This window comes from Rhinoraja longicauda, chromosome 31, assembly GCF_053455715.1.
Source record: "Rhinoraja longicauda isolate Sanriku21f chromosome 31, sRhiLon1.1, whole genome shotgun sequence".
NCBI classification, from domain to species: domain Eukaryota; kingdom Metazoa; phylum Chordata; class Chondrichthyes; order Rajiformes; family Arhynchobatidae; genus Rhinoraja; species Rhinoraja longicauda.
The window spans coordinates 29957734-30087308 of record NC_135983.1 but is presented as its reverse complement, the minus strand read 5'-3'; the positions used below and the strand labels follow the sequence as shown (position 1 = coordinate 30087308).

Genomic DNA, 129575 nt, shown 5'->3' with positions numbered 1-129575 from the left:
CCACTTGCGGTTTGGCAGATTGTGTCGTAAAGTCAATCTCGAACAAGGCCGCCATCTCCATGATGTTAGGCCGCAGAGCGACTGGAGATAGGATCTGGAAAACAAGGCAAGATATTGAAAAACGTTTCCCCACATAAAACAAACCACAGAATATTAACACATACTTTCAAGCAACACGAGGGGCGCAACACGAGGGGCGCAACACGAGGGGCGCAACACTTTGTTCATTGGGTATGACTCCAGCAGTGAAACCTACAGGTTAGCAGAATACATTGACTTGTTCAACTGGCACAGCAACACCCCAGCTAAACCAAACCCTTCACACAAAGTGTTCTGTGACTGTGCCACCTGCTGGTGTATACAATGGGCATCAAAGTCTGTACACCAACAGGAGCATCCAGGGTGTTCAGGTGGTGAAAACCATCTGGTGAAAACACACCCTTGACACAGACACTATAAATGAAAATATCCTTTGAGTTAAATCAACTACAAACCATCATAACGTGATGGGGAAGAAGTTTGCCCCAGCACATGCCGACATTGGCAAATTGGGAAGAGACTGTCTAACCTTGTCAGATATTTCTAGCAGCACAAGACCAAGTCTTTGGAGACACTGGGTGCAAACTAACCGGAATTGGTCAATCCTTCAGAGGAAGATGGGCTAGGAAATTGTGGCAATCCAGATGTATCTAAATCTGAGATTTCAATCAACTGCAAAAAGTACAGTACTTGGAAGGACAGGATTACTAACGTAGTGTGACTTAGCCACCATATTAAACTCTGCCTTCCTTGTAGCAGGGGCCAACTAGAATTACTTTAACCAGGGAACATGGCTATGTCTAAAGACAAAGTGCTAGAGGCATTCAGTTCAGGCACAATCTGCCTGACCGCAAGTGGAATTGGCAGATGACACCTCAGATCAGGAATTTCCTCAGACTGATGAAAGAGAGTGAAAAGAGGCAGAGGCACGCAGGACAAAGCCAGCAAGTAAAGAGGTGGACAGGTGTGAGGGGTGATGAGCATATGGATAGAGTTAGTGCCAACGGCTCAAGGTGAAAGGGACAAAATGCTAAATAAGGGGAGCACTGAGCGTACATCGGAAAGGAAAGGACCAGGGTTAGTGAGGTGGTGGGGAATGTGCACACCAGGGTGGGGAGTGAAGAGGAAGAGGGGCTTTCCCTCGTCAGTACGCCCATCTCCCATCCCCTTGTCCCATATTTCCCTTTAACCTTCCCACCCCACCTCCCTCTGGCTTTACATTTCACAGCCCTTTTCCGACTGGTTTTATCACTTTCACCTTCAGCCTTTGTCACTTATTCCACCCATCTGCCCATCACCCACTCACCTGTATCCACCCATCACCTGTTAGGCAGTGCCCCACCCCCACCTCATTTCCAACTTTCTCCCATATTCCAGTCTGAAAGCTCCTGACCCGATAAGTCATCTGTCCATTTCTTCAGAGGTTGCCGAACCCGCCAAGTTCCCCCAGCACTTATTTACTTATCTACTTATTTACTTGAATCGCGAGTTATTTACTCACGATTCAAGCATGGGAGACAATGTTTCCCCTGACCCCTCCATCCCCCACATAAAACAAACCAGAGAACATTAACACATACCTTCAAAAAACATGAGGTGCAACACAAGGCGCAACACGTTGTTCATTGGGAGTGACTCCAGCAGTGAATCCTACAGGTTAGCAGAATACATTGACTTGATCAACTGGCTCAGCAACACCCCAGCTAAACCAAACATTTCACACAAACAGTGTTCTGTGACTGTGCCACCTGCTGGTGTATACTATGGGCATCAAAGCCTGTACACCAACAGGAGCATCCAGGGTGTTCAGAATATCTGGTGAAAACACACCCATGACACAGACACTACTTTAAATGAAAATATCCTTTGAGTTAAACCATCTACAAACCACCATAACGATCATTGAGAAGTAGTTTGCCCCAGCACATGCCGACATTGGCAAATTGGGAAGAGACTGTCTAACCCTAGCAGATATTTCTAACAGCACATGACAAAGTCTTTGGAGACATTGGGTGGAAACTAACCGGAATTGGTCAATCCTTCAGAGGAAGAGGCGCTAGGAAATAGTGGCAATCCAGATATATCCAAATCTGATATTTAAACCAAATGCAAAAACCACTATATTTGGAAGGGCAGGATTAATAACGTAGTGAGACTGAGCCACAATATTAAACTCTACTTTCCCTGTAACAGGGGCCAACTGCAATTACTTTAACCAGGGAACATGGCTATGTCTAAAGACAAAGTGCTGGAGGCATTCAGCCGGTCAGACACAATCTGCCCAACCGCAAATGGAATGGACAGGTGACACCTCAGATCAGGAACTCTCCGCAGACTGATGAGAGTGAAAAAAGGCAGAGGCACGCAGGACAACGACAGCAAGTAAATAAGTGGATAGGTGTGAGGGGTAATGAGCATATGGATGGAGTCAGTGCCAAAGGCTCAAGGTGAAAGGGACAAAATGCCAAATAAGGAGAGCACTGAGCGTACATCAGAAAGGAAAGGACCAGGGTTAGTGAGGTTAGCCGGGTTAGTGAGGTGGTGGGGAATGTGCTCACCAGGGTGGGGAGTGAAGGGGAAGAGGGGCTTTCCCTCGTCAGTACGCTCATCTCCCATCTCCTGGTCCCATATTTCCCTTTTACCTTCCCACCCCACCTCCCTCTGGCTTTGCGTTTCACAGCTCTTGTCCGACATGTTTTATCACTTTCACCTTCAGCCTTTGTCACCCACTCACCTGTATCCACCCATCACCTGTCAGGCAGTGCCCCACCCCCACCTCATTTCCAGCTTTCTCCCGTATTCCAGTCTGAAGGCTCCTGACCCGATAGGTCATCTGTCCATTTCTTCAGAGATTGCCGATCCACCCCAAGTTCCCCCAGCACTTATTTACTTATCTACTTATTTACTTGAATCGCGAGTTATTTACTCACGATTCAAGCATGGGGTGGCATGGTGGCGCAGCTGTAGAGTTGCTGCCTTCCATCATAATCATACTTTATTAGCCAAGTATGTTTTGCAACATACGAGGAATCTCATTTATCTTAGTCATACCAATAAAAAGCAACAGAACACATAAAATACATTTTAACAGGAACATCCACCCCAGTGACTCCTCCACATTCCTCCGTGAAGGAAGTTTAAAAAAACTTCACTCTTCCCTTCTTTGTCCTCCCACGGTCAGGGGCTTCGAGCCTCTCATTGACGGGGTGTTCATGCCTCCCATAGCCGGCGGTCGGGCCCTCCGCATCGGGGCGACCAATCTCTCCGTGCCGGGCGATCGGACACTGGGTCATGGCTAGTCGAACCTTCCTCGTTCTTTGGATCTTCCCGACATCGATCTCTACCCGAGACTTGGAGCTCCTCTATGTCAACAGGCCGAAGTTGGAGCGTTGATCACCGGCAAGGGATCGGAGGCTGCGATGGTCCGTTCATGGCCCCGCTGTGGGTCGTAAAGTCAATCTCGAACAAGGCCGCCATCTCCATGATGTTAGGCCGCAGAGCGACTGGAGATAGGATCTGGAAAACAAGGCAAGATATTGAAAAACGTTTCCCCACATAAAACAAACCACAGAATATTAACACATACTTTCAAGCAACACGAGGGGCGCAACACGAGGGGCGCAACACTTTGTTCATTGGGTAGGACTCCAGCAGTGAAACCTATAGGTTAGCAGAATACATTGACTTGTTCAACTGGCACAGCAACACCCCAGCTAAACCGAACCCTTCACACAAAGTGTTCTGTGACTGTGCCACCTGCTGGTGTATACAATGGGCATCAAAGTCTGTACACCAACAGAAGTATCCAGGGTGTTCAGATGGTGAAAACCATCTGGTGAAAACACACCCTTGACACAGACACTATAAATGAAAATATCCTTCGATTTAAATCATCTACAAACCATCATAACGTGATGGGGAAGAAGTTTGCCCCAGCACATGCCGACATTGGCAAATTGGGAAGAGACTGTCTAACCTTATCAGATAATTCTAGCAGCACAAGACCAAGTCTTTGGAGACACTGGGTGCAAACTAACCGGAATTGGTCAATCCTTCAGAGGAAGATGGGCTAGGAAATTGTGGCAATCCAGATGTGTCTAAATCTGAGATTTCAACCAACTGCAAAAAGTACAGTACTTGGAAGGACATGATTACTAACGTAGTTTGACTTAGCCACCATATTAAACTCTGCCTTCCTTGTAACAGGGGCCAACTAGAATTACTTTAACCAGGGAACATGGCTATGTCTAAAGACAAAGTGCTGGAGGCATTCAGTTCAGGCACAATCTGCCTGACCGCAAGTGGAATTGGCAGATGACACCTCAGAACAGGAACTCTCCTCAGACTGATGAAAGAGAGTGAAAAGAGGCAGAGGCACGCAGGACAAAGCCAGCAAGTAAAGAGGTGGATAGGTGTGAGGGGTGATGAGCATATGGCTAGAGTTAGTGCCAAAGGCTCAAGGTGAAAGGGACAAAATGCTAAATAAGGGGTGCACTGAGCGTCCATCGGAAAGGAAAGGACCAGGGTTAGTGAGGTGGTGGGGAATGTGCACACCAGGGTGGGGAGTGAAGGGGAAGAGGGGCTTTCCCTCGTCAGTACGCCCATCTCCTATCCCCTTGTCCCATATTTCCCTTTAACCTTCCCACCCCACCTCCCTCTGGCTTTACATTTCACAGCCCTTATCCGACTGGTTTTATTACTTTCACCTTCAGCCTTTGTCACTTACTCCGCCCATCTACCCATCACCCACTCACCTGTATCCACCCATCACCTGTTAGGCAGTGCCCCACCCCCACCTCATTTCCAACTTTCTCCCATATTCCAGTCTGAAGGCTCCTGACCCGATAAGTCATCTGTCCATTTCTTCAGAGGTTGCCGAACCCCCCAAGTTCCCCCAGCACTTATTTACTTACCTACTTGAATCGCGAGTTATTGACTCACGATTCAAGCATGGGAGACAATGTCTCCCCTGACCCCTCCATCCCCCACATAAAACAAACCAGAGAACATTAACACATACTTTCAAAAAACATGAGGTGCAACACAAGGCGCAACACGTTGTTCATTGGGAGTGACTCCAGCAGTGAATCCTACAGGTTAGCAGAATACATTGACTTGATCAACTGGCTCAGCAACACCCCAGCTAAACCAAACACTTCACACAAACAGTGTTCTGTTACTGTTCCACCTCCTGGTGTATACCATGGGCATCAAAGCCTGTACACCAACAGGAGCATCCAGGGTGTTCAGAATATCTGGTGAAAACACACCCATGACAGACACTACTTTAAATGAAAATATCCTTTGAGTTAAACCATCTACAAACCACCATAACGATCATTGAGCAGTAGTTTGCCCCAGCACATGCCGACATTGGCAAATTGGGAAGAGACTGTCTAACCCGAGCAGATATTTCTAACAGCACATGACAAAGTCTTTGGAGACACTGGGTGGAAACTAATCGGAATTGGTCAATCCTTCAGAGGAAGAGGGGCTAGGAAATAGTGGCAATCCAGATATATCCAAATCTGATATTTAAACCAAATGCAAAAACCACAATACTTGGAAGGGCAGGATTAATAACGTACTGAGACTTAGCCACAATATTAAACTCTACTTTCCCTGTAACAGGGGCCAACTGCAATTACTTTAACCAGGGAACATGGCTATGTCTAAAGACAAAGTGCTGGAGGCATTCAGCCGGTCAGACACAATCTGCCTGACCGCAAATGGAATGGACAGGTGACACCTCAGATCAGGAACTCTCCGCAGACTGATGAAAGAGTGAAAAGAGGCAGAGGCACGCAGGACAAAGCCAGCAAGTAAATAAGTGGATAGGTGTGAGGGGTAATGAGCATATGGATGGAGTCAGTGCCAAAGGCTCAAGGTGAAAGGGACAAAATGCCAAATAAGGAGAGCACTGAGCGTACATCAGAAAGGAAAGGACCAGGGTTAGTGAGGTTAGTGAGGTGGTGGGGAATGTGCACACCAGGGTGGGGAGTGAAGGGAAAGAGGGGCTTTCCCTCGTCAGTACGCTCATCTCCCATCTCCTTGTCCCATATTTCCCCTTTACCTTCCCACCCCACCTCCGTCTGGTTTTACGTTTAACAGCTCTTGTCCAACAAGTTTTATCACTTTCATCTTCAGCCTTTGTCACTTACTCCACCCATCTGCCCATCACCCACTCACCAGTATCCACCCATCACCTGTCAGGCAGTGCCCCACCCCCAATTCATTTCCAGCTTTCTCCCGTATTCCAGTCTGAAGGTTCCTGACCCGATAAGTCATCTGTCCATTTCTTCAGAGGTTGCCGAACTCCCCTGGTTCCGGCAGCACTTATTTACTTATCTGCTTATTTACTTGAATCGCGAGTTATTTACTCACGATTCAAGCATGGGGTGGCATGGTGGCGCAGCTGTAGAGTTGCTGCCTTCCATCATAATCATACTTTATTAGCCAAGTATGTTTTGCAACATACGAGGAATTTCATTCGACATACAGTCATACCAATAAAAAGCAACAGAACACAAAATACATTTTAACATGAACATCCACCCAGTGACTCCTCCACATTCCTCACTGTGATGGAAGTTTAAAAAAAATCACTCTTCCCTTCTTTGACCTCCCACGGTCGGGGGCCTCGAGCCTCCCGTTCACGGGGCGATCCTGGCTCCCGTAGCCGGCGGTCGGGCCCTCCGCATCGGGGCGATCAAGCTCCTCGCGCCGGGCGATCGGACCCCAGGTCGGGACTAGTTGAACCTTCGACGTCCTTTTGAGCTTCCCGACATCGGTCTCTACCTGAGACTGCGAGCTCCTCGATGTTGAAGTCCACAGGCCGCGGTTGGAGCGTCGATCCCCGGCAAGGGATCCCAGGTTGTGATGGTCAGTCCATGGCCCCATTGTGGGTCTAAAAGTCAGTCTCGAGCAAGGCCGCCAGCTCCATGTTAGGCCGCAGAGCGACTGGAGATACAATCTGGAAAACAAGGTAAAAGATTGAAAAAAGTTTCCCCTGACCCCTCCCCCCTACACATAAAACAAACCCGAGAAAATTAACACATACTTTTAAAACACACAAAAAATAACAAAAATGCTAGAGGCTGCCACCACGGCACCACCAAGTGGTAATATTAGCGCCAGAGGCCCGGGTTCAATCCTGACTACGGGCGTTGACCCATATTATGCTACATGTTTTTCTTAATGCAACAAAAGCTTTAAACGTCTGCAAAAAAGTCACTAAGTTCCTTACGTCCATGATAAATAACTAGGTCTAAACAGTGCTGGAGGTACTCAGTGAGTCAGGCACCATCTGTCTGAACACAAAGGGGATGGACAGATATTTTCAGTTTGGAACCATCTTCAGACTGATAGAGTAGGGCAGAGAAAGTGTGGAGAGAGATGGGAGCAGGACAAAGCCTGGCGAGTGATAGGTGGATACAGGCGAGGGGTGGTTGGCAGGTGGATGGAATAAAAGACAAAGGCGAGAGGTGAAAAGGAGACAAAGGTTGTCAGATAAGGAGATGAGAGCATTGAAATGTAAAGCCAGAGGGATGGATATGGGTGCAAGGGGAAGGAGGAAAATTTCTCCTATCCCCAAGTCCCGTACTTCCCCTTTCCCCTTCCACCCCCACACATCCTCATCCCAAACCCTGTACTTCCCTTTTTCCACCCCCACCCCACCCCTGCACCCACACATCTCCCATCCCCAAGCCCCGTACTTCCCTCTTTCCCCTCCCACCCAAACCCTCCAGCTTCACATTTCAATCCTCTTCTCTCCCTACCGACCCCTTTTTTCTACTTTTCACATCCAGCCTTTGTCACCTACTGCACCCCTCTCCCAATAACCTCCCTCCACTATTTCCACCATTCAGTTACAAGACATTCACTCTCTCCCACCTCTTTTATAGTTCATCCAACTCCATCAGTCTGAAGGGTCCCATCTCAATGTCATCTGTCCATTCACCTTGCAGTCAGGCAGTTGGTGCCTGAACTGTTGAATGCCTCCAGCACTTTGTTTTTAGACATAGCCGCGTTCCCTGGTTAAAGTAATTGTAGTTGGCTCCTCTTACAGGGAAAGTAGAATTTAATATTTGTGGTGTATTAATTTGACTGTTTTGTATAACTTTGTCAACTCTATCAGGATCTGGTCTTTATGGAGATGGCATTAAGGCAAGGCCCCTATTTCAAAACATCTCTTGGATTTCAGTGTTTGAGGAAAGATTGGGCCTTACCTTAATTGGACCTTATCTTGAACATGAACAGTGTTGGAGAAAAATATAGCACTATATTAATTTGATTAGTTTTTTTGTAAACTGCCGGTATAGGCAGCCTTTGATCGTGTTACCACTGTACGTTTGTTTTTTTCCCTGAATAAAAGTATTTGTATATTAAAAAAATTGTGGTAATCCGCTGCACTGCAGGCCCGTCCCATTTGTGGTGAACACCCCCACCCTGTGGTAATCCGTTGCACTGCAGGCCTGTCCCATTTGTGGTGAACACTCCCACCCTGTGGTGATCCGCTGCTCTGACAGGCACGTCCAGTTTGTAGTGAACACTCCCACCGTGTGGTGATCCGCTGCACTGCAGGCCCGTTCAATTTGTGGTCAACACTCCCACCGTGCAGTGATCCGCGACACTGCAGGCCGGTCTGAGATAATAATAATAATAATAATACATTTTATTTATATAGCGCTTTTCATATACTCAAAGACGCTTTACAGAGATTTTGAGAACATAGGGGAAATGAATAAATAGATAAATAAGTAAATAAATAAATGAACAGAGAAAGGAGACAGAAGGTGAGGTGACCTTCAGTGGTTGAAGGCAGTACTGAACAGGTGAGACTTCAGCGATGTTTTGAATGTGGTGAGTGTGAGGGAGTCTCTAACGGTTTGGGGTAGTGAGTTCCATAGGGTGGGACCAGCGATGGAGAAAGCCCTGTCCCCCCAGGATCTGAGTTTAGTCCGGATGTGGGGGGATAGGAGATTGGCAGCGGCAGAGCGGAGGGTGCAGGTGGGAGTGTGCCTGTGGAGGAGGTCGGTCAGGTAGGATGGGGCCAGGTTATGGAGGGCTTTGTAGGTTATGAGGAGGATTTTGTACTGGATTCTCTGGGGGATGGGGAGCCAGTGGAGTTTATAAAGGACGGGGGTGATATGGTCACGGATCGAGGTGTGTGTGAGTAGACGGGCAACGGAGTTTTGAATGTATTGAAGTTTATTGATGATTTTTGAGGGTGCGCCATAGAGGAGGCTGTTGCAGTAGTCCAGACGGGAGGTGATGAAGGCGTGGATGAGGGTTTCTGCAGCTGTGGAGGAGGGATGGACGGAGACGGGCAATGTTTTTGAGGTGGAAGAAGGCTGTCTTTGTAGGAAAATAACTGCAGACCCTGGTTCAAATCGAAGGCATCACAAAATGCTGGAGTAACTCGGCTGCCTGATGCTCCAGCATTTTGCAATACCTGTCTGATATGTGGTCAACACTCCCACCGTGTGATAATCCGCTGCACTGCAGGCCCATCTGCTATGTGGACAAAGGACTGGTTTGACTTGGCAGCAACAATAATTGCTGGCAATTTCCTCATAAATCTTGTCTGCAGCCTTTCCAAGAGTCTCCAAACATTGGAGAAGGATAGGATCAGCTCTTTGGGGAATTTTATACATCCTTACTCCAATCCACAGCAGACCCCAATTTGGTGTCCACAAATTGGCCGGGCCTGCAATGCAGCGGATTAACACACGTTGGGAGTGTTGTCCACATATCAAACGGGCCTGCAGTGCAGCAGATCATGGTAACAATGCCCCTCAGGTCCTTTCAGTCCAATAGTCCACATTATCCCTGCATCTGTTCCACCTCCTTGTTTCATATTGTGCTTCAATCATTTAGAATTATCACTGATCAGCATTGCACCACAGATAGACACGAAGTGCTGGAGTAACTCAGCAGGTCAGGCAGCATCTCTGGAGAACATGGATGGGTGACACTTTGGGTAAGAACCCTTCTTTGTTCCATCCAAAAATCATTTTTTTTCTCCAGAGATGCTGCCTGACCCAATGAGTTACTCCAGCACCTTGTGTCTATCTTCGGTATAAACCAGCATCTACAGGTCTTTGTTTCTACATTTAACTGCACCCAGATTCAATTCCAGTTGTGTTAAGGTTAGGGTAATCTCCTTTCTAAAGGTACATCCTTTTATTCTGACACTGTGCCCGCTAGGCCAAGACTCCCCCACTAATGGAAACATCCTTTTAGCTTTGAGATACATCACAGTTCCAGTTGCACCAGAAAGTATAATTATTAAAAACCCTGGACACTTCAAATGACCACAATTGAAAGGGCATTTATTCACAAAATGCTGGAGTAACTCAGGTCAGGCAGCATCTCAGGAGAGAAGGAATGGGTGACGTTTCGGGTCAAGACCCTTCTTCAGACTGATGTCAGGGGGGCGGGACAAAGGAAGGATATAGGTGGAGACAGGAAGATAGAGGGAAACAGAGGTTCACCTGCACCTCCTCCAACTTCATCTATTGCATCCACTGCTCTAGATGTCAACTTCTTTACATCGGCAAATCCAAACGCAGGCTCGGCGATTGTTTCGCTCAACACCTTCGCTCAGTCCGCCTTAACCAACCTGATCTCCCGGTGGCTGAGCACTTCAACTCCCCCTCCCAGTCTGACCTTTCTGTCATGGGCCTCCTCCAGTGCCATAGTGGGGCCCACCGGAAATTGGAGGAACAGCACCTCATATTTCGCTTGGGCAGCTTGCAGCCCAGTGGCATGAACATTGACTTCTCCAACTTTAGATAGTTCCTCTGTTCCTTTCTTCCCCTCCCCCTTCCTAGTTCTCCCTCTATCTTCCTGTCTCCACCTATATCCTTCCTTTGTAATAATAATAATAATAATAATATTCATTTATTGTCATTGCAACGAGTACAACGAAATTAAAAAATAGCCAATCCTGACGGTGCGTACAAACATATATGCAATAAATGCAAAAACAAATAAATACATAAATACAATTAAATACAATTATATTAAGTACAAGATTTTTTAACGGTGTTGCCTAGTGCAAAGGTAGTGTTCAGTTCTCGTATGGCCCTGGGGTAAAAACTGTTCTTAAGTCTGTTTGTTCGGGATTTGATCGACCTGAAACGTCGACCAGAGGGCAGATGAACACCCCCCTGACAGTCTGAAGAATGGTCTCGACCCGAAACATCACCCATTCCTTCTCTCCTGAGATGCTGCTCGACCTGCTGAGTTACTCCAGCATTTTGTGAATAAATACCTTTGATTTGTAGCAGCATCTGTAGTTATTTTCTTACACAATTGAAAGGCAAGTCTGCAGAATTGATCAAAGAAGCAAACATATTTCAGGGGAAAACAATAGTGTTCTCACTTACCTCCTGTCCTGGAGACATAGATCCACATCAGATACAAGGGTAGACTCCCTGTCTCCACCCTGAGCACTGGTTACAAGCGGAGACTACTTGTCACTACCCTGAGCACTAGTTACAAGGAAAGACTCCCTGTCCCTCATCCCAACAACAGCCCAGGACAACCGCACTCAGATACTCCCACAATTCCCCTTTTATACACAGGAGTTGGCAATTACCGGTCACACCTCAATCCTAACCAGCTTCAATCAAGCCGTTTACCACATTAACCCTTCGCCCACCAGTGGCCGGTCAATGTTTGTTGCACACATCGCAATGTCCACCTGGGGGCAGTAGTTGTCTGGGGACAATAATTGCCCTCTGTTGACTCATTGCTGTTTGCACAAAGTGGCTGCTTGCATCTCCTTATGTCAGAGAAGACCAGAAGACATAGGAGCAGAATTAGGCCTTTTAGCCCATTGAGTCTACTCCACCATTCAATCATGGCTGATCTATCTCTCCCTCCTAACCCCATTTTCCTGCCTTCTCCCCATAACCCCTAACACCCACACTACTGAAGAATTTGGACTGAGAAAGTGGGGAGACAGATGGGAGCAGGACAAAGCCTGGCGAGTAATAGGTGGATACAGGCGAGAGGGTGGTTGGCTGATGGGTGGAGTAAGTGACTAGAGGTGAAAAGGAGACAAAGGTTGTCAGGAGATGAGAGCATTGAAATGTAAAGCCAGAGGGATGGATATGGGTGCAAGAGGAAGGAGGAAAATACAGGACTCAGAGATAAGAGATGAGCGTACAGAGGGGGGGGAGCAGTGACTGAGGTGTTGGGGAAGTGTGTACACCAGGGTGGGGGTGCAGGGTAAGAAGGGAGTTACCATCAGTATGGTCATCTCCCTCTCAGAGTCCCATATTTCCCCTTTTACCCCCTTCATCCCTACCCTGTCCCATTACACCCGTATACCTCCCCAAGCTTCACATTTCACGCCTCCTCTCCTTCTGACACATTCTCACCTTTTCATCTCTAGCCTTTGTCATTTACTCCACAATCACCCCCGCCCCCCCACACACCTTATCCACCCATCACTTGCTAAGCTTTGCCTCATCCCACCTCACTTTCCCACCTTTCCCCCACTCCAATCCGAAGGATTCCAACCGGATACATCTCCCCATTTGCTCCACAGATGCTGCCTGACCCACCAGTTCCTCCAACACTGTTGCTTTTGTTCAAGATTCCAGCGCCCTGAATTGAAAGAACCTTGAATAAAAATTCATTAATTGAATTTAGAGACAGTGTGGAAACAGGTCCATGGCCCACTGAGTCCGCACAATTCAGCGATCACCCCGTACACTAGCACTATCCTACACACCAGGGACAGTTTACTAAAATCAATTAACTTACAAATCTGAATGTCTTTTGGTGTGTTGGAAGAAGCCAGAATACCTGGAGAAAACCCACGTGGTCACGGGGAGAACGTACAAACTGTGTTGTCAGGATTGAACCCAGGTCTCTGGCACTGTGAGGCAGCAACTCTACCACTGTGCTGCCCAATCTTTCCCCAAACACTGAAACCCAAGAGAGGTTTTAAACAGGAGCCTTGCCTTAATGTCATCGCCATAAAGACCAGGTCCTGATAGACTTGACAAAGATTTACAAAACAGTCAAATTAACACATCACAAATATTGAACTCTACTTTCCCTGTAACAGGGACCAACTACAATTACTTTAACCAGGGAACATGGCTGTGTCCAAGAACAAAGTGCTGGAGGCGTTCAGCAGTTCAGGCACCAACTACCTGACTGCAAGGTGAATGGACAGACGACAGTGAGATGGGACCCTTCAGACTGATGGAGTTGGATGAAGTAGAAGAGGTGGGAGCGAGTCAAAGTCTTGTACCTGATCGGCGGAAATAGTGGAGGGTGGTTATTGGGAGAGAGGTGCAGTAGGTGACAAAGGCTCGATGGGGGGTGGAGGGGTGGGGGTGGAGTGGTATTGGAGGTTATTGGGAGAGGGGTGCAGTCGGTGACAAAAGCTCGATGTGAAAAGTAGACAAAAGGGGTCGGATAAGGGGAGAAGAGGATTGAAATGTAAAGCCGGAGGGGTACGGGTGGAAGGGGAAAGGAGGGAGTGTGGGACTTGGGGATGGGAGATGTGGGGGTGGAGGGGTGGGGGTGGAAGGGGAAAGGGGAAAGTATGGGGCTTGGGGATGAGACATGTGTAGGTGGAAGGGTGGGGTGGGAGGGGAAAGAGGGAAGTACAGGACTTGGGGATGGGAGATGAGCATACAGAGGAAGGGAGAGGAGCAGAGTGACTGGGGTGGTGGGAGAGGAGCAGAGTGACTGGGGTGGTGGGAGAGGAGCAGAGTGACTGGGGTGGTGGGAGAGGAGCAGAGTGACTGGGGTGGTGGGAGAGGAGCAGAGTGACTGGGGTGGTGGGAGAGGAGCAGAGTGACTGGGGTGGTGGGAGAGGAGCAGAGTGACTGGGGTGGTGGGAGAGGAGCAGAGTGACTGGGGTGGTGGGAGAGGAGGGCACCCCAGGGTGTGGGTTCCTCAGTACGCTCATCTCACATCCGTGTCACATTTATTTCATCCCTCTTTCCCCTCCCCTGGACCATTACACCCGCACACCTCCCTCTGGACTACATTTCCCTACTCTGCTTATCCAACACATTGTCACCTTTTCATCTTTAGTCTTCACACACTCCACCCATCCACCACTCACCCCCTCACCTGTATCTGCCCATCACTTGCCAGGCTTTGCCCGCCCCACCTTACTTTTCCAGCTTTCTCCCCCCACTCCAGTCTGAAGGATCCTGACCCAACAGATCTGTCCATTTCCTGCAGATGCTGCCTGACCCATCGAGTTCCTCCAGCACTGCTTTTATTGCTAAAGATTCACCATCCTGAATTATAAATCCCTTGATCAAAATTAAATAGGAAACCCCATTGTTAATCTTTCAAAGACTGAAACCAACGGAGGGGTTGAAATAGGGGCCTTCCCTTCACACCATCTCCATGAAGAGCAAATCCAGATAGACTGGATAATGTTGCAGGAATGCTACAGGGCACGCAGCAGTTCACAATATCAGAAGAAACCCGACCACAACAGAACAGACACTACTTTAACCGACAAAAACATTTAATTAAATAAGATTTGTGTATCAGGAGAACAGCAATGAGGAAGAAGTTCATTCCATCTTACGCCAGCATTTGGCAGAGTGGGAAGAGATGGTCTAACCTCAGCAGACACTTCCAGCAGCACAGGTCAACCCCAGCAGACACTTCCAGCAGCACAGGTCAACCCCAGCAGCACAGGTCAACCCCAGCAGACACTTCCAGCAGCACAGGTCAACCCCAGCAGCACAGGTCAACCCCAGCAGACACCTCCAGCAGCACAGGTCCAGTCCTTGGAGATCCTGGATGAAAATAAACACAAATTATTCAGAGGATGAAATCAGAAAGCAAACAGATTGCAGCAACGCAGACTTACCAAACCAAATATAGATTTAGACCAACTCTAAAGAACTACAGTGGGGTGAATGGAAGGGGCAGGATTAGTAAATTGTAAACTTGAAACAGTGTCCACAAATATTTAACTATTTTCCCTTCGACATAGGAATATAACTATATAACTATATTATAGGTCTAAAATCAGAGAGCGAGGGGTACTCAGCAGATCAGACAGCATCTTCCTGACCACAAAGTGAATGGATAAGCATCATTTTGATCAGGACCCTTCTTCAGATCGAAGATGGAGATGGGGACAATGCTGAAGAGGTGGGCCGAACCCTTGCAACTGGTAGGTGGATATAGGCACTTTGTGTAGATCTGTCACTATACTACCGATCCATGTCTGACTTTCGTAATAACATGTTATGGAATGTAGCCCAGCACATGCACATGCGTGGTACTCTAGGTGCGACTCGCCAGTTCGATAATGAATGTAAGGCAAATCATGTCTGACGAATCTTATAGAATCTTTTGAGGATGTAACTAGTAGAGTGAATAAGGGAGGACCAGTTGATGTGTTATATCTGGACTTTCAGAAGGCCTTCGACAAGGTCCCACATAGGATATTGGTGTACAAACTTAAAGCACACGGTATTGGGGATTCAGTGTTGAGGTGGATAGAGAATTGGTTGGCGGACAGGAAGCAAAGAGTAGGAATAAACTGGTCCTTTTCGGAATGGCAGGCAGTGACTAGTGGGGTACCGCAAGGCTCAGCGCTGGGACCCCAGTTATTTACAATATATATTAATGATTTGGACAAGGGAATTGAATGCAACATCTCTAAGTTTGCGGATGACACGAAGCTGAGTGGCAGTGTTAGCTGCGAGGAGGATGCTAGGAGGCTGCAGAGTGACTTGGGTAGATTAGGCGAGTGGGCAAATGCATGGCAGATGCAATATAATGTGGATAAATGTGAGGTTATCCACTTTGGCGGCAAGAACAGGAAAGCAGAGTATTACCTGAATGGTGGCCAATTAGGAAAAGGGGAGATGCAACATGACCTGGGTGTCATGGTGCACCAGTCATTGAAAGCAAGCGTGCAGGTGCAGCAGGCGAATGGTATGTTAGCATTCATAGCAAGAGGATTTGAGTAGAGGAGCAGGGAGGTTCTTCTGCAGTTGTACAGGGCCTTGGTGAGACCGCACCTGGAGTATTGTGTACAGGTTTGGTCTCCTAATCTGAGGAAATACATTCTAGCCTTAGAGGGAGTACAGAGAAGGTTCACCAGATTGATCCCTGGGATGGCAGGACTTTCATATGAAGAAAGACTGGATAGACTTGCTGGAATTTAGAAGACTGAGGGGGGATCTTATAGAAACATATTAAATTCTTATGGGGTTGGAGAGGCTAGATGCAGGAAGATTGTTCCCGATGTTGGGGAAGTCCAGAACCAGGGGTCACAGCTTAAGGATAAGGGGGAAGTCTTTTAGGACCGAGATGAGAAAACATTTCTTCACACAGAGAGTGGTGAGTCGGTGGAATTCTCTGCCACAGAAGGTAGTTGAGGCTAGTTCATTGGCTATATTTAAGAGGGAGTTAGATGTGGCCCTTGTGGCTAAAGGGATCAGGGGGTATGGAGAGAAGGCAGGTACAGGTTACTGAGCTGGATGATCAGCCATGATCATATTGAATGGCGGTGCAGGCTCGAAGGGCCGAATGGCCTACTCCTGCACCTATTTTTTATGTTTTTATGTTTCTATGTAAGAGTGTAAGGACTCAAGGTCATCTGGTCTCCGACCACATCTGGATAATAAAGAACCTTACATAAAGTTAAACGACTCGTCGTCATTAGAACTTCATACATGGTGTCAGAAGTGGTCTTCCGCAACACCATCAGCTTGAACTTTGTGAGGTTTTTCCCTCTCTATTTCGTCACGAGAGAGATCGGAGAGGCTGTTTGCTGATATGGCTGATGCATTCTGGAGACTGGACCTTCTCGTCTTCGACAGCAACATCAGTGAATTCGAGGAACAGCATGATATCTTCATCGCAGCCGCCAATTACGACAAACCACTTCGGGCTCAAGCAAACATGCTCATCAATCTTTCAGGATTAGAGGCTTTTAAACGAGCTAAGCAATTCGTGCACGCGCTGCCGTTGGGGGACAACCAACAATCATCACCCCTGCTGAATCGAGGGAGGATCCTGAATGTCTGAAGATAAAATTTCAACAACTATCCAGCCCTCGGACCAATCCTACCATGGAACGTCTTAAATTCAACTCACGGAATCAAATGGTGAGACTGTCGAATCAGTTATTTGTGCTTTAAAGACAGCAGCGAGGAGGTGCTTACTGACTAGCTTATTAGGGACTGGTTAGTGGTAAACTAAGAAAATAAATTGTGCGCGACTTTGACTTAACTCTGGATAAGGCTGTCTCCATCTGTGAGAATCATGAGACAACTATTCTTAACACCTGAACGCTAACTAATGCACAACAATCTGCCACAAGTATCGATGTCGTTCAGGCTGGGTTCCGGAAAGAACGTAAACCCGAGATAGCCAGATCAGTCTGGAATGCGTTTTATTGTGGGCTGTACGAACTGTGGAGGAAAGCATGCAGCAAAAAGGGAGAAATGTCCTGCTTTCGGCCAAATTTGTCATGCCTGTAAGAAACGTAATCATTTCAGGAGGTGCTGCAAATCCACACCACAGGCTTCCATAGAAACATAGAAAATAGGTGCAGGAGTAGGCCATTCGGCCCTTCGAGCCTGCACCGCCATTCAATATGATCATGGCTGATCATCCAACTCAGTATCCTGTACCTGCCTTCTCTCCATACCCCCTGATCTCTTTAGCCACAAGGGCCACATCTAACTCCCTCTTAAATATAGCCAATGAACTGGCCTCAACTAGCTTCTGTGGCAGAGAATTCCACAGATTCACCACTCTGTGTGAAAAAAAAGTTCTCATCTCGGTCCTAAAAGACTTCCTCCCTTATCCTTAAACTGTGACCCCTTGTTCTGGACTTCCCCAACATCGGGAACAATCTTCCTGCATCTAGCCTGTCCAACCCCTTAAGAATTTTGTAAGTTTTTATAAGATCCCCCCTCAATCTTCTAAATTCCAGCGAGTACAAGCCGAGTCTATCCAGTCTTTCTTCATATGAAAGTCCTGCCATCCCAGGAATCAATCTGGTGAACCTTCTCTGTACTCCCTCTATGGCAAGAATGTCTTTCCTCAGATTAGGAGACCAAAACTGTACGCAATACTCCAGGTGTGGTCTCACCAATGCCCTGTACAACTGCAGCAGAACCTCCCTGCTCCTATACTCAAATCCCCTCGCTATGAATGCCAACATACCATTCGCTTTCTTCACTGCCTGCTGCACCTGCCTGCCTACTTTCAATGACTGGTGTACCACGACACCCAGGTCTCGTTGCATCTCCCCTTCACCTAATCGGCCACCATTCAGGTAATAGTCTGCCTTCCTGTTCTTGCCACCAAAGTGGATAACCTCACATTTATCTACATTATACTGCATCTGCCATGCCTTTGCCCACTCACCTAACCTATCCAAGTCACGTTGCAGCCTCCTCCTCACAGCTAACACTGCCCCCCAGCTTCGTGTCACCCACAAACTTGGAGATGTTGCATTCAATTCCCTCGTCCAAATCATTAATATATATTGTAAATAGCTGAGGTCCCAGCACTGAGCCTTGCAGTACCTCACTAGTCACTGCCTGCCATTCTGAAAAGGACCCGTTTATTCCTACTCTTTGCTTCCTGTCTGCCAGCCAGTTGTCTATCCACATCAATACTGAACCCACAATAACGTGTGCTTTAAGTTTGCATACTAATCTCTTATGTGGGACCTTGTCGAAAGCCTTCTGGAAGTCCAGATATAACACATCCACTGGTTCTCCCTTATCCACTCTATTAGTTACATCCTCGAAAAATTCTATAAGATTCATCAGACATGATTTACCTTTCATAAATCCATGCTGACTTTGTCCAATGATTTCACCACTTTCCAAATGTGCTGCTATCCCATCTTTAATAACTGACTCTAGCATTTTCCCCACTACCAAGGTTGGGAGAGAGGAGAGGCAGGACAATGGTAGGTAACAGGCTGATACTGGATTTGTGAGAAGGATCTGCAGATGCTGGGTAAAACCGAAGAGAAACTGCTGTTTGTAGGCCTATATAGGAGCTTATCAAACTTTGCGCTGCCCCACCTCTCTTCCAGCTTTCTCCCCACCACCACAATCTGTCTGAAGAAGTGTCCCGACTCGACACGTTGGAGAACTTAGAAGTTCCGTGCATTCCGAGAATATTGTGAGTAATTTTGATGAAATAGGCCAAAGTCAGCATGGCTTTGTGAAGGGGAGGCCTTGCTTGACAAATTTGCTGGAATTCTTTGAACAAGTAAATAGCAGGGCAGACAAAGGAGAGTCAGCTGCTGTTGTTTACTTATCCCAGGAATGAGTCGTTTAACCTATGATGAGCATTTATCGGCACTGGGCCTGTACTCACTGGAGTTTAGAAGAATGAGGGGGGACTTCATTGAAACATATAGAATAGTGAAAAGCTTGGATAGAGTGGATGTGCAGAGGATGTTTCCACTAATGGGAGAGCTTAGGACTAGAGGTCATAGCTTCAGAATTAAATGTTCTGTTCGGAAGGAGATGAAGAGAAATATCTTTAGTCAGAGGGTGGTAAATCTGTGGAATACATTGCCACGGAAGGCTGTAGAGGCCAAGTCAGTGGATATTTTTAAGAAAGGGATAGATAGATTCTTGATTAGTGCGGGTGTCAGGGGTTATGGGGAGAAGGCAGGAGAATGGGGTTAGGAGGGAGAGATAGATCAGCCATGATTGAATGGTGGAGTAGACTTAATGGGCCAAATGGCCTAATTCTGCACCTATCACTTATGACCAAATGACTGAACGTCACCTATCCATGTTCTCCACAGATGCTGCCTGACCCGCTGAGTTACTCCAACACTTTGTGTCTTTTTTTGCATTGGCAATCCTGAATGCTGGTTACCGATAGCAACAGGTAAGAGCAACATGAACGCGTGTAACCCATAGCAACATGACGCGTGTTACCCATAGCAACATGACGCGTGTTACCCATAGCAACATGACGTGTGTAACCCATAGCAACATGACGCGTGTAACCCAGAGCAACATGACGCGTGTAAACCATAGCAACATGACGCGTGTAACCCATAGCAACATGACGCGTGTAACCCATAGCAACATGACGGTACAAGTCGACACGGAAGTGCCCGGCGGCGGCGACAACAACAAAAACAACAACAACAACAACAGTCAGCGGTCGCCGTGGCCCGTTCCACACCCGCTCAAAAGTGTAGGTGGGTAAAGGGTGTGATTTATTGGAGACGGTTCCGTGCATTACGTTATCGCCGAGAAATGTCAGCGTTCAGACCCCACCCTTGAAAATGCCGCACAGAAAACAGCGCGGGCATCGTGGTGGGAGCACGGTGCTGGAGTAACTCAGCGGGTCAGGCAGCATCTCTGGAGAACGTGGATCGGGGACGTTCGGGTCGGGACCCTTCTTCGGGCTAATTGTGGTGGTGGAAAGAAAGCCGGGAGAGAGGTGGGGCAGGACGAGGTCTGGTAAGCTCCTGTATCAGCCTGTTGGCCGCCACGCTCCGTTCTGCCTCTCCTCTCTCCCAGCCTTGCCACCCCCCCCCCTACCCCCTCCCCCCCTACCCCCTCAGGCTGAGGAAGGATCCCGAACAGAAATGTCACCGATCCATGTTCTCCAGAGATGCTGCCTGACCCGCCGTGTTACTGCAGCACTTTGTGTCTTTTTTTGTAAACCAGCACATGCAGGCCCTTGTTTCTACCATTCTGCTATGTGATAGGTAAATACAGGTGAGGGCTTTATTTTTGATAGAAGGGTAGTTGAATACAGGCCAGAAATGAAAAGACAAAAAGTGTGGGATAAGGATCGAAGAAGTGAATTGTGAAACGGAGGAAGGAAGGGGGATCGAGAGAAGAGGAAGTTAGACAGCTGCATAGATAGAACAGATTTAGAGGAACAGGGGACAAATGCAGGCAGGTGGGACAAGGTGTAGATGGGACAAGTTGGCCGGTTGCAAGTTTTGGGAAAATTGGGCCGAAAGGCCTGATTCCACGCTGTAAGTCTCTATGATTCTATAATTCTAATGGGGAGAATGGATACAAATTCAGATGGGGCACAGGGAAGGGGGTAAAACTGGGGAAGGAGAGTGGAGTGATTTTAGTATATGAGTTATCTGAAATTGGAACATTCAGTGGTCATATTCCCCTTTTGCGGGAAGCTATGCAATGAAATTATGACGCGCTGTTCCTCAAGTTTGTGTGTGACCTCACTTTGGCGTGGAGGAGGCTGAGAACAAGTAGGTAAGTATGGGAATGGGAAGAGGTTAAATTTATAACAACCAGGAGATTCAGCAGGCCTTGGCAGACCTTCTTCACTATCTACAGTACCACCCACATTTGTGTCATCTGTAAACTTGCCCATGCCATAAATGTTCTCATCCAAATCATTGATATAGATGACAAACTGCAATGGGCCCAGCACCGAATCCTGAGGCATACCACTAGTCACAGGCCTCCAGTCTGAAAAACAACCTTCCACCATCACCCTCTGCTTCCTTCCATGAAGCCAATTTTTTATCCATTCAGCTATCAGTACTTGAATCCCATGGGATCTAACCTTCCAGAGCAGCCTACCATGCAGAACCTTGCCAAATGCCATTCTAAAATCCATGTCTACAACTCTGCCTTCATCAACCTTTTTCAGCACACCTTCAAAAAACAATCAGATTCACGAGAAACAACCTCTACATGCAAAACATATTTCAGTTAACTGCCACATGCCTGAAGAAAAGAAACACAGGTTTTAATTTTGAAAATGCCTATGTTTGTGTTGAATGCACAACCTCAGAAGCAATTAATGAATAATTCTAATGAGTGAGTGTTGCTGAAAAATATATAAACTTGGGAAATGGACTGAATTTCTACGTGGGATAATTCAGAACAGAAAGGCACAATCTGTGGCTGAAGGCCCAAGACTTTAGGAGTGGCATCATAGACACATTGACACATCAACAATGGAAATTTAGAATTCCTTTTTTTCAGTGGTCAAGGTTTTATTACAAGATATGCACACCTTCCTTGCAATGAACAGCAAGTCACAAAGAATATAAAAGACCCATAAAATCATGGAGGAAGCCAAGGAAGAGGAACAGAGGGAAGAAGCTCAGTGCCAAAACTTGGTTGAGGTAAGAGGTGGTAAACAAAAACCTCTAAATGAGTTTTTAGATTAAATTTATTTTTCAGTATATCACTTACCTCATTTAGTTTCACCCTGTCAGGGATATTCCCTTCTACCCCTCCCTCCCCTTCATTCTCTAACTCTGTGAAATGTTGACTATTTATTTTCTCGGAGATGCTGACCTGACCTGCTGAGTCTTTCCAGCATTTTCCATTAATTTTATTTCAGGCCCTGTAGAGTGTGGAGAGGATGTGGCTTATTATCAGGAACTAGTTCAGGATCCAGTTTATTGCTGCAGGTAAACCCAGGCAGCAGCAGGTGATGGCAAGTGATAGCCTGACCCGCGAGGCGAGAGCCAGGCACCACAGTCGGTTTATCTCCATAGGCAGCTGCACATAATGTTGCACTTCACCTTTGCGAATCTATTTATATTTTGATGACACAACTGCTGAAAGTGGAAGTCTTTACTTTTCCAATGTCATAATTGCCAGGTCATTTATTGAAAAGTGATAATCAATAAAAATCCTTCCTCTTTCTTAGCAGAATCCAACCCTGCAATTTCCCTGGTCTGCAGCATTATACGCAAAAATACCTTTGTCAATTATTTCAATGACTCAAGACTGCCCTCTCGATGGTCTGTTACACTCAGCTGGCAAAGGCCCTTGATGATTCGATGTTCTCTTTCTACAGGATACAATCATGTTGGAAGCAGGAGTGTTTCCCACAGCTTTGTCTGAAGAACAATTGGCTGCGGCCACAGAGAAATCACGACAAAATCTATTTGGATCCAGTCAGATTTTTTCTCTGGACACCATAGAGAAGAGAAATTATGTTATGTCGGACATTATAAATGATCGGGCTAAAGAGCAGTGAGTATAACAGCAGACACGAGTGCTGTAAGACAAGGCTTTAGATTTGTAAAATAAATGTGTTTGTTCTTCATTTTGATCAGTGATATGATAGCCGAGCAGATATAAAATATTATTGCTGTGGCGTTGATTTATACCGGTCACAATTTAAAGTTTCAGTGGAGAAGAGCGATCTCTAGTTGAGAGAGCATGGTGCGCCAACAGTATGTTATTGTGACTAACAAAAAGAATGGAGATGAAAAAACTAACAGAGTCACATGGTACCTGATGCTCATAAAAGACAAAATCACGGTGGCACAGCGTTAGAGTTGCTGCCTCACAGCGCCAGACACCTGGTTTCGTTCCCAACTACGGGTGCTGTCTGTACGGAGTTTGCACATTCTCCCCGTGACCGTGGGTTTTCTCTGGGATCTCCGGTTTCCTCCCACTCTCCAAAGACGTGTAGGTTTGTAGGTTGATTGGCTTGGTATAAATGTAAATTGTCCCTCGTGTGTGTAGGATAGTGTTAGTGTGCGGGGATCACTGGTCGGTGCGGACGCGGTGGGCCGAAGGGCCTGTTTCCGCACTGTATCTCTAAACTGGACTAAACAGAAGAGGAAAAGCCCTCGGGGGAGTATTCTACAATGCTCGTCTCGGACCACCAGGGGGAATCATTTACCTGTTCCAAAATTAATTGATTAATTAAAAAATTTAAATTGGTGAAAACATTAGCGATGCAGTGGTGCTGGTTTCTGACGGGCACGGTGATGGACGCCCAACATATCTCTGTCCTCCATACAGCTGGCCAGCTCCTCATTTGTCTCTACATATGCGCCTCCCATCAACGTCTTCAGCATGGTCGTGTTTGGTCGTCCCGGGTCCCGTCTTCCATGGGTGGGTTCCCACAGCACAACCTTGGTTGCTGGTGTTTCTGGATGGCGGTGGCAATCACCAGCGAGCCTCATCCTTCTCCACCTGATCTTCTCGGTCAGAGGTGGAATCTCCCCGTAGAGCTGGGCGTTGGTGGTGTGGTCCCTCCAACTGACATTTTGAGCTTTTCTGAGCATTCGGGTGTAGATACCATCGAGAGACTTGGACAGTGCTCGAGTGAGAGTCCATGCCTCACACCCATACAATAATATTGTCTCTACAGTTGCATGGAAGAATCTCAGTTTGAGACTCTTAGACATCCGAGACGTCCAGAATTTCCCCATGCTCTGCATCCTCGGCCCCAGGAAGTCCTCCACTTTCTTGAGAGATGCACTGCCACTGGTCTTAAGAGGCTCATGGTCACCACCGTTGAACGCCGTGTACTCCGTCTTCTTGGCATTGAGGTGGAGGCCCACTTTCTCGCACTCCGTCTCGACCCTGACGAGCAGCTCGTGCCTCCCCAATTGGTCTGACAGCAGGACGACTTCGGAATCCATTAGAAATATCATGGCTTCCCTTTCTGCACCAGTTCTTTATGTACAAGTCATCTCTCAACACTGTTTTTAAAAATACCACCGTACTGTGATATTGCAGTTTAAAGGCAGCATAATCTATACAAGGCAATTGCACCCTCTAGTTAAGGTCCTGTATCTCAGACATTGACTTGCTATTCACATCTTTTCTACAGCTATGAACGAGGCAAGATTCACCTGAACAGGGGTCTTTTTGAGGAAGCTGTAATTTCATTTAATAAAGCCCTCACTCTGGATCCTCAGCAGGTAAGATTAATTTCTCCTTTGGTGCAGTGGCAGTCAAGGTCAGAGACTCCATCACGATACAAAGAAGATGTTCATGGAGTCAGAGTCGTGCAGCACAAAACAGGCCCTTCGGCCCAGCTTTACCCTGCCGGCAAAGGTGCCCAATCTGCACTTGACCCACATGCTTGCATTTGGCGCATTTCCCTCTGAACTGAACATCTCATCCTCCTATGCTCCTGGAAATGCAGTCCTAGCCTGCCCATTCTTTACCTAGCAACATCCTCGTAAATCTTCTCTGCACACTTTCCAGCGTAACAACATCTTTCCTATAACAGGGTGACCAAAACTGGACACAATACTCTAACTGTGCCTCCTTGTGCCTATCTGAAAGCCTCCTAAATGCCACTATTGTATCTGCCTCATCCACCACCCCTTCCAGGCTCTCATCACTCTCTGTGTAAAACATTTGCCTCATACACATTCTTTAAACTTTGCCCCTCTCACCTTAAAGCTATGGCCTCTAGTATTTGTTATTTCCTTCCTTGGACAAAGGTTCCGACTGTCTACCCTATCAATGCCTCTCATAAATTTATATGCTTCCATCAGATCTCCCTTCAAACCCCGGAATTACAGAGAAGACAGTCCAACTCTTTCCAACCTCTCCCTTCGCCCCTAACCCCATCATTCTATAATAGCCCCTAACCCAATCATTCTGTAATAGCCCCTAACCCAATCATTCTGTAATAGTCCCTAACCCAATCATTCTGTAATAGCCCCTAACCCAATCATTCTGTAATAGTCCCTAACCCAATCATTCTGTAATAGCCCCTAACCCAATCATCATTCTGGTAAACCTCCTTTCCAAAGTCTTGACATCCTTTCTGTAATGGGGTGAGCAGAACTGCACACAATACTCCAAATGCATCCTAACCAAAGTCTTGTAAAGCTGCATCATGACTTCCTAATTCTTATACTCAATGCCCGACCAATGAAAGCAAGCATATTATATGCCTTCTTTACCATTCTATTTGCGTTGCTACTTTCAAGGAGTTGTGGACTTGCAGGAATAACTGCGGTACAGATATATTTGTCTGTATTTTCCTTATTTTGATTCGACATACATGGGGTGGCACGGTGGTGCAGCAGTAGAGTTGCTGCCTTACAGCGCCAGAGATCCGGGTTCGATCCTGATTACGAGTGCTGCTGTTCGCAATAAATACGTTTTTAAAGTGACTGCGTGGGTTTTCACCGGTTGCTCCGGTTTCCTCCCACATGCCAAAGACGTGCAAGTTTGTAGGTTAATTGGCTTCATTAAGTTTGTAAATTGTCCCTAGTGTGTGCAGGATAGTGCTAGTGTGCAGACAGTGGGCCGAAGGGCCTGTTTCCATGCTGTATCTGTAAACTAAACAAAACTAAATACAATGTGTCCCATATAATGTGTAGGAAAAAAAACTGCAGATGCTGGTTTAAATCGAAGGTAGACACAAAATGCTGGAGTAACTCAGCGGGTCAGGCAGCATCTCTGGAGAGAAGGAATGGGTGACGTTTCGGGTCGAGACCCTTCTTCAGACTGATGTCAGGGGAGGGGGTGGGACAAAGATAGGATGTAGTAGGAGACAGGAAGACCACAGTTGTTTGTTGGTCTGTACACAACTCCACCAAGCGCAGGCATGGCGATCGTTTCGCTCAACACCTCCACTCAGTCTGCCTTAACCAACCTGATCTCCCGGTGGCTCAGCACTTCAACTCCCCCTCCCATTCCCAATCTGACCTTTCTGTCCTGGGCCCAGCACAAATTGGAGGAACAGCACCTCATATTTCACTTGGGTAGTTTACACCCCAGCGGTATGAACATTGACTTCTCTAACTTCAGATAGTCCCTGATTTCCCCTGCTATCCCCTCGCCCTTCCCAGGTCTCGCACTAGTCTTCCTGTCTCCTCCTACAAACTATCTTTGTCCTGCCCCCTCCACTGGCATCAGTCTGAAAAAGGATCTTGACCCATAACGTCACCCATTCCTTCTCTCCAGAGATGCTGCCTGACCCGCTGAGTTACTCCAGCATTTTGTGTCTTAAATACATATAATGTTCATTGTAAGTCTGGCAAAATACCAATTGGTTGATGAAAATCGTGTTTTAATTGCCTTACGTTGCAGAAAGAGTTCTATCTGAGAAGGGCCGAGGCATATCTCATGATTGGCGATTTCCAGTCTTCTGTCCTCAACCACAGGCTGGCGAGCAACCTGGACCCTTCAGATGATGCACTTGTGACCCAGATAGCCCACACCCTGTACATCCAGGTATGTTCACCTTTCTTTTGTTTATGCTCTGTTTAATGGCTGTTTAAATTAGAGTAAAGATTAGATGGAATAGGATGGAAGAAAATTCTATCGCACTAGCATAGATCTGTTCATTTGAATGGATTTTTGGCAAACACTGTATAATCTCATCGGTGCTACATGTTAGGATTCAATCCTGCCCCAGCTTCAACTCAATCACTGTGTTCAATTCCTGCCCTGATGATCAAAAGCATATAGAGGCTCTAAAGAAAGTACAGACAAGATTTGCAAGAATGGTTCCAGGCCTCAGCAACCTCGATTATATGAACAGGTCGGAGAGGTTGGTGCTGTTTTCTTTGGAGAAGTCAAGCCGAGAGGAAGACCTAATGGAAGTTTATAAAATGAGGTTGTTAATAGACAATAGGTGCAGGAGTAGGCCATTTGGCCCTTCGAGCCAGCACCGCCATTCAATGTGATCATGGCTGATCATTCTCAATCAGTACCCCATTCCTGCCATCTCCCCATACCTCCTGGCTATGATATAGTTGGGATTACGGAGACATGGCTCCAGGGTGACCAAGGCTGGGAGTTCAACATGCAGGGGTATTCAATATTCAGGAAGGATAAACAGAAAGGAAGAGGTGGTGGGGTGGCATTGCTGGTTAAAGAGGAGATTAATGCAATGGTAAGGAGAGACATTTGCTTGGATGCTGTAGAATGGGTATGGGGAGAACTGCAAAATAGCCAAGGGCAGAAAACGTTTGTTGGAGTTGTATACAGATCACCAGACAGCAGTAGGGAGGTGATGGATAGCATCAAATAGGAAATTAGGGATGCATGTAGAAAAGGTACAGTAGTTTATTCTACATATAGATTGTGCCAACCAAATTGGTAACAACACTGAGGAGGAGGATTTCCTGGAGTTTTTACGGGATGGTTTTCTAAGCCAATATGTAGGGAAACCAATTAGAGGGCAGGCCATCCGAGACTGGGTATTGTGTAATGTGGAAAGAATAGTTAGCAATCTTGTTGTGCAAGGCCCCTTGGGCAACAGTGACCATAATACGATAGAATTCTGCATTAAGATGGAGAGTGACACTGTTAATTCAGAGACAAGGGTCCAGAACTTAAATCAAGGTAACTTTGATGGCATGAGACAGGAATTGGCTAGGATAGACTGGCAAATTATGCTTAAAGGGTTGATGGTGGATATGCAATGGCAAAGATTTAACGATCGCATGGATGAATTACAACAATTGTTCATCCCTGTAAATTGCCATCCCATATAAATTGGCCAGAGGACTGGGAGAAATTTAGAATTCAACAGAGGAGGACAAAAGGGTTAATTAAGAGGGGGAAAATAGTGCATGAAAGAAAGTTTGCGCGGAATAGAAAAACTGACTGTAAAAGCTTCTGTAAAGATTAGTGATGATAAATGTAGGACCCTTACAGTCAGAAACAGGTGAATTTATAATGGGAAACAAGGAAATGGCAGACCAGTTAAACATCAGAGATGTCCTCATTCTTCAGGAAACGGGGCTTCCCCTCTTCCATTATACATGAGGCTCTCACTAGGGTCTCTTCTACATCCCTCAGCTCTGCTCTTGCTCCCCCTCCCCCCACTCGTAACAAGGACAGAATCCCCCTCGTTCTCACCTTCCACCCCACCAGCCAGCGTACCCAACAAATCATCCGCCAACATTTCCGTCACCTACAACGGGACCCCACCACTGGCCATATCTTCCCATCCCCTCCCCTTTCTGCGTTCCGCAGAGAACATTCCCTCCATAACTCCCTGGTCCACTTGTCCCTTCCTACCCAAACCACCCCAACCCTGGGCACTTTCCCCTGCAACTGCACGAGATGCAACACCTGTCCCTTCACCTCCCCACTCAACTCCATCCAAGGACCCAAACAGTCTTTCCAGGTGAGACAGAGGTTCACCTGCACCTCCTCCAACCTCATCTATTGCATCCGCTGCTCCAGATATCATCTTATTTACATCAGCGAGACCAAACGCAGGCTCGGCGATCGCTTCGCTCAACACCTGCGCTCGGTCCGCATTGGCCAATCTGATCTCCCGGTGGCCGAGCACTTCAACTCCCCCTCCCATTCCCAGTCTGACCTTTCTGTCATGGGCTTCCTCCAGTGCCATAATGAGGCCCACCGGAAATTGGAGGAACAGCACCTCATATTTCGCCTGGACAGCTTGCAGCTCAGTGGTGTGAACATTGACTTCTCCAACTTTAGATGGTTCCTCTGTCCCTCTCTTCCCCTCCCCCTTCCCAGATCTCCCTCTATCTTCCTGTCTTCACCTATATCCTTCCTTTGTCCCGCACCCCTGACATCAGTCTGAAGAAGGGTCTCGACCCGAAACATCGCCCATTCCTTCTCTCCCGAGATGCTGCCTGACCTGCTGAGTTACTCCAGCATTTTGTGAATAAATACCTTCGATTTGTACCAGCATCTGCAGTTATTTTCTTATAGTTAAACAAGGCTGATCACCAAAGGCCCTGTCCCACTTAGGCGTTTTTTAAGGCGACTGCCGGTGACTATCATAGTTGTAGCAGGTCGCCAGAAAACCAGTGACTGGACCCCCCCTACGACAATGTCTACGACAAGCTACATCAACCTACCACCTAGTCGATGTCATGCTATGGCAAGCTACCGAAAACCGGCGACCCAATCGTCGCAAGTAGAACGTCCACCTACGACCGCACCTGCGACAACCTACGACAATCGAAGTCAACCTACGTCCACCCACGACAAGCTATGACAAGCTATGACCCTAAAGACTGAAGACAACTGAAGACAATTCACGTTTCACCCACTTTCCCTACAAAAGGGATGTACGGTACATTCTGCATCATGACTATTTCAGAGTGATGCCATGAGAAACTACTCTGAAATACAATAACTTCATACATCAATTTTCTGTCAAAATGTCAAGAATTTACTTTATTGGTATACAAACAAAAAAAATTTAAAGGTTGATAAGAACATACAAGAGTGCATACAAAAATATTGTAATAAACTTCATTAAATTTCAATAAACTTCAAACTTCAAACTTTAAAATTCAAACTTTAAACAGGATACAAGTGCAAACACATATAAAACCTAACATCATTTATGGACACATTACACTGATGGGTGATCAGATCAAGTCCACACTTGGAATTCGCCGAAGTCAGCATCGGCGACAACCTTAATCACCTGGCGACAACCTACGTCACCAGGCGACAACCTACGTCACCAGGCGACAACCTTAATCACCAGGCGACAACCTTAATCACCAGGCGACAACCTACGTCACCAGGCGACAACCTACAACAGCGCCTACGTCAGGAGACATCAAGCTACGCTCATTGGCGTCAAACCAACAGTCCGCAAAAAATTTCAAGCCTTCACAAAATCCAGCGATGACCAAAAAAACGCTACGACTCTTTGGAGATGATTCACGACCATGCCCGCATGCAGCGACAGTCTAGTCGCCTAAAAAACCGCCGAACTGGGACAGGGCCTGAAGGAAGACAGAAACAATCTCCCAGAAATACTAGGGAACCGAGGATCTAGTGGGAGGGAGGAACTGAAAGGAATCCACATTAGTCTGGAAATGGTGTTAGGTGAACTGTTGGGACTGAAGGCAAATAAATCCCCAGGGCCTGGTGGTCTGCAGCCCAGAGTACTCAAGGAGGTGGCCCTAGAAATCGTGGATGATTGGTGATGATTTTCCAATATTCTATAGACTCTGAATCAGTTCCTGTGGACTGGAGGGTAGCCAATGTAACCCCACTTTTTAAGAAAGGAGGGAGAGAGAAACCAGGGAATTATAAACCAGTTAGCCTTATATCGGGACTGGGGAAGATGCTTGAGTCAATAGACAATAGGCAATAGACAATAGGTGCAGGAGTAGGCCATTCAGCCCTTCGAGCCAGCACCGCCATTCAATGCGATCATGGCTGATCACTCTCAATCAGTACCCCGTTCCTGCCTTCTCCCCATACCCCCTCACTCCGCTATCCTTAAGAGCTCTATCCAGCTCTCTCTTGAAAGCATCCAACGAACTGGCCTCCACTGCCTTCTGAGGCAGAGAATTCCACACCTTCACCACTCTCTGAAAAAGTTCTTCCTCATCTCCGTTCTAAATGGCCTACCCCTTATTCTTAAACTGTGGCCCCTTGTTCTGGACTCCCCCAACATTGGGAACATGTTTCCTGCCTCTAATGTGTCCAATCCCCTAATTATCTTATATGTTTCAATAAGATCCCCCCTCATCCTTCTAAATTCCAGTGTATACAAGCCCAATCGCTCCAGCCTTTCAACATACGACAGTCCCGCCATTCCGGGAATTAACCTAGTGAACCTACGCTGATTATTAAAGATGTTATAGCAGCACATTTGGAAAGCAATGACAGGATCGGTCAAAGTCAGCATGGATTTATGAAGGGGAAATCATGCTTGACTAATCTTCTGGAATTTTGAGGACGTAACAAGTGGAATGGATGAGGGAGAGCCAGTGGATGTGGTTTATCTGATCTGCTTGGAGAACATGTAAAACAAAGCTTTTCACTGTACTTCAGCACACGCAACAATAATAAGCCTCGACCTATGTAGTTTCCTGACAAGATGGTCAGACAGATACTGACTTGGAGCATAATCAAAGGACAGAGATCCATTTATGACTGAGATTAAGAGAAATATGTTCAGACTTGAAAATCTTTAGTGTTCTCAATACCAAGAGGGTTGGTTGTGCAATGGCTGAATTAATTAAAAACTGAGAATGATAGAAAGTCAAAGGTTATAGGGATTGGTTGGGAAGGTGGTCAAGGATCAATCTTACTGAATGTTGCAGCAGGATTGAGGGGTGACACCACATACTCCTGTGTCTATGTTAATGCAGATCTGCACTGCCCGGTAGAACAGCTGGCACAGCTGGCACAGCTGCTGTCTCACAGAGCTGAGTTCAATTCCAATCTAAGCTGCTGATTTGGAGTTTTCCTGGATACTTCTCCCTGGATACTTTCCACACCCCTAAAACATGTCATGTTAATTGGTCGCTGTAAACTGCGTGCAGGTAAGTGGTAGAATCTGAGGACAGTTGATTTGGGAAGAATATAAAAGGATCAATGTAAATAGGTGGATTTGTTCATTCATCTGTGCTCTACACCATTCTTTAGTTTTAGTTTAGTTTAGACATACATAGAAACATAGAAACATAGAAAATAGGTGCAGGAGTAGGCCATTCGGCCCTTCGAGCCTGCACCGCCATTCAATATGATCATGGCTGATCATCCAGCTCAGTAACCTGTACCTGCCTTCTCTCCATACCCCCTGATCCCTTTAGCAAAAAGGGCCACATCTAACTCCCTCTTAAATATAGCCAATGAACTGGCCTCAACTACCTTCTGTGGCAGAGAATTCCACAGACTCACCACTCTCTGTGTGAAGAAATGTTTTCTCATCTCGGTCCTAAAAGACTTCCCCCTTATCCTTAAGCTGTGACCCCTGGTTCTGGACTCCCCCAACATCGGGAACAATCTTCCCGCATCTAGCCTCTCCAACCCCTTAAGAATTTTATATGTTTCTATAAGATCCCCCCTCAGTCTTCTTAATTCCAGCGAGTACAAGCCTAGTCTATCCAGTCTTTCTTCATATGAAAGTCCCGCCATCTCAGGGATCAATCTAGTGAACCTTCTCTGTACTCCCTCTAAGGCAAGAACGTCTTTCCTCAGATTAGGAGACCAAAACTGCACACAATACCCCAGGTGCGGTCTCACCAAGGCCCTGTACAACTGCAGTAGAACCTCCCTGCTCCTAAACTCAAATCCTCTTGCTATGAATGCCAACATACCATTCGCTTTCTTCACTGCCTGCTGCACCTGCACGCTTGCTTTCAATGACTGGTGCACCATGACACCCAGGTCACGTTGCATCTCCCCTTCTCCTAATCGTTCACCATTCAGGTAATACTCTGCTTTCCTGTTCTTGCCGCCAAAGTGGATAACCTCACATTTATCCACATTATATTGCATCTGCCATGCATTTGCCCACTCGCCTAATCTATCCAAGTCACTCTGCAGCCTCTTAGCATCCTCCTCGCAGCTAACACTGCCACCCAGCTTCGTGTCATCCGCAAACTTAGAGATGTTGCATTCAATTCCCTCGTCCAAATCATTAATATACACTGTAAATAACTGGGGTCCCAGCACTGAGCCTTGCGGTACCCCACTAGTCACTGCCTGCCATTCCGAAAAGGACCCGTTTATTCCTACTCTTTGCTTCCTGTCCGCCAACCAATTTTCTGTCCACCTCAACACTGAACCCTCAATACCATGTGCTTTAAGTTTGTACACCAATCTCCTATGTGGGACCTTGTCGAAGGCCTTCTGAAAGTCCAGATATAACACATCGACTGGTTCTCCCTTATCCACTCTACTAGTTACATCCTCGAAAAATTCTATAAGATTCGTCAGACATGATTTGCCTTTTGTAAATCCATGCTGACTTTGTCCGATGATTTCACCACTTTCCAAATGTGATGCTATTACATCTTTAATAACTGGCTCTAGCATTTTCCCCACTACCGATGTTAGGCTAACTGGTCTATAATTCCCCGTTTTCTCTCTCCCTCCCTTTTTAAAAAGTGGGGTTACATTAGCTACCCTCCAATCCTTAGGAACTACTCCAGAATCTAAAGAGTTTTGAAAAATTATCACTAATGCATCCACTATTTCTGAGGCTACTTCCTTAAGCACTCTGGGATGCAGCCTATCTGGCCCTGGGGATTTATCTGCCTTTAATCCATTTAATTTACCTAACACCACTTCCCGACTAACCTGGATTTCCCTCAGTTCCTCCATCTCATTAGACCCCCGGTCCCTCGCTATTTCCAGCAGACGGTTTATGTCTTCCTTAGTGAAGACAGAACCAAAGTATTTGTTCAATTGGTCTGCCATCTCCTTGTTCCCTATGATCAATTCACCTGTTTCCAACTGCAAGGGACCTACATTTGTCTTAACTAATCTTTTTCTCTTCACATATCTATAAAAGCTTTTGCAGTCAGTTTTTATGTTCCTTGCCAGTTTTCCCTCATAATCTATTTTCCCTTTCCTAATTAAGCCCTTTGTCCTCCTCTGCTGGACTCTGAATTTCTCCCAGTCCTCTGGTATGCTACTTTTTCTGGCTAATCTGTATGCTTCATCTTTTGTTTTAATACTATCCTTGATTTCCCTTGTTAGCCACGGATGCACTACCTTTCCTGGTTTGTTCTTTTGCCAAACTGGGATGAACACTTGTTGTAGTTCATCCATGCGACCTTTAAATGCCTTCCATTGCATGTCCACCGTCAACCCTTTCAGCATCAATTGTCAGTCTATCTTGGACAATTCACGCCTCATACCCTCAAAGTTACCTTTCTTTAAGTTCAGAACACTTGTTTCTGTATTGACTTTGTCACTCCATCCTAATGAAGAACTCCACCATATTATGATCACTCTTGCCCAAGGGGCCTCGCACAACAAGACTGCTAACTAACCCTTCCTCATTACTCAATACCCAGTCTAGAATGGCCTGCTCTCTCGTTGGTTCCTCGACATGTTGGTTTAGAAAACCATCTCGCAAACATTCCAAGAAATCCTCTTCCTCAGCGTGGATACAGGCCCTTTGGGCCACCGGGTCCATGTCGACCAGCGATCCCTGCACATTAACACTATCGTACACCCCACATTTACCAAGCCCTACAAACCTGCACGTCTTTGAAGTGTGGGAGGAAGGAACCCGGAGAAAACCCACGCAGGTCACAGGGAGAACGTACAAACTCCGTACAGACAGCACCCGTAGTCGAGATCAAACCCAGGACCGGCGCTGCATTCGCTGTAAGGCAGCAACTCTACCACTACACCACCATGGCACCCCAACTCTACCGTTACACCACCATGGCACCCCAACTCTACCGTTACACCACCATGGCACCCCAACTCTACCACTACACCACCATGGCACCCCAACTCTACCGTTATACCACCATGCCGCCCAGATAGGTCTTCATATCTTTCTCGGCGGTAAAACCAGGAGAAATATTCATCAAGGGCCTTGCCCATCTCCTGTGGCTCCACGCACAGATGACCACTTAGGTTTCTGAGGGGTAATATTTTCTCTCTAGTTACCTTTGTCCTTTAATATACATAAAATCCATTTGGATTTTTGATAATCTTATCTGCCAGATCTATCACCTACCCCCTCAACCCTCCAAAGCCCTCCAGAGACATACAATTGCAACGGCCTATACTTGACACATGTCCTTCTATTTTCTGACCAGACCCTCATTTTCTCTCATCATCCATGGTCCCTTACCTGCCTTGTCCTGCATGTATGTCTTAAATTCTCACTACCACACTTAATCTGCTGCAATCAACCTTGCAAGTCTGTGTTATGTCATTGTTTGTAGAAATGGAACGCTGAAGTAAATGCATGATTTCTGTCCACTTTGTTGTACAAGGTTCACATTGGGCACTAACCAGCTGTGACTGGATTTTGTTCTTTAGGGTCAGTACCTGTTTGAAGTCAACATGTATGGTGAGGCCTTGGAAATCTTTGCACAGGCTTCAGAACTGAGACCAGCAAATCAACATTACCACATGCGCAGGTGATTCAATATACAGTCATTCAGAGTGGAAACAGGCCATGTGGCCCAACATTTCCCTGCTACACTAGTCCCACCTGCCTGTGTTTGGCTCATATCCCTCCAAACTTGTCCGATCCATGTATCTGTCTGTTTCTTAAACATTTATATAGTCCCTGTCTCAACTACCTCCTCTGACAGCTTGTTCCATACACCCACCAACCTTTATGTGAAAAAGGTACCGCTCAAATTCCTATTAAATCTTTTCCACTTCACCTTGAACCTATGTCCTCTGGACCTTGATTCCCCTACTCTGGGCAAAAGACTCTACCCGATCGATTCCTCTCATGATTTTATACATCTCTATAAAATCACCCCTCATCCTCCAGCGCTCCAAGGAATAGAGACCCAGCCTACTCACCTCTCCCTATAGCTCATACACTTGAGTCCTGGCAACATCCTCGTAAATCTTCTCTGTAACCTTTCCAGCTTGACAACATTTTTCCAATAACATGGTGTCCAGAACTGAACACAATACTCTTAATGTGGCCTCACTAACGTCTTATACAATTGCAACATGACCTCCCAACCTCTATACTCAATTCTCTGACTGATGAAGGCAAACGTGCCAAACGTCTTTTTGACCACCCTATCTACCTAAGATTCCACCTTCAAGGAACGATGTACCTGCACTCCAAGGTCCCTCTGCTCAACAACACTCCCCAGAGCCCTACATTTCACATCTTCACCCTCTTCCCATAAACATGCTCAGAATGCCCGGCTTCAGCCAAGCAAGAATTGGTCAAAATATGAGCCATAATGATGTTGCTGTCATTTCTAATGGCATGTTGGACTTTATGACAAGAGGAGTTGAGTATAGGAGCAAAGAGGTCCTTCAGCAGTTGTATAGGGCCCTGGTGAGTCTGCACCTGGAGTACTGTGTGCAGGTTTGGTCTCCAAATTTGAGGACGGACATTCTTGCTATTGAGGGCTTGCAGCGTAGGTTCACTAGATTAATTCCCGGAATGGCGGGACTGTCGTATGTTGAAAAGCTGGAGCGACTAGGCTTGTATACTCTGGAATTTAGTTGGATGAGAGGGGATCTTATTGAAACATATAAGATTATTAAGGGATTGGACACGTTAGAGGCAGGAAACATGTGCCCAATGTTGGGGGGGTCCAGAACCAGGGGGCACAGTTTAAGAATAAGGGGTAGGCCATTTAGAACGGAGATGAGGAAGAACTTTTTCAGTCAGAGAGTGGTGAAGGTGTGGAATTCTCTGCCTCAGAAGGCAGTGGAGGCCAGTTCGTTGGATGCTTTTCAAGAGAGAGCTGGATAGAGCTCTTAAGGATAGCGGAGTGAGGGGGTATGGGGAGAAGGCAGGAAGGGGGTACTGATTGAGAGTGATCAGCCATGATCGCATTGAATGGCGGTGCTGGCTCGAAGGGCTGAATGGCCTACTCCTGCACCTATTGTCTATTGTCTATTGTCTATTGTATGGGGAGAGGGCAGGAACAGGGTGCTGATTGTGAGTGATCAGCCATGATCACATTGAATGGCTCGAAGGGCCGAATGGCCTACTCCTGCACCTATTGTCTATTGTCTAATGTCCATATGGACATGACATAGACACCAACCACTTTGTCACCATAAATCTAATAACATGAATCGCTGTCACAGCATTAAAATGCCTAAGCTAGAATATTCGCACACTATTGTAATTAGAATATTCGCACACTATTGTAATTAGAATATTCGCACACTATTGTAATTAGACAAATATTCATTCATATTGCGATCAGCAGATTATGGAAAAATGTGAAGGTGAGCAGGTATCTGAAGATGAAAGACTAATATTTGAGAATCACATTATACCCATTTCTCAACACGTTCCTGTATATCTTCCTTGTAAGCAGCAACTATAGTCATAACTATAGTTGGAAGGATGAGGGGGACCCCATTAAAGCATACCGAATAGTGAAAGGCCTGGATAGAGTGGATGTGAAGAGAATGTTTCAACTGGTGGGAGAGTCAGGGCCAGAAGACATAGAGTTACCAGAGAACTCAGAATAAAAGAATGTACCTTTAGAAAGGAGATGAGGAGGGATTTCTTTAGTCAGAGGGTGGTGAACCTGTGGAATTCATTGGCACAGCCGGCTGTGGAGGCCAAACCAATGGATATTTTTAAGGCAACGATTGACAGGTTCTTGATTAGTACGGGTGTCAAGGGTTATGGGGAGATGGCAAGAAAATAGGCCTGAGAGGGAAAGATTGATCAACCATGATTAAATGGTGGCGTAGACTCGATGGGCTGAATGGCCTCATGCTGCACCTGTGATTTATGAAGTTATGAACATGATTTGCTACTTGCCTTTGGCAGGAGCAGAAAGTTGGTAGTTAGTGCTGGCAGGTCAGAATTTGATGCCCAGACCCTCTTACTCATACACTGTAGTTCATGCACTAAGTTATGCACTAGGTTACTAGGTTCGTGCACTAGGTTACCTCAGAGGGCAGGTAAGAGTCAAAGACATTATGTTAATCTGTTGCAGTCATGGTTGGGCTAGTTTAGTTTAGTTTATCGTTGTCATGTGTACCGAGGTACAGTGAAAAGCTGTTTTTGCTTTTGATCTTTCAGTATAACAAGATTCAGACTACATCACACACTTCCCGAATGCTTCCTGCCAAGAATTACTTGCCTGGAAGAGATTGCAGGTTCCTCCTATTGAACATGTGGCCTCAAACACACGATATTCTCTCCGTAATGTTCTCCTCATCTTATATGTCCCAATCTTCTGACAGAAAATCTTCTGACAGAAAATCTTCGCAATAAGGTTCCTTGGCTCTGATGGTATTCCACAACTCTCAATAACCTTGGCTGGCCACAGTACATCGACCTTTCACTTTTCAATATCTACAGATTTGCAGGAGGGAAGTCCATAAATCAACAGATGTGATTAACAAAAAGTATGATATTCACATCCGCAAAACCATTCCACTATCTGCAAGATACACTGTGTGATTAAATGTATAAGAAAATAACTGCAGATGCTGGTACAAATCGATTTATTCACAAAATGCTGGAGTAACTCAGCAGGTCAGGCAGCATCTCGGGAGAGAAGGAATGGGTGACGTTTCGGGTCCAGGCCCTTCTTCAGACTGATTAAATGTGTGATTTAATGTGATTAAATGTCCTCCACGAACCTCAATGAGTACAGTTTCCAAGCTCAATGTGTTGAACTGTAGCAATAAACAAGCACAGCAAATGTTATTAATTGTGAGCTGGAAATTGTTTCCCAGCATTGCTACCCTGCTCGCGTTGGGAAGGCTTGAAGATTGCCTCCAATATGTCAACAAGCAACTTGAGGTTGTGACTTCTAATCCAGAGCTCTACATCCTCCGAGCTAGACTGCATGACCACTTTTCCAAAGTAAGTACAGCACATTACTTCTTAATGGTTCAGATCTTTGTGTTTTATGGTTATAACATTTAATTATTGTTTTAAAAAAGTAAGTTGTGCGATTGGATGGTTACTGTTAGTTCAATCGAAAAACTCACATCAATCATCTGTAGGATTCCCCAATTAATCTAGGTTTTGTATGTTATGCTTTGATTTTTTCCTCAAAAATCTCCCAATAATAAAAGTTCAACAACTTTAAAAGGACTGTAATATTCAAAGGAAATAGAGAGCAATGTAGGAAGATGAAAGGGCATGGAATAGGGATTTTGTTCTTCTATCGTAACATCTGGGTGTTGCTAGAAACCTCTATTTATTGTCATCTTGAATTGGCATCGAAGTTGCCAGTCGTTGCTGTGATGAACTGTGCAGTCCCATCTAGTGAAAAAGCGTGCAACACATGTTGGGTAGCTAATTCCCAGATGTAGACCCAATGATTATGAAAGTGGGAGAGTATTTTCCAAGTCAGGATAAAGTACAAGTTGAGGGGAAACTGGAAGATGGTGATATTTCCATGTTCATTAAACAGGTCAATTACAGGTTTGTTGAAGTAACGTGGGTGAGTATTGGTATACCATCACATTCCTTGTCAGCCATGCGGACAGGAGACGATTCTGGGGATGTGAATCACAAATACTCAGCCTCTGGCCTGTTGCTGGTGAAAAAGTGGCTTTCTCTCACATAAAGCAATTAATATTAGCTCAATTAATTATTTAAAATCTGAGATTGATTTATTTTGCTAGTCAAGGATATGAAGCCATGTGGAGGCAGGATAGATGAATGGAGTTAGAAAAAGAACCGAGAGGTTGACCAAAGCAAACCAATTCCTGAGGTTATACTCCTTGTTGATTCTCAGCACGGGGCATGTGCTATATTTGTTCATTTTATTTTTCACCGTCTCATCAACAGGTAGTTAGTTGTTACCAGGATGTCAGTCGTGCTCTGACCATGGATCCCTCCCATCAAGAGGCTGTGTTGTTAATACAGACACTGGTGCAGAGAGCTGAAGAGGCTAAGGCCGGTGCCGTGAATAAGGCTCTACAAGGCAATATGAATGGTGCACTCCACTGCATTAATCAGGCAATAGACAACAATCCCATTGAACTTGGCTATTACATCTTCAGGTAAAGTCAACAAACTGCAGATAAGATAAATGCTGCAGATGCTGAATGTCTAAAAGATTCAGCAGGTCAGACAGCAGCAGTGGAGAGGCGAACAGAGTTCATGTTCAGAAGGTATCACAAAATGCTGGAGTAACTCAGCAGGTCAGGCAGCATCTCAGGAGAGAAGGAATGGGTGATGTTTCGGGTCGAGACCCTTCTTCAGACTGAAGGCTGTTCAAAAATCAGAGTTACAGAAACCAAACAATTCACAGTAATTAGCAGAATCCAGTGGCTACATATTTTAAATACATATTCCCAGCAATAAATTATAAACATGAACCTGTCTTTCCTGCCTCTATTTGATGTCCGAGACACACCATTTACCCCAGTCCACCCAGAACTCGAACCTCTTCAGCTAAAAGCCAACATTCAATTAACTCTGTCCCTAAATGTTGGAATAGTTTTGCCAATGAGGTTGTTGCAAAGCAGGGAATGAAACAATTTGGAAAAATCTGCTGTTGAAAGTTGATTAACAACATCCTCAAAAGGGAGACAGATTTAAATGATAGTTTTCTCCCTTAAAATGTTTAATATTTTAGTCTCCTTAGGGGGGGGGGGGTCATGTTAAGTATAAGAAAATGTGAGCAGGAGCAAGCTGTTCAGTTCTTGTCACCCATTTTGTGTCTGTTCTGCATTGCTTGACCCTGGAATGACAAAAAAATATTGGTGTCCTCCAAGCAAATCACAGTCGACACTTGTGCATTCATATGACACATGAGTTCATATGACACTTGTGCATTCATATGACACATGAGTAAAACAGAAGAGTGCAGAATATAGTTGCAGCTGCAGACAGTGGTGGCAAAACAGGTTTAAAGGAACAACAAGGTAGATCGGAATATTGGGGATTCATCCCGAACACATAAGAGGTCCTTTTAAAAATCAGGTAACAGTGGGGAATCTGTCAGACAGATGCATTTGGCTTTGAATAAGTATATATTTCTTTAAATAATTAGATTCTTGTGTGAATGGAAGATTCAGTAATTTGCTTCTGATATTTTTCAGTTCAAGCTTCAAGATTATTTTCATAGAATAACAGCACTAATCTGCTGGCTGTTGCAAATAATCATTCTGTTAGAAGGAGTTTGTGCAGATCTGTTGGGCAATTACATTATTCCATGCTGTATTATTTTACAGCTCTTTATTAGTCCTGCAGTTAAAGGCAGACCATTAAGTTAGCGTTCAGTTCAAGTGAAGCAGTACACACACCCATTGAATACATCGATGGTGTTGAAGCAGAGATGGGTGAAAGCTTCAGGTTCCTAGCAATATCACCAGCAATTTGTCCTGGACCAGCTACTTTGAAGCAATGGCCAAGAAGGCACTAACGCCTCTTCTTCCTTAAAAGGCTTACGGAATTTGGCATGTCCCCTCCAACCTTCACCAACTGCCACTGATGCATCATAGAAAGCATTTTGTATGGGATGCATCATAACCTGGTTTGGGAACAGCTCCATCCAAAAACTGCAAGAAATCACAGAGAGTTGTAGACGTCGCCCAGTCCATCACACAAATCAACCTCCCTTCCATCAACTGCATCTACACATCCTCAGTCACATCCCAATCACTCTCTCCTCCCCTCTCCGTCAGGCAAGAGGTACAGAAGTTTGAAAACGCAGTCAGGGACAGTTTCTTCCCAGATGCTATCAAGCAACTGAACCACCCTCTCAGCACTAGAGTGTAGTCCTGACCTCCCATCTACCTCATTGGAGATCTCTGAACTATCTCTAATCAGATGTTATTGGACTACAATGTTACATCTTGCACTGAATGTTGTACCTTTCTCCTTCAACTGTGCACAGCTTGATTGTAATCATGTATAGTCTTTCTTTGACTAGATGGCATGCAAAAAAAGCTTTTCACTGTACCTTGGTACACATGACAATAATAAACTAAAGGAAACCAAAGGAGGGAAATCGGGGAACAAAAGGAAATCTGTAATTCTCATTAAGGGCAGTTGTAACAGAGCAATCTGCACATAGATTGAGACTGGGCTTTTTGTTCATTCGGCACACCAGGGCAACCCTGAGCTAGAGTAGATGAGCAGTGTGCTGGTGTATGGATCAGCCACAATCCTGATGAGAGGCAGTCCGTTTGAGAAGCTGAATATCCTCCTCCTGACCACGTATATCCTCTCCATTCCTGCTTCACACAGTCTTGCTCCATTTCAACCCTGTTTAGCATTCTAACTGACTCAATCAACCATCTGCTGTAATCCATACACAAGAGCTAGTTAATGCACTTGTGTTCAGAATTTATCACTCCACGTCAGGAACAATGCACAGCATCAAATATCAGATTTTGAGCAAAGTCTGCACAATTGAAGTCAATAGACAATAGACAATAGACAATAGGTGCAGGAGTAGGCCATTCAGCCCTTCGAGCCAGCACCGCCATTCAATGCGATCATGGCTGATCACTCTCAATCAGTACCCCGTTCCTGCCTTCTCCCCATACCCCCTCACTCCGCTATCCTTAAGAGCTCTATCCAGCTCTCTCTTGAAAGCATCCAACGAACTGGCCTCCACTACCTTCTGAGGCAGAGAATTCCACACCTTCACCACCCTCTGACTGAAAAAGTTCTTCCTCATCTCCGTTCTAAATGGCCTACCCCTTATTCTTAAACTGTGGCCCCTTGTTCTGGACTCCCCCAACATTGGGAACATGTTATCTGCCTCTAATGTGTCCAATCCCCTAATTATCTTATATGTTTCAATAAGATCCCCCCTCATCCTTCTAAATTCCAGTGTATACAAGCCCAATCGCTCCAGCCTTTCAACATACGACAGTCCCGCCATTCCGGGAATTAACCTAGTGAACCTACGCTGCACGCCCTCCATAGCAAGAATATCCTTCCTCAAATTTGGAGATCAAAACTGCACACAGTACTCCAGGTGCGGTCTCACCAGGGCCCGTTACAACTGTAGAAGAACCTCTTTGCTCCTATACTCAACTCCTCTTGTTACGAAGGCCAACATTCCATTGGCTTTCTTCACTGCCTGCTGTACCTGCATGCTTCCTTTCATTGACTGATGCACTAGGACACCCAGACCTCGTTGAACTCCCCCTCCTCCTAACTTGACACCATTCAGATAATAATCTGCCTTTCTATTCTTACTTCCAAAGTGAATAACCTCACACTTATCTACATTAAACTGCATCTGCCATGTATCCGCCCACTCACACAACCTGTCCAAGTCACCCTGCAGCCTTATTGCATCTTCCTCACAATTCACACAACCCCCCAGCTTAGTATCATCTGCAAATTTGCTAATGGTACTTTTAATCCCTTCGTCTAAGTCATTAATGTATATCGTAAATAGCTGGGGTCCCAGCACCGAACCTTGCGGTACCCCACTGGTCACTGCCTGCCATTCCGAAAGGGACCCATTTATCCCCACTCTTTGCTTTCTGTCTGTCAACCAATTTTCTATCCATGTCAGTACCTTACCCCCAATACCATGTGCCCTAATTTTGCCCACTAATCTCCTATGTGGGACCTTGTCGAAGGCTTTCTGAAAGTCGAGGTACACCACATCCACTGACTCTCCATTGTCAATTTTCCTAGTTACATCCTCAAAAAATTCCAGTAGATTTGTCAAGCATGATTTCCCCTTCGTAAATCCATGCTGACTCGGAATGATCCCGTTACTGCTATCCAAATGCTCAGCAATTTCGTCTTTTATAATTGACTCCAGCATCTTCCCCACCACTGATGTCAGACTAACTGGTCTATAATTACCCGTTTTCTCTCTTCCTCCTTTCTTAAAAAGTGGGATAACATTTGCTATCCTCCAATCCACAGGAACTGATCCTGAATCTATAGAACATTGAAAAATGATCTCCAATGCTTCCACTATTTCTAGAGCCAGCTTCCTTCTATGTTTAATTTGCCCCCAGTGCCTGCACCTCTGTAGAGATGAAGACGGACACTTCATTAGACATATTGATCCCTCTACGCCTGGTATTGAATGGGTATGGGGAGAAGGCAAGAACAGGGTACTGATTGTGAATGATCAGCCATGATCACATTGAATGGTGGTGCGTACAGGCTCGAAGGGCCGAATGACCTCCTCCTGCACCTATTGTCTATTGTCTATTGAATGATTTGTCCGGTCAGATTCCCAAATCTTTCTTCCCCTCTACAATTCTCTGTTTCTTTGCATGTAATGAACAACCCATAGTGACAATAGACAATAGCAGCAGGAACAGGCCATTCGGCCCTTCGTGCCAGTGCTTGCAGCTTAATAATTATTAATGAATATTGATACCTTTCATTGTTCATCACAACTTGAAGAAGATTCAAGATTCAAGAGATTCAAGATAGCTTTATTGTCATCCAAATTGGACGAAATTCAGTCACCCAAAACATCAAAAACATCAAAATAGGTATTAAAATTACACAACCCCCAAAACACACAAAAGAAACATCCATCAAGAAAACATCCATCACAGTGAGTCTCCTCCAGTCCTCTCCTCACTGTGATGGAAGGCCACAATGTATTTTCCCTTCTCCTGCTGTCCTCTCCCGCAGTCAGGTTGTTGTGGTTGCAGGCCGCGCCGGACGGTCCGCAGCGGCCCGAGCCTAAGGCGAGTCGCAGCCGCTCCCGCAGCCTCCGAAGACGGCCGGCTCCGCCGATGATAAGTCCGATCCGGGGCGGGCGAACACGCTGCTGCTGCCGCTGTTGCTGCACGTCGGGGCGGTCGTGGCTCCCGACATTGAAGCCCCCGCCCAGCAGAGAAATATCCTGCGGCCTATCTTAGGCCGCGCCGGACGGTGAAATGTCCGCGACCCAAGCCCCGTGATCCGGGGCGGGCGAACACGCTGCTGCTGCCGGAGCTCCTGATGTCGGCATCCACGCGGCCCGAGCCTAAGGCGAGTCGCAGCTGCTCCCGCAGCCTTCGAAGACGGCCGGCTCCGGTGATGGTAAGTCCGGTCCGCGGGCTCTGCGAATCGGAGCCCTGGAAGCCGCCAGCTCCAGGAGTTGGGCCGATGGTAGGCCGCAGCAGGAACGGAGACAACACCCAAAAAACAAAGGTCGGGTCTCCGTTCGGAAGGGACACCTATTTACAATTTTACAATTCCCCTCCCCCCCCCCCCCCCCCCCCCCCCAACATACACACATAGTACACAAACACAAAAACACGACATCACAACTACAATTAAGACAAAAAAACAACAAAAACACAAAGACAAATGGACCGCAGGTAAGCCGCAGCTGCTATGGCAGCGCCGCCATTTTGTCAAGAGTGAGGGAATGGGAATCGGGGGTGTGAAAGTTCTCCAGATTAGGAGGAAACCAGTAATACTACCCATGGCCCATTGAGGGGGAAGTTCAAGAGTCGAGTCGAGAGTGTTTTATTATCCTGTGTCCCAGATAGAACAATGACATCCTTACTTGCTGCAGCACAACAGAATATTTCAACACAGTACACTGAAAACAATATGATAAACGAGAGAAAAAAAGTTCAGTGTGTATATATACACACACTCACAGGTACACATATATATACACACATACTCAAAAAACAAACAACTGTCCATGACCTTCCTGTTCCATTCAACACTGAATCGTTAAATAATTGACATCAAATCACCAAAGCCATCTATGTGGCACAAGCAACATTTTCCAGCATCGCACATTCAAGACTTCAGTTAGAGTCACAGTCATGGAGCATGGCAACAGCCCTTTGGCCTAGCTTGCCCATGCTGACCCAGTTAATTGAGAACTGAAAATGGGCAATAGTACAAAAGTGCTGGAGAAAAAACCAAAGACCAAAATTGTTCCTTCATTGCAGTCCTCCATCATCCCATTTTATTGATTTGGAAAGAACTGGCAGGTTGGGTTGTTCATTGATGTTGTGTGTCAGCCCTGTCTCTGTCTGGAGTCCAAGTTTTAGTGCAACACTTCAAATGATATCAAATTTGATTACAATACATTGTTATGACATCAAATGAAAGGTTTCAATGGAAAGTCATCGAAAGGTTATCAGAGCCTGAAGAAGGGTCTTGATGTGAAACATCACCTATCCATGTTCTCCAGAGATGCTGCCTGACCCACTGAGTTACTCCAGCACTCTGTGAAACGTCACCTGTCCGTGTTCTCCAGAGATGCTGCTTGACCCGTTGAGTTACTCCAGCACTCTGTCAAACGTCACCTTTCCATGTTCTCCAAAGATGCTGCCTGATCTTCTGGGTTTTTCAGGAACTTTATCTTTTTATTGTCACAATGTGTTTTTGTTATTTTATGATCTCTGCAACCTGGTGGAGATTATGGGAGTTCAGCACTCTGTAGAAATATTCCGATAGGAAGTAGATTTATGAATCCAAGGGTCTTCTAACATAGAATAGTGAGCAAGATCCTGCAAATCCCAATCCTAATCTAAGCACTCTATTTATTCTTTTACATTCTAGTACCTTCATTTCAACAGTGTTAATTCTCCTTCACATTTCCAGGGGGACTGTGTGCAGAAGACTCAAGAATTTTAATGCAGCCATTGATGACTACCTCCACGTCCTAAATAAAGTCAGCAACATGAAACAAAGTGAGAACTACCTGGAGACTCAGAGGCAGCTCCTTCTCACCTACAATGACTTTGCTGTGCACTGCTACCACAAAGGCTTTTATGAGGAGGCAATCCTTCTCTTAAACCAGAGTATTAAGGAAGAGAAGCAGGAAAAAGGGTTGTACATTAACCGAGGGGGTAAGATTACTTTTATTACTGGCATTTGTGTTAAGGGTATGTGTTTGTGCCAGGGATGTGGCTGCCTATCGAGTCAAGGAAAGAATGTGGCTTTCATCATATAGTTATACAGAAGGAAAACATCATACACAAGAAGAACGTGCAAACTCCACACAGACAGAACCAGAGGTCAGGTTTGAACCTGGGTTGCTAGAGTAGTGAGGCAGTAGCTCTACCAACTGCACCACTGTTGTGCCACCCTGACATCGATACACTAAAACTCTCATTTGTTTGCTTGTTTGTTCCTGAACTGCAGCCAAAACGGTGCATGAAAGTGCGACAAGTTTAGGCCCAGCTTACTCACCGTCATCACTTTGGTGCTAATGGAAGAAGTTTCTTTGCAATCGGTGTTACATTTTTAAAGTTATTCACGTTTTAAAGTTTAAATCTATCTCCTAGGGAGGGAAAGGGTAGGGAGGTAGGGAGGGAGGGAGGGGATGGAGGGACGTTAAGGATGGTTGAGGGGGATGGAGTGGGGGAAGGGGGATGGGGAATGGGGGAGGGGAAGGGGGAAGGGAGAGGAAAGGAGGGGGCAAGGGGAGGAAGGAGGGGAGGAGAGGGGAGGAGAGAGGGAGAGGATGGGGGGAGAGGGGGAGGGGAGGGGGAGGGGGGAGAGAGGGGGAGAGGGGGGAGGGGGAGGGGGGAGGGGAGAGGAAGGAGGAGGAGAGGGTACCATTATAGGAGAGGTTTGAGCCCAATGGGTCCACTTGGTCTAGTTTATGTTTAAAACTTTTCTTATCCACTTGCAAGTAATTTGATTTTATTTTAAAAAGCCACATTGCTGGGAATACTCTCAGGTCGAGCAGCCATGGGGCAACAGAAATCATGAAAGTGGGATACTTGTAAAAGAATGATGCATGTTCCTGTTAGAGTGAAGAGTCCATTATTAAGGATGAGGTTTTGGGGTACTTGGAAACAGGATCAAATTTGCCAAAGTCAGCATGGTTTCGTGAAAGGGTGACCTTGCTGACAAATTTGTTGGGGTTTTTGAGGATGTAAGTAGCAAGATAGACTAAGGAGAGTCAGTGGATGCTATTGGATTTTCAGAAGGCCTTTAATGTTTCTGCATTTGAGGCTATTAATCAGGATAGGAGACCATGGCATCGATGCAAGATTGACTGAACAGCAGAATTCAATGTTCATTCCATTGGGTGTTACAGAAAATAGGTGCAGGAGTTGGCCATTCGGCCCTTCGAGCCAGCACCGCCATTCATTGTGATCATGGCTGATCATCAGAGAAGGTGGGGCTCTTTACAATAGATTGCACTAGATTTGATAATTCTTTCATGAGAGTAAGATGATTAAAGAGTTGCCCATCACTTGTCCACGGTAAAGGCTGTCCATTAATCTCAGATGATCGAGGATGCCCAGACAGGGTATCACAATGCAACTGATAAACACACATGTAACCATTGATCATAAATCTCTGGCAGAAACAAATGGTGCCACGCTGATACCATGACATCAGCCATGGCTAATGGTGACGTGATCTAATGACAGATTCAGGGCTTCTCCCCACAAAATGTGTCGCACAGTTGAACAGAGCGAGTCCACCTCTTTGTCAATACAAGGAATGTGTGAATGTTGGAGGCTGAGGGGAGATTGAAAGAAGTTCAGTAAATAAAATCATGAGAGGCATAGTTGGGGAAGACGGCCAGAGCCTTTTTCCCAGGGTGGAAATGTCCAACACTCGAGGGCATGGCTATAAGGTGAGAGGGGAAAGCTTAATGGAGATGTGCAGCATAAGTTTTTAACACAGAGAGTGGTGGGTGCCGGGAACACATTGCCAGGGTGGTGGAGGAGGCAGATATTATAGTGATATTTAAGCTTTTAGATAGGGACATGAATTTGCAGGAAATAGAGTGATATGGGTCATGTACTTGCAGGTGAGATCAATTTAACTTGGCATTATGTTCAGCACAAACACTGTGGGCTGAAGGCCCATTCTTGCACTGTTCTGTTCTATATTCTATGTTCTTTGTTCAGTGCATTCATTAATGGATGCCTTTAAATGTAAATGCTATTCGATTATATCAAATTATTTTTTAAATGAGGTGTCCGGTTCCATTTGATTCAGATTGTTTCCTCAGGCAATGTCATCTGGATTTTGCACTGTTGGACTATGAACAAGCTCAGGAGTTAGATCCTGATGACTGGCGCATACAGATTCGCATCGCAGCTATCAACAATGAGAAGGGACTTTTGGACCATCACCACAGGTGGGACGTTGGTACAGCAGGTGGGACGTTGGTATAGCAGGTGGGGCATTGGTACAGCAGGTGGGGCATTGGTACAGCAGGTAGGGTATTGGTACAGCAGGTAGGGTATTGGTACAGCAGGTAGGGTATTGGTACAGCAGGTAGGGTATTGGTACAGCAGGTGGGGTATTGATACTGCAGGTGGGGTATTGGTACAGCAGGTGGGGTATTGGTACAGCAGGTGGGGCATTGGTACAGCAGGTGGGGCATTGGTACAGCAGGTAGGGCATTGGTACAGCAGGTGGGGTATTGGTACAGCAGGTGGGGCATTGGTACAGCAGGTGGGGCATTGGTACAGCAAGTGGGACGTTGGTACAGCAGGTGGGACATTACAGCTGCTGACCCTTGCTGTGCCTGTACTGATTGATTTACTGGTGACATGTAGTTTATGAGACAAATGTTCAACCTTAATCTCCTTGTAATGTAAATAATTCAGTATTTACACAGAGATGCAAGTGTTTCTTTGTCCTATTCACTGGGACCAGAACAATGAAATCGATTCAGTTCAATTTAGTTTATTGTCACGTGTACCGAGGTACAGTGAAATGCATTTTGTGGCGTGATAACCAGTCACAGAAAGACAATACATGATTACAATCGATCCATTAACAGTGTATAGATACATGATAAGAAAATACCTTTTAATGCAAGGTAAATCCAGCAAAGTCCAATCAAGGATAGTCCGAGGGTACATAGTAGTTCAGCACTGCTCGCTGGTTGTGGTAGGATGGTTCAGTTGCCTGATAACAGCTGGGAAAGAAACTGTCCCTGAATCTGGAAGTGTGCATTTTCACACTTCTATACCTTTTGCCTGATGGGAAGGGGAGAAGAGGGAGTGGCCAGGGTGAGACTCATCCTTGATTATGCTGCTGGCCTTGGCGAGGCTTAGCATGAGGTATCAATGGAGTCAATAGAGGGGAGGTTGGTTTGTGCAATGGTCTGGGCTGCGTCCACGATACACTGCAATTTCTTGCGGTCTCGGATGGAGCTGTTCCCAAATCGTGCTGTGATGCATCCTGATAAAATGCTTTCCATGGTGCATGTTAGAAGTTGGTGAGAGTTGTCGGAGACATGCCAAACTTCCTAAGTCTTCTAAGGAAGTAGAAGCATTGGTGCTTTCTTGGTTGTTGTTGATGTGGGCGGTCCAGGAGATGTTGTTGGTGATATTGGCGATTGCATGAAAGATAAAACATTGAAACAGGCCCATCGAGTGCAGGTCATCAATCAATCATCCGATCACACCAGTTGTATGTTTTTCCACTTTTGCATCCACTACCTACACACCAGGGACAATTTACAGAGGTCACTGAACCTACAAACCTGAAAGTCTTTGGAATTCTTACTTGTAGGTTAACAGCAACACATCAACTAAATATACGATAAATAGTAAGACTTGAGCCCATACTTTGGGGCTGAGGTTGGAGCAGATATCGTTGCCATAACTACCGTTCAGATGACTTACGATCAAGGAGACAAAGAGTCCACGAATTGAATAAAATTCCATTGCACAGATCAGGGCTTGCTGGGTTTAATGGGCACCTCAAGACCATCAGATAAAAGGCCGAACCTGGGCTGCTCACTTGTGTAAGGCAGGTTCCTACAAGCAGCAATAATCATTTCTGCGACTCTGGGAATAACTGCTCTGCTTTTCTTTCATAGTAAAAGCACAGGATCTCTTACATCCACAGTAGTCCTCAATTTGAATTCTCGTCCAAAAGATGGCATCTCTGACAGTGTAGCATTCGTCAGCAGTACATGGACACGGGTCAGCAGCACATGGACACGGGTCAGCAGCACATGGACACGGGTCAGCAGCACATGGACACGGGTCAGCAGCACATGGACACGGGTCAGCAGCACATGGACATGGGTCAGTAGCACATGGACACGGGTCAGCAGCACATGGACACGGGTCAGCAGCACATGGTCACATGGACATGGGTCAGCAGCACATGGACACGGGTCAGCAGCACATGGACACGAGTCAGCACATGGACACGGGTCAGCACATGGACACGGGTCAGCAGCACATGGACATGGGTCAGCAGCACATGGAGCACATGGACACGGGTCAGCAGCACATGGACACGGGTCAGACTTGAACCTGCACCCTGCTCAGTCAGCAGAACTGCAGCTAACTGAAGCAAACTGTAATAAGGATCCTGAGAGTTGAGGCTCCACAAATGACCTGATGTTTATAACACTCCTGGCAGAAAAGCTGAAATCCCATCCTCTGCCACAATTAGATCTACAAACCACAAACCAGGAAATCACATGTTGTACACTAAACAAATGTTGAAATTCCTCCCGCTCACAAGATTTCCATTGTGCTTGAAAAGACGAATAATGATGAGCAGGTCCGGCATCTTGTTTTAAACTGATCGGATCTCCTTTTGTTTACTTTTCCCAGGAAATATCAGCAGGCAGAGAAGCGATTTACCACAGCCATTGAAGGAAACCCATACATGTCACAGTACTATCTTCATCGTGCAAAAGCACGGGAGGTACTGATGCAGGTCGCTGGGTCTCAGGAAGATGCAGTCACCTCATTGTTGTTGGACATCAGAAACAAACAGGTAAAAATGCAGGTCAGATCTAATACTTCCATTGTTCTGAATTAGATCATTAAATAGCTTGTTATTAATGCCTTGGATGTCCCTTTGTGTTTAGGCTGTAATGTTCATCAATGGTGTAGGTTTTGTTGTAAGGAGTGGACATTGTTGTAATGCAGGGAGGACGGCACAGAAAGGAAGACTGACAAATCACAATCTGCTAGCCAACTGATCATTGACTTCTTTCATTTTGTTTAGTTTAGAGGTGCAAACTTTAGCCCACCGAGTCCACGCTGACCAGCGATCAGTAGTGCACTAGTTCTAACCTACACACAAGGGACAATTTACAGAAACCAATTAACCTACAAACCCACAAGTCTTTGGAGTGTGGGAGGAAACTGGAGCACCCAGATAAAACCTACATGGTCACAGTGAGAATGTGCATAGTCTGTAGTCAGGATGGAAGCCAGGTCTCTTGCGCTACGAGGCAACAACTCTACCGCTGTGCCACTATGCCCTAATGAGGTTGATTGAGGGATAAGTATTGTCACCATACATCAGGGGAGCTTGCTTGTCCTTGAGTGTCATCAACTCTGAGTCAGTGGGTTTGGGGCCCCAGCCTTACAACTGAACCAGGGAACAAACACAGGGGATACTCTGGTACGGTATGAAAGGCAATGGTCCTGGCTGTGGTCTTGTGTGATCCCCAAGAATGAACAGCAGACCCATAGTATTGGGACTTATTCAAAGGACATAGAAGCATTGAAACGATTCAGGGGAGATCAAGCGATTCAGATTCAGGGGAGATCAAGCGATTCAGGGGAGATCACTGGACTGATTCCTGGAATGGATGAGTCGTTTTATGACAAGCTGGGTGTGAATCAGCTGGTGTTTAGAAGAGCGAGAAGCAACTAGATTTAAACATATAGAATCCTGAGGGTCATGACAGGGTTGATGTGGTGAAAGTGTGACCTGGAAGGAAACTTATAGGGTACTCTCTATTCCCTATTTAGATTATTCCTCTTCTAACACACCTATTCCCTGGAAAATCAATGGATGAAATCATGGCCAGCAAGGTTGTTGAATCTGCAAGATCGAAGCTGAACGCCAGGCTGCAGCAGGCTGCACCACTAATCCCGAGGGTGTTTCAGCAGAGGTGACATGCTGGCTGATATTATTTCAAAGTTCCAGAAATGCGGTTTTGGGAGGCCAGTCACTCCTAGGGTTTCCATTCAAATTCATTCAACCCAGTCTCAAACTAGGAACCTTCTCACCTCTTTCATTTCTCCATTCATCCTGCAATCTACCTTAGCTTTTGTTTCCAATGCTTTTCTATCTTTTATCATCTGCACAACGACGCATGCAGCAACATTCTTATTTAAAAAACTGAAAACAAAAAACCTGCACCTTTTTTTGTAAACCTGCATCTGCAGTTCCTTGTTTCTCTATCTAGTTGGCTAGCTCTCCCTGGATCCCATGGGATCTAGACTTCCAGAGCAGCCGAACATGCAGAACCAGATCCAAGGCCTTGCTGAAGTCTCTATAGACATCTATGGCCTTGCCATGTCCTTAAAGATATTAAATGGTATATTATCATGGTTAGATTTTTTAATGTTAACCTCCTTAAAAGTGGTCTACATTTGCTGCAATCCCATGGAAAGTGAACTGTGCCTCGACATGATAGCCTGTCCATGGTCTCCATGGTGTCCATGCTAGTCTCTCAGTGTAATGTTGAACGCTTTGAGTCGTTAACTTTGGAGATTAGGTAACCATTTCAATTATGTTTTAGTAAATTCTAAAATAGTGATTTTATAATTGAGCAGCATCCAGCATTATAGGGAAAATCACGTGGGATTTTGAAAATATTTAATTGGAAAATAATGTCATTCAGTTTGGGTTAAAGTGCTGACTGGAATCCTTTAATTTTCATGCAATATTTTGCTAAGCCAACAAAATACTGCCATAAAAATGCATTTTACACTATTTGGATTTAGATCAGCTCATTAGACTCAATTTCAAACCTAATTTTTAACATTTGTCATTACCTGAACATCAAATGTGAATTCCTACAGCAAGAAAATAAAATGACTGAACTATATCATAATTAGAGTGAAGATTGAGTAAATTAATTGGTCTTTTTTGTCAGCTTTACGGACAACTCATTCAAAAGCACCCAAAGGCCAGGAGTGTTGGCACAGACGAAGAGACCGTGAGGGCCAGGAGTGTTGGCACAGACGAAGAGCCTGTCTCAGGGGAATCACATAAATATTTCCAACAGATTGCATGTTTTGCATTATATTAAAGTATTTTACAACTAGTTATTTCAAAGTTCTTTTTACTTAATGGCAGTTGATGAAACATAGTTATTCTGCGTTCAAATCCACGGATTTGCAGTAAATACAATTTCTACTCATACGGTTCAGACTAACTTTTCACACAAAATTCTGGAGTAATTCAGCAGGTCAGGCAGCATCTCTGGAGAAGAGGAATGGGTGATGTATTGGATCGAGAACCTTCATCTGACTGGGATTTGCCAAGGTTCTGTCAGTGCTGGGTCAGTTGTAGGGGATGTGTGCATTTAGTAGACCAACAAGTCTCGCCCCGCAACCTCACCCATTCCTTCTCTCCACAGATGCCGCCTGTCCCACTGAGTTACTCCAGCATTTGGTGTCTATTCCATTCGGGAGGATCTGAGCATTTAGCAGACCAAATTCCTATTGGAAGGGATGAATGCATTTAGGGAACCAAACCAACTGAGCCACCTGGCCTTGGTGACTCGAGACCGATGGCCCGCCCTCCCAATGCCGATGATCCATTTGAATGTTTGCCCTGGCAACAGCGATCGTGGGCAACAGGAATCAGGCGCAACGCCAGAGAGGGGGCCTGAGAAACGGCTCCACATTCAAGGAAGGCACAAATTTCCCACTCCTGCCTTGGGGAGGTAGTGATGTGAAACAACAATACAGGGCTCTTTTGGGGCCCTGGAATTGAAATGAGTACACATTAAATCCATTAACGAGGACCCATTGGAGGGTATCTGGTGCCAGCAGCCGCGGTAACTCCAGCTCCAAGACCGTGTACAAAGTTGCTGTCAGAACACCAGTGGTTGAATCTATTCGTCCCAGCCCCTGCTTGTTGCTGATCCTTGATGCTCTAAGCTGCTACACCAACCAACATGCCACATCTGCACAAGACCCATTTGGCCAATATCATTCCGAACCTTTCCTACCATGTATCTGACCAAGTGTCTTTTAAATGTTGTTATAGTATCTGCTTCAACTACCTCCTCTGGCAGCTCATTCCATGTACCTACATGGGTTAACAAATTGTGAAAATGAAGATGAGGTAAAAGGTAATACAGGAGATATTGCAAAAGACTCTCGGAAGAATGGGAACAGAAGTTCTAGAGCGGAAAAGAAATTAAGGGCAGGGCCAATTGTGAACGATGTGAGAGGGGAGGTAAATACAGAAGTTAAAGTGTTGTACTTAAATGCGCGTAGTATAAAAAATAAAGTGGATGAGCTTGAGGCTCAGTTAGTCATGGGCAAGTATGATGTTGTAGGGATCACTGAGACATGGCTACAAGAGGACCAGGGCTGGGAACTGAATATTCAGGGGTACACAACGTATAGAAAAGACAGACAGGTGGGCAGAGGGGGTGGGGTTGCTCTGATGGTAAGGAATGATATTCATTCCCTTGCAAGGGGTGACATAGAATCAGGAGATGTTGAATCAGTATGGATAGAAATGAGAAATTGTAAGGGTAAAAAGACCCTAATGGGAGTTATCTATAGGCCCCCAAACAGTAGCCTCGACTTAGGGTGCAAGTTAAATCAGGAGATAAAATTGGCGTGTCAAAAATGTAATGCTACGGTGGTTATGGGAGATTCCAACATGCAGGTAGACTGGGAAAATCAGGTTGGAAATGGACCCCAGGAAAGAGAGTTTGTAGAGTGCCTTCGAGATGGATTCTTAGAACAGCTTGTACTGGAGCCTACCAGGGAGAAGGCAATTCTGGATTTAGTGTTGTGTAATGATCCTGATCTGATAAGGGGACTAGAGGTAAAAGAGCCATTAGGAGGCAGTGATCACAACATGATAAGTTTTACTCTGCAAATGGAAAGGCAGAAGGGAAAATCGGAAGTGTCGGTATTACAGTATAGCAAAGGGGATTACAGAGGCGGGAGCTGGCCAAAATTGATTGGAAGGAGGCCCTAGCAGGGAAGACGGTAGAACAGCAATGGCAGGTATTCCTGGGAATAATGCAGAGGTTGCAGGATCAATTTATTCCAAAGAGGTGGAAAGACTCTAAGGGGAGTAAGAGACACCTGTGGCTGACAAGGGAAGTCAGGGACAGCATAAAAATTAAGGAGAGGAAGTATAACATAGCAAAGAAGAGTGGGAAGACAGAGGATTGGGACTCTTTTAAAGAGCAACAAAAGTTAACTAAAAAGGCAATACGAGGAGAAAAGATGAGGTACGAGGGTAAACTAGCCAATAATATAAAGGAGGATAGCAAAAGTTTTTTTAGGTACGTGAAGAGGAAAAAAATAGTCAAGGCAAATGTGGGTCCCTTGAAGACAGAAGCAGGGGAATTTATTATGGGGAACAAAGAAATGGCAGACGAGTTAAACCGTTACTTTGGATCTGTCTTCACTGAGGAAGATACACACAATCTCCCAAATGTTCTAGGGGCTGGAGAACCTAGGGTGATGGAGGAACTGAAGGAAATCCACATTAGGCAGGAAATGGTTTTGGGTAGACTGATGGGACTGAAGGCTGATAAATCCCCAGGGCCTGATGGTCTGCATCCCAGATACTTAAGGAGGTGGCTCTAGAAATAGTGGAAGCATTGGAGATCATTTTTCAATGTTCTATAGATTCAGGATCAGTTCCTGTGGATTGGAGAATAGCAAATGTTATCCCACTTTTTAAGAAAGGAGGGAGAGAGAAAACGGGTAATTATAGACCAGTTAGTCTGACATCAGTGGTGGGGAAAATGCTGGAGTCAATTATAAAAGACGAAATTGCTGAGCATTTGGATAGCAGTAACGGGATCGTTCCGAGTCAGCATGGATTTACAAAGGGGAAATCATGCTTGACAAATCTACTGGAATTTTTTGAGGATGTAACTAGGAAAATTGACAAGGGAGAGTCAGTGGATGTGGTGTACCTCGACTTTCAGAAAGCCTTCGACAAGGTCCCACATAGGAGATTAGTGGGCAAAATTAGGGCACATGGTATTGGGGGTAGGGTACTGACATGGATAGAAAATTGGTTAACAGACAGAAAGCAAAGAGTGGGGATAAATGGGTCCCTTTCGGAATGGCAGGCAGTGACCAGTGGGGTACCGCAAGGTTCGGTGCTGGGACCCCAGCTATTTACGATATACATTAATGACTTAGACGAAGGGATTAAAAGTACCATTAGCAAATTTGCAGATGATACTAAGTTGGGGGGTAGTGTGAATTGTGAGGAAGATGCAATAAGGCTGCAGGGTGACCTGGACAGGTTGTGTGAGTGGGCGGATACATGGCAGATGCAGTTTAATGTAGATAAGTGTGAGGTTATTCACTTTGGAAGTAAGAATAGAAAGGCAGATTATTATCTGAATGGTGTCAAGTTAGGAGGAGGGGGAGTTCAACGAGATCTGGGTGTCCTAGTGCATCAGTCAATGAAAGGAAGCATGCAGGTTCAGCAGGCAGTGAAGAAAGCCAATGGAATGTTGGCCTTCGTAACAAGAGGAGTTGAGTATAGGAGCAAAGAGGTCCTTCTACAGTTGTACCGGGCCCTGGTGAGACCGCACCTGGAGTACTGTGTGCAGTTTTGGTCTCCAAATTTGAGGAAGGATATTCTTGCTATGGAGGGCGTGCAGCGTAGGTTCACTAGATTAATTCCCGGAATGGCGGGACTGTCGTATGTTGAAAGGCTGGAGCGATTGGGCTTGTATACACTGGAATTTAGAAGGATGAGGGGGGATCTTATTGAAACATATAAGATAATTAGGGGATTGGACACATTAGAGGCAGATAACATGTTCCCAATGTTGGGGGAGTCCAGAACAAGGGGCCACAGTTTGAGAATAAGGGGTAGGCCATTTAGAACGGAGATGAGGAAGAACTTTTTCAGTCAGAGGGTGGTGAAGGTGTGGAATTCTCTGCCTCAGAAGGCAGTGGAGGCCAGTTCGTTGGATGCTTTCAAGAGAGAGCTGGATAGAGCTCTTAAGGATAGCGGAGTGAGGGGGTATGGGGAGAAGGCAGGAACGGGGTACTGATTGATAGTGATCAGCCATGATCGCATTGAATGGCGGTGCTGGCTCGAAGGGCTGAATGGCCTACTCCTGCACCTATTGTCTATTGTCTATTGACGTTGAGGCATGTACTATATTTCCGTTAATTCAATCTCTGTGTGAAAACGTTGCTCCTCAGGTTCCTATTAAATCTTTCCCCTCTCTGGTTCTGAATTCCCCCACTCTGGGTAAAAGACTGTGCATTCACCGTATCTAATCCCCTCATGATTTTATACACCTCTATAAAATCACCCATCATACTCCCTATGCTCCAGGCAATAAAACCCTAACTTGCCAAACTCTCCATGTGGCTCAGGCCACTCAAGTCCTGGCAACATCCTCGTAAATCATCTCTGCGCTCTTCCCAGCTGAAGGGCAACCTTCCTCTGTCAGGGTGATCTTATCTGAACACAATTCTCCAAATGCAGCCTCATCAACTGTTAAGCATTGCCCGGAACATAACCACAACTGAGTAAGTAATTTTACAGTACATTTCTAATTACCTTCTTACTTGAAACATTGACATAACTCACGTACTCAGGAAGTACAACGCGCCCTGCAAAGGGTCAACCCACGCAAGGCTGCAGGCCCGGATAGAGTTCAAGGAAGGGTACTTAAGGACTGTGCTGAACAGTTGTCTGAGGTATTCACCAGGATCTTTAACCTGTCACTATCACTGGCTACGGTTCCCAAGTGCCTGAAGTCGGCCACCATAGTGCCGGTGCCGAAAAAAGCAAAGATCACCAACCTGAACGACTACCGTCCGGTTGCCCTAACTCCGATAGTCATGAAGTGCTTTGAAAGGTTGGTCCTCTCACACATCAAATCCAGCATCCCTGACTCACTGGACCCACATCAATTTGCATACAGGGCAAATAGATCCGCTGAGGACGCCATCTCTCTGGCTCTTCACACTGTCCTGACTCACCTGGAGAGACAGGGCACGTACGTGAGGATGCTATTCATAGACTATAGCTCTGCCTTCAACACGGTCATCCCCACCAAGCTCATCATCAAACTCCACCAGCTAGGCCTCAGCTCGTCATTATGCGACTGGGTCCTGGACTTCCTGCTGGAGCGACCGCAGGCAGTGAGAATGGGCCCGCACCTGTCCTCCACTATCACCCTGAGTACCGGCACACCACAGGGCTGTGTTCTGAGCCCCGTGCTCTACTCCCTCATCACACACGACTGTGTTCCTGCATTCGACACCAACACCATTGTCAAGTTTACAGATGACACAACGGTGATCGGGCTGATCACCAACGGTGATGAAACAAAATACAGAGCAGAGGTGCAGAACCTGGCGGACTGGTGCTCTGATAACAACCTGTCCCTAAATACCACCAAGACCAAGGAGCTGATCATCAACTTCCGTAGGTCACACAACGGGGAATATGCCCCGATCTTTATCAATGGGGACAGTGTGGAGAGAGTGTCCAGCTTCACGTTTCTGGGCACTCACATTTCGGAGGACCTAACATGGTCCAATAACACTGCTGCGCTGGTCAAGAAGGGACAGCAACGACTGTTCTACCTAAGAACACTGAAGAAGTCTGGTCTACCCCAACAGCTGCTGACGACATTCTACCGCTGCACCATAGAGAGCATCCTAACACATGGCATCCCTGTGTGGTACCTCAGCTGCACGGAGGCAGAGAGGAAAGCTCTTCAGCAGGTAGTCCATAGAGCTCAGAGGACCATCGGAACACAGCTACCAGCCTTAGAGGGCATCTACAACACACGATGCCTCAGAAAAGCCACCAGCATCCACAAAGACTCTTCACACCCCTGCAACAGTCTGTTCGAACTTCTACCATCGGGCAGACGATACAAGGCCTTCTACGCCCGCACCTCCAGACTCAGGAACAGCTTCATCCCCAGGGCCATAGCTGCTATGAACCGGTCCTGCTGAGCCAGATGGTCACATCGCACAGTGATCTGGCACAGATCTACTTGCACTTTATTCTGTTTTAAAACTGTTACAATTTGTTTCATTGGGTTGTTTAAATTAATACTGACTAGCTAATTAAATTATTGCATCGTATGGGAGGCGCATTCCCAATCTCGTTGTACCCCTGTACAATGACAATAAAGATATATTGTATTGTATTGTATTGTATTGTATAAAACAACTGCAGTCTTTCAAACTGCTTCCCAGACAAGTCCCGCATCACCATTCTGATTGGACCGTGTTCCCAATCTACCGCACACGCGTGTACACGTGACATTCCTGGCCGGTCGGGATGCCGGCGCTAGTACACGTAAGATGCATGTGTGTAAGATGCCAGCGCTCATACACGTAAGATCCCAGCACACATATGCATGTGTGTAAGTTAACCGTCGGGATGGTACACCAGCGCCTTGCACAATGGTAACATAATGTCCCAACTTCTTTACTCAATACCCTGACTAACGAAGGCCAAAGAAGATGATACATGTATTCCCCAATTGAAAACCACGGATGTATCGCGAGGTCCACTGAGAGGCAGTCCAAGTCTGCAGCATTTAACTCAAACCATCCCAAGTTGTATAAGAAATGTATCTACCACCTTTCAATCCATGATCTATCTACAACCCACCTATGACCTACCTACAATCATCTATCTTTTATCTGTGACCTATCTTCTATCTACTAATACTATCTACTAACTACAATCTACCATCTGCCACATATCTTCTATCTATGACATCTATAAGTATTCCCCCATTGGAAACCATGGATATTCCATGAGTTCCACCCTGAGGGGCAGTCCAAGTCTGCAGCATTCAACTCAAACTATCCCAAGGAGTACAAGAAATCTATCTATGACCTTTGAAGAGCCATTAAGAATGCCAAGTGGCAATTCTGGACTAAACAGGAGTTGTAGATTGTGGAAATGTTTGCATGTTATATAACAGGCTACAAAGTAAAGGCGGGTCGCATCGCTCCCTGTTCAATGCCGACTTTGGCAGCGTGAAATGTAGATGAGTTATTGGTGGGAAGTCTGGTCTGTGTGATGGACTGGGCTACAGCCACAACTCTCTGGAATTTCTTGCTGCCTTGAACAGAGCTGTTCCCAAACCAAGTTGTGATGCAACCCAACAGTGTGCTTTTTATGATGCATCTGTAAACGTTTGTAGGGGTCACTGGAGACCTCAGTCTCCACAGGAAGTAGAGGTGTTGTTCTGCCTTCTTGGAAGCTGATGGAGTCTGGGTTGATGTGGGGAGGTTTAAAGTAACTGTGGATGCTGGTTCAAATTGAAGAAGGGTCTCGACCCAAAACGTCACCCATTCCTTCTCTCCTGAGATGCTGCCTGACCCGCTGAGTTACTCCAGCATTTTGTGTCTACCTGGGTAGGTTTCAATGTATGTTTGCATGAACAATATCTTGCAATATTCTGAAATATTAAAGCCTTAAGGGTTTGAATGATTTCCTTGAAGTATGTGTGATTGTGTTTTACTCTTTGGATTTTTGAGTGAAAGTTATCTTGCATTTGAGGTCAGTGAATGGTCTGTGAGATTCAGCATACAGTAGGACTTGTGGCAACTCGTGATTTGTACAAGAAGTGAAAGAAACATGAAGTGAGCAAAAACATTGTTACTTGTTTGTTAAATCATTTCTGGGAGAATGGAATAGATGGATAAACCCATGGAACAGATGTGACTGAATGATTCCGACCATGCATGTGAAATAAATTGGCAGTAACTCCAGTGATTAAAGAGGCAGTGTTGCTTTAAAAGTTATGGGAGGTGGAGGGAGCTCTAACATATTCATCTTTATTGTTTGAAGCTTTCAGTGTAGAAATTAACTGCTTAATTTCTGACATTAACTGCCAACATTTTTATTTGCAAAGGTTTTAATGATGGACATGTGCAAGCATTCAGTTTTATTTTGTCCTATCCGTGTTTTAACTTTGTTTTGTTTTCTTTTTCTAGAGATGACCCTAATTCCACATGGAATCCAGGTTAACGTGTTGGGATGTCAGTGTCTCTTTTCCAGACATGAGATGCCAACACTTCAGAAATAAATTGGCATTTGTGGAAATGTGATTAGTATACATTTATACTGGGAATTTTAAACTGGTATTTTGGGAGATAGTTTGGAGCAATTTGGAGTAATCTTAAACATTGCTTTTTTTTTAACAACAAGAAGGCAGAAACGGGGTATTGATTGAGAATGATCAGCCATGATCACATTGAATGGTGGTACTGGCTCGAAGGGCCGAATGGCCTCCTCCTGCACCTATTGTCTATTGTCTAATGCATTTCTAACAGATTTAAAGATAATGCTCAAGAGTTATGGAGGTTTTGAGTTCTTTTGGGAAAGCTTGATTTGATGTCATCATTGTTTGTTTTGTAAAATGCAAATGCGCAGGCAGGATTCCAGTCTGGTTCTGGTCTGGTTGATTACTGTGTGTAGGATGGTGTTAATGTGGGGGGATCGCTGGTCGGCGCGGACCCGGTGGGCCGAAAGGGCCTGTTTCCGCGCTGTATCTCTAAACTTTAAAAAAACACCTCATAAGTAGTTATCTGGGCAGTGTCCTCAAATACAAATGTGTCGGTGCTTGAAGTTCAGCTTGTGTCTGTTGTGATATTGCAGGTACTACTTTGTTGTATCACAAGGACTATTTTGTTTGCCTGTGTAGTAATGTTTATATAAGGGAATGAGGTGATTAGGTGGCCACTCTGGTTCCAGGTGGCCACGGAATGAACAGCCTTGAGTTAAGCTCCAGCATTATAACCTTTTAAACATGTGTACTCGTGGTCCGTCCAGAGTCTCACCAAAGGGATAACAGATACCGAACCACGAAGTTCAGCTTGTGTCTGGTCAAATTAAACGAGGGCCGATGCAATACTGATTAGATCAGATCCTTTCTTACGAAAATAGGTTTTGAGAAAAATTCACCAAAAGAGGCACACATTCAAGAAAGTACTTAGAGGGTTAAACAAACCTGGGAACTTGCGAAAATCCAGCAAGCCCTGACCTCCTCCCCACCTCTGGGACTCCCTGAGTTGACTGAATCCTCCCGTTTGTCCTGTGCCAATGAGAGGACATTATACAGCAGTTGTATCACAAAACCATGGAGACAGAATGAGCCCGGTTGCATATTATTCAACCAGGCAAAGTCCAGCAGTAGCTGGGCTGCACTGATGTGCTCAAGCACTCCTCTGTAACGTCAGAACCCAACACACTGAGGGGGACTATAGATTTCTACTGTCCCCCTAGCACAGTGCGAGCCTCAGTCTCAGAGCAGGGGAGTTAAGGGCAGTATCAGTTGATGAGCAAAATGAGAGAGTGTGTACTGCCTGTTGAAAAACATATATAGGTAGATTTCACAGGATCCTTCCACTAGTCTCAGAATAAAAGTTACCATTCGGTACTGATTGACGTCTCCGCTGGGCAGAGATATTCCCTTGCCGAGATTGTTCGGTTGGAACCATAGCACTCGGGAGGGGGGGACGACTCTTCAGATAAACTCTGATCCGGGTTCACTCCCCTGCTCTAAGAAACGCACTGTACTATGGGGAGTGTGTAAGACTATAGTCCCCCTCAGTGTATTCACAAAATGCTGGAGTAACTCAGCAGGTCAGGCAGCATCTCGGGAGAGAAGGAATGGGTGACGTTTCGGGTCGAGACCCTTCTTCAGACTGATGTCAGGGGAGCGGGACAAAGGAAGGATATAGGTGGAGACAGGAAGATAGAGGAAGATCTGGGAAGGAGGAGGGGAAGGGAGGGACAGAGGAGCTATCTAAAGTTGGAGAAGTCGACGTTCATACCACTAGGCAGCAAACTGCCCAGGCGAAATATGAGGTGCTGTTCCTCCAATTTCCAGTGGGCCTCACTATGGCACTGGAGGAGGCCCATGACAGAAAGGTCAGACTGGGAATGGGAGGGGGAGTTGAAGTGCTCGGCCACCGGGAGATCAGTTTTGTTAATGCGGACCGAGCGCAGGTGTTCAGCGAAGCGATCGCCGAGCCTGCGCTTGGTTTCGCCGATGTAAATGAGTTGTCTTCTGGAGTTGAAAAGTGTAGACACAAGTGCAATGTGTTATGTCTCGTATTGGTCTGTGGCCCATTACAGTGACAGGTGGAGGTCAACATGCTATGATTTGATGAAATTGATTTACAACATACTCACCTCTGAGGTATTCTACAGGAGGGTTGGGAAATTTAATTAATGGGAAGTTTGACAGGTAAATCCAAGAACAGGATTTTACTACAGGTGAAAGCAAGTGTGTATTTTTTTACAGTGAAACCATGTGTTTTTTTTGTACAGTTCAACCAGATGTGGGTTAATTTACAGGTGGATCCAGTTATGGTTTTTTTTTTGCAGTGATTGTAGATGTGGGATATGTTTGAAGACGAGGAGCAGCTTTTTACAGGGAGGGTGGTGGGTGTTTGAAACGAGGAGGTAGTTGAGGCCAACACATTAAAATTTAAAAGACATTTGGACAGGGTACATGGATAGGAAGGGTCGAGAGGGATATGGGCCAAATGCGGGCAGGTGGGACTAGTGTAGATTCAGCGTCTTGGTCAGCTTAGGCAAGTTGGGCCGAAGAGCCTGTTTCCACACTATATGACTATATATTTTGGAGTTTAGAAGGAGGGGAGGGGTGCATTGGAGATTAGAGGTCTATGAGAAGTGGCCACATTGAACACACTAGGTCTGAGGGGCTTATTTTCCAGTGTTCTTATGAATGTTTAGAAGTGAATAGAATTGTGGGAATTGTTTATGGAATCCATGTGAGAATGTTTCACAGGTTAATGCAGGCGAGAGATTTCTTTCCATTCCGGCCATGATGGTTTTTACAGATGGATCCAGCTGTGCAATTATAACTGGTGAATCCAGTTATGGGATGTTTTGCAGGTGAAGACTGGCTTGGGATTTTTTAATCATGAATCCAGGTGTGGGATTTTTTTTTCACGGTGATATCAGGCATGGGATGTTACTTAGGTGAATCATTTGTCCGTTTTTAGAAGTCTGAAAAGTGGGACATCCAGGTTTAGGAACAGCTTCTTCCCAACACCCATCATGCTATTGAACACTATGAACTCCAACTTAACTCCAAACCAAGGGGTGGGGGAAGGGGAGGGTGGGGGTGAGGGGTGGGGGAAGGGGAGGGTGGGGGTTAGGCTGGGGGGGCAGGTGAGGGGTGGGGGAGAGGGTGAGGGTGGGGGAAGGGGAGGGTGGGGGTTGGGCTGGGTGGGGAAGGGGAGGGTGGGGGTTGGGCTGGGGGAGGAGGGTGGGGGTTCGGGTGGGGAGAGAGGGTGAGAGGTGGGGGGAGGGTGAGGGTGGGGGAAGGGGAGGGTGGGGGTTGGGCTGGGGGGCAGGTGAGGGGTGGGGGAAGGGGAGGGTGGGGGTGAGGGGCTGGGGGGGGAGAGGGTGATGCCACTTGGCCATCAATGTGTGAGGGTTTAGAAACAAGGAAGTGTAACCATGGTAAGGGACACAGTGGGGGCCCAGTGGACACGACAGTGGGGGGCCCAGTGACACAGTGGGGACACAGTGGGGACACAGTGGGGGGCCCAGTGACACAGTGGGGACACAGTGGGGATAGTGGGGACAGTGGGGGCACAGTGGGGACAGTGGGGGCCCAGTGACACAGTGGGGACACAGTGGGGACAGTGGGGGCCCAGTGACACAGTGGGGACACAGTGGGGACAGTGGGGGGCCCAGTGGGGGACAGTGGGGGCCCAGTGGGGACAGGGGAGGCCCAGTGACACAGTGGGGACACAGTAGGGACAGTGGGGGCCCAGTGACACAGTGGGGACACAGTGGGGACAGTGGGGGCCCAGTGGGGGACACAGTGGGGGGCCAGTGGGGACAGTGGGGGCACAGTGACACAGTGGGGACACAGTGGGGACACATTGGGGACAGTGGGGACACAGTGGGGACACAGTGGGGGCCCAGTGACACAGTGGGGACACAGTGGGGACACATTGGGGACAGTGGGGACACAGTGGGGACACAGAGGGGACACAGTGGGGGCCCAGTGGGGACACAGTGGGGACACAGTGGGGAAACAGTGGGGACACAGTGGGGACACAGTGGGGGCCCAGTGACACAGTGGGGACACAGTGGGGACACAGTGGGGGCCCAGTGACACAGTGGGGACACATTGGGGACACAGTGGGGCCACAGTGGGGACACAGTGGGGACACAGTGCAGTGGGGCCCACCCGACTCTGGTCTCCGAGTGAAAGGGACGATCCGCTATCAGTGAAGGACGTCGGGACCAGGTTCACGAGACTCAATCCTGGGATGGTCAGGATAATCTATCATGAGCGGCTAAAGAATGGGGTAAGAGGGGAAGAATTGGAGAATCACACGGGGAGCAGCTTTTCACGGGGAGGATGGTGGGTGCTTGGAACGAGGAGGTAGTTGAGGCCAACACATTAAAATTTAAAAGACATTTGGACAGGTACATGGATAGGAAGGGTTTAGAGGGATATGGGCCAAATGCGGGCAGTTGGAACTACTGTAGATTGAGCGTCTTGGTCAGCAGAGGCAAGTTGGGCCGAAGAGCCTGTTTCCACACTATATGACTATATATTTTGGAGTTTAGAAGGAGGGGAGGGGTGCATTGGAGATTAGAGGTCTATGAGAAGTGGCCACATTGAACACACTAGGTCTGAGGGGCTTATTTCCCAATGCTCCTATGAACCCGGCATGGGATTTTTGAATCTGGTCATTAGAATTTTTTTCTAAATATCTCAAGGTATGTGGCTTTTTACGGGTTAATCCACCAATGGGTTATTTTTTCCTGGCGGTCTGGGCGTGGAGTCGTTGACATTGAATTCGGGAATGGTTTTTTTACAGTGGAATCTTTAACATTTAATCCAGAGATCAGATTGTTACCGTTTAATGTGGGAGCGGGGTTTCACTGATGTATCTGAGCATCACATGGTTTTATGTTAATACATTTACAGTGAGACACCGGGAATGTTTTTTTCCAGTTTAACCCCGGCGTGGGTTTATTGGAGCCGAGCCTGAGCACGGGTTACAGGGATTTTAACAGATTAATCCTGAATGTAATATTCTGAACAGTTTCATTCGGCGATCGGAATTTCTCCCGGTTTAAGCGGAGGGCGAACTGACAGCGGGCGGCGATCTTTCATTTTATCCGCGATTGCAAAATTCTATGTTAATCCAAGCTGGCGATTTACTGCAAACTCGACCGGGACTGGACTCATCTGCAGGTAAACGCGGCCTGAGGGTTGACGCGACGCGCAAAATTCTCCAATTAATTCCCTTCCCTCCCTCCCTTCTCTCTTACCCTCTCTCTCTCCCCCTTCCCCTCCCTCTCTTCCCCTCCTCTCTCTCTCTCTCTCTCTCTCTCTCCCTCCTCCCCTCTCTCTCTCTCTCTCTCCCTCCCCCCTCTCTCTCTCTCTCTCTTACTCTCCCTCTCTCTCTCTCTCTCTCTCCCCCTCTCCCCCCCTCCTCTCTTCCCCTCCCATCCCTCCCCCTCCTCCCCCTCTCTTCTCCCCTTCTCTCTCTCCCTTCCCCTCCCCCGCCCCTCTCTCTCTCATCCTCTCTTCCCCTCCCCTCACCGCTCTCCCCTCTCCCCCTCCCCCCTTTCCCCCTCCCTCTCCATTACCCTCCCCATCCATTGTACTCAATTTGCCTCTCCTCATTCCCTTTTTCTTCATCCATCGCCTTCCCCCTCTCTCCCCTCTGCGCCTCCCTCACCCTGACATCTCCCCCCCCCCCCCCCCCGCCCCTCCTCCTCCCCGCTTCCACCCCCGCCTCCACTCCGTGAAGCCGCGGGGGCGGTGAGATTCGGGCTGGGCTGCCGCTTATTCGGGGCGGCCGAGCGGAGGGAGCGGCTGTGGGTGTCGGGGCCGGCGGCGGCAACGAGGGATCGGGCGGAGAGCGAGCGGGGAATGACGAGGCGGCGGCAGGTGAGAGGCGAGACCGCGGGATGTAGCAACAGCGAGGATCGGTCGCCCCCCACTTACCCCCTTGCCCTCCCCCTCCCTCTCCCTCTCCCCCCCTTCCCTCTCCCCCCTTCCTCTCCCCCCTCCCTCTCACCCCTCCCCTCCCTCTCCCCCTCCCTCCCCTCCCTCTCCCCCCCTTCCATCTCCCCCTTCCTCTCCCCCCTCCCTCTCCCCCCTCTTTTTTCCCCTCCCCTCCCTCTCCCCCTCCCTCCCCCTCCCTTTCCCCCTCCCTCTCCCCTCCCTTTCCCCCTCCCCTCCCTCACCCCTCCCCCCCTCCCTCTCCCCCTCCCTCACCCCCCTCCCCCTCCCGCAAACCTCCTCACCCCCTTGCCCTCCCCCTTCCCCCTCCTCTACCCTCCTCCTCCCACACTCACCCCTATCAGGAAGGCAGGAACGTGGTACTGATTGAGAATGATCAGCCATGATCACATTGAATGGTGGTGTTGGCTCGATGGGCCGAATGGCCCCTCCTGCACCTATTGTCTATTGTCTATCACCCCTCCCCACCCCCCCCTCTCATTCCCAAGTTCTCCGTTTATTCCTACATCCACCCTCCCCATCAAACATCCCCCTCTCCATCTCTATCCCCCCCCTTCCTCACTACCACCCCTCCATTCCCACCATTTCCCAGCCCCTGCCCACACTCTCCACCTACCTCTCCATTCACTCCCCCACTCCCCTCACGTACTTGTCCAAAAGTCTCTTGTTCACACCCTCTATCCCTCCCCCCCATCGTCTCCCCCACTCCTCTCCCCCCTCACCCCTTTCTTCACCCCTTCCTTCCCCCCTCTGTCCTCTCCACCCCTTCCCCTCCTCTTTCACCACATCCTTGCAGCATCACCTGCACCATAGGGGCACAGACGTGTCATAGAAACATAGACAATAGGTGCAGGAGGAGGCCATTCAGCCCTTTGAGCCAGCACCGCCATTCAATATGATCATGGCTGATCATCCTAAATCAGTAACCCGTTCCTGCTTTTTCCCCATTTCCCATGATTCCGTTTGCCCGAGGAGCTAAATCTAACTCTCTCTTGAAAACATCCAGTGAATTGCAGTGAATTCCACAGATTCACAACTCTCTGGCTGAAAAAGTTTTTCCTCATCTCGGTCCTAAATGGCCGACCCCTTATTCTTAAACGGTGATCATGGGGAACATTTCCTGCATCGAGCCTGTTCAATCCCTTAAGAATTTTATGTTTCTACTAGACCAAGTGGACCCGTTGGGCCCAAACCACTCCTGCATTGGTGCAGCACCCTCTCCTCCCCCCTTCCCTCTTCCCCCTCCCCTCCCCCCTCCCCCTCAGAGTGGATAACCTCACATTTGTCCACATTATACTGCATCTGCCATGCATCTGCCCACTCACCCAACCTATCCAAGTCACCCTGCAGCCTCATAGCATCTTCCTCACAGCTCACACTGCCACCCAGCTTTGTGTCATCCGCAAACTTGGAGATGTCACATTTAATTCCTTCTTCTAAATCGTTAATATATATTGTAAATAACTGTGATTCCAGCACCGAGCCTTGCGGCACCCCACTAGTCACTGCCTGCCATTCTGAAATGGACCCATTAATTCCTATTCTTTGCTTCCTGTCTGCCAACCAGTTCTCTATCCATGTCAATAACCTATCCCCAATAACATGTACTCCAATTTTGTACACTAATCTCTTGTGTGGGACCTTGTCAAAGGCTTTTTGAAAGTCCAGATACACCACATCCACTGGCTCTCCATAATAATAATAATAATAATAATAATAATAATAATAATAATAATAATAATAATAATAATAATAATAAACATTTATTTTATATAGCGCTTTTCCAAGTGCTCAAAGACGATTTACAAAAACAGTCATGACATAAAAACAGACGAACTATCCTGACGGAAAAGCGGCGAACAAATAGCGCCAGTGTCCTCTCACGTCACTTATCCATTCTACTTGTTACATCTTCAATTACAAAAGATTAGCCAAGCATGATTTCCTTTTCATAAATCCATGCTGACTTTGACCGATCGTGTCACTGCTTTCCAAATGCGATGCTATAACATCTTTAATAATCGACTCCAGCATCTTCCCCACTACCGATGTCAGGTTAACTGATCTATAATTCCCTGTTTTCTCTCTGCCTCCTTTCTTAAAAAAGTGAACTAACATTAGCAACCCTCCAGTCCACAGGAACTGATCCAGAGTCTATAGAACACTGGAAAATTATCACCAATGCATCCATGATTTCTAGGGCCACCTCCTTGAGTACTCTGGGATGCAGACCATCAGGCCCTGGGGATTTATCTGCCTTCAGTCCAACAGTTTACCTAACACCATTTCCTGACTAATGTGGATTTCCTTCAGTTCCTCCCACCCACTAGATCCTCGGATCCCTAGTATTTTATGGAGGTCCTAGGGTGACGGAGGAACTGAAGGAAATTCACATTAGGCAGGAAATGGTGTTGGGTAGACTGATGGCTGATAAATCCCCAGGGCCTGATGGTCTGCATCCCAGGGTACTTAAGGAAGTGGCTCTAGAAATCGTGGACGCATTGGTGATCATTTTCCAATGTTCTGTAGATTCAGGATCAGTTCGTGTGGATTGGAGAGTAGCTAATATTATCCCACTTTTTAAGAAAGGAGGGAGAGAGGAAACTGGAAATTATAAACCAGTTAGTCTGACATCAGTGGTGGGGAAGATGCTGGAGTCAATTATAAAAGAAGAAATTGCAGAACATTTGGATAGTTGTAACAGGATCGTTCTGAGTCAGCATGGATTTACGAAGGGGGAATCATGCTTGACTAATCTTCTGGAATTTTTTGAGGATGTAACTGGGAAAATGGACTAGGGAGAGCCAGTGGATGTCGTGTACCTGGACTTTCAGAAAGCCTTTGATAAGGTCCCACATAGGAGATTAGTGGGCAAGATTAGAGCACATGATATTGGGGGTAGGGTACTGACATGGATAGAAAATTGGTTGACAGACAGAAAGCAAAGAATAGGGATTAATGGGTCCCTTTCAGAATGGCAGGCAGTGACTAGTGGGGTACCGCAAGGCTCAGTGCTGGGACCGCACCTATTTACAATATACATTAATGACATAGATAAAGGGATTAAAAAGTACCATTAGCAAATTTGCAGATGATACAAAGCTGGGTGGTAGTGTGAACTGTGAGGAAGATGCTATGAAGTTGCAGGGTGACTTGGACATGTGTGAGTGGGCAGGTGCAGTTTAATGTGGATAAGTGTGAGGTTATCCACTTTGGTGGTAAGAACAGGAAGGCAGATTATTATCTGAATGGTGTCAAGTTAGGAAATGGGGAAGTACAAAGAGATCTGGGTGTCCTTGTTCATCAGTCACTTAAAGTTAGCATGCAGGTACAGCAGGCAGTGAAGAAAGCTAATGGCATGTTGGCCTTCATAACAAGAGGAGTTGAGTATAGGAGCAAAGTGGTCCTTCTGCAGTTGTACGGGGCCCTGGTGAGACTGCACCTGGAGTACTGTGTGCAGTTTTGGTCTCCAAATTTGAAGAAGGACATTCTTGCTATTGAGGGCGTGCAGCGTAGGTTTACTAGGTTAATTCCCGGAATGGCGGGACTGTCGTATGTTGAAAGACTGGAGCAACGATGCTTGTATACGCTGGAATTTAGAAGGATGAGAGGGGATCTTATTGAAACATATAAGATTATTAAGGGATTGGACACGTTATAGGTAGGAAACATTATCCCAATGTTGGGGAGTCCAGAACCAGGGGCCACAGTTTAAGAATAAGGGGTAGGCCATTTGGAACAGATATGAGGAAAACCTTTTTCAGTCAGAGAGTTGTAAATCTGTGGAATTCTCTGCCTCAGAAGGCAGTGGAATTCTCTGGATGCTTTCAAGAGACAGCTTGAGAGAGCTCTTAAAGATAGCGGAGTCAGGGTGTATGGGGAGAAGGCAGGAACAGGGTACTGATTGTGAATGATCGGCCGTGATCACATTGAATGGCGGTGCTGGCTCGAAGGGCCGAATGGCCTACTCCTGCACCTATTGTCTATTGTTTGTGTCATCCTTAGTGAAGACAGAACCAAAATACTTGTTCAATTGTTCTGCCATTTCGTTATACCTCATGATAAATTCACCTGTTTCTGATTGTAAGGGACCCACATTTGTCTTCACGAATCATTTCCTCTTCACATATCTATAGAAGCTTTTACCATAAGAAAATAACTGCAGATGCTGGTACAAATCGAAGGTATTTATTCACAAAATGCTGGAGTAACTCAGCAGGTCAGGCAGCATCTCAGGAGAGAAGGAATGGGTGACGTTTCAGGTCGAGACCCTTCTTCAAGAAGCTTTTACAGTCAGTATTTATTTTCCCCAGAATTTAGATTCCCCAGAATTCCCCAGCTTTCTTTCATGCTCTATTTTCCCCCTCTTAATTAACCCCTTTGTCCTCCTCTGTTGAGTTCTAAATTTCTCCCAGTCCTCTAGCCAATTTATATGCCTCTTCCTTGGATTTAACACTATCCCTAATTTCCCTAGTTAACCACGGTTGAGCCACCTTCCCTGTTTATTTTTGAACAATTGAACATTTTGAACAGGAATGAACGATTGTTGTAGTTCATCCATGCGATCTTTAAATCTTTGCCATTTCATATCCACCGACAACCCTTTAAGTATCATTTGCCAGTCTATCCTAGCCAATTCCCGTCTCATGCCATCAAAGTTACCTTTCTTTAAGTTCAGGACCCTTGTCTCTGAATTAACCATGCCATGCAGAATTCTACCACATTATGATCACTGGAGTCGGTCGAGAGGAACATGTCTCCTTTTGATAAGCCTCATTCATTCATTCAAGGGCTCTGCCCATGTCTAGTTGTCTGTGAGGGGTGTTGGGCTGTGGGCGCCCCCTGCTGCCAGGAGGGGCTTCATGGGTTGTGACCGATCGACAGATATGTTTCCACGTCTGTACAGTGTGTGTGGTGGTGGCAGCACCAGCGTGACATTCCTTCACTCCCCTCGTCCACAAGATTCTTGTTCATACCCTCTATCCCTCTCTCCCCTCCCTCCCGAGGAGGAAAGGAGCTGCCTGAGGCATCGTGGGAAGTTCCCCCTCATTCCCAAGGGCAACTAGAGGGGGAATTAGAGAGGGGCAATTAGAGAGGACCAATTACAGGGGCAATTAGAGAGGACCAATTACAGGGGCAATTAGAGAGGGGCAATTAGAGAGGGGCAATTACAGGGGAAATTAGAGAGGGGCAATTAGAGAGGACCAATTACAGGGGCAACTAGAGAGGGGCAACTAGAGTGGGGCAATTAGAGAGGACCAATTAGAGGGGCAATTACAGGGGCAACTAGAGTGGGGTAACTAGAGAGGGGCAATTAGAGAGGGGTAACTAGAGAGGGGCAATTAGAGAGGGGTAATTAGATAGGGTAATTAGAGAAGGGCAGTTAAACACCAGGTCACTGTGCCTGGTGCAGTCTATGCTTGGCCTCAGTGGGTGGATGGTTGCAGATACACATCACAGGCTCCCATGACCCAGAGGGGAGGGAGTGAGAGGAGGGGGTGAGTGTGAGGGGGAGTTTAGGGAAGTGAGTGAGGGCAGGGTCGGCTGTGGAGGAGTGAGCGGAGGGGAGGTGAATGTGAGGGGAGGGTCATAACGTCATAAGTGATAGGAGTAGAATTAGGTCATTCGGCCCAGTCTACTCTGCCATTCAATCATGGCTGTTCTATTTCTCGCTCCTAAACCAATTCTCCTGCCTTCTAACCATAACAATAGACAATAGGTGCAGGAGTAGGCCATTCGACCCTTCGAGCCAGCATCGCCATTCAATGTGATCATGGCTGATCATCCACAATCAGTACCCCGTTCCTGCCTTCTTCCCATATTCCCTGGCTCCACTATCATTAAGAGCTTTATCTAACTCTTTCTTGAAAGTATCCAGAGAATTAGACAATAGACAATAGACAATAGGTGCAGGAGTAGGCCATTCGGCCCTTCGAGCCAGCACCGCCATTCAATGTGATCATGGCTGATCATTCTCAATCAGTACCCCATTCCTGCTTTCTCCCCATACCCCCTGACTCCGCTATCCTTAAGATCTCTATCTAGCTCTCTCTTGAATGTATTCAGAGAATTGGCCTCCACTGCCCTCTGAGGCAGAGAATTCCACAGATTCACAACTCTCTGATTAAAAAAGGTTTTCCTCATCTCCGTTCTAAATGGCCTACCCCTTATTCTTAAACTGTGGCCCCTGGTTCTGGACTCCCCCAACATTGGGAACATGTTTCCTGCCTCTAACATTTCCAACCCCTTAATAATCTTATACGTTTCGATAAGATCCCCTCTCATCCTTCTAAATTCCAGTGTACACAAGCCCAGTCACTCCAGTCTTTCAACATAACCTCTGACACCTGTACTAATCAAGAATCTATCTATCTCTGCCTTAAAAATATCCAGTGACTTGGCCTCCACAGACTTCTGTGGCAAAGAATTTCACAGATTCTTAGGCGAGAAATAGTATTGGGTAGACTGATGGGACTGAAGGTTGATAAATCCCAGGGCATGATGGTCTGCATCCCAGGGTACTCAAGGAGGTGGCTCAAGAAATCGTGGATGTATTAGTGATCATTTTCCAATGTTCAATGGATTCATTGAATCCATTCAGTTCCTGTGGATTGGAGGGTAGCTAATGTAATCCCACTTTTCAAGAAAAGAGTGAGAGAGAAAACAAGGAATTATAAACCAGTTAGCCTGACATCGATGGTGGGGAAGATGCTGAAATCAATTATTAAAGAGGTAAAAACGGCGCATTTGGATAGCGAATAAAAAGATTGGTCCAAGTCAGCATGGATTTATGAAAGGGAAATCATGCTTGACTATTCTGGAATTTTTTGAGGATGTGACAAGTAAAATGGATGAAGTAGAGCCAGTGGATGTAGTGTATCTAGACTTTCAGAAAGCCTTTGATGAGGTGCCACACGGGAGTTTGGTGAGCAAAATTAGAGCACATGGTATTGGGGGTAGGGTGTTGACATGGATAGAAAATTGGTTGGCAGACGGGAAGCAAAGAGTCGGAGTAAACGGGTCCTTTTCAGAATGGCAGGCAGTGGCGAGTGGAGTGCCGCAAGACTCAGTATTGGGGCAGCAACTATTCACCATATATATTAATGATTTGGATGATGGGATTAGAAGTAACACTAGCAAGTTTGCAGATGACACAAAGCTGGGTGGCAGTGTGAACTGTGAAGAGGATGTTAGGAGGTTGCAGGGTGACTTGGGCAGGTTGAGTGAGTGGGCAGATACATGGCAGATGCAGTATAATGTATATAAATGTGAGGTTATCCACTTTGGCGGCAAAAATAAGGAGGCAGATTATTATCTCAATGGTGTCAGATTAAGTAAAGGGGAGGTGCAACAAGACCTTGTACACCAGTCACTGAAAGTAAGCATGCAGGTTCAGCAGGCAGTGAAGAAAGCTAATGGCATATTTGCCTTCATAACGAGAGGATTTGAGTACAGAAGCAAAGAAGTCCTTCTGCAGTTGTATAGGGCCCTGGTGAGACCACATCTGGAGTATTGTGTGCAGTTTTGGTCTCCTAATTTGAGGAAGGACGTCTTTGCTATTGAGGCAGTGCAGCGTAGGTTCACGAGGTTAATCCCTGGGATGGAGGGACTGTCATATGAGGAAAGATTGGAAAGACTAGGCTTGTATTCACTGGAGTTTAGAAGGATGAGAGGGGATCTTCTAGAGACGTATAAAATTATAAAAGGACTAGACAAGCTAGATGCAAGAAAAATGTTCCCAATGTTGGGGAAGTGCAGAACCAGGGGACACAGTCTAAGAATAAACAGGAGGCCGTTTAAAACTGATGTGAGAAGAAACTTTTTCACCCAGAGAGTTGTGATTTTTTGGAATTCTCTGCCCCAGAAGGCAGTGGAGGCCAATTCACTGGATGAATTTAATAAAGAGAGTTAGATAGAGCTCTAGGGGCCAGTGGAATCAAGGGATATGGGGAGAAGGCAGGCACAAGTTACTGATTGTAGATGATCAACCATGATCATAATGGATGGCGGTGCAGGCTCAAAGGGCCAAATGGCTTCCTCCTGCACCTATTTTCTTTGTTTCTAAGTTTCTATTCACCACCCTCTGACTAAATAAATTTCTCTTCATCATCCTAAACTAATGTTCTTTAATTCTGAGGCTATGACCTCTAGTCCTAGACTCTCCCATTAGTGGAAACATCCATGTGGAAGTATTCAAGAGAGAGCTAGATAGAGCTCTTAAGGATAGCTGAGTCAGGGGGTATGGGGAGAAGGCAGGAATGGGGTACTGATTGTGAATGATCAGCCATGATCACATTGAATGGCGGTGCTGGCTCAAAGGGCCGAATGGCCTACTCCTGCACCTATTGTCTATTGTCTATCCACACTAATCTCACCTGCATGTGTTTGGCCCATGTCCCTCTAAACCTTTCCAAATTATATACCTGTCCACATGTCTTTTAAATATTGTTATAGTACCTGCGTCAGCTACCTCCTTTGACAACTAGTTCCAGGCACCCAGTGCCCTCTGGGTGTAAACGTTGTCCATCACATTCATATTTACTTTCTCTCACCTTCACCTCGGTCCTCTGGTTCTTGATTCCCCAACTTTAGGTAAAAGACTCTGTGCATTCACCATACCTATTCCTCTCATCAACTTACACACCTCAATAAGATCACCCCTCATCCTCCTGCACTCCAACGAATAAAATCCTAGCCTGCCCAATCTCTCTTTGTAGCTCAGGCCCTCGAGTCCCAGCAACATCCTCATAAAGTGGGAGCAGCGTACACAGTGGGGCAGCGTACACAGTGGGGCAGCGTACACAGTGGGGCAGCGTACACAGTGGGGCAGCGTACACAGTGGGGCAGCGTACACAGTGGGGCAGCGTACACAGTGGGGCAGCGTACACAGTGGGGCAGCGTACACAGTGGGGCAGCGTACACAGTGGGGCAGCGTACACAGTGGGGCAGCGTACACAGTGGGGCAGCGTACACAGTGGGGCAGCGTACACAGTGGGGCAGCGTACACAGTGGGGGCAGCGTCCACAGTGGGACAGCGTACACAGTGGGGCAGCGTATACAGTGGGGCAGCGTACACAGTGGGGCAGCGTACACAGTGGGAGCAGCGTACACAGTGGGGCAGCGTACACAGTGGGGCAGCGCACACAGTGGGAGCAGCGTACACAGTGGGGCAGCGTACACAGTGGGGCAGCGTACACAGTGGGGCAGTGTACACAGTGGGGCAGCGTACACGGTGGGGCAGTGTACGCGGTGGGATAGCGTATGCGGTGGGGCAGCGTACACGGTGGGGCAGTGTACACAGTGGGGCAGTGTACACAGTGGGGCAGTGTACACAGTGGGGCAGTGTACACAGTGGGGCAGTGTACACAGTGGGAGCAGTGTACATAGTGGGGCAGCGTACACGGTGGGGCAGCGTACGCGGTGGGATAGCGTACGCGGTGGGGCAGCGTACACAGTGGGGCAGCGTACACAATGGGGCAGCGTACACAGTGGGGCAGCGTACACAGTGGGGCAGTGTACACGGTGGGACAGTGTACACAGTGGGACAGTGTACACAGTGGGACAGCGTACACAGTGGGACAGCGTACACAGTGGGGCAGTGTACACAGTGGGACAGTGTACACAGTGGGGCAGTGTACACAGTGGGGCAGCGTACACAGTGGGATAGCATACGCGGTGGGGCAGTGTACACAGTGGGACAGTGTACACAGTGGGACAGTGTACACAGTGGGGCAGCGTTGGCAGTGGGGCAGCGTACACAGTGGGGCAGTGTACACAGTGGGACAGTGTACACAGTGGGGCAGCGTACACAGTGGGACAGTGTACACAGTAGGGCAGCGTACACAGTGGGAGCAGTGTACACAGTGGGGCAGCGTTGGCAGTGGGGCAGCGTACACAGTGGGGCAGCGTACACAGTGGGGCAGTGTTGGCAGCGTACACAGTGGGAGCAGTGTATGCACTAGGGCAGCGTTGGCAGTGGAGGCAGTGTACACAGTGGGGCAGCGTTGGCAGTGGAGGCAGTGTACATGGTGGGGTCTGCATACACCAAGGAAGCCACATACACAAGTGGCTGTACACAGATAGGGGCTGTACACAGTGCGAGCTGTGCACAGAGTGAGAGTCACGTACACGGTGGACGGTTCCTGTATAAAACCAATAAACAACACAGCTACAGTTGTCAGGGAGCAGGAATCAGCAGTAACAGGTGCGGCGCCACTTCTGTGAGCTGCTGTCATGGTGGCGCTGGGCACCGGTTCACAGCCTGACAGCATCAAGACACGCTCCAATTATCACAGCCTGGCAGAATGGGAATGGGAGCGGCAGAGAGACAGAGACAGAGAGAGTCAACGAGGGGCAGCAAGCGAGGGAGGTGGAAAGGGAATGGTGAGAGAGAGGGAGTGACTTAGAGAGATGGGGAAAGGTGGTGTGAGTACGATGGTGAGCAAAAGATGGCAATGTGGGGGAGAGAGAAAGAAATAGCAAGAGGAAGTGAGATGGAAAGTGAGAGAGGAGAACGATGGAAAATGAATCAGGCACATGTGAGAGAAACGCAGACTAAGAATGAGACGGAGGGAGAGATGGCACCAAGTGAGAGAGAGAGAGCAGGGGTCGTGAAAGTGTCACAGAGTTAGAACGAGGCAAAGGAAGGTGAGAGATGGGGAGAGAGAGTGGAGATAGAGTGGGAGAGAGAGAGAGAGCGAAGATAGAGAGACCGGAGGAATAAGAGACAGAGAATGGGAAGCAGCTCGGCAGAGATGAGAACGACAATCCCTCGCATTAATTTGCACAAATCTCACGCTGACTGTGACACACTGACATAAACACACACTGTATGTGCGGTTGTTTTGTTGTAGATGGGAGTACACGGAGTAGTCCAGATGGGAGTACACGGAGCAGTCTAGACAGACGGGAGTTCACAGAGCAGTCTAGACAGATGGGAGTACACGAGTAGTCTAGACAGACGGGAGTACACGAGTAGTCTAGACAGATGGGAGTACACAGAGTAGTCTAGACAGACGGGAGTACACAGAGTAGTCTAGACAGACGGGAGTACACGGAGTAGTCTAGACAGACGGGAGTACACAGAGCAGTCTAGACAGTACACGGAGTAGTACACGGAGCAGTCCAGAGCAGTACACGGAGTAGTCTAGATAGACGGGAGTACACGGAGTAGTCTAGACAGACGGGAGTACACAGAGCAGTCTAGACAGACGGGAGTACACGGAGTAGTCACCCCAGTGGCGAGGGGCAGGGCGTAGTCGCATCTACTGGAATCTCTGCTCCTGTTCCATGCTAAGGATTGCGGGTTGAGAGACTGGGGCTGTTTCTGTAGAGTGGAGGAGGATGTAAATAACCCCAATATTGGCACAACAAAGAAAGGAGAAAATAACCGGGAGTGAGAGAGCAGAAAGGCCAACGTCAGTGTACCTGTGAAAAAACTCTGGAAAACCAGATGCATTATGGGACTATTGGAAAGCATCGAAACAAGGAACTCCAGCACTTTGTGTCTTTAATTCTTGGTTCCTGGTCCTCCAAAATATTCCAAATGGAATTTAAACTGGAGGTGGTGGAGTATGGACTTAACATTGTAGACTGTGTATGATCCTATGTGACAGTGTGTGGTCCCGTGTTTAGTGTGTGGCCCCGTGATGGTGTGTGGTCCCGTGTTTAGTGTGTGGTCCCGTGTTTAGTGTGGTCCGTGTTTAGTGTGTGGTCCCGTGATTGTGTGTGGTCCCGTGATGGGTGTGTGGCCCCGTGATGGTGTGTGGTCCCGTGATTGTGTGTGGTCCCGTGTTTAGTGTGTGGTCCCGTGATGGTGCGTGGCCCCGTGATGGTGTGTGGTCCCGTGATTGTGTGTGACCCCGTGTTTAGTGTGTGGTCCTGTGTGGTCCCGTGTTTAGTGTGTGGTCCCGTGTTTAGTGTGTGACCCCGTGTTTAGTGTGTGGTCCCATGATCGTGTGTGGTCCCGTGTTTAGTGTGTGACCCCGTGTTTAGTGTGTGGTCCCGTGTTTAGTGTGTGGTCCTGTGATCCCCTATGGTAGTGTGTCGCCTGTGCTGAGTTGTCGATGTTCTGCCGCCTCCATCATTATAAAAGTTGGGAGGTGATGTTGCAGTTGTATAAGACAACGATGGCACGGTGGCACAGTAGTAGTTGCTGCTTCAGCGCCGGAGATCCGGGTTTGATCCTGATTACGGATGCTGTCTGCACGGAGTTTGTATGTTCCCCCAGTGACCTGCATGGGTTTTCTCCGTGTGCTGCGGTTTCCTCCCACATTTTAATTGTCTTCAGTAAAATTGCCCCTAGTGTGTGTAGGATGGTGTTAATGTGCAAGGATTGCTGGTCGGTGCGGATTCGGTGGGCCAAACGGCCAGTTTCCACACTGTATCTCTAAACTAAACTAAAAGACGTTGGTGAGGCCACAGTATTGTGTTTAGTGTTGGGCTATAGGAAAGATGTTGTCAAGTTGGAAAGGGTACAGAAAATTACGAGGATGTTAACATATAGGAAGTTGAGCAGACTAGGACTTTATTCCTTGGAGCGCAGGAGGATGAGCAGGATTCTGTTATTGGCCCCTCTACCTTTCACTGTGTCGGTTCTGCCCATGTTAGTGCTCCCAAAATGCAACATCTCTCATCTACATACTAAAACTCTCGTTTGTTTGTTTGTTCCTGAACTACACCCAAATCGGTACACAATTTTAGGCCCACCTTATTCACCTTGGTGCTAATGGAAGGTTTCATTGAAATCGGTGTTATATTTTGAAAGTTATTCACATTATAAAGTTTAAATCTATCTCCTAAGGAGGGGAGAGGGAGACAGGGGGGCGGAGGGAGGGGGAGGGAGGATAAGGGGGGTGGAGTGGGGGAGGGGAAGGGGAGAGGAAGGTGGGAGAGGAAGGGAGAGAGGGGGGGAGAGGGGGCGAGGAGGGGTAGGGGGCGGGGAGGGGGAGGTGCTGCACCAATGCAGGAGAGGTTTCGACCCAACTAGTCCACGGTCTCGTTTGTATTAAATTCCATCAACCATTCCTCAGCCTACCCGGCCAATCGATCAATATCCTGCTGCATCTTTTGACAACCATCTTCCCTGTCTACAATACCACCCACAGTTGGAGCATAGGAGGACATGAGGTGATCTTATAGAGGTGCAAAATTAAGAGGAATAGATCGGGTAGTCTTTTGTTCACATTAACAACCAGAGGACACGGGTTTAAGGTGAGAGAGAAAGAATTAAAAGGAATCTGAGGGGTAACTTTTACCCGCAAGTGGTAGTGGGTGTATGGATGGAGGTGCAAGAGAAGGTAGTTGAGGCATTTAAGAAACATTTAGACAGGTTTAGGGGGATGTGGACCAAACGCAAGCCATTCCCCCACCCTCCGGACTCGCGGCTCTAACAGGCCTCTCTTGTTCCAGGGCGGGTTCGCTGTGAACGGATCTGAGGGGTTTCAGCAACGGTTACCGCTCCTTTAAGATGACACGGACAGACCCTCCGGATATACTGGTATCTACCGTGTACCGAGAGATCAGAGTCAGCCCGATGCCAGGCGAGCCCAAGACGTACCGAGCGCAGCCGGGGTCCGGGCGGCGGGACGTGGGAAAGCGCCACTGCCGGAGCTTCGACTGGGTGCAGTCGCCAGAGAGCCAGAGACCCGCGGGCGGTGGGGCGGAGCGGGACGTGGGCAGCCCCGAGCTGGCCTGGGATTCACTGGGGCGTCAGGTCCATGTGCGCCCGGCCGCCCCCGACCTGGTGTCCAGTCGCCTGGGTCCCGCAGCCGCCGAGCCCCGCGACGCCGCCCGGCCGGAGGGAAGGAAGAGGGGCCGCTCCAAGAGCGCGCCGCGGGTGAAGACGACGTACCGGCCGGTGCCGGTGGAGCTGGGCTCGCCTGAGCCGGAGCGCAGAGGGCGGGAGGCGGTGCGGAGGGTGGACGGGTCGCCCCGGCGGCTCCAGAGCCGCGGCCGCTTGGACGAGGTGCACCCGATCAAACTGCAGCCGCAGCGGCCCGACGCCGGCTACTACTCGCACCCGCCGCCCCTGTCGGTCAGCGACCATGTGGAGCCGTGCACCGAGGCTCCGGGGCCCCGAGCCGCCGTCTCCGCCGGGGTCCACGTCCGCTACCGGGTGGACATGCGGCCGCCGGACGAAGCTGGGCCCGGACCCCGGCGTGTGGTCCTGGGCCCCGCTGAGCCGGGCCGTTGCCTGACGGTGCCCAGCAGCCGGCGGCCCCACCGCACCCGCTCCCCCGGCCTGTCGCAGGCGGGCGATTACTGGACCCTCGCCACCCACGGCTGCTCCCCACAGATGTGCCGGGGCCGGGCCTTCGCGCAGACGCTGCCGGGGCCCGAGGCCCGGAGCCACTCGCGGGCCCTGGGTGACTCCAGCCCCTGGCGCCGGGCCCACGCCTCGCCCGTGAACTACCGTGACTGCTGGGGCCCGCAACCCCCGTCCTGGGCCCCGCTCTCCCCACAGGGGTCTCTGGCCGCCGCCCACCGCCATCACTCCCGGTCCTGGGACGACATCTTGTCCCCAGGCCGCCAGCCTGAGCGCGGCCCCTCGTGTCGCAGCTACGAGACGTTGCCGCTGTTGGAGCGGAGCCGCCGCCAACCTACCGTCGTCAACCTGTCGCGGTCTCCACAACGTTACGCCGCTCTGTCGTTGTCTGAGGGATCGTTGCTGGAGCGGCTCCAGGGGGAGGGAGGCTCTGGGCCCGGCCGCTCCTGGTACCTGACACCTGAGATCACCATCACTGACAACGACCTTCGGGCCGGGGGCGAGGGGGCAGCGGCGGTGCGGGCCGGAGGGCGACAACCGGCGGACGGAGCCAACGGCCTGAGCGCCTCGTTCAATGACCTGTTGTCGTGTCAGGGCGAAGCGGGCGGCGGCCCCGGGAGCGGAGCCGGTAAACAGCAGCTGGACGATGTATTGGCCGACCTGGTGATCGATACTTGCAAGACCCCGGCTCCACGAGGCGCCGCCACCGGCCCCGAACCCGCTCACAGCCTCCTGGAGCAGCTCCGCAAACTGATCGGCGGCGACGACCTGACGGGGGAACTGCTGGGCCCAGAGGCCGAGCCCCGCCTGCCGGCCAATCGGCCCCTCAGCCCCACCTACCCCAGCCCATGCGGCGCGTCGCCGCCGGAACGATGCTCGGACGAGCTGGACACTCTGATGTGTTCGAACCCGCGCTGCGGCCTCGCCGAGAGCCTGTTCCACGCCCGCCTCTACTTCAAGTCCTGCCACAGCTGCTTCACCTATTACTGCAGCCGCGGCTGTCGGAAGGACGACTGGGAGGCGCACAAGGAGGCCTGTGTGTACGGCCGGGTGGCGAGCGCCTGTAAGCGGCTTCTCCGCTGCTGTAGAGAGGACCCAGCGTCGCACCGCGCCTTCTCTCGCATCGCCCGCATGGGTTACTTGTCCCGCGGCCGCGGGGTGCTGTTCCTCGGCTTCCCCAACCCCGGCGCGGCCGACAGCTTCGTGCAGCGAGGCCTAGCGGGCCTAGCCCTTGCCCCGACCTACCTGTCGCTGCGGGAGCTACAGGGCTACGCGCCTCACCTGGGCCGCTACCTGGCTGAGGTGAGAGACGCCGGCGCCGCCTACAACCCGGACGAGTGTTTCTTGCTCAACGTGTCGGTGGCGCTGGGACAGAAGGCGCCGGAACAGCCGGAGCCGCGGCTCCAAACCCCAACCGTGCGCCGCTTCGCCAAGATCGCCCTGGCGTCGGGCAGCCCCGACGGGAAAGTACCGGCGCCGCGGGACGATGAGATGGAGACGCTGATTCTGACGCCGCCGCCGGGCACGGCCGACATGGGGCAGGCGGGGGAGGAGGGCCGAAAGGCCAGGGAGGTTTGTTTCATCAACGTGCAGAGGGAGCTGCGCCTCCGCGGCGTCTTCCTGCGCCACGAATACCCGCGCGTTTACCACGACCTCTGCCGCTTCGTGGAGAACAACGAGCGCTTCACGCCCACCACCATCTATCCCGTGGACAAGCGCTCCGGCCGCCAGTTCATGTGCATGATCATGGCCGCCTCTGAGCCGCTCACACTCGACTGGGTCCGCGGTCCCAACGTGCTGGACGACATGATGTGACCGCCCCTCCCCTCCCCTTCCCTCGCCTACTCTCCCGCCCCACCACCGACTCTCCCCTCCACGCCCCACTCTCCCCCACCCCCACTCTCCCCCTCCCCTCACTCCCCCACCCCCACTCCCCCCACCATCACTCCCCCACCCCACTCCCCCCCAATCCTCCCCCTCCCCTCCCCATTCTCCACTCTTCCCCACTCCACCCACCCCACTCCTCCCCCCCCCGACTTCTCCACTCTCCCCCTTCCTCCCCCTCCCACTCCTCCGACTCCCCCTTCCCCTTACTCCTCTCCCCCACTACCCTCCTCCCCTCCACCCCCACCCCTCTCTCTTCCCCTCGCCCCCCATCTCTTCCCCCCCTCCCCTCCGGCGGCCGGTGTTTTCAAGTGTCTTTAATATCTTTGTAGACCAGGTAGTTTATGCCCATCCAAGCTGAGGCTTTGGGAGGGCGGTCTGATCGACGCGCGGGAATTGGGAGGGGGGGAAAGGGGTGTTGGGGCGTTGCAATAAATCCCCTCCCCACAGAGTCTGCACATGGGGATCTGGGGTCATGGGGGGGGGGGTGGAGGGGCAGTCCCGACCCGTCCTGTTCTCACACTGACCCCTGTGGAGCCCGCTCAGGATTGACTGGGGAATTACTGGGTGGGGGCAACATCCATTTCCCTCTCACCCTCTGCAAACTTCCCTGAATGTTCAACACGGGAGCTGCTCTAGTTGTGAGGGGGGAGGGTCAGACAGGAGGGGGCGAGTAGTGAAGGGAAATTAGGGGGGTATGTGAGGGGAAGTTTAGGGATGGGGCCAGGGACCTGGAGAGGGGATTGGGGAAAGAAGAGTGGTGTTGGGAGCAGAAGAGAGCGAGTGAGGGGAGGGGGGGGCAAGGGAGGTGAGACTACAGCCAGGGAGGGAGGAGATGGGGAGGGAGGGAGGAGATGGGGAGGGTGGGGGAATGTATTCTAGGTTAGGGCTTCAATGGGAGGGGTTGGGGTTGCTTGATGTGACAATGCCTCAGGAATGTATCACGTGAAGAGATGCTGACCTTTAACCCTCTGGGGCAGTGGGTCACGCACTGACCTTTACCCTCTGGGGCAGTGGGTCATGCACTGACCTTTCACCCTCTGGGGCAGTGGGTCATGCACTGATCTATTATTGTGCCCCCATACCCATTCCTGATTGACCCTGACCCCTCTCCTGACCCAGCGCTGGGCATCACCAGTGCTGGATGTGCGGACCTGTGAGTCCAGCAGCTCCTCCGTGAGGCAGAGTGGTGGATCTGAATTTGCCGACGTTGCTTTTAGTCATTAAAGCCAGTGCTCTTGTTCAGTCCCCCACACCCCGTCTGTGTCTGGTACAGTGGACAAACGTTAGCTCATGTTCACGGGGAAATGTTGATCAAAGAACCAAATTGTAAACTAGAATGTCACCCACACCTGGATGATCGCAAGTGTTGAACATCAGGGATGGAGGAGTGTCTTAGAGAAATAGTATGACAGAGAAAACAGATCATTTATTTTAGCAAAATTTAAAGCATTACAAAATTTAAGAAGATAAATATATAAAGAGTGATTTCCGTCAGTGATCTCTCCATGTCTGGCCGAGAAGGCCCATCTTCACCAACCAGACAAGCAGAACAATCACAGGCGAGGCTGTTTGAGACCATTTAAATAATGAGACTGGATAATATTTGTAAACAGTAAATAACCTGTTGCCCAGGAACAGTCATGGTGATAACATTGGATGAGCGTTTGTCAGCGCTGGGCCTGTACTGGGCCTGTACTCACTGGGCCTGTGCTCGCTGAGCCTGTACTCGCTGGGCCTGTGCTCGCTGGGCCTGTAGTGGACCTGTGCTCGCTGGGCCTGTGCTCGCTGGGCCTGTGCTCGCTGGGCCTGTACTCACTGGGCCTGTGCTCGCTGGGCCTGTACTGGACCTGTGCTGGACCTGTGTTCGCTGGGCCTGTACTGGGTCTGTACTCACTGGGCCTGTACTGGGCCTGTGCTCGCTGGGCCTGTGCTCACTGGGCCTGTACTGGGCCTGTGCTCGCTGGGCCTGTACTCACTGGGCCTGTACTCACTGGGCCTATGCTCACTGGGCTTGTGCTCACTGGGCCTGTGCTCGCTGGGCCTGTACTGGGCCTGTACTCGCTGGGCCTTTACTCACCGGGCCTGTACTGGGCCTGTGCTCGCTGGGCCTGTACTCACTGAGCCTGTGCTCGCTGGGCCTGTACTCATGGGGCCTGTACTCACCGGGCCTGCACTCGCTGGAGTTTAGAAGAATGAGGGGGGACCTCTTTGAAACATACAGAATAGTGAGCGGCCTGGATAGAGTGGATGTGGAGAGGATGTTTCCACTAGTGGGAGAGTCTAGGACCAGAGGACGCAGTCTCTGAATTAAAGGACATTCCTTTAGGAAGGAGATGAGGAGGAATTTCTTTAGCCAGAGGGTGGTGAATCTGTGGGATTCATTGCCACAGACGGCTGTGAGGGCTATCAGTGGATATTTGTAAGGCAGAGATAGATAGATTCTTGATTAGTACAGGTGTCATGGGGTTATAGGGAGAAGGCAGGAGAATGGGGTTGGGAGGGAGAGATAGATCAGCCATGATTGAATGGCTGAGTAGACCTGATGAGCCGAATGGCTTAATTCTGCTCCTATCACTTATCACCTTCTAACTTTAAAACCTGGTCTCTATATTGTCCAGTGTGCTGATGTTGCAAATCAGTGTCTTAAACCTAAATAACAAGGCGTCAGGTGGATATTGTGGGCGATTGCTTAGTGTTGGTGCAAAGGCAAATTTAAATGTTAGACAGTCGATAAGCAATGGCAATCATTCACAGGGATATCTGGATCTCATCGGTCAATTGTGCCGAGGAAACCTCCCTTTAGGCAGTGGGTGACCCTGGGCAGTGGTCAGTGTGTGACCCTGGGCAATGGTCAGTGTGTGACCATGGGCAGTGGTCAGTGTGTGACCCTGGGCAGTGGCCAGTGGGTGACCCTGGGCAATGGTCAGTGTGTGACCCTGGGCAATGGTCAGTGTGTGACCATGGGCAGTGGTCAGTGTGTGACCCTGGGCAGTGGCCAGTGGGTGACCCTGACCAGTGGGCAGTGGGTGACCCAGTGGTCAGTGTGTGACCATAGGAAGTGGGCAGCGGGTGACTCAGGGCACATTAAAACAGTTATAGATTTTTTAAGTGTTGCCAGTGAGTCAGGCGTGAAACAGCGTAGAAACATTTGTCACACAGTTGGATGTGTAGGAAGGATCTGATCGTGGATCCATTCAGTTCTTGCTGCTTGCTGCATGGCATGACTGCTGTAATGTGGCAGCAGAAAGTCTGGAACTGTGGGATGCTCGCCTCAGCTCTGTTGCAACACACCTGATGGGTGTTTGAAGCCATGAAAAGGGAGCACAGAGAGATGTGGGACGTGGGGAGGCAGTGTGAAGCTGATCACATTTAACAACATGTATGGACGTCAATATGCATGTGATAAATGTGCCTATGAAAGGTTGTTTCAGAAAATGAGGCCTTTGTCATAGGAAACGTGAACCAAGAGACGGGGTTGTGAAAAGATAGAGGCAGGCAGAATAACTAGCGCTACTCGTAGGTTAAAGTGGGTCTGCCAATGCTGTTCCTGCCTGGGAGTGTGTAGTGGGACAGTGTAGAAGGAGGTTCACTCTGTCTACCCAGTGCTGTCCCTGCCCTGGGAGTGTGTAGTGGGACAGTGTAGAGGGAGGTTCAATCTGTCTACCCAGTGCTGTTCCTGCCTGGGAGTGTGTGGTGGGACAGTGTAGAGGGAGGTTCACTCTGTGCCTAACCGGAATTATTTGAATGCACAGTCGAGACTTTAAACTAAATTTCCTGCATTACATTATTGTGCTTCACTGGCTGTGCCATATTTTAGATAATTTTAGATAATACATTAAGCCTGGACCATCCATGTTCCCATGAGCCTATTTGGAAGCAGGAATTGTAGCAAAGTATTTTAGCTAATGGAGAGAGGCTGCAGCATTGGGGGGTGGATGGGCTGTCACACGATTCACAAATGGCCAGTGAGCAGTTATAGCATCAATTAGGAAAGTTTCAGAACGTTGGACATTATGAGGGGAATTGAATACAGAGTAGGGAGCTTATAATGCTGTTGCAAAGGCCACTGGGAGTTCTGTGCACAGTATTGCTGTCTCTTTTTAAGGAACGGCATTAATGCTGTGGAAGCAGTTCAAGAAGAGTGGATACACGAGACTGCAGATGTTGGAGCCTTGAGCATTAAACAAACTGCTGGAGTAACTCAGCGGGTCAGGCAGCATCTGTGGAGGGAAGTAGACACACCTCGCTCTGGGTCGCAACCCTTCCTGACCTGGACCATCACCTGTTCAGTTCCTCCACAGATGCTGCCTGACCTGCTGAGTTACTCCAGCAGTTGTTTTTTTTACTAGACCAGTCTTGGGATGTTAACCAACCTCTGTCTGCACATGATCCACATCTCATATTCTGAGGAAAGGTTGGACCCACTGGGGTTCACGAGAGTGAGAGGGGCATTGGCAGGGTGGGTGTGTGTCCTCTAGGGGGGAAAGATACCTGGAGTAGAAAGGAATCAACGGTGAGATTACAACTCTGCCACAATCGTATTAACTGGTGGAGCAGCATCAGGGGACGGAAGGCCCCCATTTACTCCAATTTCATAATTTGAAAAAGAGCAAGAAAATTCCCGTAGGACACAAAGTGCTGTTGTAACTCAGCTGGTCAGGTTAGGACCAAAAACGTCAGCAATCCATGTTCTCCAGAGATGCTGCCTGACCCGCTGAGTTACTCCAGCACTCTGTGAAACGTCACCTGTCCACGTTCTCTATTAAACTGTAAGATGCTTCTATCTCAGAGGGCTTTGGTTGGATGGAGGGGCTTTGGAAACTCCTGTGAACCTGAAAGGGGTTATGGAAATTCTGGGAGATTTGCTCTATTTACCCCTGGGAGTGTGTGATGGGATAGTGTCGAGGGAGTGTCACTCTGACTAACCCATGGTGGCTGCGGTGGGGAGTGGTGACCCTGAAAGTAAGGCTCCGCAATAATCTACAACAGTCAGTGGTCTGATGTAAAACTCAGCCCGTTGCCCCTCTGCACCCCACTCCCTATGTCTTTCCACCTCTCTCCCTGTCCCTACATCCTCCCTATCACTTTCCTCCATCTCCTTCCCAGCTTCCTATTTCCAGCTCTCAATATCTTTCACCCTCCATATCTCCCAATTCTTTCCAGTCCCCGTCCCCCCCCCCCCCCCCCCAGCGCTCCTTTCTCCTCCCCTCACTCCCCTCCCTTCACTCCCCTCCCCTCACTCTCCTCCCCTCCCCCCGCTCACTCCGCTCCCAGGACCCAGACGGCTTCTCCTCCCGTCCCATAGGATCTTCGATCTCTGTTTTTAACTTCGTGATCTTCCGCTTCAGTTGTTTCTGGGCTGTTCTCGTGATGTTGTGTCAGATGATCGGTATAAATGACTGCAAATGTTGCCTCTTGGGATGTACTGAATGTATCGCAGACCTGGGGGAATGTTCCAAACTGACCAGAATCTCAGCTGGAGCTGTGTCTAAACGACCTTTGTTTCTGTTAAGGTCATGTTCCAGTCCTAGATTAGAGACGTAAAATCTACCAGGGTCCATGGCCACTGGAATCAGCCAGTTATTGTGCTGTAGTCAGCAAAGAACGTTCTGGTGAAATCCGCCTGTGATCATGAATGTAACACGAGCAGCTCCCGGGTTGAAGTGGAGTGGGTCTCGACCCGAAACGTCACCCATTCCCTCTCTCCTAGATGCTGCCTGACCTGCTGAGTTACTCCAGCATTTTGTGATGAAGTGATTGCCCTGGGCTGGCTGGTCTGGATCTGCTCCGGTTTTGTCCCGGCCCGGCCCTGATTCTGGTCCTGATTCCGTTCCAGGTCTGATCGTGGGCGTTTCTTGTCTTTTGCTCGTCATAACTTTCAGGATCACTGTAGTTTGTGAATATTGTGAGAGCAGAGATTAAAATAAACGACACTTTTGATTGTTGGACCTGTCAGGCTGCCTGTGTGGAGCGTGCACACGCATGTGTGCGCGTGTAAGTGTGCACACTCGTGTGTAAGTACATGTACATAGTGTAAGTGTGCGAGGACACTGTGCCCAGGGGGCTGGCTCTGTGACAGCAGGAGGCCCAGCACTGACAGGGGAGAGTGGGGGAGGCCTGAGGGTGGGGGAGGGGTGGGGATGAGGGTTGGGGGAGGGCTGAGGGTGGGGGAGGGTTGGGGTGGGGAGGGCTGCGGGTGAGAGTGGGGGAGGGCTGAGGGGGAGGGATAGGGGAGGGTTGGGGGTGGGGGAGGGGAATGCAGGAATTATTTGTACTTAGAGGAGTCACTATTCATATGACTAGCACAGTACGAATATTGATTTCACTAACTTGAAATAATCCCTGCATTCCCTCTCTCCATCCACCCCCCCGCGCTGCTCACACACCAGCTTTTTGTTCTCACCTAACCACAGCTTACATCGGCCCGCTTCCTTTATCATTGTTACTTGTTGCATATCTTTCATTCATTTATCTCTCTACATCATCATCTACATCTCTCGTTTCCCTTTCCCGTGACTTTCAGTCTGAAGAAGGGTCTCGACCCGAAATGTTACCCATTCCTTCTCTCTAGATAGGCTGACTGTCCGCTGAGTTACTCCAGGATTTTGTGTCTATGATCAATGTAAACCAGCATCTGTAGTTCCTTCCTCACACAATAACTTCTCCTCACTCAGCTGCCAGTCTGCAAATGTTGGCACACTCACACTCACACTCACACACACACACACACACACACACACACACACACTCACACACACTCGTACACACACTCACACACACACACACTCGTACACACACACACACTCACACACTCGTACACACACACTCTCATGCGCGCTCACACACACACACACACACACACTCACTCACACACACACACACACACACACTCTCACACACACACACTCACACACACTCACTCACACACACTCACTCACACACACACACACTCACTCTTTCTCCCCTCCTCACCTCCTCTCCCTCTAACACTCTCCATCTAATTTCTCGGTCTCCGGCCATCTCTCTTGTCTCATCTTGTTTCCATGTCTCTGCCTCCATTCTTGTTGGTGTCTTTTACTCACTGCCGTTTCCTGTCTGTATATTTGCCCACCCTGTTGCCAGCTCCATCAGGGTGGGCAAATATACCCACCCTGGGTCCCCACGTCCCCCTCTCCTCCCCTCTCCCCTTCCCCCTCTCCTCCCCTCCCCCTCTCCTCCCTCTCCCCCTCTCCACTTCCCCCTCCCCTCTCCCCCTCCCTCTTCCTCTCCCCCTCCCGCTTCCTCTCCCCCTTCCTCTCCCCTCCCCCTTCCCCTCCCCCTTCCTCTCCCCTGCCCTTCTCCCCTCCCCTTCTCCCTCTCCCCGTCTCCCTCTTCCTCTCTTTCAATCTATCTTGCTCTCTCTAAGTCTGCGCTTCATCCTTGTGTGCATCCATCTATGTCTCTGCCCTCTCTCTCATTCTCTCCTATGTATCTCTTTCTTTCTGACTCTCTATCTCTCCCCTTCCCCCTCTCTCTTTCTCCATTCTCTCCCCATATATTTCTCTGGTTATTTCTCCCTCCTCTTCCAGGGGCAGTAACAAGTCCATCTTCTGACCAACAGTGTGGCAATTGTGGTAATATCATTACATGGTGGAAACATACTTTGACAAAGTAATGTTGATCGTGAGAGGAACCACTTCAGGAACCACTGGATTTCCGCCCAGACAAGTGTAAGGTCATCCTTAGAGTATTGGATGAATGCAGGAAGAGTGCGTCTCCAGGGAGACTTGGTCCATCTCGATAGATCCTTAAAACATCATCAAATACCTGGCAGTGTGCCAACCGTTGCAGACTGGCAGCTAAGTGAGGAGAGGTTATTGTGTGGGGAAGGAACTGCAGATGCTGGTTTACATCGATCATAGACACAAAAATGCTGGAGTAACTCAGTGGACAGGCAGTATCTCTGGAGAGAAGGAATGGGTGACGTTTTGGGTTGAGACCCTTCAGACTGAAGAAGGGTGACATTTTGTGTCTATCTTCAAGGTTATTGTGTGGTGTGGTCAGGCACTGCCGTGTTAGTCCGGGACCTCTGTCAGGTGTTGCCCTGTCAACGTAACGGCTGGTGGGTGGATTCTAGGGAGATGAGGGAATGTGAGTGGTGGGTGTTGAACCCACTGCCCCAGAGAGTTGGTGGAGGCAGAACCCCCAGTCATGGGTAGTGGTGCCATGGGAGAGTAGTGGGCTGGACCAGTGGGGGGGGGGGGGCTGGTGGAGGCAGAACCCCCAGTCATGGCTAGTGGTTCCATGGGAGAGTAGTGGGCTGGACCAGTGGGGGGGGGGGGGGGGCTGGTGGAGGCAGAACCCCCAGTCATGGCTAGTGGTGCCATGGGAGAGTAGTGGGCTGGACCAGTGAGGGGGGGGGGCTGGTGGAGGCAGAACCCCCAGTCATGGGTAGTGGTGCCATGGGAGAGTAGTGGGCTGGACCAGTGGGGGGGGGGGGGGGGGCTGCCATTAGTCTGGGGAACTCGATGATGGGCCAAATGGTTCAATGACATGAGAAAAAGACAGGTACATGGATCAGGCACGATCTCATCCAACAGCAGGCAGCTCTGAGAATCTAAACAGCTCGTTCTCTCTCACTCTCCTCTCTTCATCTTTCTATCTCAATCTATCGCTCTTTCTGTGCACACATTCACATCACTCTCTCCATCTCTTTGTTCATTCGTTCTCTTGCCCTGGAGAAGGCTGGTGTACACACAGGTCTGCACACAAAGGATGCAGTAGGGAGATGCTGGGAGACGTGTTGGAACATAAGCAATGGAGTTAGATAGATTGCCAACACTCCATAGATTTATAACTATTAAAGAACTTAAAATACCTTTCTCCACCTAAGATGATAACAAACAAGTTAAAGAGCTCAGTCGCAAAATGCTGGAGTAACTCAGCGGTACAGGCAACATCTCTGGAGAGAGGGAATGGGTGACGTTTCGGGTCGAGACCCTTCTTCAGACTCAGTCCAGTCTGAAGAAGGGTCACGACCTGAAACATAACCAATTTGAGCCTGAAGAAGGGTCTCGACCCGAAACGTCACCTAATCCTTCTCTCCAGAGATGCTGCCTGTCCCGCTGAGTTACTCCAGCATTTTGTGTCTATCTTCGATTTAAACCAGCATCTGCAGTTCTTTCCTACACAAGTTAAAGAGCTTGTTCACCATTCATTTGTTATGAATCATAATTAGCTTTTGCAGATAATTAACCCATGAACAAGTTTAAACAGCTTTTTCCCCATCCTGCAGATTTGTAACTGATAAATGACAAATCCTTGGTCTCCCACAGACTTGCGATTAGTAAACAAGATACACAGCTTTCACCTAATCCATGGATACAATCTAAATATATTTCCCTCGTAGATTTATAACTCGCTAATAGACTTCACTTGTGGATTTATCAAAAGGAAACAAGATAAATTGCCTTCACCCGCCGTGCTGTAACTCTGTTTACAAGTTTGCAGGGCACAGCGCTGGAGTGGGAAACATCTCAAACAATGCATGAGTGTGGGAAGGAAGTAGGAAGCTTAGTAATATAGTGTGAAGACAACTTTTCCCTCAGTCAACAGGGCAAAGGAGCTAGTTGTGGACGAGGTGGTGTACACACCCCTGTCAGGTAACGGTACCAAAGTGGAAGTGGTCGAGAACATCAAGTTCCTTGGTGTAAGTATCAGTAACAATTCATTCGGGACCAACCAGCTTGAAGCTACAGCTACCAATGGCTCTATTTCCTCATAAGACTAAGGAAGTTTCGCATGTGTCAAACAATGCTTACCAACTTCATAAGTTCATGTCGTAGGAGCAGAATTAAGCTATTCAGCCCATTGAATCTACTCCGCCATTCAATCGTGGGTGATCCATCTTGCTCTCTCAACCCCATTCTCCTGCCTTCTCCCCGTGACTTTTGACACCTTTACTAATCAAGAATCTCAATCTCCGTGTGAAAACTTCCACAGATGTACTATAGAATGCATCCTATTACAATGCATCACAACTTAGAAACATAGAAAATAGGTGCAGGGGGAGGCAATTTGGCCCTTCGAGCCAGCACCGCCATTTATTTTCAAATGTTCCGTGATCACTTTCCAATGTTCTATAGATTCAGGATCAGTTCCTGTGGATTGGAGGGTAGCTAATGTTATCCCACTTTTTAAGAAAGGAGGGAGAGAGAAAACAGGAAATTATAGACCAGTTAGTCTGACATCAGTGGTGGGGAAGATGCTAGAGTCAATTATAAAAGACAAAATTGCGGAGCATTTGGATAGCAGTAACAGGATTGTTCCGAGTCAGCATGGATTTACGAAGGGGAAATCATGCTTGACTAATCTTCTGGAATTTTTTGAGAAAGTTACTAGGAAAATGGACAGGGGAGAGCCGGTGGATGTGGTGTGCCTTGACTTTCAGAAAGCCATCGACAAGGTCCCACATAGGAGATTAGTGTGCAATCATGGTATTGGGGGTAGGGTGCTGACATGGATAGAAAATTGGTTGGCAGACAGAAGGCAAACAGTGGGGATAAATGGGTCCCTTTCAGAATGGCAGGCAGTGACTAGTGGGGTACCGCAAGGCTTGGTGCTGGGACCGCAGCTATTTACAAAATACATCAATGACTTGGATGAAGGGATTAAAAGTAACATTAGCAAATTTGCAAATGACACAAAACTGGGTGGCAGTGTCAACTGTGAGGAAGATGCTATGAGGTTGCAGGGTAACTTGGACAGGCTGTGTGAGTGGGCGGATGCATGGCAGATGCAGTTTAATGTGGATAAGTGTGAGGTTATCCACTTTGGTGGTAAGAATACGAAGGCAGATTATTATCTGAATGGTGTCAAGTTAGGAAAAGGGGACGTACAACGAGATCTGGGTGTCCTAGTGCATCAGTCACTGAAAGGAAGCATGCAGGTACAGCAGGCAGTGAAGAAACTCAATGGAATGTTGGCCTTCATAACAAGAGGAGTTGAGTATAGGAGCAAAGAGGTCCTTCTACAGTTGTACAGGGCCCTAGTGAGACCGCACCTGGAGTACTGTGTGCAGTTTTGGTCTCCAAATTTGAGGAAGGACATTCTTGCTATTGAGGGCGTGCAGCGTAGGTTCACTAGGTTAATTCCCGGAATGGCGGGACTGTCGTATGTTGAAAGACTGGAGCGACTAGGCTTGTATACACTGGAATTTAGAAGGATGAGAGGGGATCTTATTAAAACATATAAGATTATTAAGGGGTTAGACACGTTAGAGGCAGGAAACATGTTCCCAATGTTGGGGGAGTCCAGAATCAGGGGCCACAGTTTAAGAATAAGGGGTAGGCCATTTAGAACAGAGATGAGGAAAAACTTTTTCAGTCAGAGAGTTGTAAATCTGTGGCATTCTCTGTCTCAGAAGGCAATGGAAGTCAGTTCTCTGAATGCTTTCAAGAGAGAGCTAGATAGAGCTCTTAAGGATAGCGGAGTCAGGGGGTATGGGGAGAAGGCAGGAACGGGGAACTGATTGAGAATGATCAGCCATGATCACATTGAATGGTGGTGCTGGCTCGAAGGGCCGAATGGCCTACTCCAGCACCTATTGTCTATGGTCTATTGTCATTGTGATCATGGCTGATCATCCACAATCAATAACCTGTGCCTGCCTTTTCCCCATATCCCTTGATTCCACTCGCCCCTAGATTTGGCCTCAGCTCTGCCCACGAACGAGTTGTGGAAGGAGCCCAGTCCATCACACAAACTATCTTTCCCCTGATTGACTCCATCTACACTTCATGCTGCCTCGAGAAAGCAGCCAATATAATAAATCAAGGACCTTTTTCAACCCAGCCATTCCTTCTTCTCCCATCGGGCAGAAGATGTAAAAGCTTGCTGACATTTACCACCAGGCTCAGCAACTACTTCGTCCCATCTGTCCTCAGACTGCTGAACGGTCCTCCCATAGCTAGTGTAGTCTCATCTCCCAATCTTCTTCACTGCAAGCCTTGCATTTCTTAATCTGGGTTTCTCTGTGGCTGTAATACTATATTCTGCTCTCTGGTATTTTTCTATTTGCATTAACTGCTGTACTCGTGTATGGCTTGTTGTGCTCCTGTGTTTAGTTTGTTGTCACATGTACTGAGGTACAGTGAAAAGCTCTTGTTGCGTGCTAACCAGTGTAGTATGATTCATATAGTCAATAGACTATAAGGGATAGCACATAGACAAAGATTTCATGACAAATCCGCGCACGTGACAATACACCAATAGAGAAAATATTCACATTGGTGCCCCTGAGAACTACTGGAACAACTCCCGAACGTTATAGACCATAGACAATAGGTGCAGGAGTAGGCCATTTGGCCCTTCGAGCCAGCACCACCATTCAATGTGATCGTTGGCAAATGATGGCAGCGCACTGGGCCCTCACTAACCTCATCTCCACTTCACCAAGTCTGAGATGTGGACCACACCCAGTCAATGGAACAGCATCCAGCTCTGTCTCTGCAGGAGGTTCTCAGGGAGACACGGGAAACAATTCAGTCTGTTGAAGAAGAGCGATGTTTACATTGATTCCTGGGTAGCTCTAGCCCACGGCTTGTCAAGATGAAGCTTTAGGGTTGGGTTAGTGAGTCTTTGGGAGAGAGCTCCTACAGTACATGGACGTGTCCGCCGGTAGTAAGGAGGTGAGGAGATCCAGCCCCACCTACTCCGCCTCTTCCCCTCCTTCCCCAACTCCCACACCTCTCTCCCTCTTCCAACCCAACCCCCTCCCTCCCTCCCCCAAACACCTCTCACGCATCAACAAATAGGTTGCAGACACAAGCAACCGCAGATGCTGGTTTACAACAACACGACACGTGGCTCTGGAGTAACTCAGCAAATAGATTTTCCCTGAAGGTTTGCAACTAGTAAACAAGATTACAAATGTTTTTGTAAAACTCAGCTTGTCCTGGGTCACTTGCAGCTGGATTAATGTTTCCCAGAGATGCTGCCTGACCCGCTGAGTTACTCCAGCACTCTGTGAAACGTTACCTATCCATGTTCTCCACAGATGCTGCCTGACCCGCTGAGTTACTCCAGCACTCTGTGTCTATCTTTGCGCCATCTCAAGGTCTGCTTCCTCTTCCAGGTACAAACACCCACTCCGCGCCCTTCTGGCTCCACCTGCCACCCTCCCCCTCTCTCTCCCCTTTACCCCTCTCCCCACCCCACCCCCGTCCCCCCGCTCTCTCCCCTTTCCCCCTCTCTCTCCCCTTTCCTCCTCTCCCCACCCCACCCCCGTCCCCCTCTCTCTCCCCTTTCCCCCTCTCCCCACCCCCATCTCTCTCCCCCCCCCCTTTCCACGCTGTATCTATAAACTGCAAATTAGTGAAGCCTGTTTTGCTCCGTGTGTGCCACCAATGTCCAGGAGAGGCAACCCCTCCCTTGGCTCTGGCCCCTTCCATTGGGTTGCTGCTGATTCCAGGTCAACCTCATGCCTGAGGTGCGTACTCGGGGCAAGTTAGGTATAGGAGGGGTGGGGGGGGGGGGGGGGCTCACCCATGGGATGGGGATTGGGGAGGTGTAGGTAGGTTGGGTAGACAGGTGGGATGATAGGTAAGGCTGCAGGGCATTAATGGATTGGTGAGGGGTGATGGGTGGGGAGATGGGTGGGGTAGATGGGATTGGGAGATGGGTGGGAGGTGGGATTGGGTGATAGGTGGGAAGATGGGATTGGGTGATGGGTGGGGTGGGGATGATAGACTGGTAGGTATTGGATAGATGGATGGGGCAGATTGATTGGTGGGATGGAAGCTGGATGGTCTGGTGGAGAGAGGGTGAGTGCAGGGGAACAAGGGAAGGGTAGATGGGTGCAGTGTTGATGTGTAAGGTGATGGAATTGGAATGGATGAGTGGGGATGGGGATAGGCAGTGGTGGAAGGTGAGGAATGGGGAGGGGGTGGTGATGGGACAAGGCAGGTTGGAGGTGAAAGGTACAGGGAGCGCGGGCACGGGGAGCGCGGGCACCTTTGGGTGGGGAGCACCTTTGGGTGGGGAGCACCTTTGGGTGGGGGCTGAGCAGGGTGCGGGTTAATGAGGTCGGGTGGTCGGGAGAGTTGGCATGAAATGACCGGGGACGCGCCACGTCTCGGAAACGCGCACGTTGGACTGGGGCTGACGGGACCGCGCTCGCTGACGCAGGCCCGGGCGCGCGCACGCTGGCGCAGGGCCGGGAGCGCGCACGCTGACGCTGGACTGGGAGCGCGCACGCTAAAGCAGGCCCGGGAGCGCGCACGCCGGAGACAAGATGGCGGCGGCGCTGGCGCGAGTTCCCGCGGTTGTGATCGACCCGAGCGGCGTCTTCAAATACGTGCTGATCCGGGTCGGGCAGGATGGCGGCTCCGAGAGGGACGTGGTGCGGGGGTGGGCGGCCGCCGAGTACCACGGTAACCGGGGATGGAGGGAAGGGGGGCGGTGAGGGAGAGGGGAGAGAAGGGAAGAGGGGAGGGGAGGGGAGGGGAGGGGAGGGGAGGGAGGGGGGGAGGGAGGGGGGGGGGGGGAGGGAGGAGGGGGAGGGAGGGGGGAGGGAGGAGGGGGAGGGAGGGGGGAGGGAGGAGGGGGAGGGAGGGGGGAGGGAGGAGGGAGGGGGGAGGGAGGGGGGAGGGAGGAGGGGGAGGGAGGGGGGAGGGAGGAGGGGGAGGGAGGGGGAGGGGGAGGGAGGAGGGGGAGGGAGGAGGGGGGAGGGAGGGAGGAGGGAGGAGGGGGAGGGAGGAGGGGGAGGGGGAGGGAGGGAGGAGGGGGAGGGAGGGAGGAGGGGGAGGGAGGGAGGAGGGGGGAGGGAGGGAGGGAGGGGGAAGGAGGAGGGGGAGGGAGGGAGGGGGAGGGAGGGGGGAGGGAGGGAGGAGGGGGAGGGGGGGAGGAGGGGGAGGGAGGGGGGAGGTGAGGGAGAGGGGAGAGAAGGGAAGAGGGGAGGGGAGGGAAGAGGGGGAGGGAGGGAGGGGGAGGGAAGAGGGGGAGGGAAGAGGGGGGAGGGAGGGGGGAGGTGAGGGAGAGGGGAGAGAAGGGAAGAGGGGAGGGGAGGGAAGAGGGGGGGAGGGAGGGAGGGAGGGGAGGGAGGGAGGGGAGGGAGGGAGGGAGGGGAGGGTGGGGGAGGGGGGGTGAGGGAGAGGGGGGGGAGGTGTGGGGGAAGTGAGGGGATGGGGTGGGAGGAGGGATACAGAGAGTGGCCTTGCGATTAATATTGGGCATGTTCATTGTACACTGGTTGATCAGATGTCCTTATTGCTGAGTCAGTTGTGTTTCTTTCTGTCACAGCTGATATCTATGACCAGGTGTCGGCAGAGATTGAGCGGCAAGGTCTATACTGTGAGTGCCAGGGCGGGGGCCGTATCAGGCACGATAACCAAGAGAAGAAGATCCATGTGTACGGATACTCCATAGTGAGTGTGGGGTGACAGATTGCTCAGTCCGGTCAGGAGTGAGTGAGTGTGGGGGGACAGATTGCTCAGTCTGGTCAGGAGTGATGCTGTTGGTATTTAGCAGAATGAGGGGGGACCTCATTGTGTGGATGTGTCCACAAGTGGGAGAGCCTAGAACCAGTGGGAAGAGTCTCGGAATAAAAGGATGGGCCTTTGGAACAATGAGGAGAAATGTCATTGCCACAGATGGCTGTGGAGGCCAAATCATTGGGTAAGTCTAAAGCAGAGATTGATAGATTCTTGATAAGTGGGAGCATCAGAATGAACAGGAGCAGAATTAGGCCATTCAGCCCAACAAGTCTTCTCTGCCATTCAATCATGGCTGATCTATCTCTCCCTCCTAACCCCATTCTCCTGCCTTCTCCCCATAACCCCTGATACCTGCACTAATCAAGAATCTATATATCTCTGCCTTAAAAATATCCACTGACTTGGCCTCCACAGAATTCCACAGATTCACTTCCATCTGACTAAAGAAATTTCTCCTCATCTCCTTCTTAAAAGAACATGCTTTAATTCTAAGGCTATGACCTCTAGTCCTAGACTCTCCCACTAGTGGAAACATCCTCTCCACATCCACTCTATTCAAGCCTTTCACTAATCTGTATGCTTCCATGATGTCCCCCCTTATTCTTCTAAACTCCAGCGAGTATAGGCCCAGTGCCAACGAACGCTCATCATAGGTTAAACTACTCATTCCTCGGATCATTCTTGTGAACCTCTTCTGGACCCTCTCCAGAGCCAGCACATCTTTCCTCAGATATGGTGCCCAAAATTGCTGACAATATTCTAAATGCGGCCTTACCAGTGCCTTATAGAGCCTCAACGTTACATCCCTGTTTTTGTATACAAGCCCTCTTGAAATAAATGCTAGCATCGAGTTTGCTTCTTTACTACCGATTTGACTTGCAGATTAACTTTTTAGGAATCCTGCACCAGCACTCCCAAGTCCCTTTGCACCTCCGATTTCTGGATTCTCACCCCATTTAGAAAATAGTCTACGCCTTTATATCATATCATATCATATATATACAGCCGGAAACAGGCCTTTTTTCGGCCCACCAAGTCCATGCCGCCCAGCGATCCCCGTACATTAACACTATCCTACACCCACTAGGGACAATTTTTACATTTACCCAGCCAATTAACCTACATACCTGTACGTCTTTGGAGTGTGGGAGGAAACCGAAGATCTCGGAGAAAACCCACGCAGGTCACGGGGAGAACGTACAAACTCCTTACAGTGCAGCACCCGTAGTCAGGATCGAACCTGAGTCTCCGGCGCTGCATTCGCTGTAAAGCAGCAACTCTACCGCTGCGCTACCGTGCCGCCCTACCAATAAATGCATGACTCCACATTTGCTACACTATTCCATCTGCCACTTCTCTGCCCACTCTCTCAACCTGTCCAAGTCCTTCTGCAGAGTCCCTGCTGTCTCTACAATACCTGTCCCTCCACCTATCATCCGCGAACTTTGACACAAAACCTTCAATCCCCTCTTCCAAATCATTAATACGCAATATGAAGAGTAGCAGCCCCAGAACCGACCCCTGCAGAACCCCAAAGGTTCCGGGGAGAAGGCAGGAGAATGGGGTTGAGAAGGAAAGATAGAGCAGCCACGATTGAATGGCGGAGTAGACTCAAAGGGCCAAATGGCCTAATTCTGCTCCAATCATGGACTTATTCTGGTGTAGGTTCACTAACCCTGAGACAGGAACTCTTCCTTGCAAGATTAACCTGTCAGCGCCTGCAATCTGCCCACTACAATCAGTCTGAAGAAGGGTCCCAACCTAAAACGCCACCTGTCTGTGATCTCCAGAAATGCTGCCAGTCCCGCTGAGTTACTCCAGCACTTTGTGTCTAACCTGTCAGCATCCCTGATTCGGTTCTGTCATCTTTTTCCTTTTCAACTGCGTGGTAAATTGGGCAGTATTGCGGTGCAAGTGGTGACACAGGTGGAGGGTAATAAGGAAGGGGTTTTGCTTGCTTGCCCCCACAGGCAGTAGTATTGAGTGTTAGAGTTGGGATATCATGTTTTAGCTAGAAAACATTGGCACAGTGTATATTGGACAGCTTCCTGCGTGGTTGCAATCAGCCCATTCTCTAGGCTGAGCATTAACCTTGCAATGACCTCCTCCATCTACCCTGCTAACTGCACAATCCTTCTGAGACCATGATATTACTGTTCTCACTTCATTGCAACTTGCATCAGGAAATAAAGCTCGATTCTGATAGGATTAAGTAATTGAACGGGAGAAATAGGATGAGAAGTTGTTAACGTCACGAAGCCTGCTGGACTAATCTAGGCCATGTATTAATCGGCTTCAGCTCCATTTATCTGCCCTTTTTACTCATAAGCAATCATCCGTTTACAAGGAATGCCCCTCCAGCGTTTCCTGTCGAAGAGAATGGGAAAGATCCGTAAAAGAAGAAATTCCTCCTTGAGACGCGTACTCTGACACCACGTCTCATTGTTGATTCCCCACTGGAGCAAATGTTTCGCATCTCTCCTGTCAAGCCCTCAGGATCCTACATTTTTAAGGTCAGAAGATCATCCTTTATTTTCCACTGGACTTTGGCAGACCTGTTTAACCTTTACCCCAAACACTCTTTTATCCCAGGAATTAACCTGGTGAATCTTTAAACTGCTTCCATGTAAACACATACCCCCTTAAATGTAGAGACCAAAGCTTCCCCTACAACTCCAGCTATACCTTCACCTGCACCCTTTGATTAGGTTTCCCTGTCCCCATCCCCTGTGTATTAAAGGCTATGCTTTCACCTGCCGTGCTCTCAACCAGTGGTTCCTGCATGCTAGTGTTCTGTCTTTAGTGACAGCCACATCCCTTTACATGTCAGTATTCTCAGAGTCATACAGCCAGGAAACAGGCCCTTTGGCCCATGTCGACCAAGGTGCCCCACCTGCCTGTGTTTGGTCCATATCCCTCTAAACCTTTCCATGTATCTTCTGTAGTCTGTCTCCGCTTTTAATTGGATGTTCTCTTCTTGCCAAAGTGGATAAGCTCATTTCCCCACATCAAACAGCATCTGGCATCTCTTTGCTCGCTTGCAGCCTGGTGCTGTAGGATATGGGCACTTGGCCAATTGCTGCCTTTACCCAAGTGACTGCATTTGTTTATTTCCCCACAGGGCTTTGGCCGGGCTAAGCATGAAACAACGACAGAAATCCTGAGGGCAAAGTACCCAGACTACGCGGTGACCTGGGCAGACGAGGACTACTGAGACGGGCAACGACACTCCACCTCTGGCAGGCACAGCTAGGCTACCCTAGCTGGGCCCGAGGCCCCCTGATGTAACGAATCATTTGTCCAGAGCTTTGTTGGAGCTGTGCTGCCCGTTCAACTGATCATGTCTGCTGTGATCTGTGTTAAACTATCATTGAGCCTTCATGGTGGGACAGATTTACTTTGTTATCAGCGATGAATTTCTGATGCTCACGCATCTTCATTTCCCCCCAACACAGCTCGCCATCTAGCTTGGAGTGTGTGCCGTACTCATTCATCAGCCCAACAGGTTGGAGTTTAACAATGTTCCTTGTATGTGAAAGATTTAATGGATGATAAAATTGAAGTGTTTTAGATGATTTAAAGGCTTAGGAGGGTAAATAGAAACCTTGTGGTGGCAGCGTCCAAATCAAGAGGGGATAACCGGAGGATTGGGGAAAATGTTGGGAAGCGCAAGGGAAAGATGAACTTTCTCCCCTGATGTTTGCTCACTTGAAATATTAAAACTAAATTTGTTCAACCCCTGGGTAAGTGCATTTGTTATAATCCAGGCAGAAACTAATTGAGGGTTCACACACCCAGATGAATGGCCGTCCTCTGTTTCATAACATCAAGAGGATTAGGAGCACAAGTATGCCGATTGGCTCTGCAAGCCTGATCCAATACTCAATGTGATCTTCGCCTCCTGTTCTTGTAATCCTTGATTTTCCAATAGTAGAAAGATCTGTCCACATCAGCCGTGGATATATTCAATAATTCAACCTTTACAGCTCTCTGCATGAGAGAATTATAATGATTCACAATGATCTGAATTGAGAAATTGCTCCTCCACCTAAAATGGCTGGAATGGTACCTCCTTTTTATAGATCGCTCTTGCTTTTATCAACTCTCGTGTTGTAGCCCAACCTGCTCAAACCTTCATCACCAGACGATCTTTCGGAAATCCATTTAATGAGACTGCTTTTCAATGCAGTACGTCCCACTATGTATAAGGAGACAAATGCCATGTGCTGTATTGCCCTTGTGGTCCCACCAAGACCACCCCTTCTTTCCCCATCCATCCACCAAATGCAAGGTCATGCAAGGACACCCAGATCTCTCAGAACATATATTCTGTTGTCTCCATTCAAATAAAATGGTAAACTTGCATTTCCCCACATTTTTCTCTCACAGTTCTCCCCAGCAGCATAGTTAATATAGATTCTAAATATTTGAGGCCCCAGTACTGACGTGGCAGTTTGATGCATTGATCCTGCTCTGTTTCCCGTTGGTTCACTAGTGCTTCACCCTTGGAGATTTATCACTGAGGCCAGGAGTTCTCACCGTGTCGTGTGTGATTCTCAAGTCTGCTCTTTTCCAGCCTGCTCATTACATGATCAAACTTGATCAAATATGATCTCCCTTGCATTGGAGCACTTGACTGCTTGATTCTATTGCTTTTCTAAATACCCTGCTTTTGTCTCCTTAAGATGCCAGCGTTTTATCCAAACTGATGTTGGGTTTACTACATTATTGCCTCCTCCTTCCTTGAACAGAGTGGTTGGGAGGCAGACAGGTGCAGATTTCCAATGCTCCCACCAGTCCACAATTCAAGACATTCTTGAAGAGCACAATCACTGTTCACTGTCTTTGCCACAACTGATTTTCTTTAGGTTTGGACCATCAGCATCTGCATCTGCATCTGCAGTCCCTTGTCTGGACCCCCCCCCCCCCCAGATTGGTCAGCTTCAAGTCTCATCTGTATACTTTTTCTCAAGTGATTGACTTTGTCTCCTGTTTTCCCCCAATGTTCTACTGTGGGCATGGTTCAGTGTGCAGATGCAAAACACATAAATCAAACAAAAGAATAATAATGCAAAACCAATGCCCCCAATTGTAGGTAGTTAGAGCTGATTTGGAGGTTCATGTAGAAGCTGATGGCTCTCGGGAAGAAGCTGCTCCTGAACCTGGACTTTACAGTTTTCAGGGTCCGATAACTTCTTCCTGAAAGCAGGAGCTGTATGGTATTGCATGGCATCAAAGGGCAGATACGAGCGTGGACAGCAGGTTCCCTGGCAGAAAGCAGTGGACTAGCGTGGGCAGCAGGTTGCCTGGATGCCAGAAAGCAGAGTGGCAATAAAGGGGGCTTTTTCTGCTTGGCTGCCAGTAACTAGTGGAGTTCCGCAAGGGTCACTGCTGGGGCCACTACCCTTCATGTTTTTTTAATGATTTGGACAAGGGGATTGAAGGCTTTGTGGCCAAGTTTGCAGATAATATGAAAATAGGTGGAGGGGCAGGTAGTGTAGAGAAACCAGGGACTCTGCAGAAGGACTTGGACAGGTTGGGAGAGTGGGCAGAGAAGTGGCAGATGGTATGTAGTGTAGCAATGAAGCCATGCATTGTGGTAGTAGGAATAAAGGTGTAGACTATTTTCTAAATGGGGAGATAATCCATAAATTGGAGGTGTAAAGAGACTTGGGAATGCTGGTGCAGGATTCCCAAAAAGTTAATCTGCAAGTGAAATCGGTAGTAATGAAGCAAACACATTGCCAGCATTTATTTCCAGAAGGCTAGAATACCAAAACTGATCAAATGGTGAATCCATAAGGCGCTGGTCGGGCCGCATTTCGAGTATTGTGAATAAATTTGGGCACCATATCTGAGGAAAGGTGTGCTGGCTCTGGAGAGGGTCCAGAGGAGGTTTACAAGAATGATCCCAGGAATGAGTGGGTTTACACATGATGAGTGCTTGATGGCACTGGGCCTGTCCTCATTGGAGTTTACAAAATAGTGAAAGGCCTGGATAGAGTGGATGTGGAGAGGATGTTTCCACCAGTGGGAGAGTCTAGGGCCAGAGGTCATAGCCTCAGAATTAAAGGACATTCCTTTAGGAAAGAGATGAGGAGGTATTTCTTTAGTCGTACATTAGGGTTAGGTGGTGAACCTGTGGAATTCTTTGCCGTAGAAGGCTGTGGAGGCCGTCCATGGTTATTTTTAAAGCAGAGATAGATAGATTCTTGATTAGTATGGGTGTCAGAGGTTATGGGGAGAAGACATGAGCCATTGGTTAGGAGGGAGAGATAGATCAGCCATGATTGAATGGCAGAGTAGACCTATGGCCTAATTCAGCTCCTATCACTTTTGACCTGAGTGAAATGAGCGTGTGGCCAGGGTGGTGTGGGTCTCTGATGATGCTAGCTGCCATTTTGAGGCAGCGACTCTTGTGAATCCTTTTGAATGCGGGGAGGTCAGTATCCATCTTCGACTGGGCAATGTTCACCACTTTTTGCAGTCGTCTTCGCTCCTCGGCGATCGTTGCTGAACCAGGCCGTAACGCAAACAGTCAATAAGCTCTCTACCCCCCTCCCATTTTTGTTTAGTCATCTTCTGCTGCGTTTTTAAACACTCCCAGACTTCTGGTCTTCACCTTTTCATTCAATTTGATATTGTCCTTAGCATTAGCAATGGAGGCATCATCTTTTTTGTTGAGTTTATTTCTCAATTGAATAGTCCTTGTTAAGAATTAAAACATCTCTGATGTCTGTCACTGTTTAGCCACCCAATTACCATATAAATCAACTCTGCCTTCATAACACAGTTGAAACCATTAATTTCAGACCTATGTTTTCGCATTCTGCCTGACCCGTTGACTTACTCCAGCACTTTGTGTCTCTTTTGGTATAAAATTCTATCGTGTTGCATTCACACACTCTGGGGCACCAATGAGATCAATAATTAATCCTGCATGCTCACCCATGACCAGAGGTTGAGTTGCCTGATCCCTGGTAGGTTCAACAATATATTGTGATAATAAGTTGTCCTAAATACACTCCACAAGTTGTCCTCAAGGCTCCATTTGCCAGTGTGATTTCTCTGATCAATATGAAATGTGAAATTGTTCATGATTATTCTTGCAAGTCTAGTTTTAGTTACTGTGTCCAATGATGTAGCCACAATTGTCAAAGGTCACTAGACCATGTCCATCACTGACTTGCTCCACTTAGTAATTCTTATCTTCGCCTAAAGTGAATCAAGATATCTTCTGACTGCTCTATCCCTGGCTGCTGCTACACCAGTTTGGCTCGGATATTAATCCAGAGATTATTACTTATAGAGTTTTAATTTGGACCCTAACTGTGCACATTCCTTCAGTAGACCCTCTTACTTGCTGTTGGTACCATTACACGTAATCAATTGGATCTTTGCCTTCCCACCAAGTCCCTCTCCAACATTGAGACTACTCTGCAATAATCGGAGGACAACACCTGCAATACACTGGAGTTTGGGAACATTTATGTTCAAGGTAAATATTTGAGGAACTTTGGCTCCGTAATGATGAGCTGGAGTCTGAGCTGCTAACGTTGCAAGTTATCAGGGAGGGAGAAAATGACCTGTGCTGAATTTCAGGATGCAATCACACCCTTTAGAGTAAATTTAGAATTGACATGTGAGGATGGGAGGAAGTGACTGAGCAACACAGGGATAGGAGTTCCTGCAGCAGCTTCACTCTCTGCAGGGAAGATATGAGTTTCTTCAAAGCTGGTGGACTAGTGTGAGGCTGATGGGGAAGGTGAGCAAGCTGGCTGTGGCACTGGTTTATGGAATCTATTCAAGTAGGGGAAGCAAGTCATGGAATGGTCACAGCATAAAACGGGGCCAATTGGCCCATCATGCTTGTGTTGGGTCTCTAAGGGCGGTATAGTGATTGGCAGAGAATGTTGCCATCTGCAATCAGGAGCTGGAGAACCACAGGATCAGTTAGCTACAGCATCATTTGAGGGTCATCTCCACTGGACTTGAGAAAGAGCAGGGAGATTCCCGTTGTCATTGTCCATGAGACAAGGTTCTGCTGTGAGAGCTTGAGCACTTGGGCATTAAATTACAAACCGTAATGTCTGGAGTAATACCTGGGACGGGAGCAGATTTGCTCAGGATTATTGGTATCAGGGAAATGAAGCTGTAGCTCAAACGCCATTGTGTGAGGGAGGGAGGGAGCTGGGTTTTGATTTGGGGAGCACTATTGTCAGTAATGGAAAGGGATGGACCATCTGAGAGAGTGCTCTAGTGAATTGGATAATGAGGGAGGTCGAAAAGGCTTTAAGGTGAACTAGGGTCCTGGGGGAATCCAGAGTGTTGGACTAAAGAGGAAAAAGGGGGAGCAATGCAAGAAATGGATTGGGGTAAGAATAACCAAATTGTATCAGGAGCATACAAGTGTAAATGGCACCGCCAAAGGCAGTCCCAACATTAACATGATCCACTTTCTCCTATTTAATGATGATTTTATTGTGGTTTGTTGATTGGGAGGGTTGTGCTTTTTATTTTGATGGTGGTAACGTATATTTTACAGCCTTAACTTTTGATGACAATGATTGAGACGAAGTGCTGGAACAACTCAGTGGGTCAGACAGCATCTGTGGAGAAACACCGGGCAATATTTCCTCAGCGGGAAGTACTGAGCCAAGCTCCCTTTAGCTTGAGGGGCAGAATGGCATCCTCCTGCTCCCTCTAGCGTGCTACAGGACGAAGAAACTGTGAGGTGGCAGGTGTCTAGTTTCACAACACGTTTCAACTCAGTAACCCTGTGTGTTTATCAGCAATTACACAGCACTGAACTCCTAATGAAGCTCGCTGTTAATAGGCTGTGCTTTAGGATTAATCTAGCGTAGAGAATGCATTCCTTCCAACTGATTGCACAAAGATATTTTGGAGTTTGCTGTAGAATCCAGGGGCTGATAATGATCCTTCAACCCCCGCATCCATGTAATGGGCAGTGAATGGGGAGAGGGCTGGTCTTCCAGGGAGAGTAGAGGGGGAAAGCCATGCAGTACGTTCAGTGTCTGCTGTGTAATAGTAGATTGTCTACTAGTGGAGCTGGAGATAGTAGAGTGTTTTACTAGTGCTGGAGAGAGTAGAGTGTCTACTAGTGGAGCTGGAGAGAGTAGAGTGTTTATTAGTGGAGCTGGAGATAGTAGAGTGTTTTACTAGTGGAGCTGGAGATAGTGTCTACTAGTGGAGCTGGAGGGAGTAGAGAGGATTGTGCCTGGATTGGAGGACTTAATGGGGGTTTTAGAGAATTTTTTTACACAGAATGGTTGATATCTGGAATGAGCTGCCAGAGGAGGTAGTGGAATCAGTACAATGCCTATATTTGAGGCATTCCCACAGTCACAAGAAGGCAAGATGAAAGGAGACACAAGACCGAAGAAGGGTCTTGATCTGAAACATCGTCTGTCCATTTCCCTCCACAGATGCTGCCTGACCCACTGAGTTCCTCCAGTACTTTGTGTACGAAAGAACTGCAGATACTGGTTTAAATTCAGGGCCTGAAGAAGGGTCTCGACCGGAAATGTCACCCATTCCTTCTTCAGAGATGCTGCCTGCCTTGCTGAGTTTCTCCAGCATTTTGTGTCCTCCAGTACTTTGTTTTTAAGTCAAAACATAAAATGATCTGGACCCAATAATGCAGCCAAATGAGATTGGTGCAGATTGATAAAGGGTTTGGCATGTGTGTGTGGGCTGAAGCCCCCCCCCCCCCCCACGCTGTACACTGCCTGCTCCTGACAGCCCATACTGCCACTCAGTTCTGTAGCGACCAAGGGAGGATATACAAGTGCCCAGTGGATGCTGAGGATGATGCAGAACTTGGCAAAAGCCAATTGTAAATAGTGTACAACGTAAATACAAAGACAAACTGCTCTCACTCAATTGGTATGTTACTGTTAATTAGCAGCTCCTGCAAGCAGGGTGCTGACGTGTACAGGAAAACACAACACCGGGCATAGGGTGTTGATATCAGGGCATTAAATGGGGAACGTGGAGAGACAGCAACTTCTGCTGGTTGTCTGTGGCATCCCCACTTTGACAGTGGAGCTCACTGGGACCGTGTGGGGGGAACAATAGCCATCGTCTGACCTGCAGCTGCTCGGAGAAGTGTGACAACATCATACTCGGAGCCTGATTTAGAAGATGCACTGCTCCAGTATTAATGCCTCTCTGTGCTAATTATACAGAGTGAGTGTGCCCTGGAGCAGCTGAACTACTGCGGAGCAGTAATTATATGGAGTGTGAGTGTGCCCTGCAGCTGCTGAACTACTGCGGAGCAGATTCTGATTGCAAAGATGCAGAGCATCACACACACATTGCTCATCACGTTCCTGACCGGGTACAAGACACAAGAACTTGTATCGGGTTAAATTTACATTTGGGTGTACGGTGTCTGGTCAGATTATGACCAGTAGTGGTCAGATTATGACCAGCCAATACTTTGCTCGAGTATTCTTGCATTTTAGTTTAGTTTACTATTGTCATGTGTACTGAGGTACAGTGAAAAACTTTTGTTTGAGTGCTGTCTAGTTAAAGAAAGACTACACATGATTACAATCAAGCTGTCCAGAGTCCACAGATAAAGGTACAATATGTAGTGCAAGAAAAAACATTGAGGTCAGGTAAAGTCCGATTAGAGATAGTTCAAAGGTCTCCAATGAGGCAGATGGAAGGTCAAGACTGCTCTCTAGCTGGCGAGAGGATGGTTCAGTTACGTGATAACAGCTGGGAAGAAACTGGCCCTGAATCTGGATGTATGTTTTTTCAAACTTCCATATCTCTTGCCTGATGGAAGTGAGAGTGACCAGGGGCAGGTGGTTATTACTGGTTATTTTGCTGCTGGCCTTGCCGAGGCAGCATGAGGTATAAATAGAGTCAATGGAAGGGAGGCTGGTTTGTGTGATGATCTGGGCTGCGTCCACAATTCTCTGCAATTTCATGCACTTTTGGATGGAGCTGTTCCCAAACTAAGCTGTGATGCATCACAATTAAATGCTTTCTATGGTGCATCTGCAGAAATTGGTGAGGGTTGTTGGGGACATGCTGAACTTCCTAACGAAATTGAGGCATTGGTGTGCTTTCTTAGCCATTGCTTCGATGTGGCTGGTCCAGGAGAAATTGCCGATGATATTTATTCCTCGGAGCTTGAAGCTTTCAACCATCTCTACTTCGGCACCATCAGTGCGTGCTGTGGTGTGTGTACCTCTTTGCATCCTGAAGTCATTCACAATCTCCTGTATCTCACTGACATTGAGGGAGAGGTTGTCAACTTGGCACCAGGTTATGAGGTTCTTAATCTCCTTCCTGTATGCCGTATCATCACTATCCGGTCCACTAGGGTGGTGCTGTCTCATCACTATCCAGTATCCGGTCCACTAGGGTGGTGCTGTCTCATCACTATCCAGTATCCGGTCCACTAGGGTGGTGCTGTCTCATCACTATAAGGTATTCGGTCCACTTGGGTGGTGCTGTGTGAACTTGTAGGCTGAGCTCACTGGAATTCAGAAGGATGAGAGGGGATTTTATAGAAACATATAAAATTCTTAAGGCATTCGACAAAAAGCTTTTTCACCCAGAGAGTTGTGAATCTGTGGAATTCTCTGCCACAGAGGGCAGTGGAGACCGATTCACTGGATGTTTTCAAGAGAGAGTTAGACATAGTTCTTAGGGCCAACGGAATCAAGGGATATGGGGAGAAGGCAAGAACGGGGTACTGATTCTGGATGATCAGCCATGATCATATTGAATGGCGGTGCTGGCTCGAAGGGCCAAATGGCCTACTCATGCACCTATTTTCTGTTTGTATGAGTTAGATTGGTATTGGCATTTACAAAACAACAAAAATTGTCATGGAATATCTTTTTAAAAAGAGTATTTCAACTATTTATTCAGCATTAGTTCACCTGTCGCTAGATGTGTGGGCCTTTAGACCCTAGCCACAGGCAATCAGCCACACAGGCCGCGCCAAACATCAGTGTGGTCTTCACTGTCGGAGGCCCTGCGTCCCAAGCCTCTCGCCCCTCAATGCAACAGTATTCCTGCGACACCTCAGTGGATTCCTCCGTGGCTGAAGGTTGCAAGAGCATATTGCAGGGGTGCAGCTCTGCACTGGCACCTTGCTGTACCCCCCCTAATGCACTGAACCTCATTGAGCATGGTCCCCACAGGCATCCTGAGCTGACAAATCGTGCAATGAAAATGCTGCAGGTACTTTATGCCAGGGTCTGTGGTACCAGGCTACAGTACTAGTGCACAGTACTAGGACACAGTACCGGGGCACAGTGCCGGGGCACAGTGCCGGGGCCTTGGCACCACGCCCCCCCCCCCCCCCCCCCCCACCACCCTGACAGTGGACAGTAGTGGCCACAGGTGCTTCAGGTACAGGGTAGATAACCAGGGCCTTGCACTATGCTACTGTCCCCCACCCCCCCTGACAGTAGTGGCCACAGGTCCCTCAGCTACAGGCCTGCAATACCAGGGCCTTGGCACTCTGCCCACAGTCAGTAGTGGCCACGTGCCTCTGGTACCAGGGCCATGGGCACCATGCCCTCTACCGGTACTGGCTACGGGTGTCAGAGCCTCCAGTACCGGTGCCTCAGTGCAGCACCAGGGCCATGGGAGCAGCGCTGTTTGTCGACGCTGTGCGGCCTGGTTCTGTGCTGTTCTGGGCGTTGATGATCATTATCTCCCAGGTTATCTCCTGTTTTATAACTAAACTTTGGCCAGTCATCCCCAACACAAGGTTTACAAGGTATCAAGGAGAGATAAAGCAGCATATTGTAAACCCTCATGTCAGAAAGCAATACTGCATCTTCTGCTAAAACAAAAATAGACAGCTTTCCCGGAGGTGCCAGAGCAACTCCACCCACACACATGTGCGCACACACACACGACACCCACACACATGTGCGCACATACACGACACCCACACACATGTGCGCACATACACAAGCCACCCACACATGCACACACACACACGCCATGCGCACACAGACCCTACGCCCTTGCCTGCACAGTCCGTACCTCAATGTTCTCCAGAGTCGGCTCGGACACATGAGCTGAATCCCCTCCGTGCCATAGCAAATGTGGACATGTGAAAGACTGCTATCAGGGGCAGCTGTTCCAGCGGTTGAAGGTGTGCCTCACACAAAGGAAGATGCTTGTGTTATTGGAGGTGGACCATCCTGGCCCCATGGATGGGTGTGCTCTGCAACCTTGGGGCCACTGCGGGAAAATCCAAACTCAAAGTGGAAGTCGGCTACGGTCCGGGTAAACTGTAGTCACAGACGGGGATGGGTGCAGTTTCCTGGGTGCCCTCTCGATTGGCATCCTAAACATTTGCTCCCCCTGCCACCATTAGCACACTGGCTTGCAGAACCCCCAGCTCTGCTGACGAGGTGTAGCTGATGCATGGACCGGCACTGGCAATTGTGTCTCTGATACCGAGTGACACAGCTGACCATCGCATGTCTCTCCAGTGGGTGGTATCGTAGAAATTGCAGCAGTTTCTTGATCAGCTGGGCAGGTGGGCTGACGATTGGTTGATGGAGTTTAATGCAGATAAAGGTGAGGTGTTGCATTTTGAGATCACAGTTCGGCAGGGCATTCAATGTTTATCGAAACGTCTCCCCCACCTTCTCTCCACATAGACAATAGACAATAGGTGCAGGAGGAGGCCATTCGGCCCTTCGAGACAGCACCGCCATTCAATGTGATCATGGCTGATCATTCTCAATCAGTACCCCGTTCATACCTTCTCCCCATACCCCCTGACTCAGCTATCCTTAAGAGCTCTATCCAGCTCTCTCTTGAATGCATTCAGAGAATTGGCCTCCACTGCCTTCTGAGGCAGAGAATTCCACAGATTCACAACTCTGACTGAAAAAGATTTTCCTCATCTCAGTTCTAAATGGCCTACCCCTTATTCTTAAACTGTGGCCCCTTGTTCTGGACTCCCCCAACATTGGGAACATGTTCCCTGCCTCTGATGTGTCCAATCCCTTAATAATCTTATACGTTTGGATAAGATCTCCTCTCATCCTTCTAAATTCCAGTGTATGCAAGCCTAGTCGCTCCAGTCTTTCAACATATGACAGTCCCGCCATTCCGGGAATTAACCTAGTAATCCTTTGCTGCACGCCCTCAATAGCAAGAATATCCTTCCTCAAATTTGGAGACCAAAACTGCACACAGTACTCCAGGTGCAGTCTCACTAGGGCCCTGTACAACTGCAGAAGGACCTCTTTGCTCCTGTACTCAACTCCTCTTGTTATGAAGGCCAACATTCCATTGGCTTTCTTCACTGCCTGCTGTACCTGCATGCTTCCTTTCAGTGACTGATGCACTACGACACCCAGATCTCGTTGTACCCTTTTCCTAACTTGACACCATTCAGATAATACTCTGCCTTCCTATTCTAACCACCAAAGTGAATAACCTCACACTTGTCCACATTAAACAGATGCTGCCTGTCCCGCTGAGTTACTCCAGCACACTGTGAAACATCACCCATTCCTTCTCTCCAGAGATGCTGCCTGTCCCGCTGAGTTACACCAACATTTAGTGTCTTATCTTCAGTGTAAACCACCATCTGCAGTTCCTCCTGCACGGAACTCATTGTTGCCGGGTTGAAGTCCCAGAACCCCCTCCTGTGCGAATGCTTTCATCAGCGGTTCAAGGCAGGAGCCGTGATTGGGGATGGGTGATAAATGTTGGCCTTGACACAAGATGTTGAAAAATGTATAAAGATCCTTTAAAAAGGCTGTTATGGATTAAGCAAAGCAATGCAGTTGAGATTAAAGTTACTGCAGGTGTTGATAAATCCAAGCTGACAGTGATTGAGAAATAGGGGGTGTTAAGGATGATTGAAGTCCAAGCTTTATCAAAGTGTATTCTGTTGCCTGTTGCTTTGAGATGCAGTCATTATGCAGCCAGAGGTTCCCAATGTCACTCTGCACTCTTCTGCCACTGCTGCTACTCCCATGCCGTCTCTGGGGTGAGTTGTTGCTCATTTTAACTCGTCTTTCCTTTTGCTGGGAGGGTCCAGAGCGCAATCTTTAAGTTGCTCTGTGCTCGACAAAGACTTGAACAGTGTGCGTATGCTGTTATTTGTACTACACCAATTACAGACCCACATAATGGAGGTGTTTAAAGGTGGCAAGGGGTTAAACAGATTCTCTTTTCCAGCTCAAAGGTGTGGGATGATGTGGAATAAGTGTCAGTACTTGGGGCAGAGGACGGGTCAGAGCGGAGGCTCATTGTCAATAGTCAATAGTCGTTTATTTGTCACATACACATAAATGTGTAGTGAAATGAAACATTACCCGCAGTTGAAACACTAAGACCAATAAGAATAATCAATAAAAATGCAATAACACATACAATCATAAACTAACACCAAACAAAAGAAACATCCATCACAGTGTCTCCTCCAGTCACCTCCTCACTGTGAGGGAAGGCCAGAATGTATTTTTCTCTTCCCTGCCGTCTTCTCCCATGGTCAGGCTGTTGGAGTTGCCACGTCGGGGCTCCCGACATTGAAGCCCCCGCCGGGTGGCGAAAGGTCCGCAGCCTGATTCAGGCCGCGCCGGTCAGTGAAAGGTCCGCGGTGGGCCGACCCAAGCCCCGCGATTCGGTGCGGGCGAAGACGTTGTCGCTGCCGCTGCCGGAGCTCCCAATGTCGGCCCCCACCCAGGGGCCTGCGGGCTTCCAACATCCACGCGGCCCACGCCGGAGCCTCTGGAGACGAGTCGCAGCCGCTCCCGCAGCATCCGAAGGCGGCCAGCGCCGCAGGTGGTAAGTCCGGGCCACGGGCTCTGCGAACCAGAGCCCAGGTGGTCCCAGGTGCATGGCCGGTGGTAGGCCGCAGCGGGAACGGAGACACGACACAGAAACAAAGGTCGCGTCTCCGTTCGGGAGAGAATTTTTACAGTTCCCGTTCCCTCCCACCCCCACCCACATAACCTACAAACACTACATCATATTAAAACTACAATTCATACAAAAACAACAAAAAACACAGATGGACTGCAGGCAAGCCGCAGCTGCGACGGCAGCGCTGGCTCCTTAGGGGTAGATCGCATCAACAATGCTGGACAAAGCCAGGACAAGCGTTTGGGTAAATGCGATGAGAAGGGTTTGCTTGTCTTCGAGGCGAATGGCAATCTCTCTGGAATTCTCTCTAACCCTAACCCCAGCCATGTTTAGTTTAGTTTCGTTTATTATCATTACGTGTACCGAGGTACAGCGAAAAGCGTTTGTTTCTGTGCGATCCAGTCAGAGACAAGACTGTACATGATTCCACTGAGGCTGTACACAGAGGTACACAGAGGTACACAGCATACACAGTGGGCTGAGCAAGTGAAGCTTGGCTAGTTCAGTGTACCACGCACAATGGGGTCAACAAACCCAGCTCATCACAGGGGGAACTATTGGCAGCTTTCTTCAATCTCCAGATTGACTGGCCTGAAGTTCTTGGTAAAGATCATCTACACTTTCCAGAGAACGGGGTGGTGTGGTGGTGCAGCGGGTAGAGCTGCTGCCTCACAGCACCGGAGACCCGGGTTTGATCCTGACTATGGGTGCTGTCTGTATGGAGTTTGTACTTTCTCCCCATGACCGCGTGGGTCACAGAAACATAGACATAGAAAATAGGCGCAGGAGGAGGCCATTTGACCCTTCGAGCCAGCACCGCCATTCATTGTGATCATGGCTGATCATCCACAATCAATACCCCGTGCCTGCCTTCTCCCCATATCCCTTGATTCCACTAGCCCCTAGAGCTCTATCTAACTCTCTCTTAAATCCATCCAGTGATTTGGCTTCCACTGCCCTCTGTGGCAGAGAATTCCACAAATTCACAACTCTCTGGGTGAAAAAGTTCCTTCTCACCTCAGTTTTAAATGGCCTCCCCTTTATTCTAAGACTGTGGTCCCTGGTTCTGGACTCGCCCAACATTGGGAACATTTTTCCTGCATCTAGCTTGTCCAGTCCTTTTATAATTGTATATGTTTCTATAAGATCCCCTCTCACCCGGGTCTTTTCCGGGTTCTCCAATTTCCTCCCACACTCCAAAGACGGGCGGGACTTCTGTAAATTGTCCCTAATGTGTAATATAGTGTTGGGGTACGGGGTGATCGCTGGTCGGCGCACACTCGATGGGCCGAAGGGCCTGTTTCTGCGCTGTATCTCTAACTAAACTAGGTGAGCGGTGAGGAGACGGTGAGGAATGTCGATAGGGAGTGGCAGGGAGATAAGGGTGAATGGACACGAGCAGTAAATTAGTTATCAGGACAATAGATTAGCATGCATTATCTTCCAATCTAAAAAGGTCACAAACAAAGCAATGGGTTAGGGTCCTTTTATAGATCCTTTTATTGGGGCTGATCTTACACTCAAGGTAGTTTGATGGGTCAGCCCAGAGCATTGGTTTAAGCCCTTCCCCATTAAAGGTCACCCCACCATTCTGGTGCCAGACCTGTTCATCCAGTGCCGGCCCCGGCCTAATGCACTGGGAAGCGTGTGTGCACTGGGGAGCGTGTGTGCACTGGGGAGCGTGTGTGCACTGGGGAGCGTGTGCACACTGGGGTGAGTGTGCACTGGGGTGAGTGTGCACTGGGGTGAGTGCACTGGGGTAAGTGTGTACACTGGCAAGTGTGTGTACACTGGAGAGTGTGTGTACACTGGAGAGTGTACACTGGGGAATGTACGCACTGGGAGAGTGTGTACACATTGGGGGTACTGACACCACACTTATTGTGGGCTGAAGCTGTCTGTTTTCTTGCAGCAATCGCCTGCAATTTTGAATCGGATTTGTGTGAATGGGAAATAAATGGAACGCTGAGTCCCACATGGATGGTGGGCAGCAGGAATGACCCCAACGCAACAGACCAGGGCCCGATGTACGATCACACCATTAACGAGAGAGGTAACGGCACCCCAGTGGTAAACACACTCCCACCGACAGCAAATACACCTGCACCTTCCACAGGTGAAACCCCCAACATGGCTTCCTGTTAAATATCATCAGCAGAGCCATGTGGCCAGTGCCGGGGATGATCATAGTGTGACACAGCTCCACGTTCAATTACAGAAAGACAACGTAATGGCTTAATGTACAACGGTACAGGGTAGGTGTGTGCACTGGGGTGAGTGTGCACTGGGGTGAGTGTGCACTGGGGTGAGTGTGCACTGGGGTGAGTGTGCACGGGGGTGAGTGTGCACGGGGGTGAGTGTGCACTGGGGTGAGTGTGCACTGGGGCGAGTGTGTGCACTGGGGTGAGAGTGTGCACTGGGGTGAGTGCACGGGTGAGTGGGTGCACTGGGGTGAGTGTGCACTGGGATGAGTGTGTACACTGGGATGAGTGTGCACTGGGGTGAGTGTGTACACTGGTTGTACACTGGGGATTGGTCAGAGTGGATACAAAATTAGAACAAGTTGTGGGAAGCACTGGCCTCTGTCACCAGGGACAGCTCTGCACTGTGGGATCGAGCTTTACTCCAGTGACTGTGCCTCTGGGACTTTGGCTCAACATGCCTGGTGCTGGTGGCCCAGAGGGTAAAACAAAACAAGTCTGCCTGGGACAAAGAAGAACTGAAGAACTGTTGAACTTAAGGATAAACCCAGACACCTTTACCTTCCCCCATGAATAAAGAAGCCTGTTCTTCAGCGGAAAGTTATTGGATTCTGGATCACAATAGTTAACCTTGTAAATAACTACGTGACTAACCTTGCTTCTATGCCATGAAACATCATATAAAAATACTGCATGTTTTGAATCTGGAGAGCAGTCTCTTGCCGGGCAAGTTATTTACAGTCGAATCGTCACTGGCGTCTCGTGTGAATTCTGACAAAATGTCAGGGGAAAGCTTGAATATTGAACGTGATCTTTCAACAAACCTGTCACCATCACCCCGTCTCCATTACCAACTATTACGCTACCGCTCAGCCCCCACCCAGACATGACCCCACCGCCCTGTGACCACACCGCCCTGTGACCCCGTGACCCCACGGCCCCATGAACTTTGGCCCCATGACCCCATGGCTCCGTGACCCCATGGCCCCATGGCTCCGTGACCCCATGGCCCTATGAACCGTGACCCCATGACCCTGTGACCCCATGGCCCTGTGAACCATGACCACATGACCCTGTGACCCCATGGCCCTGTGAACCATGACCCCCATGGCCCTGTGAACCGTGGCCCCCTGACCCCGTGGCCGGCACTCACTCTGCATCTTCCTTTCCTCACCGCAGGTCACTACCTGGTCGTGGGCCTGGCGTCAGGGAGCAGCGTTCAGGTCACTGCCCGTCTCACCTCCTGGCTACAGACAGCCTCCGCCTGTCACCAATGCCTGGCCTTCTGGTACCACATGTATGGCCCCAAGGTCGGTAAGTCAGCAGTGAACCCACAAAACATGCCCACACCTCGAAATAAGCTGGTGTCCACTCACACTGACCCACTCACACTGACCCCCCCCACTGACCCACTCACACTGACCCCCCCACTGACCCACTCACACTGACCTCCCCCCCCACTGACCCACTCACTCTGACCCACTCACACTGACCCCCCCACTGACCCACTCACTCTGACCCACTCACACTGACCCACTCACACTGACCCCCCCACTGACCCACTCACTCTGACCCACTCACACTGACCCCCCCACTGACCCCCCTCACACTGACCCACTCACACTGACCCACTCACACTGACCCACTCACACTGACCCCCCCACTGACCCACTCACTCTGACCCACTCACACTGACCCCCCCACTGACCCCCCTCACACTGACCCACTCACACTGACCCACTCACACTGACCCACTCACACTGACCCACACACACACTGACCCACACACACACTGACCCACACACACACTGACCCTCACACACACTGACCCTCACTGGGGCCGGGCTGCTCGGTGCCATCCCCTTGGGTCCCCCTGGATAGAGTGGGTGTGGAGAGGATGTGTCCACTAGTGGCAGAGTCTCGGACCAGAGGTCACAGCCTCAGAATAATAGGACGTTCTTCTCGGAAGGAGATGAGGAGGAATTTCTTTAGTCAGAGGGTGGTGAATCTGTGAGATTCTTTGCCACAGACGGCTGTGGATACAAGTCAGTGGGTATTTTTAAGGCTGAGATAGATAGATTCTTGATTAGTGCGGGTGTCAGGGGTTATGGGGAGAAGGCAGGAGAATGGGGTTGGGAGGGAGAGATAGATCAGCCATGATTGAATGGTGGAGTAGACTTGATGGGCCGAATGGCCTAATTCTATTCTTATCACTTACGACCCTGTTGTTATGACCCTGTGCCAGGACTGGGGTGCAGTGACAGAGTGGTCAGTGTGGGTCAGTGTGGGTGGAGTGGTCAGTGTGGACAGAGTGGTCAGTGTGGACAGAGTGGTCAGTGTCGGTCAGAGTGGTCAGTATGGACAGAGTGGTCAGTGTGGACAGAGTGGCCAGTGTGGACAGAGTGGTCAGTGTGGACAGAGTGGTCAGTGTCGGTCAGTGTGGACAGAGTGGTCAGTGTGGACAGAGTGGTCAATGTCGGTCAGTGTGGACAGAGTGGTCAGTGTCGGTCAGTGTGGACAGAGTGGTCAGTGTGGACAGAGTGGTCAGTGTGGACAGAGTGGTCAGTGTGGACAGAGTGGTCAGTGTGGACAGAGTGGTCAGTGTCGGTCAGTGTGGACAGAGTGGTCAGTGTGGACAGAGTGGTCAGTGTCGGTCAGTGTGGACAGAGTGGTCAGTGTCGGTCAGTGTGGACAGAGTGGTCAGTGTGGACAGAGTGGTCAGTGTCGGTCAGTGTGGACAGAGTGGTCAGTGTCGGTCAGGGTTGACCAGGAGCTGGGTGTGGGGCGTGTGGGCAGTTTGTGGCCGTCTGAGAGGGCGGGGGTCAGACGCACCTACACCCCCTCAGCCACGCCCCGTCACTGGCCGCACCCTTGGGCAACACTCCCCCCTGCCCCCGATCGGTGTCAATGGGGGGAGTATCTGTGTGACCGTGACCGTGACCCCACAGGTGACCTGAAGCTGAAGGTGCAGCAGCGTGGCCAGGGGGAGGCGCTGCTGTGGAGCCGAGCGGCCTCGCAGGGCAATGAATGGAGACGTGGCTACCTGACCATTGCCCCCCAACTCCGGCACTTCCAGGTAACGCCCCCCACCCTGACCCCCACCCTGACCATTGCCCCCCAACTCCGGCACTTCCAGGTAACGTCCCCCACCCTGACCCCAACCCTGACCCCCACCCTGACCCCAACCCTGACCCCCACCCTGACCATTGCCCCCCAACTCCGGCACTTCCAGGTAACGTCCCCCACAGTGACCCCAACCCTGACCCCCCACCCTGACCATTGCCCCCCAACTCCGGCACTTCCAGGTAACGCCCCCCACCCTGACCCCCACCCTGACCATTGCCCCCCAACTCTGGCACTTCCAGGTAACGTCCCCCACCCTGACCCCAACCCTGACCCCCCACCCTGACCATCGCCCCCCCAACTCCGGCACTTCCAGGTAACGTCCCCCACACTGACCCCAACCCTGACCCCCCACCCTGACCATTGCCCCCCAACCCCGGCACTTCCAGGTAACGTCCCCCACACTGACCCCAACCCTGACCCAGACCCTGACACCGACCCTGACCCCCGATCCCCGACCCCCAACCCTGACCCCCAACCTGGACGTTCGCCCCCCCCCCCCAACTCCGACACTTCCAAGTAACGTACCCCACCCCGACCCCAGCCTGAACCCCTGGGTTATGCACTGCACTATGGGGAGGGGCAGCACTGTGGGGGAGGGGCAGCACTGTGGGTGTGGGGGGGCACTGTGGGGGGGGTGATAGTTGACCACTCTCAGTGGGGCCAGACTCAGTGGTCAGTCCAGACATGGCCATTTTGTGTTGGTTGCAGCTGATATTTGAAGGGAGCAGGAGAGACGGTGCGGGGGACATTGCCATCGATGACGTCAGTGTGGTGGGGGGAGGTTGCGAGCCGCAGCAGTTCTGCAGCTTTGAAGCCGACGCTTGTTCGTTCACATCGACGGGAGCCCAGACCTGGCAGCGGGAGAGCGGGGCCTCAGAGACAAGAACCACCAACCGGCCGCCCATCGACAGCACCCTGGAGACTGGGCAAGGTCGGAACCACCCACCCATCCCCACCGCCGCCCCCCGCACACACGCTGGGGCACTGCACCACTGGGACAGTGCACCCACTGGGACAGTGCACCCACTGGGACAGTGCACCCACTGGGACAGTGCACCCACTGGGACAGTGCACCCACTGGGACAGTGCACCCACTGGGACAGTGCACCCACTGGGACAGTGCACCCACTGGGACAGTGCACCCACTGGGACAGTGCACCACTGGGACAGTGCACACACTGATCTCACACACACAGAGACAGTGCACACAATAGATACGAACAAGGAACTGCAGGTGCTGGTTTACCAAAAAAAGACACAAAGTGCTGGGGCTTCGGAACATGAAACATCACCTATCCATGTTCTCCAGAGATGCTGCCTGACCCGCTGAGATGCTCCAGCACAGGGGTGGGGTAGGGGTGGGAGGGGGGTGTAGGGGCGGGGGGGGGTGGGGGGAGCTGTAGCCTCGTCAGGAACCTCTGTGCAAGACGGCCGGCGTCAGGCGGTGCCAGGTCCGTGTGGAGGGAGCAGCACCTCACGGGGGCAGTGTCGGGGGGGAGGGGAGGGGTGGCTCCCTGCTGCTCCCCGCTGCTCCCCCTCCCCATCCCACTCCATTTCCCCACTCCATGCACTTGGTGGGCCATGGGGGGGTTTGGAAGGGGGTCGGAGGAGGGGGTTATGGGGTGGCAGGGCAGGGTTCACCACCCCTGGTGGTCAGGGTCCCACAGGCCGGAAGACTGACCGGTGGTATTTGCTACAGGACACTACATGTTGGCCGACACCAGCCGCAGATCACTGCCCATTGGTCAGCGGCTTCAGCTGGTGTCAGAAACCCAGCGACCCCTGGACAACGCCTGCCTGCAGTTCACAGCCCACACCAGCGCTGACAGCCCAGGTAACCCCCCCCTCCCCTCCTCCCCCCCCTTCCCTCCCCTCCTCCACCCCTCCCCTCCCCTTCCACACCAGCGCTGACAGCCCAGGTAACCCCCCCTCCCCTCCCCTCCTCCCCTCCCACACCAGCGCCAACGGCCCAGGTAACCCCCCCCCCCTCCCCACACAAGAGATCAGTGTGCAAATAGTTGGCAGACAGGCAGCAAAGAGTAAGAATTAACGGGTCCTTTTCAGAATGGCAGGCAGTGACTAGTGGGGTGCCGCAAGGCTCCGTGCTGGGACCCCAGTTATTTCCAATATATATTAACGATTTAGATGAGGGAATTAAATGTAACATCTCCAAGCTTGCGGGTGACACAAAGCTGGGTGGCAGTGTGAGCTGTGAGGAGGATGCTATGAGGTTGCAGGGTGACTTGGACAGGCTGGGTGAGTGGGCGGATGCATGGCAGATGCAGTATCATGTGGATAAATGTGAGGTTATCCACTTTGGTGGCAAGAACAGGAAGGCAGATTATTATCTGAATGGTGTCAGATTAGGAAAAGGGGAGGTGCAACGAGACCTGGGTGTGCTTGTACATCAGTCACTGAAAGTAAGCATGCAGGTACAGCAGGCAGTGAAGAAAGCTAATGGCATGTTGGCCTTCATTGTGAGAGGATTTGAGTTTAGGAGCAAGGAGGTCCTACTGCAGTTGTACAGGGCCCTGTTGAGACCACACCTTTAGTATTGTGTTCAATTTTGGTCTCCTAATATGAGGAAGGACATTATTGCTATTGAGAGAGTGCAGCGTAGGTTCACCAGGTTAATTCCCAGGATGGCGGGACTGACAAATGATGAAAGAATGGGTCGAATGGGCTTGTAATCATTGGAATTTAGAAGGAATAGAAGAGATCTAATAAAAATAGATAGAAACATATAGAAACATATAAAATTCTTAAAGGATTGGACAGGCTAGATGCAGAAAACATGTTCCCGATGTTGGAGTCCAGAACCAGGGGTCACAGTTTAAGAATAAAGGGGAGGCCATTTAGGACTGAGATGAGGAAAAACTTTTTCATCCAGAGAGTTGTGAATCTGTGGAATTCTCTGTGGAGGCCAATTCACTGGATGTTTTCAAGAGAGAGCGAGATCCAGCTCTTAGGGCTAACGGAATCATGGGATATGGGGAGAAGGCAGGAATGGGGTACTGATTGTGGATGATCAGCCATGATCACAGTGAATGGCGGTACTGGCTCGAAGGGCCGAATGGCCGCTCCTGCACCTATTTTTCTGTTTCCCTGAACCCCCCACTCCCCTCGTACCCCCTCACCCTGCCTCTTCCCCCACCCCCACCACCACCTGCATGTCCGTGTCGCACCAACACCTACAGCCCAGGTAACAGCCTGACCCTCACCCATCTGTCCCCAGGTAATGCCCTGGTCACTCTGCACCCACCCAAGTAAGTGCAGGTTTAAGAAACTAACCCCCCCCCCCAGCCCTGACCCAGCGCTGACAAAGCTAGATCAGTTTGAAAAACCTCATGCACAGATCCCCGGGTACCGACCCCCCCCCCCCCCACCGGGTACAGACCCGCCCCCCCCCACCGGATACAGACCCCCTCCCCGGGTACCGACCCCCCCCCCCCACCGGGTACAGACCCCCCCCCCCACCGGGTACAGACCCCCCCCCCCCCCCCCACCGGGTACAGACCCCCCCCCCCACCGGGTACAGACCCCCCCACCGGGTACAGACCCCCCCCCACCGGATACAGACCCCCTCCCCGGGTACAGACCCCCCCCCCCACCGGGTACAGACCCCCCCCCGCAGGATCCGGCCCCCCCCCCCCCCCCCACCGGGTACAGCTCCCCTCCCCGGGTACAGACCTCCCCCCGCAGGGTACAGACCCCCCCCCACCGGGTACAGACCCCCTCCCCGGGTACAGACCCCCCCACCGGGTACAGACCCCCCCCACCGGGTACAGACACCCCCCCCCAGGTTACAGACCTCCCCCCCCCCCCCGGGTACAGACCCCACGGGTACACCCCCCCGGGTACAAACCCCTCCCCCCGGGTACAGACCCCTCCCCCGGTTAGACCCCTCCCCCCCGGTACAGACCCCCGCTGGGTACAGACCCCCCCCCCTCCCGGGTACAGACCCCCCCCCCCCGGGTACAGACCCCCCCCCCGGGTACAGACCCCCCCGCAGGGTCCGCCCCCCCCCCCCCACCGGGTACAGACCCCCTCCCCGGGTACAAACCCCTCCCCCCGGGTACAGACCCCTCCCCCCGGTTAGACTTCTCCCCCCCCGGTACAAACCCCCGCTGGGTACAGACCCCCCCCCCCGGGTACAGACCCCCCCCATGTACGGAATGTTCCGGCTCTTCCTCCCACAGGTTCGCTGGACGTCTACGTGGAGGACGACCAGCAGATGACGCGTCTGGTCTGGACCCTGGACACCGGCCCGCTCCAGACGTGGACCCTGGCCACAGTGGGGGATACACACGGCTTATGGTTGGAGGGTAACTGACCAGTACCGCCCACACCTCCCCTCCCCCCACACTGACCGTCCACACCTCCCCTCCCCCCCACACCACACTGACCGCCCACACCTCCCCCCCCCACACCACACTAACCGTCCACACCTCCCCTCCCCCATGCATCTGGCCAGAGTGGGGTACACACGGCTGGAAGGTAACTGACCGGCACCTCCACCGTTCCTCAGCACCGACCATGTCACTGGGGGCGGCGGTCGCTGGGTCACTGGCAATGATGACCAATACTCTGTCCCTGCAGCTGGTGTTTGAAGCGGCCGGAGGCGGAGCTTCCTCCTCGTACATCGCCATCGACGACCTGGCGTTGGAACCGTCGCAGTGTCCGCGGCTGGGTCAGTGACCCCTCACCCACCGACCCCTCACCCACCGACCCCTCACCCACCGACCCCTCACCCACCGACCCCTCACCCACCGACCCCTCACCCACCGACCCCTCACCCACCGACCCCTCACCCACCGACCCCTCACCCACCGACCCCTCACCCACCGACCCCTCACCCACCGACCCCTCACCCACCGACCCCTCACCCACCGACCCCTCACCCACCGACCCCTCACCCACCGACCCCTCACCCACCGACCCCTCACCCACCGACCCCTCACCCACCGACCCCTCACCCACCGACCCTTCACCCACCGACCCCCTGACGTCACCGACTGTGTCCACAAGCAGTGAATAATGTTCAGTGACGCAGGTGTGGGTGCCAGGTGGGTGGGGGGTGCTAGGTGAGAGGGTGGGGGTGGGTGCCAGGTGGGTGGTGCCTGTGGGAGACGCTGGTTAGTGACCCTCCCCAGATACCTGCGACTGGGTGGGTGGGTGCCAGGTGAGTGGATGGGGTGGGTGCCAGGTGGGTGGGTGCCAGGTGAGTGGGTGGGGGTGGGTGCCAGGTGGGGGGGTGCCAGGTGGGGCGGTGGGGGAGGATGGGTGGGGGAGACACCGGTCAGTGACACCCCCCTCCCTCTCTCCCCAGGCACCTGTGACTTTGAGTCCGGCCTGTGTGGCTGGAGGAACGTTCTGAACGGGATGGACACCGTGGACTGGACCTGGAGCAGCAGCTCGGTGCCCAGTCGCTACCAGACACCGGCCACTGACCACACCCTGGGCACCCCTGAAGGTGGGTGGGCACTGGTCAGCAGTCAAAGTCGGGCCAGCCTCAGCAACAAGACTGGCAATGGGCAGGTGGGGCTGACCTCTTGGTCTGGCCCACTGTGACCAGGTCAGAGGGGGGCAGTGGGAGATTTCCCCCTCCTGCCCCTCTTCCCCCCTCTCTGGGGGTGGAGGGGGGGGTGTGGGCATAAGGGGGGGGTGAGGGAAAGGTCTTGGGGGGTTGTGGGCATAAGGGGGGGTGAGGGAAAGGTCTTGGGGGGTTGTGGGCATAAGGGGGGGTAAGGGGGGTATTTGGGGAAGGTGAGGGTGCTGGGAGATGTCTAGGCCGGACCGTATGCCTGGCGTCCCGCTCCCCACGGGGTGACGCGCTGCACCCTGGGGTGCCGGCCCCTGTAGCACCCTGGGGTGCGGGTCCTGTAGCACCCTGGGGTGGCGGCCCCTGTAGCACCCTGGGTTGCGGGTCCGGTAGCACCCTTGGGGGTGCCGGCCACTGCAGCACCCTGGGGTGCAGGTCCTGTAGCACCCTGGGGTGGCAGCCCCTGGGGTGCCGGCCCCTGCAGCACCTGGGGTGCGGGTCCTGTAACACCCTGGGGTCGCGGCCCCTGTTGCACCCTGGGGTGCCGGTCCTGTAGCACCCTGGGGTGCGGGTCCTGTAGCACCCTGAGGTGGCGGCCCCTGCAGCACCTGGGGTGCGGGTCCTGTAACACCCTTGGGTGGCGGCCCTTGTTGCACCCTGGGGTGCCGGTCCTGTCACCTTCACCCTGACCTGTGGCAGCCAGGCCGGGCACCAGGACACAGCTCTCGTGTGGCCAGTGGCCGGAGGTGCAGTGACCAGTCCAGCGCACACCGTTTCCTCCGTCTGACTGAACTCCAACCTCTGACCGCTGCCGTGGGGTCAGTCGTAGGACGCGGGGTCAAAGGGCACAGGGGTTACTGTGAGTGAAGGACCTCCTCTCTCTACAGGTCACTCTGTGTTTGTGGACATGGCAGCGGTCAGCACTCGGGACACTGCGCGGCTCCTCAGTGAACACCTGCCGCCCACCAAGGGCTCCTGCCTCACCTTCCACTACCGGACCCTCATATCCCAGCACCTCGGTGAGACCCTCAACCCCTTACCCTCACCCCCCACAGCCCCTCACCCCCCTCCCTCCCCTCCACCCCCCACCCTCACCCCCCTCCACCCTCACCCCCCACCCCTCATAGCCCCTCACCCCCCACTCTCATCCCCTCCACCCTCCTTCACCCCCCACCCTCTCCCCCTCCCTCCCTCCACCCTCCCCCTCCCCCCACCCTCCCCCTCCCCCTCCCCCCATCCTCGCCAACACTCACTCCTGACCTCAGTGAATGGGTGGCAGGTCACGCTTGTTCCCGTTTATTCCCATTTTCAGTCAGAGAGTTGTGAATCTGTGGATTTCCCTGCCTCAGAAGGCAGTGGAGGCCAATTCTCTGAATGCATTTAAGAGAGAGCTAGATAGAGCTCTTAAGGATAGCGGAGTCAGGGGGTATGGGGAGAAGGCAGGAACGGGGTACTGATTGTGAATGATCAGCCATGATCACATTGAATGGTGGTGCTGGCTCGAAGGGCCGAATGACCTACTCCTGCACCTATTGTCTATTGTTCACCTGCCTGATGTTTGGGACCTGTTAGATTTGGACAAATAGTTTGCAGTGTAATCCCTGCTCGGACTCTCACTGGTCATCCGGCCCAACATTGGTTGTCATGACCATCTCCTTTGACCTGTCAGAGTTCCCATCGGCAGAGGCACCCACACCTCAAGTGGTCAGTTTAATCCCTCCGGCCCTGACCAGCCTCTGTTGGGCTAAATCCGACCCCCCACTCTGACCCCAAACCTGTCCCCAACCCCACCCTGTGCGGATAGTGCGGTATGTGTGCCCCGTGTGTACAGTCCCGTGTGCCGTGCGTGTAGTCCCGTGTGTACAGTCCCATATCCCGTGTGTACAGTCCTGTGTGTACAGTCCCATGTGTACAGTCCCGTGTGTACAGTCCCGTGTGCCGTGCGTGTAGTCCCGTGTGTACAGTCCCGTGTGCCGTGCGTGTAGTCCCGTGTGTACAGTCCCGTGTGTAGAGTCCCATGTGTACAGTCCCTTGTGTACAGTCCCGTGTGTACAGTCCCGTGTGCCGTGCGTGTAGTCCCGTGTGTACAGTCCCGTGTGTACAGTGCCGTGTGCCGTGCGTGTAGTCCCGTGTGTACAGTCCCGTGTGTACAGTCTCATGTCCCGTGTGGACAGTCCCGTGTGTACAGTGCCATGCGTGTAGTCCCGTGTGTACAGTCCCGTGTGTACAGTGCTGTGAGTGTAGTCCCGTGTGTACAGTCCCATATCCCGTGTGTACAGTCCCGTGTGTACAGTGCCGTGTGCTTTGCTGGCAGTGCACGGGCCACTGAAGGTTTTCCGGTTTGGAGCGGACCAGGAGTCGACCCTGTGGGAAGCCAAGGACGGAGCGAGCGAGAGTTGGCGGGAAGTGAACATAACTGTGGAGAGCGCAGAGTCCTTCCAGGTCAGCACTGGGTGAAGCGTCTCACCCCTCAGCCACCCCCCACCCCACCCCACACACCCATCTGTCCCCACCCCCACCTCACCCACTCATCTGTTCCCGAGGCGGAGGGGAGAGGACCGGGTGCTGGGTGCGGTTGGGGAGGGAGGGGTGGAGCAGTGGAGCTGGGTGGGGGGTGGAGATGGGTGGCTGGGTGGGGGGAGACTGGGTGGGGGGAGACTGGGTCGGGGGAGGTGGGTGGGGGAAGGTGGGTGGGGGGAGACTGGGTGAGTGGGGGAGGGGAGGTGGGTGGGGGAAGGCTGGGTGGGGGAAGGTGGGTGGGGGGAGACTGGGTGAGTGGGGGAGGGGAGGTGGGTGACGCTGATGGGATGTGTCCCATCTCAGGTTGGGTTTCTGGTGATTAAATCGAATGACAAGGAGACCGGGTACATCGCCATTGACGACGTGGATTACCGGCCTGGCGTCAACTGTTTCGGCGTGAGCACGGACCAGGCTGTCGGGGGTACGTAGAGCTTCATCCCATTCCCCCTCCGGTCGACCTCACGTCCAGCGAAGGGAGACACAAAATGCTCAAGGACAGGACAGGAGAGATGCTGCCCGGCCCGCTGAGTTACTCCAGCATTTTGTGTCTCTCAATTTAAACCAGCATCTGCAGTTCCTTCCTGCACACTCAGGTCCAGCTAGTTGGGCCGGATCCTGACCCTCCCCAGACCGACACTGACCGGATACT

General features: G+C 49.4%; 4 protein-coding genes across 11 annotated transcripts in view; all 4 read left to right on the top strand.

The window, feature by feature from the left end:
- Positions 1-19900: 19900 nt before the first annotated feature.
- On the top strand, positions 19901-54045 carry LOC144608482 (tetratricopeptide repeat protein 16-like). 6 transcript variants are annotated; one of them, XM_078426298.1, is made up of 13 exons: positions 19901-19929; positions 22026-22168; positions 22852-23030; positions 24628-24718; positions 26853-26996; positions 35520-35620; positions 38895-39024; positions 39961-40175; positions 46672-46919; positions 49036-49177; positions 51627-51792; positions 52782-52924; positions 53915-54045. In XM_078426298.1, exons 2-13 carry the CDS (start codon positions 22109-22111, stop codon positions 53979-53981), a joined length of 1686 nt encoding a protein of 561 aa, XP_078282424.1. In that variant the 5' UTR covers positions 19901-19929; positions 22026-22108; the 3' UTR covers positions 53982-54045. The 6 variants fall into 6 exon arrangements, with proteins under 6 accessions (XP_078282424.1, XP_078282420.1, XP_078282425.1 ...); XM_078426294.1 differs by lacking the exon at positions 19901-19929 and adding an exon at positions 20153-20248; XM_078426299.1 differs by lacking the exon at positions 19901-19929 and adding an exon at positions 20195-20244.
- Positions 54046-61379: 7334 nt separating this feature from the next.
- On the top strand, positions 61380-84841 carry LOC144608481 (apical junction component 1 homolog). Of its 3 annotated transcripts, XM_078426291.1 has the most exons (4): positions 61380-61394; positions 66998-67240; positions 67803-67942; positions 81428-84841. In XM_078426291.1, the coding sequence occupies exon 4, from the start codon at positions 81486-81488 to the stop codon at positions 84096-84098; it is 2613 nt and encodes an 870-aa protein (XP_078282417.1). In that variant the 5' UTR covers positions 61380-61394; positions 66998-67240; positions 67803-67942; positions 81428-81485; the 3' UTR covers positions 84099-84841. The 3 variants fall into 3 exon arrangements, with proteins under 3 accessions (XP_078282417.1, XP_078282416.1, XP_078282418.1); XM_078426290.1 differs by lacking the exon at positions 61380-61394 and having other exon boundaries at positions 66853-67240; XM_078426292.1 differs by lacking the exons at positions 61380-61394; positions 67803-67942 and having other exon boundaries at positions 66853-67240.
- Positions 84842-98403: 13562 nt separating this feature from the next.
- Positions 98404-103370, top strand: phpt1 (phosphohistidine phosphatase 1). The gene is made up of 3 exons (XM_078426300.1): positions 98404-98581; positions 99450-99574; positions 102765-103370. Exons 1-3 carry the CDS (start codon positions 98443-98445, stop codon positions 102855-102857), a joined length of 357 nt encoding a protein of 118 aa, XP_078282426.1. The 5' UTR covers positions 98404-98442; the 3' UTR covers positions 102858-103370.
- Positions 103371-107399: 4029 nt separating this feature from the next.
- Positions 107400-129575, top strand: part of LOC144608452 (uncharacterized) — a 33618-nt gene continuing 11442 nt past the window's right edge. The window contains exons 1-15 of the mRNA XM_078426224.1: positions 107400-107408; positions 109852-109905; positions 112105-112415; positions 112839-112933; positions 115686-115781; positions 117450-117590; positions 118918-119052; positions 120687-120814; positions 121573-121795; positions 122564-122698; positions 125064-125189; positions 126194-126337; positions 127294-127425; positions 128721-128848; positions 129230-129347. Of these exons, the coding sequence (XP_078282350.1) occupies positions 107400-107408; positions 109852-109905; positions 112105-112415; positions 112839-112933; positions 115686-115781; positions 117450-117590; positions 118918-119052; positions 120687-120814; positions 121573-121795; positions 122564-122698; positions 125064-125189; positions 126194-126337; positions 127294-127425; positions 128721-128848; positions 129230-129347 (1975 nt within the window). The remainder of the gene's footprint in view (positions 107409-109851; positions 109906-112104; positions 112416-112838; positions 112934-115685; positions 115782-117449; positions 117591-118917; positions 119053-120686; positions 120815-121572; positions 121796-122563; positions 122699-125063; positions 125190-126193; positions 126338-127293; positions 127426-128720; positions 128849-129229; positions 129348-129575) is intronic.

Bases quoted from the DNA above. Each gene is read 5' to 3' on its own strand.
- phpt1 (XM_078426300.1), top strand. From the start codon at position 98,443: ATGGCGGCGGCGCTGGCGCGAGTTCCCGCGGTTGTGATCGACCCGAGC. The intron at 98,582-99,449 runs GTAACCGGGGAT...TTTCTGTCACAG, and splicing joins GGCGGCCGCCGAGTACCACG to CTGATATCTATGACCAGGTG. The intron at 99,575-102,764 runs GTGAGTGTGGGG...ATTTCCCCACAG, and splicing joins ATGTGTACGGATACTCCATA to GGCTTTGGCCGGGCTAAGCA.
- LOC144608481 (XM_078426291.1), top strand. From the start codon at position 81,486: ATGACACGGACAGACCCTCCGGATATACTGGTATCTACCGTGTACCGA.
- LOC144608482 (XM_078426298.1), top strand. From the start codon at position 22,109: ATGGAGGAAGCCAAGGAAGAGGAACAGAGGGAAGAAGCTCAGTGCCAA. The intron at 35,621-38,894 runs GTGATTCAATAT...ATTGTTTCCCAG, and splicing joins CAACATTACCACATGCGCAG to CATTGCTACCCTGCTCGCGT. The intron at 39,025-39,960 runs GTAAGTACAGCA...TCTCATCAACAG, and splicing joins TGCATGACCACTTTTCCAAA to GTAGTTAGTTGTTACCAGGA.